At 42.4% G+C, this 144,179-nt stretch overlaps 2 protein-coding genes across 11 annotated transcripts in view; one reads left to right on the top strand and one right to left on the bottom strand.

Moving 5' to 3' along the window:
- Window positions 1-24,728, bottom strand: part of ARHGEF37 (Rho guanine nucleotide exchange factor 37) — a 53,987-nt gene extending 29,259 nt beyond the window's left edge. For 2 of the 3 annotated variants that reach the window (XM_032158327.2, XM_032158330.2), the window contains exons 1-3: window positions 24,469-24,728; window positions 7,673-7,869; window positions 4,394-4,517 (exon numbers count right to left, since the gene is read on the bottom strand). In XM_032158327.2, the coding sequence (XP_032014218.1) occupies window positions 4,394-4,517; window positions 7,673-7,858 (310 nt within the window). In that variant the 5' untranslated portion in view covers window positions 7,859-7,869; window positions 24,469-24,728. Of the gene's footprint in view, window positions 1-4,393; window positions 4,518-7,672; window positions 7,870-23,921; window positions 24,161-24,468 lie in introns of all 3 variants that reach the window. The other variant, XM_032158328.2, reaches the window with a different exon arrangement.
- Window positions 24,729-53,894: 29,166 nt separating this feature from the next.
- On the top strand, window positions 53,895-115,218 carry CSNK1A1 (casein kinase 1 alpha 1). Of its 8 annotated transcripts, XR_009213856.1 has the most exons (13): window positions 53,925-54,494; window positions 55,155-55,261; window positions 80,007-80,133; window positions 84,809-84,907; window positions 87,326-87,409; window positions 92,001-92,140; window positions 93,334-93,412; window positions 95,593-95,667; window positions 98,373-98,479; window positions 99,929-100,077; window positions 101,826-104,508; window positions 106,209-106,596; window positions 108,653-108,892. XR_009213856.1 is itself a non-coding variant. In XM_032158323.2 (11 exons), exons 1-11 carry the CDS (start codon window positions 54,372-54,374, stop codon window positions 108,658-108,660), a joined length of 1,098 nt encoding a protein of 365 aa, XP_032014214.1. In that variant the 5' UTR covers window positions 53,895-54,371; the 3' UTR covers window positions 108,661-109,522. The 8 variants fall into 8 exon arrangements, 7 of the variants coding, with proteins under 7 accessions (XP_032014214.1, XP_032014217.1, XP_032014216.1 ...); XM_032158323.2 differs by lacking the exons at window positions 101,826-104,508; window positions 106,209-106,596 and having other exon boundaries at window positions 53,895-54,494; window positions 108,653-109,522; XM_058440018.1 differs by lacking the exons at window positions 101,826-104,508; window positions 106,209-106,596; window positions 108,653-108,892 and adding an exon at window positions 115,015-115,218 and having other exon boundaries at window positions 53,923-54,494; window positions 99,929-100,041.
- The last annotated feature ends 28,961 nt before the right edge of the window (window positions 115,219-144,179 follow it).

Genomic DNA, 144,179 nt, shown 5'->3' with positions numbered 1-144,179 from the left:
TTTTAAGGTGGCAGGAACTGGGACTCAGAAAGGAAAGAGCTTGTGGGTGGCAGGGCCTTGTTAGTCAGATTCCAAAGCTCCTGCTGTAACCACTAGACCTACAGTGCTCAAATACAGTAGTCACCAGCTACACGTGGCTATTGGGCACTTGAAATATGATGAACCCCAAATGCGATGTGCTGTCAGTGTAAAAGATACTGGATTTCAAAGACTTCATACAAAACAAAAGTAATAAATGATGAATGTTTATACTGATTACATGTTGAAATATTATTTTGGATCTATTGAGTTAAATAAAAGATATCATTAAAATTAATTTCAGTTGCTTCTTTAATTTTCTTAATGTAGCTACTTGAAAAAATTTAAATATTTGTAGCTAACGTTATATTTCTTTTTTCTTTTTTCTTTTTTTTTTTTTTGAAATGCAGTCTTGCTCCGTTGCCCAGGCTGGAGTGCAGTGGCACAATCTTGGCTCACTGCAACCTCCCTCTCCTGGGTTCAAGCAATTATCCTGCCACAGCCTCCCAAGTAGCTGGGATTACAGGCACCCACCAACACGCCTGACTGATTTTTGTATTTTTAGTAGAGATGGGGTTTCACTATGTTGGCCTGGCTGGTCTCGAACTCCTGACCTCAGGTGATCTATCTGCCTCAGCCTCCTAAAGTGCTGGGATTACAGGCATAAGCCACCATGCCCAGCCTCCCAAAAATCTTTCAAAATGCTGTTACTAGGCCAAGAGTTTGCAACCAGCCTGGCCAACACGGTGAAACCTAGTCTCTACTAAAAATACAAAAATTAGCCGGGCGTGGTGGCGTGCACCTGCAATCCCAGCTACCCGGCAGGCTGAGACATGAGAATCGCTTGAACCCAGGAGGCAGAGGTTGCACTGAGCCAAGGTCGCGCCACCGTACTCCAGCCTGGGCGACAGTGAGAGACTCTGTCAAAAAAAAAAAAAAAAAAAAAATGCTGTTGCTGCCCTACTGGGAAAAGGGCTTTCCTTGCATAGCAAGGCCTAGGGGCTAGAAGGGGAATAGAGAGACAGCAGGCAGGAGCCAGAGCAGCCTGACCTGGCACATAGTTGCACTGAGGAGAAGAAAAGCCATGTGGGTTATTTGGGCCTCTTTTTGGCAACCACAAGAGACAAGAGATGAGGAGACTCTGCAGACTCTGTAAAGGCCAGGGAACAGGACTGCAAATTTGCAGGGGAGAGAGGAATACAGGACGCTCTGTTAAATTTAAATTTTAGATAAACAATGAATAATTTTTTAGTGTAAGCAAGTCCCGTGCAACATTTGGGACATACTTATACTAAAAAATTATTCGTTGTTTATCTGAAATACAAATTTAACTGATCATCCCATATTTTAACTGGAAACCCTACAGTGAAGTAGTGAGGGCAGCCCATGGACGTATCACCAGGTGTGATCAGGAGACAAAGTAACATTTTGGCTCTGTGGCTCCAGCACGAAGGCAGACTGAGAAATGAAGACCTTTACAAGGAACCTCGCCAAACCTCAAACATGTAGCTATAGAAGAGCCCGAGCTCAAAGTCTTTAGACCCTTAGAATGTTTTCAGCCTGAGGCTATATCAATTTCCATTCAAATAAGTGTTAATTATTAACCGAAATAATGATCAAATGATAAAAGAGAAAGTACCTGTGAGAACATCTATAGGTACTTTTTAAATTTTTTTATTTTTGAGACAGAGTCTCACTCTGTCACCCAGGCTGGAGTGCACTGGCATGATCTCAGCTCCTTGCAACCTCCACCTCCCAGGTTCAAGCGATTCTCGTGCCTCAGCCTCCTGCATAGCTGGGATTACAAGTGTGTGCCACCACACCTGGCTAATGTTTGTATTTTTAGTAGAGACGGGGTTTCACCATGTTGGCCAGGGTGGTCTCGAACTCTTGACCTCAGGTGATTCCCCCACCTTAGTTTCCCAAAGTGCTGGGATTATAGGGATGAGTCACCATGGCTGGCCTACAGGTACTTTTTAAAATCTTGTTCTTTAATTTTGCATTCCTTTATCATTTGTAGGGAATAGTAACTCACATTGCTATTTTAGTAAAGAACTGTATTTTCAAAGGAATGATAAACACACAGTACACAGGCTTTAAGTCTCACCTTCTACCATGCAGAAGCAATTCAGTGTAGCAGTTCAGAGCTCTGACTCTCAGGGCCAACTAGCTGCATTCAAATCCTGGCTCTGCCCCTAGCTGCGTGACTAAGCAGGTTATTGCCTCTCTCTGTGCCAAAGATTCCTCAACTGTAAAATGAGATAATGGTATCTACATTTCAGGGTTATTTTGAGATGAAGTGAATTAATATATGTACATAAGAACAGTGTTTAGCATTTTGTAAACACTCAGAAAGTAGGTTTTTAAGATTTGTTTGTGTATTTAGGCCAGGCATGGTGGCTCACACCTGTAATCCCAGCACTTTGGGAGGCCAAGGTGGGCGGATCACCTGAGGTCAGGAGCTCGAGATCAGCCTGGCCAACATGGTGAAACCCTATCTCTACTAAAAATACAAAAATTAGCTGGGTGTGGTGGCGGGCGCCTGTAATTCCAGCTACTCAGGGGGCTGAGGCAGGAGAATTGCTTGAACCTGGGAGGCAGATGTTGCAGTGAGCCGAGATCATGCCATTGCACTCCAGCCTGGGTGACAGAGCGAGACTCCATCTCAAAAAAAAATAAAACTTTTTTGCATTATTTGTTGTTTTTAATCCCCATCTTCATCATTCATGTCCAGGAAAAGTTAGAAGATTGGTGGTGTAAATGCCAGGGAGACTTGGGTGGCCACAGCACTGGGTACCTTCATCTCCTCCTCCTTTCTGCCACTGTAGTGAATCTGGCACCCACCCATTCACCTATATCTCCTGACTCCACTAGGAAACCCCTCACCATGGAAATCCTGGCAGCAGATGGGATGAGACAGAAGGAGACAGGTATGAGGTTTGGACCCACTCCTCCTTTCTTTCTGCTGTGGTCATCCTAACCATTTCAGAATAAGAAGATTATCCTCCTCAGGAGGCTGAGGCAGGAGGATCCTTGAGGCTGGAAGGTGGAGGCTGCAGCGAGCCGTGACTGCTCCATTACACTCTAGCCTGGGCAACAGAGTGAGATCCCATCTCAAAAAAAAAAATATTAAACCAAAGGAGACTATCCTCATTTCTCATCTGGGCCACAGTAAAGCCCCCAACTGATCTCACTGCTTCCACTCTCACCACCCCCTCATAATCCTCATTGTCCACAACAGCCAAAGAGATCTTTGAAAAACATAAATCAGCTGGGCACGGTGGCTCACGCCTGTAATCCCAGCACTTTGGGAGGCCAAGGTAGGCGGATCAAGAAGTCATAAGTTCAAGACCAGCCTGACCAATATGGTGAAACCCTGTCTCTACTAAAAATACAAAAAGTAGCCAGGTATGGTGGTGCACGCCTGTAGTCTCAGCTACTCAGGAGGCTGAGGCAGGAGAATCGCTTGAACCCGGGAGGCAGAGGTTGCAGCTGCACTCCAGCCTGGGCAACAGAGCGAGACTCTGTCTCAAAAAAAAAAAAAAAAAGAAAAGAAAAACATAAATCAAACCGTGTCACTTCCCCACTCAAAACTGTCCAATGGCTCCCCATCACAGTTAGAATAAACTCCAAACTCCTTGCCATGACCTATAAAGCTGTGCATGATCTGGTCCTTGCATGCCTCTTCTATTTTATCCCCTAACAGTCTCCCCTCACTAATTTCCCTGGAGCCACATCAACCTTCTGTCTGTCCTTTAAACATTCTAGACTCATCCTTGCCTCAGGGCCTTTGCACAACTATGCTCTCTACTCTCCCTTCAGATATTCTCAAGGCTAGCTCCTTCCTGACACTCAGATCTCAGCTCACATGTTCCCTCCTCCAGAGGCCTTCCCTCACACCCAGAAGTTACCATGACTATTTATTTCCTTCAGATTACAAATTATTACCTACAATTCTGTTGTTTGTCTGTTTATCTTCTGTCTCTGTCACTAACTTGTCAACCGCATGAGAATAGAAGCTCAGACTCTCTTGTTGATGCTGTGCCTGCACACTGCAGGTGCTCATTAAATAACTGTTGGATGACTGAATGTGAAAGAGACACAGACTAAAGATTTAGCTGCATCACTAACAATTCTGTGACTGAGCATGTTCCTCTCTGTCTCTGGGGCTCAGTCTCTGTAAAGCAATGGGACTGGACTAGTTGTTATTTGAGGGCCCTGCTGGCTCTGATATGTTCTATTTTGGAGATCCCCAAAACAGACTGCCATTGAGCTGCATTTCTCTGGAACTCTGGAGATAGTTAAGCAGCGACCACTCGCTGAGAACAATTCCACGAGAATCTAAGGCTGACAACATCTTAGGTTTTTTGCTTACCAACTAGCTGCACTTGTTCCTCTTCCTTGGAGGCTGTCTCCTGCAGATCATGGAGGAATCTGCTGTTCACTTTGATGATATCATCAATGTTTGAGAACAGGACATCCAGATCTTCCTGTGGCAACTGGAAGGAACAAAGAAGCCATGGGAGGTGGTTGGGACTTCCATAGAATGTATTTGCAGGCTTTCAAGAGTAGGACAGAACACTCACACCATTCCCATCACTCTTGAGAAGACTGGCTGCCCCAGTGGAATTTTGCAAGGGTTTTGAAATGTTATAAATTAGGTATTTTCAGGCCAGACGCGGTGGCTCACGCCTGTAATCCCAGCACTTTGGGGGGCCGAGGCGGGTGGATCACGAGGTCAGGAGTTCAAGACCAGCCTGGCCAAGATGGTGAAACCCATCTCTACTAAAAATACAAAAATTAGCCTGGCGTGGTGGTGGGCACTTGTAATCCCAGCTACTCTGGAGGCTGAGGTAGAGAATTGCTTGAACCTGGGAGGCGGAGGTTGCAGTGAGCTGAGATCGTGCCATTGCACTCCAGCCTGGGCAACAGAGCAAGACTCCATCTCAAAAAAAAAAAAAAAAATAGGCATTTTCATTACTCTACAAGAAGAGAGGAACAGATGGAGTACTCAGTGTGGAAGGAAAGCTGAACCGGGGTTTTAGCCTAGGTCTGCCGCCAGCTAGCTTCTCTCAGTTTCCCCATCTGTCAGTGAAGGGTGAGAAGTTAGACTTCTTTCCAGCTCTGACATACTTGACACCTACCACCATGACCTCAAGATGCATTCTCTGGCCCCTATTAACCAGGCTATACCACTGTTTAAAAAGATGCAGGACATCTATATAAATGCACAAGCATGGAAGGATGTGCTGGACACACACTCAAGTGGGAAAGCTAACTGCAGAACAATATCTAGACTCTGCTCTTGTTTTTGTTAAAATAAATAACAACATATACAGTCATGCACTGCATAATAACATTTTAATCAATGATGGACTGCACATACCAGGGTGATCTCATAGGATTATAATATCATATTTTTACTGTACATTTTCTGTGTTTAGATACATAAATAGTATTGTGCTGCAGTTGCCTGTAGTGACATGCTGAACACATTTATAGCCTAGGAGCAATAGGCCATACCATCCAGTCTAGGTGTGTAGTAGGCTATATCATCTAGGTTTGTATCAGTGCACTCTATGATGTTCACACACGATGAAATTACCTCACTATGCATTTCTCAAAACATATCCCTGATGTTAAGTGACATATGACTGTATTTGCTTGTTTCATGCCTATAGAGAAAAATCCCAATTTCTGGAGGGTAAAATAAAAGAAGTACTTCACTTTCTACATTATCTACTTTGGTATTTCATTCAATGAAGACAGACTAATTTTTTTTTTTTTTGAGACGGGGTCTCGCTCTGTCACCCAGGCACCCAGGCTGGAGTGCAGTGGTGCGATCTCGGCTCACTGCAAGCTCCACCTCCCGGGGTCACACCATTCTCCTGCCTCAGCCTCTCTAAGTAGCTGGGATTACAGGCGCCTGCCACCACACCCAGCTAATTTTTTGTATTTTTAGTAGAGATGGGGTTTCACCGTGGTCTCGATCTCCTGACCTCGTGATCCACCCGCCTCGGCCTCCCAAAGTGCTGGGATTACAAGCGTGAGCCACCGCACCCGGCCTGAAGACAGACTAATTTTAAGTCTGTTATTTATGTGTCAAGACTGGGATATACTCAACTTAACAAAATATTTGCCCTTATGGAGCTCAAATGCTAGGGGATGCTTGAAATGTAGCAAGCAAGAGCCTGCATTATTTCTGAAACCCGAAAAGGAAAATGTAAAACATAAGCACTATAATAGTTAACTCTCACAGTGATAATTTCTCCATGTCACCACCCTGCAAATGAGATAGTTAGAATGCAGGTCATGGCTGGGTGTGGTAGCACATGCTTGTAATCCTAGCTAATCAGGAGGCTGACTTCGGAGGGTGAGATGGGAGGATCGCTTGAGCCTGGGAGTTTGAGACCAGTCTGGGCAATGTAGTGAGACCCTGTCTCCTAAAAAAAAAAAAAAAAAAAAGTTTGCCTTGGGCTTTCCTGGGTGATCCGAGCGTTGCCCTGGCCTTTTGGGTTCCCCTGCCTGAGGGCCTGCAGGGGCTGTGGTTGGAGACCTGAGGAGGGGACAGAGCCCAGCCCCTCTCCTGTGGCTGAGCAGGCCTCTGTGTCCATGACACCTGTCTTCGGGGACCTGGGGGCTGTGGGCTTATGCCCTCCCTGCTGGCTCCCCCAGCCCCTGCTGCTTGATGCTCTTGGAACTCTTCCCTAAGGAGTCAGTCCCCTAGAGGCCTATCAGGGAATCCTTTTGTATCTGCACTTTGGGTTTTAGTTTCAAAGCTCCATCAGGTACAGCTCATGTTTCAGGATGTGTGGAAAGCTTGAGAAAGGGCTCCCCTGGTTTGTCCTAGCTCCACCTTCCTTAGAGGGAGAGGGCTGTTGCAGACCCCCATCCATGCCACACCAGCTCAGCACTGCACATCTCGAGGTGATTCCCAAGACAGCTGGTGCCTCCTGGCCTTCCTGCACCAGGCCAAAGGGCACCTCAGAGGACGCTGGATCCTTTGCCTCTTCTTGGTTGAGGGATCTCTCTATATATGAATGTGTGTATATAAATATAATTTTATATATATATATATGAGATTTATTTTTGTCTGGAATTCTGTTAGAAAAGTAAAGAAAAAACAAATGCTATTGATTTATCTCAGGGTGCCCAAAGAGGTTGTAGTCAATTTTTGGTACTAGGAAAGGCACCAAATGCATTTCCTGACTTTTAAGCATTTCCTTGTTGGAAGCCATAGAGGGCCAGGCCAAGTTGCTGACAATGAGTTTGCAGATCGAATAAAGAGACTCTCGAAGAAGAAGAAGAAGAAGAAGAAGAAGAAGAAGAAGAAGAAGAAGAGAAGGTCAGTTTAAGCAATCTCTTCCAAACTTGAAAAGGGCTTGTTCATTAGCTCACATAGGTCTCTCTGGTGATTTTTCCGCTCACCAGTTAGCCAAGGAATACACTAAGACTCTAAGCCATGGAAGACCTTGCTGGAGGTTGCACGGCCAAGGAAAAGAAGCATTGGGGCTTACATCCAGGTCTGTCAGACTTCACATCCACCATGCTTCCTTTCTATCAAGCTTGCCCCAGGAATGGATGTGAAGTCTCAGAAGCTGGGACCCACATTTGCCCCTATAAAGACAGGTTGTGTGTGACCCCACCCAAGTACCTGCTGGAGGCGGCTCCTGATGTCAGAGGCACAGAGCTGGAGCATGTGCAAATAGGAGACCTCGGTGTCGATGAGCTCCCAGACAGCCAGCCTCTGATGAAGCAGCGATCTGTCCTCAGAGGCCCTACCTTCCCCGTCCGGACTCCCTGACCTGGAGGATGGCTCGTCGGCTCCATGCTTGGCCATGTCAGCAGGTTCTGGGAAAAGCAAAAGCATCCCTACTCACTTCCAGGAAGAGCTATTGGGACATGCTGTCTCTAATTCAATGACAATTACTCATCAAGAGGCCTAAAAACATCTTAAGCTGCAAACAGAGTCAAGATGAACTGTTTATTAGCATTTGTAGGCAGTACCTGAACAATATTGAAAAGTAGGTAACAGCTCTGATAACTCTTGACATTTTAGGTGGTGGCTCATGCCTGTAATCCCAGCACTTTGGGAGGCCAAGGTGGGCAGATCACCTGAGGTCAGGAGTTCGAGACCAGCCTGGCCAACATGGTGAAACCCCATCTCTACTAAAAATACAAAAGTTAGCCAGGCATGGTGGCGGGCTCCTGCAGTCCCAGCTACTCAGATACGCTGAGGCAGAAGAATCACTTGAACCGGGGAGGCAGAGGTTGCAGTGAGCCAAGATCACATCACTGCACTCCAGCCTGGGCAACAGAGCAAGACTCTTTCAAAAAAACTTCTTTTAAATAGATAATTCTTGACATTTTGAATTCATTTCCCAGGACCCAGACAACATGCTTGCCTGGCTTTTCTTCTATTTCCAATCCAGCTCTTGACCTAGATTTCTTTATCTGGTGCAGCTGAATCTCTTTCACTCTCTCCCAGTGGTCCCCCTACACCCCATCCCACCAGCTACCCCATTTAGGCCTTACTACCCATCGCCTGGGCTATTTCCATAGCCCCCAGAGTCATCCTTCCTAATCCACACTGCTCTCCTGCCACCACCACACCCATTCTTTCTGGACACATTTCCAGTTTAAACTCCCTGAAACAAAGCTTGTGAACATGGTGTGCCCTGCTGTAAGACTTTAGTAGCTTCCTGCTGCTCGGTGATCTGATTCCAACCTCATATCCCCTTCACAGACTGCACTCCAGGCTCTAACTTCATTTCCTCTTCACAGGTTGTATTGCAGTGGAAAGAGAGTTGAGCGCTCTTCTCCATACCTGCATTGGCGTTTCCTGCTTTTGTACTTGCCATGCCCGCTCCTGTGTTCCTATCTACCAACATTCACTTCTCTAAGGCCACTCTTGATCCTCCCCTCATTTCTCACTCCCACCAGCTGCACTTTTCTTCTCTGAAACTCCTACAATCCTTTATCTCTAACTTATAAAGTATCAAGGGCCCGGGTGCGCTGGCTCACGCCTGTAATCCCAGCACTTTGGGAGGCCAAGGTGGGCGAATCATCCGAGGCCAGGAGTTCGAGACCAGCCTGGCCAACATGGTAAAACCTCATCTCTACTCAAAATACAAAAATTAGCCAGGTGTGGTGGTGCACACCTGTAATCTCAGCTACTCAGGAGGCTGAGGTAAGAGAATCGCTTGAACCCAGGAGGTGGAGATTGCAGTGAGTTGAGATTGCACCACTGCCCTCCAGCCTGGGTGACAGAGCAAGACTCCATCTCAAAATAATAATAATAATAAAGTGTAAAGGGCAATACCATGGACAAGATGATCTGAAAAACTTTCCTACTACAAAACACTTAGGAATGCCAGATCAGTTATAATAAACTTTTTAACTGCGTGACAGATCTTGTAAGAGAGGAAAAAGAAATCACTGGGGCCCTCAAACAGGGAATTGAAAACTAGGGTGGGGAGCAGCTGAGCTGATGCAGCTGTGGCCCAAAGTAGAGGGGTGGGTAGGGAAGACAGTATTTGAAACTCAGTGAACCAGAGACTTGAGCATTAGTGCCCAGGTAGGAACAGGAGACAAGCTCCTTCACAGAACTGGGACCCCCCCATCCACAAGGACTTCTGTGAAATGGTGGATCAGAAAAAAAAAGAAAATGCAGCTATCCACACAGAAGATGACAAAGACAGTTCATCCTGGCTTGGGTTCTCGGTGAGGAAAAAAGGTCTCCTTCATAACATAAATTCGTAACAACACACATGCCTTCACTGGGTTTAGGTCCAAATCAATGCTACACATGTGGTCCAGGTGGACCAAAGCTGATAAATTTATACAAAAAGAAATCCTGAATTCTGAGTGGCCACAACAAAATAAAATGTTTCCGGAAGGACATGTCTTTAACCTAGGCCACAGATAACCATGTCCTGAGGATGAGTTTAGAATAAAATATATAAGAATGCCCCTGTGAGTGAGTACCAGCAGAAACAACAAGAGCAGGAGTAGACCCCAAGAGTGTCAGATAACCAACCAGTCAGATACAGGCCAAAACAGAAATGGGGAAAGAGGAAAGACACTAGGACAAAAAATAGAGACATGTATAATGTTTTACAAGTACCAAATAGGGCTGGGCACAGTGGCTCATGTATGTAATCCCAGAACTTTGGGAGGCCAAGGCAAGAGGCTTGCTTGAGCCCAGGAGTTCAAGACCAGCCTGGGCAACATAGTGAGATTTCATCTCTACAAAAAAATTTTTTTTGTAATTAGTCAGGCATGATGGTGCATGCCTGTGGTCCCAGCTACTCAGGAGGCCAAGGTAGGAGAATTGCTTGAGCCCAGGAGGTGGAAGTTGCAGTGAGCCAAGATTGCACCACTGCACTCTAGCTTGGGTGACAGAGCGAGACCCTGTCTCAAAAACAAACAAACAAACAAAAACAACAACAACAAAAACATGGACACAGTAAGATACACAATTGTTACACAACATCCCTCATGTTGTCTTTTCACCTAATTCGCTCCAGTCCCCATCCCGTCCTAATCCTTGCCAACCACGAACCTGTTGTCCATTTCTATAACTGTGTCCTTTCCCAAAATTCATGTAAATGTAGTCACACAGTATGTAACCTTTTAGCATTGGCTTTATTCAATCAGCATAATTCCCTGGAGATTCACATATATTTTGGGTATCAATAGTTGTAGTTCCTTCCTTTTTATTGCTGAGTAGCTGAGAAGCTTTATTTGTTTAAAAAAGTACAAAGGAAACACGGCAAAAATGTTAAAATTAAACAAAGCTAGGAGGTAAGTACGTGGGTATTTGTTGTTTTCTGCTTTGTTATTTTCTGGATGGTTAAAATACTTCATAATATTTAAAATGGCACAGATCCCATGTAACCTTGTGCTCAGGGTGCTCATTTTCCTGGCTAGACACTAAGCTCTTGGAGGTAAGATGAGCACCTATTCATCTTGTATCCTCCTCTGTGCCTCACCACGTCAATGATTAATACTATTTGCTACATAAATGGTTCTTGTGGATGTATTAGTAGTTGTCGAAGTTTCTGTCTTAGGCCGAAAGCATTGTTCCACGGATTGGAGAGTACATAAATGGGTGTTTGGGGAGGGCAAAGGCCCAGAAAGATCCTGAAACAAATCTGTCTGATGCATAGCTGTATTCTAGCTCCTGAACACACCCCGTGATCTGCTGATTTGTCCCTGGCCTGAATGGCAACATTCACTACCTGTACACAGCTTCTCTAGAAAGATCCCCATAGAATTTCAGGAAAGCTATTTAGGTTTCACAACTCAAAACTGTTGCTAAATAAATAAAATCACGAGAAATACTTTACAGAGAACCACTAAAGACTTAAAACAGCATTAATTTGCACTTAGGTTAATTGCAATCTAGACCTCCTAGCAGGCAAAACCTCTCTGTAGCAGCATGTGTTATCCCTTAGATCATAGCCTGTGTAATGGAAAAAACCTCATTGTTATTTCTTTAAAAACATCATGCCCTTATTTGATCATTACACATTGTATACAGGTATCAAAATATCACATATACTCCCCAACTATTATATATCCATTTAAAATAGCATGAAAAATAAACTAATAATTGTTTAAAGGAAAAATATCTATACTATTCAGCAATAAAAGAAATGAAGTACAACTGACCCTTGAACAGCATGGGTTTGACTGCATGGGTCCACTTATACACAGAATTTCTTCTGCCTCTGCCACCCCTGAGACAGCAAGGCCAACCCCTCCTCCTCCTCAGCCTACTCAACACAAAGACCACAAGGATGAAGACCTTTATGATGATCCACTTCCACTTAGCGAATAGTAAGCATTTTTCCTCTTCTCCATGATTTTTTAAATAACGTTTTCTTTTCTCTAGCGTACTTTAAGAATACAGTATATAATACACATAACATACAAAATATGTTAATCAACTGTTTATGTTATCAGTAAGGCTTCCAGTGAACAGTGGGCCATGAGTAGTTAAGTTTTTGGTGAGTCAGAAGTTTTAAGTGGATTTTCCCTGGCACAGGTTGGTGCCCCAACCCCCATGTTGTTCAAGGATCAACTGGATTGATATGTCCTACAACATGAATGAATCTTAAAAACATTATGCTTAGTGAAAAAAGGCAATCACAAAGGGCTACATATTTTATTATTGCATTTATATGAAATGACCAGAATAAGCAAATCTATAGAAACAGATAGAAACAGAAAGATTGGCAATTGCCTAAGGCTGAGGGGATGGAGAATTGGAGTTTGGAGCTGAAGGGTCCAAGGTTTTCTGGGGAAATGATGAAAATGTTCTAAAGTGTGGTGATGGTTGCACAAGTCTGTGAATATACTAGAAACCATTGATTTGTACACTTTAAATGGGCAAACCATATGATATGAATTATAGCTCAGTAAAGCTGCTACCAAAACAATATTATAGAATATCAAATGCTGGCAGGAATGTGGAGAAACTGGATCTCTCTACACTGCTGGTGAAAACGTAAAATGCCTGGGTACAATGGCTTACACCTGTAATCCCAGCACTTTGGAAGGCTGAGGCGGGCGGATCACCTGTGGTTAGGAGTTCAAGACCAGCCTGACCAACATGGCAAAACCCCGTCTCTACTAAAAATATAAAAATTAGCCAGGCATGGTGGTGGGCGCCTGTAATCCCAGCTACTCGGGAGGCTGAGACAGGAGAATTGCTTGAATCCAGGAGACGGAGGTTGTGATGAGCCAAGATCGTGCCACTGCACTCCAGCCTGGACGACAGAGTGAGACTCCATCTCAAAAACAAAAACAAAAACAAAAACAAAAAAAAAACAAGAAAATGTAAAATGGTACAGCCACTCTTGAAAATAGTTTGTCAGTTTCTTCAAAAATAAAACATACACTTTCTGTATAACTCAGCAATTGCCTGTGTGGACATCCCACAGTAAGAGAACTTATGTACAAAAACTTGTACATTAGTGTTCACAGAACCTTTATTTGTAATATTCAAAAACTGGAAACAACCAAAATTTCCTTTAACAGATGATGGTTAAACAAACAGTGGTACATCCATGCCACTGAATACTCAGAAATGAAAAGGAACGAACTGCTGATACAGCAACAACTTGGATGGCTCTCGAGGGCATGATGCTGTGTGAAAAAAAGCCAATCTTTAAATGTCACATACTGTGTGATTCCATTTAATAACAAAGAAAGTCGTAGAGATAGAGAACAGATTTGTGGCTGCCTGCTTAGAGATGGGGATGGACAGCAGGTGGGTGTGAGTATAAAAGAATAGTAACAGAGAGAACTTTGTGGTGACAGTGTTATTGCCTACAACAGAATATTCTGTAATTTAACTGAGGTGGTGACTACACAAATCTACACATGATAAAATGGAATAGAACAATCACACACAAACACATATATTATACCATTGCCAATTTCCTGGTTTTGGTGTTGTGCTATATTTAAACAAGATGTAACCATTGGGGAAACATGGGTGAACAGTACAGAGGACCTCCCTGTGCTATTGTTGCAACCTCATCTTGATGTATAATTATTTAATAAAAATGTAAAAGCAAAATATTATACAGACGCTCTTTGACTTACAATGAGGTTATGTCCTGAAAAACCCATTATAAGTTGTAAAATGTATAAGTAAAAAATGCGTGAAATATACCTGACACCTAGTGAACATCATAGCTTAGCCTAGATTACTTCAAATGTGCTTAGAACACTTACATTAGCCTACAGTTGCCCAAAATCATCTAATACAAAAATCTGTTTTATAACGAAGTGTTCAATATCTAGAGTAATTAATTGAATACAGTATCGAAAGTGAAAAATAGAATAGTTGTATGGGTACTCAAAGTACGGTTTCTACTGAATGTGTATCACTTTTGCACCATCTTACAGTCAAAAATTCGTAAAGTCGAATCATCATGTCGGGGACTGTCTGTATAGCTTAAGTTATTCACTATCTTTGCAATACTCTCAGGACAAAGCAGCTTAAAAGCCTGGGAGAAGCCAGGCAAATGGTCTCACACCTATCATCCCAGCCACTCAGGAAGCTGAGGAGGGAGGATCACTTGAGTCCAGGAGTTCAAGGCTGCAGTGAACTATGAGCACACTACTGCACTCCAGCCTGGGCAACAGAGAGAGACCTCATCTCTTAAAAAAAGACAAAGGCTGGCTGAGCACGGTGGCTCACGCCTGTAATCCTCAAACTTTGGGAGGCCGAGGTGGGTGGATTGACTGAGCTCACGAGTCTGACACCAGCCTGGGCAGAAGCAACAGCCTGCTGCAGAAGTATTAACTCTAGAACATTCAACTGTTTTTTTTTTTTTTTTTTTTTTTTTGAGATGGAATACAAAAGTCCTAGCTCCTCAGGAGGCTAAGGCAGGAGGATTGTTTTGGGCCCAGGAGGTTGAGACCACAGAGAGCCATGCATGGCATGGCCATGATTGTGCCACTGCAGCCTGGGCATCAGAGAGAGACTCTGCCTCAAAAAAGAAAAAAAGAACTAAAAGAGGTCCTCTGTAATATTCACCCATGTTTCCCCAGTGGTTACATCTTATTTAAATATAGCACAACATCAAAACCAGGAGATGGGCATTGGTATAATACATGTTTGTGTTTGATTGTTCTATTCCATTTTATTACGTGTAGATTTGTGTAGTCACCACCTCAATTAAATTACAGAACACACCTATAATCCCAGAACTTTGGGAGGACGAGGCGGGAGGATCACTTTAGCTCAGGAGTTTGAGACCACAGTGGGCAACGTGGTGAAACCCCATCTCTATAAAAAAACACATAAAAATTAGCCAGGTGTGGTGATGCACATCTGTAGTCCCAGCTACTCTGGAGTCTGAGGTGGGAGCCATTCTCTGCCTGGGAGGCAGAGGTTGCAGTAAGCCCAGAGCCAAGATCACACCTCTGCACCCCAGCCTGGGCAAGAAGAGCGAAACTCTGTCTCCAAAAAAAAAAAAAAAGAATAAAATAGCCAGGCCAGACGTGGTGGCTCACACCTGTAATCCCCACACTTTGGGAGGCCAAGGTGGGCAGATCACGAGGTCAGGAGTTCGAGACCAGCCTGACCAACACGGTGAAACCTCGTCTCTACTAAAAATACAAAAATTAGCCAGACATGGTGGTGTGCACCTGTAATCCCAGCTACTCAGGAGGCTGAGGTAGGTGAATTACTTGAACCTGGGAGGCAGAGGTTGCTGTGAGCCAAGATTGTGCCACTGCACTCCAGCCTGGGCAACAGAGTAAGGCTCCATCTCAAAAAAAAAAAAAAGGTTGAATGATCTGCAGTTAATACTTCTGCAGCAAGCTACTGCTTCTGATTCTAGAAAAGAATAAAACTGAGTTAATTCTCTTCTCTCTCTTCTCTTCTGTTCACACTGGCACAGAGGGATTTGGGCATTCCCACATTCATTCAAGAAGTGTTTGGAGCAACTACTACATGCCAAGCATTTTGCAGGATTCCAGAAATAAAAAGATCAGGAAAAAGCAGGTCTACCATTAGGATAAAGTACTTAAAATATCTGGTTATGGCTGGGCACGGTGGCTCACGCTTGTAATCCCAGCACTTTGGGAGGCCGAGGCAGGCGGATCACGAGGTCAGGAGATTGAGACCATGGTGAAACCCCGTCTCTACTAAAAATACAAAAAATTAGCCGGGCGTGGTGGCGGGCGCCTGTAGTCCCAGCTACTCGGAGAGGCTAAGGCAGGAGAATGGCGTGAACCCGGGAGGTGGAGCTTGCAGTGAGCCGAGACTGCGCCACTGCACTCCAGCCTGGGCGACAGAGCAAGACTCCGTCTCAAAAAAAAAAAAAATCTGGTTATTTGTTCCAGGTTTCACTCCACTAAAGGCAGAGGAACTATTTAAATTAAAACATGATGTAGGTTGGGCACGGTGGATCATGCCTGTAATCCCAACACTTTGTGAGGCTAAGGTGGGAGGATTGCTTGAGCTCAGGAGGTGGAGACCAGCCTGGGAAACACAGTGAGACCCCATCACTATAAAAAAAAAAAAAAAAAAATTTAAATTAGCCAGGCGGCCGGGTGCGGTGGCTCACACCTGTAATCCCAGCACTTTGGGAGGCCAAGACAGGAGGATCACCTGAGGTCAGGAGTTCAAGACCAGCCTGGCCAACATGGTGAAACCCCGTCTCTACTAAAAATACAAAAATTATTATAAGTCGGGCATGATGGCGGGTACCTGTAATCCCAGCTACTCAGGGGGCTGAAGCAGGAGAATCACTTGAACTTGGGAAGCAGAGGTTGCAGTGAGCTGAGATCTCGCCACTGCACTCTAGCCTGGGCAACAAGAGGGAAACTCCGTCTCGAAAACAACAACAACAAAAAAATTAGCCAGGCATGGTGGTGCATGCCTGTAGTCCCAGCTACTTGGAATGCTGAGGTGGGAAGATTGCTTGAACTCCGGAAGTTGAGGCTACAGTGAGCAGTGATCATGCCACTGCACTCCAGCCTGGACAACAGAGTGAGACCCTGTCTTATAAATTAATTAATTAATTAATAAAACATTATGTGTCAATTAAAAACATAATAAAACTTTTAAAAAATGATATGGACATCCTGATTATTTAATCCCTTTCAAGAGAGAAGAAGTAACAAGAGGAAACGATACTCCAAACCTTTTTTTTTTTTTTTTTTAAGAGACAGGATCTCACTCTGTCACCCAGGGCTGGAGTACAGTGATGCAATCCTGGACTCAAGCAATCCTCCCACGTAGCTGGGACTACAGACATGTGCCACCATGCCCAGCTAATTTTCTAACTTTTTGTAGAGACGGGGTCTCACTTGTTTCTGAGGCTGGTCTCTAACTCCTGGCCTCAAGTGATCCTCTCATCTTGGCCTCCCAGTGCACTGGGATAACAGGCATGAGCCGCTGAGGCTGGCCTAGTTTTGACCAACTGGAGGAACTGAATGGAAAAATGGAACTAAGCAGATCCCTGGGGAAAGTGAAACTATCATTTGAAAGTTCTTTCAGAAGATAAAATGTCAGGGCAGGGAAAGTTGAGGATCCATCAGCTAGCTGACCACCAAGGCTTTAAAGAGGAGCCATTTTATTTATTTATTTAAAAAAATTTTTTTTTCTTTCCCTTTCTTACTCCCGGAAGGAGCCAATTTAAACATTTAAAGAAGGGGAAAAAAAGGAAAACAATCTGCTCTCAGACTCCAGGAATGGTTCATAGAAAGCTGTCAAAGGTGAAGTTCAGACATCATGAGAGCAAAGGACCCTGCTGAAGAATAAAGGGGCCAGGCATGGTGGCTCATGCCCATAATCCCAGCACTTTAGAAGATCAGGTGGGCAGATCACATGAGGCCAGGAGTTCGAGACCAGCCTGGCCAACATGGCAAAACCCCATCTCTGCTAAAAAATACAAAAACTTAGCCAGGTGTGGTAGCACACGCCTGTAATCTCAGCTACTTGGGTGGCTGAGACACAAAAATTGCTTGAACCTTGGAGGCAGAGGTTGCTGTGAGCTGAGATCATGCCACTGCACTCCAGCCTGGGTGACAGAGCAAGATTCTGTCTCAAAAAACAAACAAACAAACAAAAAAACAGGCCAGGCACGGTGGCTCACGCCTGTAATCCCAGCACTTTGGGAGGCCAAGGTTGGCAGATCACAGGGTCAGGAGTTCGGGACCAGCCTGACCAACATGGTGAAACCCTGTCTCTACTAACAATACAAAAAAATTAACCGGGTGTGGTGGCACACGCCTGTAATCCCAGCTACTCAGGAGGCTGAGGCAGGAGAATCGCTTGAACCCAGGAGGCGGAGGTTGCAGTGAGCTGAGATCACACCACTGCACTCCAGCCTGAGCGACAGAGTGAGACTTTGTCTCCAAAAAAAAAAAAAAAGAATAAAGGGAGGGAACACCTACAGAAACAAGAATGTGCACACAGGGACCCTGGCTACTAAGCCTGGTTTATAAAGATAGACACCATAGTCAGAAGGGAGGATCCTGTACAAAGGGCTTCCAGAACTCTAAAACCCCCAAAAGAGCTGGAATCAACAAAATTATAAGGATAACTTCCAAAGTCTCATCCCTACTATCACTACCAAGCATATTTTAAGACTGATGTTCAGAAAAAGTAAGAGAAAGGCACACTATTTGGTGGCAGTGCTTTCCTCTTCTTAGTTCTAAAGATTGATTGTGAGAGGTATGGTGAAGGTTAGGAGCCCAGGCCCCAGAGCCAGAAAAACCTCATTTCAAATGCTGATTCTGCGATCCATTAGCTGGCTTTCCTAGGGTATTTATATAACCTTTCTTACAGGGTTGTTATAAGATTTCTTAAGATAATCCAAGTAAAATATTTAATAGAGTGCCCGGTACATGGTAAACTCTCAATTATAGTAGCCGTGGTTTTTTGCTTCTATTATTGTTAAGTTGGAAAGGGTAGCATTACCATTGATCAGATGTATGAAGTTGTCTAAAGACACATGGCTGATCTAGATGCATAATATTTAAGCAGGTGCCATGAACAGCTAATCATAATAAGAAGAAGAACTATATATCAGAGCCTTACTGAGAATAAGACTAATACCATAGAAATAGAACTGAGAGACTGAGAAAGAGACTGAAATGATGGCATGACTCACTTCAGCCATGATAGAGACTGATTCCCTTTTTCGTATGAGCGAATACATTTTTATTCCTCATCCTCCTTTTGCCTAAGCCACTCTGAGCTGGATTTCTGCCACTTGATTAAAACAAATAGTTCATTAGCCCTTAGAAAGGGAAACAGATCATCTGGAGTCAGCATAGGCTAATTTAATAAAAACTGGTCATGCCAGAGTTTCCTCATTCTCTTACTGACAGTCAACTAGATCAGTAGATCAAAGGAATGCTGTAGTCCAGTGTATCTGGACCAGGAAGGTGTTGTCAGTCTCTTGTGACATACTTACCCACATGGAATAAGAGGCAGTGGTGGAGGCTGGTGCAGAGGGCAGAGACAGGACAGTAATAAGGACTAAAAAGTGATAAAACTACTAAATTCGAAGAGCGTTGATCAGTGTCCACCTCTGGGCTCTGTTTTGTTTTATTAAAGATATCTACTAATTTGTGCTTTCCAACTCTGAGACCATCTGGGTCTAAACCTCCACCACCTTTCTCCTGGACTGGTACAACAGCTTCCTGACTGGATACACAGCATCAGAGTGGCGTGGTCTTTCAAAAACATAAAATTGGGCTGAGCATGGTGGATCACACCTGTAATCCCTGCACTTTGGGAGGCCAAGGCAGGTGGATCACCTGAGGTCAGGAGTTCGAGACCAGCCTGGCCAACATGGCGAAAACTCATCTGTAATGAAAATTAAAAGAAAAATTAGCCAGGCATGGTGGTGCATGCTTGTAGTCCCAGCTCGGGAGGCTGAGGCAGGAGAATCACTTGAACCTGGCAGGTGGAAGTTGCAGTGAGCTGAGATTGCACCACTGCACAACCTGAGCAACAGAGCAAGACTCCATCTCAAAAACAAAAACAAAAAACAAAAAAACATAAAATTTGTCACTTTACTTCTCTGCTTGAAACCCAGACAAGTCTATCCCTGATTTCCACCACCTTCAAAAGAACCACTCCTTTCCCGTGATAATTATTTTGTTTATTCTATTTGTTGTATTACTCAGAGGTTCATTCAAAATAATGTAAACCCCATGAGGGCAGGGATCATGTGTCTATTATTCATCAGTGCATTACCTAGTGTTTACTCTAGATCTAGCATATAGTTGGTGCTCAATTAATCGAATTAATGAATGAAAGACATGGGCAAACACTGGCAGAATAAAGATCAAATTGTCAATGACATTGTCGCAACTGGAGTTAGACTGATATGATCATACACAACTCTTGGTTCTTCTTGGAAGCCACCAGAAAGTTTGAGGTCAGGTATGGAATAGCAACTCCGTTTGAATTTTATATAAAATGAAAAATACAGGCCAGGCACAGTGGCTCACACTTGTAATCCCAGCACTTTGGAAGGCCAAGGCAGGCAGATCACTTGAGGTCAGGAGTTCGAGACCAGCCTGGTCAACATGGTGAAACCTTGCCTCTACTAAAAATACAAAAATTAGCTGGGCATGGTGGCACATGCCTGTAATCCCAGCTACTTGGGAGGCTGAGGCAGGAGACTCGCTAGAACCCAGGAGGCAGAGGTTGCAGTGAGCGGAGATCACGCCACTGCACTCCAGCCTGGGCAACAGAGCAAGACTCCGTCTCTAAATAAATAAATAATACAGTATGCACTATGTAGTGTTTTTTGCCTGGGGCTTTCTTTCAGAAAAATTATTTTGAGATCCATTCATATGGAAGCATGTATCAATACATCATTACTTTCCATTGCTTAGCAGAATTCTGTTATATGGATATACCACAATTTGTCTCTTCATATACCGAATAAACAACTGTTTGTTTCCTGTTTCACTATTACAATAAAGCTGGACCTGGGAGTGAAGTTTCTGGATAACATTATAAGTGTATCTTTAACTTTATAAGTTAAGTGTGTATTTAACTAAGATCTTTTTGAAAGTGGTTGTACCATTTTACATTGCAACCAATGGTATATAAGAGTTCCAGTTCCTCTACCTTCTGGTCAACATTTGGTAGAGCCAATCTTTTCATTTTAGCCATCCTAATAGTTATGAAGTGATATTTCACTGTGGTTTTAATGTGCATTTCCCTAATGAGTAATGATCTTGAGTATCTTTTCAAGTGGTTATTTGCCACCTATATATATTCTTTGGACAACATTTTAAAAAATTGTTTAAATAATGAAAGAGGCTCTTGCTCATTATATAACTAGATAAACAATATAGAAACATATAAAGAAGGCCAGGCATGGTGGCTCATGCCTGTAATCCTAGCACTTTGGGAGGCCAAGGCAGGCAGATCATCTGAGGTCAGGAGTTCAAGACCAGCCTGGCCAACATGGTGAAACCCTGTCTCTACTGAAAATACAAAAATTAGCCAGAAGTGGTGGCACATGCCTGTAATCCCAGCTACAATCCCAGCTACTCAGGAGGCTGAGGCAGGAGAATCACTTGAACCCAGGAGGTGGAGGTTACTGTGAGCAGAGATCATGCCATTGCACTCCAGCCTGGGTGACAGAGCGAGACTCCATCTCAAAAAAAAAAAAAGAAAGTAAAAGAAAAAGAAACACATAAAGAAGAGTTCATAGTCAAAATTAGAAAAAACATCCTAATATTTTAGAAACTACTATGAAACAAAATAGAGCCACAGAGCCAAAAAGGGAAGGAATTTTCCAAGTCACTGTGCTTACAGAAAAGGACTTCTCTATGTTGATAAATAAATGATTGGAAGTGAGGAGGAAAGAGAGCAACAGACATCCCCTCTCCCATACGCAGACAGACATACACATTCTCTCTCTCTTTCCTGGAGGAAAAACTCCCCTTTATAAATACATGGAGAGGACAGGTGGTATGTGTGTTAACCCAAATCAAATAGCAGCTATTTGTCCTTAGCCATATTTCCCCAGCTCTATTTGGAAGGCCTAAAAAGGTCTTCCAAAAGAGGAAGGAGACAACACAGTATTTTTTTAAAGCAGTTATTTTTACAGATAAGTGAGCCTGCCCAGGCTCTGTCATCATAAGTTTGGATCCATAGATTTAAAGTTCTTGAGCCTTCCAGTATTAGGGAATTAAGAAAATAATAACAATTATTAGAATTATAAAATTCTCTGGGTGCAGTGGCTCACGCCTGTAATCCCAGCACTTTGGGAGGCTGAGGTGGCAGGATCACTGGCATCCAGGAGTTCATGACCAGTGTGGGCAATATAGCAAGACCCTGTGTCTACAAAAAGTAAAAATTAGCCAGGTGTGGTGGCATAGGCCTGTAGTCCCAGCTACTCAGAAGGCTGAGGCTGGAGGATTGCTTGAACCTGAGCGGTTGAGGCTGCAGTGAGTTGCGACTGCATCACTGCACTCAGCCTGGGTGACAGAGCGAGGAGATCCTGTCTCTAAATAAACAAACAAATAAACAAATTCTTCATCTTATCAATAAACAAGCAATAGGCTTTGGACAGTCAAGCTCTACAAATGCCATTTTGCTTCTGTTACAGCACATGAAAACACATTCCCTACCTCATTAGTTAAATAAAAAGCCATTTATTTGATCTAGGGCAGAATCAACCAAGGCACTGTTTACCACAGTAATCTGCTGATCCAAGAGGGATGTGAGCCAACTGCCAGCAACTCCTGTTCCCTGGCAGAAATTCAGCTGAGGCTCTATTGCTGAGTAAGGGTGGGTGCTGCTCAGGTCCCAGTTTATGTCCTATTTCCTCTCATTTAAAAACAAACTCTATAGGCCGGGCATGGTGGCTCATGCCTGTAATCCCAGCACTTTGGGAGGCCGAGGTAGGCGATTACCTGAGCTCAGGAGTTTGCAATCAGCCTGGGCAACACGGTGAAACCCCATCTCTACTAAAATACAAAAAATTAACCGGGCGTAGTGGCGTGTGCCTGTAGTCCCAGCTACTCAGGAGGCTGAGGCAGGAGCATTGCTTGAACCCGGGAGGCGGAGGTTGCAGTGAACCAAGATCGTGCCATTGCACTCCAGCCTGGAAGACAGAGCAAGACTTCGTCTAAAACAAACAAACAAACAAACAAAAAACAACAACCAAAAAAACAGGGTGTTGACCCCATTTGAAAGAGGCAAGTGAAGCCCAGTAAGCACTCCTTGTTACAGTATCTGGTAGTTTCTACTTTCAGTTTTTGATTTGGAGTCAAATATTGAGGGTAGTGCCTTGCTGCACCCTTATTTAGGATACCATCATGAAGGTATGTGGTGTGGTCTGTAAGTCTTAATAGGGCTGACTTTATTTTTTCATGTTTATAGTTTTTTAAATTGTATTTTATTTCAGATACAGCCCAATTTCTTCCAGGTCATCAATCTTTCCTAACTACCACAGCTTTGATTTTGTGTGTCATCACTTTTTTTTTTAATTAATGCATAAGAGATGTACATAGTTTCAGGGTACCTGTGATACTTTAATATATTTATAAAGATCAAATCAGTGTACTTGGGATAGCCATCACTTTAAATATTTGTCTTTTTTTTTTTTTTTTTGAGACAGAGTCTCGCTCTGTCGCCCAGGCTAGAGTGCAGTGGCACGATCTCAGCTCACTGCAAGCTCCGCCTCCCAGGTTCATGCCATTCTCCTGCCTCAACCTCCCGGGTAGCTGGGACTACAGGCGCCCGCCACCACGCCCGGCTAATTTTTTATATTTTTAGTAGAGATGGGGTTTCACCGTGCACTCGATCCCCTGACCTCGTGATCCGCCCACCTCGGCCTCCCAAAGTGCTGGGATTACAAGCGTGAGACACCGCGCCCAGCCATTTGTCTTTTCTTTATGCTAGAACCATTCAAATTATTCTGTCTAGCTATTTTGAAATATACAATAGATTATTGTAAACTATAGTCACCCTATAATCGTCAGCACTTTTATTGAGCATATATTATGTCAAGCACTAGCCTTTATGTTCATTCTTAAGTCTGACAATAACCTGGAGGATGAAGCAGACACTCTCATCCCCAGTCTACACATAAAACTGGGCCTTGAAGAGGTTAAACTATGCTTCCTGGATCACATAGCTAGCTGTCTGGACGCACAGCAGGTACTCCTTCACCAGCTGCCTCCCTTCAAAGGAGCAAAGAAAGTGCTCTGAAACCACCGTGCCTGAGTGCCAGCCTGCAGGCATTCTTTACAGCAGGAATTCATGTCAAATCTCAAACTGTGCACAAGGCTTTGTGTGAACCCTTCTGCGGGGAGTGGACACAGATCTCTAAGGGGTCAGGGACCCTCAGAAGGTTAAGAACCAGTGCCTGGGCAGGCTGTCCGCTTACCCACTGTAATTTTCTGGCTTTCAGAAGCCGGATGTTCTGACTTACAGTCCCAGCTTTGGCACGACTTTTCTGAGGGACCTTAGCCAAGTCACCTCACCTATGGATCACGGATTTCTGTTCTCTTTTTTCCTGGCCTTGACTGTCTATTCATAATTATATTTTGCTTGGCAAGGATTCTTTACCATTGTATTTTTCCATTGTTATAATGTATGCATTCTTTCTAAAAGCTGTCTGAAGTCCTGCACGGAAGAAGGCAGAGAGAAACAGGAACAAAGAAGAATAATGTTTTTCCAGGCCGGCTTACCTCCCTGGGCCTCAGTTTCCCACCTGTAAAACGACTAGGGTAGGCCATATGGACCAGGTGGCTTACATTCCCATAAGGCTCAAGACATAAAGCTAGCTACCAAGCAAGTTGGGACCCGGGAGGTCGTCGCATCCTGCCTTTCTCTGTCCCACCTCCCTTTTCTGATCCTCCCAGCAGCTGTTTCCTGCACCCCTCCCCAGCCCCATCCTGCTTGACCAGGCCCCAATCGCCCGGCGGACTCACCTGCGCGCGCAAAGTGCCTGCCGGCGCTCACGCACGGAGGTCGGCCGCCGGGGCAACAGCGCAGCCGGGGCAGGAGGGGTGCGTCGCCCAGCTCCCGGAACCCGCGCCGCTCCGGGTGGCTGTGCCCACCGAGGGCGCTGGCGGGCGCGGCTATGCCCACGCAGCTGCCTGCGTGCGTGCGCCGCGAGGGGGTGGCTGGTCTCCAGCCTTTGTTAATTGTCTTTCTGGAGCAAGGTTGTTTTCTGTTCGCTGCTCCCGGAGTCAGCCCCGGCCGGCTCGGAACCGTGCCCTGGCTGCCAGCCAACCCGAAGCATTGCAGGCGGAGTTTAGCGACGTGCCGGCACCCACCCTCCCGCGGCCTCTCATTAAGCCACCTTCTCCGCGGGCTCGTCATCCCGAAAACAGGAGCCGGCATTTAGGCCACCCGGTGGGAATGCTGACCCCGGTATTACTGGATACCTATGCTCCTGCCCGAATCACCAAACTTTAGGGCTGGGCCTCAATTTAATTCTTAGTGTTGGCTGCCGAGGAGCCCTTGGTTCTTGCCCCAGCTCTCCTGGGAGCCCTGCACAACCTTAGCCAAGTCGGCCAGTCTCTTCCACGACATGACGGTGTTGGTCCATTCTTTCACTCTACTGGGAGCAAGACACTGTTCTGGGCACAGAGAACACAACAGTTAACACGATAGACAAGGTCCTGGCCTTATTGGGCTCCTGTGCTAGACACTAAACCCACCATTGAAAGTGATAGTTGCTATGAAACGCATGTAAAGTTTCATATCGGGGCAACCAAACCTTGTTTGTAGCATCAGGAATGGACAAGATTAGCTTTTCTCATTCTGCCACTTCTTTTATTCTTATTTTCATTTGTAGGGCTTAATTTAGGGCTTATTATTTATTATTACTGCTGGTAGTAGTCGTATTGCTAATAAGGGCCAGGCGCTATACTAAATGTTTTACTTGTACTGTCTCAATTATCTCATTCACAATTTCTCTAAGAGATAGGTATCATTATTATTATCCTCATTTTCAAGAGAGAGAAACTTAAGCTACAGAGGTGAAAATAACTTGCCCATGACACACAACTACTAAGTGACAGTGCCAGTATTCGAATTCAGACTATCTGTGGGTTCAGGGTGCTTAACCACCACTCTACACTCATAAAAACATGAAAACCAAAACAGTGTCTTCTCTTGAATGTGACAGATGAGGGCAACTGAAGGGGAGAGGGGTGGTATAGCTTGCAGAAGAGAAAAACCAAGGGTGCCGGGCGCGGTGGCTCACAGCTGTAATCCCAGGACTTTGGGAAGCTGAGGGGGGGCAGATCACCAGGTCAAGAGATCGAGAGCATCCTGGCCGACATAGTGAAATCCCGTCTCTACTAAAAATAGAAAAATTAGCTGGGTGTGGTGGTGCATGCCTGTAATCCCAGCTGCTTGGGAGGCTGAGGCAGCAGAATCACTTGAACCCTGCAGGCGGAGGTTGCAGTGAGCTGAGATCACACCACTGAACTCCAGCCTGGCAACAGAGCAAGACTCTGTCTCAAAAAAAAAAAAAAAAAAAGAAAAGAAAAAGAAAAGAAAGAAAAAAGAAAAGCAAGGGAAGTTGAGGACTTTTCAAAAAAGTAGTCCTGTGGATTAGACCTAACCTGTGTGACCTTAGAGGCCACCAGGATGCAGAAAGCTGTAAGGAGATGCATTGCAATTTAAAATGTAAGGAAGAACTTTTCTAACAATTTGAGTATTTCAAAAATAACATCAGTTGGCAGGGCACGGTGGTTCACGCCTGTAATCCCAGCACTTTGGGAGGCCAAGGAGGGTAGATCACTTGAGGTCAGGAGTTCGAGGCCAGCCTGGCCAACATGTTGAAACCCCGTCTCTACTAAAAATACAACAATTAGCTGAGCATGGTTGTGGGCACCTGTAATCCCAGCTACTCAGGAGACTGAGACAGAAGAATCACTTGAGCACTGGAGGTGGAGGTTGCAGTGAGCCAAGATTGCACCACTGCACTCCAGCCTGGGCGACAGAGAGAGACTCTGTCCCAAAAATAATAATAATAATAATAATAATAATAATAATAACATCAGTTGCCTGGAGAGCATATCCTGTCACTAAAAGTAAACATTCAAGCAGAGAAGCTTATTAGGGATGCTTCAAAGAAAAGTCAGGTACAAGTTAAAAACTGATTGAGGTGATCTCTAAGGTTCCCTTCAATTTTGACATTTTGTCTATTCTAACCTACTGATAAAGAAACCACCTGAGTCTTAGAGTGGCTAAGTGGCTTGTCCAAAGTCAGCCGGGAAGTGAAGAGCTGACCCCAAAGCTGAGACTGATTCCTAGATCAGACTTCCTGATTGTTTCCAGGTGAGGGTCTTGTGAGTGCTCAACGCCTCAGTTCACACTCCTGTAAAGTGTGTATGTGCCTGACCAGTTTTTCCTGAATGTGTGAAATCATCTGCTTTACATGTTTTACTTTGCATTTTTTTCAGAAGTATGTGATGGAATACTTTGCACTTGTAATGTGCGCCCATCTTCCTTGCTTGTGTTGAGTATTCTGTGGTTTTAGATGTAAGTGTCAACACTCCCCGGGGCAGCTGCTGTATTATAGGATCCCAAGTATTTACCTGGAAATTTAAGGAGACCGAAATAAGCTGAATAATATTTTTCATTTGAAACTGATGTTTCTTTTATTCTATTTTAGGACTCAGTTATTTTGAGTGGCATTTCTAATGCACTGCCACTAATTCCACCATCTTTCACCTTAGTCACACAGATTTTGATGAGCAGCAATCTACTTGTTGACTTCAGAAGGGGCATTATTTTCTCAGTCCTCTGGAGAGATGTTTGCTTTTGACTGGAAACCTCTAACAAAGGAATCCATTTGCTTTCTAGAACATTTACAAAGAAATGGATATCACCTTGCCCTCAGTGACACTAATCCAAAGAAAAAAGGGTTCCCTTTCACTTCTACCTTTGACAGAGTGATCCATTTTTAAATTTTATGTATTTTGAAAAGAAAATACATGTGCCAGTTCAAAATTCAAAAGCATACTGTCAGGGTTAGCTTATTGATCTTTAGATTCCTCTTATTGCCTGGCATAGTGCCTTGTGCATAGTAGATGCTGAATAAGTGTTTGTTGAATGGGTGGATAAGTGAGTGTGAAGACATTGTAGGAGGCAAAGAGGTGGATTAGGGTGGGGCAGCAGACATTTGAGAGTCAAGAGACAACAGCCCCTTTCCTTGGTATTTTTTCTTTTGCCTGAGGTATATGGGCCTTAAAGGGAGCCCTGACAGAATTCCTAGACCAGTTGCAAATTTGACCATGACTTTATTAAGGGATTTTTACTAAAATAAGCAGAACTGGAGTCTTTTGGGTTGCACATTACCTAAAGACTAGTTACTAGCCAGAGTCCATGGTTGCAAGCAACAAAAGCTGATTCTGGTTAACCAAAGCAGAAAAGGAATTTCTTGAAAGAGTAATGGGAAGCTCAAAGAATCAGCAGAAAGGCTAGAGAACAGGGTTAGTAATATAGACAGGCGCCATGGGAGGCCAGGTGGCCAGATCCACAGAGGAGACCATGCCAGAGGAAGGATGCTTCTGCTGGACACTGGCAATGCCACTGGCCCTGCCATTCAGGCTCTAGTCCTGGGGACTGGATGCCATAGATGACCTAGCTGCCATTACTGTTACCGGATACTGAATGTCACCACCACTGAAATTCACTAAAATTTACTGAATAAACTTTACACATTGCCTGCTTCTCTTCAGTCTTCTTTCCAGAATCATAATCAGAGAAAACTGATACCAAGGCCTTTTGGCTTCCATGAATGAGATCCAGGGCCCTGCTTTACACAACGTCCTGTTTCCCAAATGCATAATGGTAACATGGAGGCTGGGCAGCCAGGAAAATGACAAATGTCCACATGGCAGTCATCTTCTAATAATTTGTAGGCCCCAAACTAAAAGAATTGAATATGATCAGTATAATGTGCTTAATACAGCAACTGAGCTGAACTCTCAAGACCTGGAGAAGTGGGTGTTATATTGTTTCTCAACCTTTTATAATTTTAGCTAATCAGAGAACTTCTTTATAGCACTAATACTTTCTTCCCATACCATTTCTTTTAATCATCAGAATCACTTGCAGTTCCAGAGGTAAGCAAAGGAAGGTTGAGAAGAAAGAGGTAAGTTGTGCCAAATGTGTACTTAGCACCACAATATGGGCAATGCTATAAGTCAAGTAAATACATTTTTCTGATAAATTTTTAAAAAGCTGTCTACTTCTTTTAGAGTCTCAGTCTTGGGATCATATCTAATTTTTTATTCTACTTTGTGAAATCTACCACTCTTTCCATAGTAATAATGAAAATAGGTGCTACTTATTGAGTGCCTAATACATGTCAGTAATGTTTCATAGATTGTTTCTAATCCTGACAATCATCCTATATGATAGATATTATTTGCATCTTACAGATTATGAAATCGAGGCTCAGAAAGATTAAGTAACTTGTCCAAGATTATATAGCTCATAGGTGACTGGGATTTGAAGCCAAGTCTACTACTATACCTCAGTGTTTCTCATGTGGTTGCTTTCTGCAAAGATCTCTATAACCATGTAAAAAGTGTATTCTACTAAGTCTAGAACGTAAGTTTTGAGAATTATTTCTTCTGTCCCCTGAGATATCAATTTTTTTTTCAGACAGAGTCTCTCACTCTGTTGCCTGGTCTGGAGTGCAGTGGCACGGTCTCGGCTCACTGCAACCTCTGCCTCCCAGGTTCAAGCGATTCTCGTGCCTTGGCCTCCCTAGTAGCTGGGATTATAGGTGTGCACCACCAGGCCTGGCTAATTTTTGTATTTTTAGTAGAGATGGGTTTTCACCATGTTGGCCAGGCCGGTCTTGAACTCCTGACCTCAGGTGATCCACCTGCCTCACCTCCCAAAGTGCTGGGATTACAGGTGTGAGCCACCATGCCCGGCCCTGAGATATCAATCTGTAAGAAAGACAAGTCAAGAAATTATTGGTTGGCCGGGCGTGGTGGTTCACACATTTATCACATAACAGACAAATTTATATTATGGTGGCTAAACATTTATCACATAACAGACAAATTTAGTAGCCTCATTACTAATGTATAATAAATTTTATAACAAGACTGTCTGCTTTATTGAGCCTATAAGCCAGGCATTCTGCTAGACGATCCTAAAAGATAAGCGTTACCATCTTCTTTCTACAAACGAGAAACCTGAAATTTTGAGAGATTCAGAAGCTCACACAGGCCTAGCTATTAGGAAATGACAGAACTGGGACTGAGACCTCAGTAGTATGACTTCAAAGCCTGCATTTCTTCCAGCATCTCATACCCTCTCTGGGCCTATTTTACAATTTGTTTGTTTATTTGTTTGCTTTTGAGACGGAGTCTTGCTTTGTCACTCAGGGTGGAGTGCAATGGCATGATGTTGGCTCACTGCAACTTCTGCCTCCCGGGCTCAGGAGATTCTCATGCCTAGGCCTCCAGAGCAGCTGGGATTACAGGCATGTGCCACCATGCCCAGCTAATTTTGTATTTTCAGTAGAGACGGGGTTTCACCACTTTGGCCAGGCTGGTCTGGAACTCCTGACTTCAGGTGATCTGCCCACCTCGGCCTCCCAAAGTGCTGGGATTACAGGTATGAACCACTGTGCCTGGCCCTGTTTTACATTTTGTATTGAAAACCACCACTTGGCCAGGCGCCAACACGCCCAGCTAATTTTTTGTATTTTTTGACGGGGGGATGGCGGGGGGTTCACCTTGTTGCCCAGGCTAGTCTCAAACTCCCTGAGCTCAAGCAATCTGCCCAGCTACTTAGGATGCTGAGGCAGGAGAATTGCTTGAACCCGGGAGGCAGAGGTTGCAGTGAGCTGAGATTGCGTCACTGCACTCCAGCCTGGGCGACAGAGCAAGACCCTGTCTCCAAAAAAAAAAAAAAAATACTCCTTTGGTTGCAGTGACAGAAATCCAACTTATCCAAAAACTACAATGTCCAACAGAAGAAAGGACCATCTCTACTTTGTGTCTCTTCAAGAGAGGAAGCCCCTTGAAGAAGCTCTCCAGCAGACCCTTCCTCATGTGTCATTGCTTTGGATAGTATCCCATGTGCGTACCTAAACCAATCACTGGCCTAGAGGGATGAAGCCCCAACACTGGGCCAGTCCCCTGAGCATAGAGCCATGTAGCCTTAGCAAAACTGGGATCTTACTGGGTAAGAGGAAAGAAAAAGAGGAATGCTCTTAGGTAGGCAGCCAACGGTGTCTGCTACAACAGGGAGTTGGCAATTCTACAGGGAAATTAGGGAGCCAAAGATAAGGTGACCTTTCCTACCGAGTCTGTAAAAAAACATTTCTTACCAGGAAAATGAAAAGTTATACCAGACAGAAAGTACAGACGAGGCATAACAATATGAAACTAGCTTGTGTTTTCAGAAACTGCAGGAACTTCATTATAAGTGGATTGAATGATCTGCATGGATTGTTCAGTGACAGACAAGACTGGAGGCATAAGCAGGCACCAGATCGTGGAGGGCATGGGTGCCATACTCAAGAATTTAAATGTAATCTGTAGGTAATGGGGGAGCCATTGAAGAATGAGAACAGCATAATATTATTTAATTCTAGAAAGATCATCTGTCTAGAGAGTGGAAAATGGATCCCAGAAGACATAAGGCTGAGGTGAGAAATCATTTAGGAAGTTGTAGTATTCGGCCAAAGGAGAGACAAAGCCTCAGATTAAGGTGCAGTGATAGTGAGGTAGAAGAGGAGAAAGTAAAACTTTGATGGAGTATCTGTAGAATTTGGTGACCTATGGGATGTAAGGGGATGAGTACCTGGGCTGACTCTGGGATTTTTATCTTGGATAGTCAGGTGGATGATGGATGAGACAAAATTTGGGCTAGCTGATACCTGTGCTATGCAAGTGAAGGTGTCAACGGGAAGATGGACGTAAGGTTCTGAGAGGGGGAAGTTTGGATTAGCAATATAGACTAGGTCACTGGCATATCCATTGTACATGAAGCCGTAAGATGAATGAGATCACTCTAGGAAAGCAGTAAATGCACGAAAAGAAGAGGGCTAAGGCCAAAAAACTGGTGAACACAACCAAGGGGCAGGCAAAGAAAGGGGAGCCAGCAAAGAATGAGATGGAGCAGTCAGATAGAGCTGTGAGGAGACCCAGCCTTTTAGTAAACTTCCTGATAGACAATATCCTCCAACTTCTGTGTTTCAGTCTGGTCCCATACCACCAGATAAAATTATAGTTGAAATTCTGGATCAGTACCCTTCCAAGTATTGTCTGAATGATTGTAATTATTTGATTTTTATTTATTGGTTTCTAGATGAAAGTTTCCTGTGTTAGTGCACCTCTGCTAGAAACTGCATGAGAAAAAAGTCTAGTGAAAGGGAAACTCCCTCTCCTGAAACATGCATTCAGTTCCTTGGAATACAATCTCAAGGTCTTGTCACTACAGATTTAATAATCTGTCATTGTGTGGGCAAGGATAGAAATAATTTATAAAGGTGCAAGTTGATACAACCATTTTCACTCAGACATTTCATTTCTATTAATTTATCCTATCACAAAAGTGTATAAAGATATTTGCATAAGGATGTTTATCCAAGTGAAAAGTTAAAAATAGCCCATATAACTATCAACAGGATACTGGTTAATAAATCCCAGTATCTCACACAATGGAATACTATGCAGCCAATAAGAACAAGTTTAATCTATGAGTATTGACATGTAAGGATATCCATGCTATAGATATGATATATTGTGAATTTTAAAAAGCAGGTTATAGGCCATATATTTATATATATATGTAAATATATATATGGTGCATATATAATCTACTGAATCATTCAACAGATATTATTGAAGCAGGCACTGTTCTGGGGATACATTAGTAAACAGGACAGAAAAAGTTCCTGTCTCATTGAGCTAATATTCTAGTGAAGGAGGTAGAGTCAATAAAAGAGTAAACACACACACACACACACACACACACACACTCACACAATTTTAGATACTAATACATGCCATGAAGGAAAATAAAGCAAGGTAAGAAGTTGAAGAGTAACTGGGCATTGAGTGAATATGGGTAAGGGGATATTTTAAGTAACTTGGTCAAGAAAAGTGCTCCTATGGAGAGAACATTTTAGCAATGACCCGAATGAAGTAAGGGAATGTATTAGAGTTCTCCAGAGAAAAAGAACTAACAGAGTGTGTATACATACACACACAGAGAGGTTTATTTTGGGGAATTGGCTAATGTGATTATAAGACTTGGAATGCTATGGTTTGGATACAGCTTGTTTGTCCCTACCAAAACTCATGTTGAAATTTGTTCCCCGTGTGGTGGCGTTAGGAGGTGGGGCCTAATGAGAGGTGTGTGGGATATGGAGGCTTTACCCTCATGGGTGTCTTGGTACCATCCTCAAGGTAGTGAGTAAATTCTTACTCTGGTGGGACTGGATTAGTTCTTGCAGGAATGGATTAGTTCCTGTGAGAGTAAGTTGTTATAAAGCCAGGATGCCCCTTGGGTCTTCTTTTTTTGCATGTGCCTACTTCCGCTTTGACCTTTTCTGCCAGGTTGTGACCCAGCACAGAAGTCCTTGCCAGAAGCCAGGGCCACGCCTTTGAACTGCCAAGCCTGCAGAATTGTGAGCTAAATAAATTTTTTTTTTAAATAAATTACCTAGTCTTAGGTATTCTTTCATAGCAACACAAAATGGACTAAGACACTTGGTAAGTCCAAAATCTGCAGTGTAGGCCAGCAGGCTGGAGATTCAGGGAAGAGTTGTAGTTTCAGTCCAAACACAATCAGTTTGGCAGAATTCCTTTTTGCTTGGAAGAGGTCAGTCTTTGTTCTCTTAAGGCCTTTAACTGATTGGATAAGGCCTACCCACATTATGGAGGGTAATCTGCTTTACTCAAAGTCCACTAATGTAAAGTTAATCTCATCCAAAAACACTTTCACAGAAACATCCAGAATAATGTTTGACCAAATATCAGGACACTGAGGCCCAGCCAAGTTGATACGTTAACCCTCACAAGTCCATCACTTGTCAGCTTGGCACCCATATGCATCTCCTTAAACCATGCTTCTAAATAAAGACAATAACAAGTTCATACTTCCACCTGATATTACACACTATTCTGCATACAACTGAAAATGCACCAACCCTTTCCCCAGAAGAGAATGCAAAGTCCTTGGGTAATGTTTACTTGTCTCCTTGATAGCCTGTAACTTAAATACTACCATGTAACGTTAATAATATTTACATACTATGATATTAAGTCAATACATCCTATGTTACGTAAGAGGATAAGAGAAAGAAGAAACAAACTATATATTCTCTCCATATAGATAACCAGTTTTTCCAGTTTCACTGGTTGAAAAGACATTCTTTTCCTCCACTGAATTGCTTTGATACTTTGGTTGCAAATCAATTGACCATATAAGGGTGGTTCTATTTCTGGACTCTCTGTTCAGTTCAATGTATCAATTTATCTATTCCTATCCCAGTATTACACTATCTTGATTATAGTAGCTTTATATAATAGGAAGTCTTGAAGCCAGGTATTGTAAGACCTCCAAGTTTGTTCTTATTTTCCAGGGTTGTTTTGGCTATGCTAGGTCTTTTGCACTTTCATGTAATTTTAAAAATCAGCTCGTCAACTTCTTTTTTTTTTTTTTTTTTGAGACAGGGTCTCACTCTGTCACCCAGGCTGAGTGCAGTGGAGAGATCACAGCTCACTGCAGCCTTGACCTCTTGGGCTCAAGCAATCCTCCCACCTCAGCCTCCTAAGCAGCACGCACCACCATACCCAGCTAACTTTTTATTTTTTGTAAAGACGGGGTCTTGCTATGTTGCCCAAGCTGGTCTCAAACTCCTGGGTTCAAGTAGTGCTCCTGCTTCGGTCTCCCAAAGTGTTAGGATTACAGGCGTGCACCACCGTGCCTGGCCCAGGTTGTCAATTTCTATTTTTAAATAGCCTGCTGTGATTTTGATTAGGATTGAATTTAATCTGTGGATCAATTTGGTGATAAATGACACCTTAACACTTTTTTGTCTTCCAATCCATAAACGTGCACTGTATCCCCATTTACGTAGGTCTTCTTTAATTTCTCTCAGCAAAGTTTTGTGGTTTTCAGTGTAGAGGTCGTACTCAACTTTTGTTGATTCCCTAAAATTTTATTTTTGTATGTAATCCCAGCTACTCAGGAGGCTGAGGCACAAGAATTGCTTGAACCTAGGAGGCAGAGGTTGCAGTGAGCCGAGGTTGTGCCACTGCATGCCAGCCTGGGTGACAGAGAGAGACTCTGTCTCAAAACAAAGCAAAACAAAACAAAACAAAATTTGGCCGTTTGCGGTGGCTCATGCCTGTAATCCCAGCCCTTTGGGATGCTGAGGTGGGTGGATCACCTGAGATCAGGAGTTCCAGACCAGCCTGACCAACATGGTGAAACCCCATCTCTACTAAATACAAAAAATTAGCTGGGCGTGGTGGCGCATGCCTGCAATCCCAGCTACTTGGGAGGCTGAGGCAGGAGAATCACTTGAACCTGAGAGACAGAGATTGCAGTGAGGCAAGATTGTGCCATTGCACTCCAGCCTGGGCAACAAGAGTGAAACTCCATCTCAAAAGAATCAAAAACAAAACAAAATCTAGCCAAGTAAACATCTTTATTTTTGTGTACAATGTAAGTTAAACTTTTTTTTTTTTCGAGATGGAGTCTTGCTCTGTTGCCCAGGCTGGAGTGCACTGGCATGATCTCGGCTCACTGCAACCTCCGCCTCCCGGGTTCAAGCGATTCTTCTGCCTCAGCCTCCCAAGTAGCTGGGACTACAGGCGCACACCACCATGCCCGGCTAATGTTTGTAATTTTAGTAGAGACGGGGTTTCACCATATTGGCCAGGGTGGTCTTGAACTCCTGACCTCGTGATCCACCCGCCTCTGCCTCCCAAAGTACTGGGATTACAGGTGTAAGCCACCATGTCTGGCCAAACATTTTTTTCTTTTTTTTTTTTGAGATGAAGTTTCACACTTGTTGTCCAGGCTTGAGTGCAATGGCAGGATCTTGGCTCACTGCAGCCTCCGCCTCCTGGGTTCAAGCGATTCTCCTGCCTCAGCCTCCCGAGTAGCTGGGATTACAGGTGCCCACCACCATGCCTGGCTCATTTTGTATTTTTTTTAGTAGAGATGGGGTTTCGCCATGTTGGTCAGCGTGGTCTCAAACTCCTGACCTCAGGTGATCCACCCACCTCGGCCTCCCAAAGTGCTGGGATTACAGGTGTGAGCCACTGCACCCGCTAATATAAGTTAAACTTTAATTTTAATTTTCCAATTGTTTGTTGCTAGTATAGAGACATATAACTAATTTAGATATATTGACCTTGTACCTGGAACCTTGCTAAATTCATTTATTAGTTTTAGTAGGTGTTTTAAAAATTCATGATTTCCTATGTACCAAATCATATCATCTGTGACTAGAGAAAATTTTACTTAATTCTGTCTAATTTTTATTCTTTGTATATCTTTTCTTGCATTATTGTACTGGCTGGGAATTACTACTGCATACACATTAGAATGAATAAACATGAAAAATACTAAAAACATCCAATATAAAACAGGACTCCTACTTTGGAAAAAAATTTGGCAGTTTCTAATAAAGTTAAATATATGGTCAAGTGCAGTGGCTCACACCTGAAATCCCAGCACTTTGGGAGGTCGAGGTGGGCCCATCATCTGAGGTCAGGAGTTGGAGACCAGCCTGGCAAACATGGTGAAACCCCCGCTCCACCAAAAATACAAAAATTAGTCGGGCATGGTGGTGTGCACCTGTAATCTCAGCTACTCAGGTAGGAGGCTGAGGCCAGAGAATTGCTTGAACCTGGGAGGCGGAGGTTGCAGTGAGCCAAGACCGAGCCACTGCACTCTAGCCTGGGTGACAGAGCAAGACTCTGTCTCAAAATAAATAAGTAAGGCCGGGCATGGTGGTGTGAGCCTGTAATCCCAGCACTTTGGGAGGCCAAGGTGAGCAGATCACCTGAGGTCAGGAGTTCAAGACCAGCTTGGCCAACATAATGAAACCCTGTCTCTACTAAAAATACAAAAATTAGTCAGGTGTGGTGGCAGGTGCCTGTAGTCCCAGCTACTCGGGAGGCTGAGGCAGGAGAATCGCTTGAACCTGGGAGGCAAAGGTTGCAGTGAGCAGAGATTGTACTGCTGCATTCCAGCCTGGGGCAACAGAGTAAGACTCCATCTCAAAAATAAAAATAAATAAATAAATAAATAAATAAGTAAATAAATATAAACAGAAACTTCTCTTACTAGGACCCAGCAATTCAACTAGTTGGTATTTGACCAAAATAAATGAAAACATGTGCCCATAGAAAGCCAAGTACAAGAATGTATATACCTTCTTTATTTATAATAGCCAAAATTTTAAACCTGTATATCCACTTACAGTATAAAGGATAAACTGTGTCACATCCAAGGCCGGGCGCGGTGGCTCACGCTTGTAATCCCAGCACTTTGGGAGGCCGAGGCGGGCGGATCACGAGGTCAGGAGATCGAGACCACGGTGAAACCCCGTCTCTACTAAAAATACAAAAAAAATTAGCCGGGCGTAGTGGCGGGCGCCTGTAGTCCCAGCTACTCGGAGAGGCTGAGACAGGAAAATGGCGTGAACCCGGGAGGCGGAGCTTGCAGTGAGCCGAGAGCGCGCCACTGCACTCCAGCCTGGGCGACAGAGCGAGACTCCGTCTCAAAAAAAAAAAAAACAACAAAAAAAAAAACACAAAAAACTGTGTCACATCCAAACAACAAAATACTACTTTACAAAAAAAAGAAACAAACTACTAATGTATACAACAACATGAATGTATCTCACATATATTAGGCTGAGCAAAAGAAGCTGGACACAAAGAGCACATACTATATGACTTCATATACATAAATATACATACACATTTTTTAGAACAGGGAAAACAAATCTATAATAAAAAAATCAGAACAGTTGTTATCTCTGAATGGGGAAGTGACTGACTAGGAAAAGGCTTATAGGAACTTTCTGGAGTGATAGTAATGTACTGTATCTTTTTTTTTTGAGACGGAGTCTCGCTCTGTTGCCCAGAGTGGAGGGTAATGGCACAATCTCAGTTCACTGCAACCTCTGCCTCCCAGGTGCCAGCGATTCTCCCTGCCTCAGCCTCCCAAGTAACTAGGATTATAAGCACATGCTGCCATGCCCAGCTAACTTTTGTATTTTTAGTAGAGACGGGGGTTTCACCATGTTGGCCAGGCTGGTCTTGAACTCCTGACCTCAGGCCTCTCAAAATGCTGGGATTACAGGCATCAGTCACCGCGCCCGCCGGCCAATGCACTGTATCTTGCTTGATAGGGGTGTGGGATACAAGGGTGTATACATTTGTTAAAGCTCAGAGAATTGCACACCTAACATTGTATATTTCTCAGTATGTAAGTTTTACCTCAAAACATTGTATAAATAAATATTGAATTTTAATTAGGTTTGCTTTTTCAGAGGTACAGGTTAGCAATTCTGAGTCTATCTTCTGTACATTTTAGGCTTAACCAAGTATATTGGCCAGGCACGGTGGCTCATGCCTGTGATCACAGCACTTTGGGAGGCCACGGCAGGAGAACTCTTTGAGCACAGGAGTTCAAGACCAGCCTAGGCAATATGGTGAAACCCTGTCTCTACAAAATAAACAAATAAAAAAATTAGCCAGGCATGGTGGCGCACACCTGTAGTCCCAGCTGCTCAGGAGCCTGAGGTGGGAGGATAACTTGAACCATAGATAGATAGATAGAGGATAATAAGAATCAGGTTTCTGACTGTTAAGGGAAAAAAAAGTATGTGTGCAAAAGAAGAACACTAGAATGCACCTTGTGAAGTTGGACTGGAATTAGATGTATATAAACTGATGAGAGAGAGAAAGAGAGGAAGAGATATCTGTTTGCTAAGAGGTCCTAGAAGTAATGACAAACCAATAGAGATAAACACATTTGGCACCCAGATCTTGGTTTCTAAAATACTACCATTCTCCACTAAAAGGAACCAGGGATCCTCAAAGAAATGGCTGATTCCATGGCTAAGGTAGAGAAAGTACAAGAAGGGCCTGAAACAATTTATGCCGAAAACAAAGTGTCAAAGAATTAAGGGGACATGTTAAAAGAACATGGAACCCAAAGGATACAGGAGTCAGCTTGAAGGGGCTTTCACTGACCAAATCTGGATAATTTAACCACCAAAATAAACGTTAACAGTTTATAATCCATTAAGTAAAATAATAATCCATAAGTTCATATTGATATAAATAACTGGATGTATAAAGAAATAAATGAAGAAGAATGTAAAATTCAACTAATAAATATAGAAGGAGTGGTATATTTAGAAAAACCTTAACGGATGCCACAGTGAAAGTTTAGTGTGGAACAGTATATTTATGTAGTCTCAAAATACCTTGCCACACATTACTTATTAACAAACAAAGGGGAAATGGTAACTTTGAAGTGGAATAACTTTGTGGACACCACCTTAACCAAAAGATAAAAGCTAATGTTATCAATACTGAAATATGCTGGGCTGGCATAATGTAATTTTTGATGTGATGCAAAGGAAAGGACACAATGTTATTTCAGAGGTATTCCTGCCAAAAAGCATAACCTGAATCTCATCATGTACAAACAAAATAGATGCAAATTAAAGAACGTTTTACAGAAAAACTTGTTTGTAGTTTTCAAAAATGTCAAGATGAAGAAGCATAAAAGCTGAAAATTCCAGACTGAAGGAAATTAAGACGACAAGAAATAATAAAATGTTTGATCTTGAATTGAATCCTGGACTGGTAAAAAATATAAATCATTACTGAGACAATCAATAAAATCTGAATATGGACTATGGATTAGACAATAGTGTTGTATCAACATTAAATTCCTTGATTTTGATAAATTACTACAGTTATAAAGAAAACGTAGTCTTGTTATTGGGAAATATACACTGAAGTATTTAATGAGTAAGTGACATGATTATATATATAATTAGAAGAGATATACGAACACACATATATACATATAAAATTGAAAGTGGGGAGTAGAATGACATGTTGGCCAGGCTGGTCTTGAACCCCTGACCTCAGGTGATCCACCCACCTCAGCTTCCCAAAGTGCTGGGATTACAGGTGTGAACCACTGCGCCTGGCCCACATAGGGTTTTTGAAGGTTCAATGAGTCTAAACTTCTTCCAAAGCCAGTTTCTGGGCCAGGCGCGGTGGTGCAGCCCTGTAATCCCAGCACTTTGGGCGGCCAAGGCAGGTGGATCACCTCAGGTCCGGAGTTCATGACGAGCCTAACTAACATGGTGAAACCCCATCTCTACTAAATATAAAAAAATTAGCCAGGCATGGTGGCACATGCCTGTAATCCAAGCTACTTGGCAGGCTGAGACAGGTGAATTGCTTGTACCTGGGAGGCGGAGGTTGCAGTGAGCAGATATCGCACCATTGCACTCTAGCCTGGGCGACGAGAGGGAAACTCCGTCTCAAAAAAAAAAAAAAATTAGAGTTTCTGACATTACAAAGCTAAGACCAGATCGTGGAATCAGATGTCCTCACCAAGTCATGATGACCATGAAAGGCCCTGTCTGATCAGTAGTGTAGTCTAGATCTAGGCTGTAAACCTCATAAGGGTTGGGGCTATCTTTTTGTTCTTCATTGCAGTCCTGGCACTTAGTACAGTGACTGGTCCAAAGTGGTATTCAATAAATAAGCCCAGTGCTTACAGCCTTAGAGACATGCCTAATGGCTATCGTTGCTGGTGGCCACCTAAAAGGCTAGGTATATTTCAGTGTCTCTTGGTAGCCAGTATGTTTTTGCCATTCATAAATATGTGTTGTATAGTAGATAGTAGCGCTGATCTGGGAATCTGGAAAACTGGCTCTGCCATTATTTTGACTTTGTCCCTTGTTGCCTATGCCTGTCACTCATTAAGCCACAAAATATTTACTAAATACTTATTACCCAGTGTGCTAATGCTGGGGACACAATGCAGATATAACTATAACAGGACTTATTCTCTGCTGTCATGGCTCATCGGTCCACTGGGAGAAACCAGTTTATAGCAATTATAATACAGTGAGATGGCACTATACTAGAAGGAAGAACAGGGTGCTTTGGGAGTAAATAAAAGGCCCCGTTTTTCTTATCCTGCATACATGAATTGATGTGCCCTAATGTGGTCCTTTTCATTTACCTTGTTCTGAAAGCACCATAGGTTTGCTCAATCTCCTAACACTTGCCTGGCTCCTCAAATGTTATTTTGGCCTCCTTGACTGTAGCTCCTTCCTGGGTATTTAACATCTGACTGTCCAGATTCAGCTTTCTGGCTGTGCCTGATGCTAGGCCACGGAAAGCTGGCTAGAATAACAATTACTGATCATATCCTCAAGATGGCAGCATTGTATAATCATTAAGATCATGATGTGCCATGGGTTTATTAACATACCTTGCTGTGCCATACCATGGGATCTACTAAGAGGATGTCTGGGAGTTTTTTTGTTTTGTTTTGTTTTTTTGAGACAGAGTTTCACTCTTGTTGCCCGGGCTGGAGTGCAATGGCGCGATCTCGGTTCACGGCAACCTCCACCTCCTGGGTTCAGGCGATTCTCCTGCCTCAGCCTCCTGAGTAGCTGGGATTACAGGCATGCACCATCACACCCAGCTAACTTTGTATTTTTAGTAGAGACGGGGTTTCTCCATGTTGGTCAGGCTGGTCTCGAACTCCTGGCCTCAGGTGATCCACCCGCCTTGGCTTCCCAAAGTGCTGGAATTATAGGCAGGAGCCACCGCGCCCGGCCGAGGAGGTCTGTTTTTATATCTTCCCTTAATCTTGAAAGAGATGAGCAGTTTCCTTCCCAGGGTGTTTTGTAGTCCTGAGATGCATAAACTGGAGAAATGAAAAAGCAGGTTCTTTGGAGTAAGAAAAATTTGAGTTCAAGTACAAGATGCACCCTTGACTCATTTAGTGCACCCGGGCAAGTTAAGTAAGCTATCTGGGCTTAAGTTGCCCTATCTAAAATTTAAAACAATGAAATTATTTTCCCAATGAAATTTTTTAATGATATAAGATAACATACGTAAGACTAATATTGTATAAAGCACCGTATAAATATTAAAGCACTTTGGGAGGCTGGGGAGGATGGATTGCTTGAGGATAGGAGTTCGAGACCAACCTGGTCAACACGGAGAAACCCTGTCCATCTCTACTAAAAATACAAAAATTAGCCAGGCGTCTTGGTGCATGTTTACAATTTCAGCAACTCAAGAGGCTGAGGCATAAGAATTGCTTGAATCCGGGAGGCGAAGGCTGCAGTGAGCCGAGATTGCGCCACTACACTCCAGGCTGGCTGACAGAGTGAGACTCTGTCTCAAAACAAACAAAAAAAAATGTAAAGTAATTATTACCTATGCGTGGGAAAATCAATCAGTGTAGATGAAAACTCAAACTCAATATCTTCATGTTGATTAGAAGGAAGGTTCTAAAACCTTTAGAATAATCTAGAAATTTTTATCTGTTTCCTATGACACATCTGAAAGTCTACAGTGATGAACTTGTCAAAAGGAGTCTTCTACACGAAGATATCAGAAGTGGTCGTGTCATAGTTGTTACACTTTCTTATTTTTGGCTTTGGACAATAATTTTGAAGTTTCTATTTCAGCTGAAAGCTTGTTTCCCTCCCCCAGGAAGGTTAGAGAAAGTCACCTTTGGCTTGAATTGCCTAATAATAACAGTAGCAGGGTATATTTCTAAGAGGTTTATGGCCTAAACAAAGTGCTCTCACATATCCTATATCAACTAGGGCAGAAGCTATGGCAGTCAATGACACAGTGTAGGACACAAAAAAATACAGGCTAAGAAGAATGACAGAACTTGAAATTCTAAGCCACAAATCAAAACATGGCTTGCATATAGGTTAGAGGGGGCTAGAAGGTAAGTAGAAAGAGTCTTAAGTCTATCATTTGCCTGGCCTACAGAACACACACAACGAAGCAAGATTTAGGAGCTCAGCTCAGGTTCGGAGTCTGACAGGAAGCAAGAAGGGCTGGTGGGTAGCTAAGGTTTAAATAGGTCAATTAGCTTTAGAATCTGACAGGGAGAGGCAGAAGAAATGAACACTGATGAAGCAGGAATAAGCAGCATTGTCTAGGAAGGATGGCTGGTGGGGACAGGAGGACAGAGGTGAGTAACCGGGATCAGATAGCTGGATCAAGGAACTGGACAGCACGCCAGGAACAACTGGGTTTGAGATCAGACACGATGAAGATGGGTGCTGACTCTCAAAACTGTGGGAGTTCAGGCACAGCTGGAAGTCAGACCCTGACTGGACACCAAGCGGCAGAACTGAGATTTATTGAGCTGCAGATGAACTATGTAAATGAGCCAAGGGGGGAGGGGGATGATTTAAGTCAAATGTAGGCCTACTTACGTAGTCTCTGCTACTTTACTCCCCATTCAGATCTAGAACAGGCAGTAAGCTCTGGACAGGACACGTTCCCTGTAAAAGTAAACAGACATACATCATAGAACAGTGGTGTGGAATATAAGGAATCCTTCTCAAAAGCTGGTGTTCTTGGGTAAGCTCCGGCTTCCTCACACATACGATGGATACAATAGCTGCAGTTACCCAGCTCTTATACTGGCCAGGAAAAACACAAGTTAGTGAATTACAAAATACTCTATGAACTATACAGTGCCATATAAATACAAACTGACTTTTTATGCTTTGTGGATTAGGGCCCTAAAACCCAAAGTTCTTTTTTTGCCCAAAGTTCTTTTTTTCCCTACTCAGGGCCCTGGCTCTGTTCACTGCAGAAAGTCTTTTTGCAGTGGTGTTGGGCTTAGCCAGGCTGAAATGGAGCAGTTAGTTCATTTTCTGTGATAAGTATCAGTGCTTCCTGGCATTAGCATGGAGAATTAAGAGTTAACAGGATGTGTTCTTAGGACCAGCTCTCCTCAGGAATGGCAACTCAAGCATCTTCCAAATTTAGTCTCACAAAGAAGAGTTAGATTACTATAGTGAGTAATAATGAGTCACGAGGAGCACAGTTTCATGCCCTTGCTAATGAACAATGCAGAGGAAGAGAACAGGGGCTGAGAAAAGAAAGGGACATAGAAATCGCAGAAACTCCAAAATACTATAAAATTCTTCCAAATAAAAATAGCTAACACCAATATTCCAAAATGCCACATATGACAGCACATTTCCAGGAATTAATGGTTGTTGTGATTAAAATAGAAAATTTAAAATACAATTTGATTATCTAAATATTGCCGGGACAGACTGATTAGAATAAGGTAATGGGAGTGGGATAGGAAACACAGGCGAAATGCAGCATTTAGTCTTTTTTTGTGCTTCTCAAGTACTGGCCTTATCAGTAATGTTTTCAATGAGTAGATGGAACATTGATGACTTGAATTTCCTCCCTGTCAGGACATATCTCTGGCATTGTATATATTACACTGTGGAGTGTTCATTGCAGACAAACGAGTTAAAGCCTCCGGCATTATTTCACAGTAACTCTTTGCCAAGAATTAGACTACGTTGAAGAGTAAAAGTCATTTTGTGTTTTCCGTTTATGAAAATCTATGCAAGGACTTTTCAGACTAAAAGAGATTTACAGAGTTCACTTAAGTAATGCCCCTCCCCCACCCCCAGGGAGAGCTACATTGAAAACTAAGGTATAATTATTGCCTTTTTTTTTTTTTTTTTTGAGACGGAATCTTGCCCTGTTGCCCAGGCTGTAGTGTAGTGGCGTGATCTCGGCTCACTGCAACCTCTACCTCCCAGGTTCAAGCGATTCTCCTGCCGCAGCCTCCCGAGTAGCTGGGACTACAGGTGCTTGCCACCACGCCCAGCAAATTTTTGTATTTTTAGTAGAGAAGGGGTTTCACCATGTTGGCCAGTCTGGTCTCGAACTCCTGACCTTGTGATCCGCCTGCCTTGGCCTCCCAGAGTGCTAGGATTACAGGCGTGAGCCACTGCACCTGTCCAGTATCTTCTAATTTCTAACTACCTATCTATTGGTATGTTTTGCGGTTAGAGAATCTGATTTTCCTAACATTTAAGTATTAAGGAGCACAAGTCAAGATCTGCCTGTCAGAATTTTACATTTTATCTGAATTTTAAGAAGCTGTAAAAGACAGAGTATGTTAGTTTCTTCCTTCTACTTCAAAATATAGGAGTCATCATCAGTAAATAGCACAATTTTTTTTTTCTTTGAAAGTACAAACAGGGTTTTACCATATTGCCCAGGCTGGTCTCAAACTCCTAAGCTCAAATCATCTGCCCCCCCACCCTCCAAAGTGTTGGGATTACAGGCATGAGCCACCGCACCCAGCCAATAGCACAATATTTTTAAAGCAATCTTAAAATCTGACTTATCTTTTAAAAGATTACAACATTGAAGTCCAGGAAAATATTTAAGGTAGAGTCACAATTAAAATTAGATTTCCTGACTAAGGTCAGGATAACATTTTCTGACATAATTTAACCTGTCCTTAAATGCCCAACTAAAGGGATAATTTGGTTTCTCTTCTCCCACCCCAAAATAATTTTTAAGAATAAAACAGACCAGGAGTGGTGGCTCATGCCTGTAATCCCAGCACTTTGGGAGGCCGAGATGGGCGGATCACCTGAGGTCGGGAGTTCGAGACCAGCCTGACCATTATGGAGAACCTCGTCTCTACTAAAAATATAAAATTAGCCGGGCGTGGTGGCACATGCCTATAATCCCAACTACTTGAGAGGCTGAGGCAGGTGAATCACTTGAACCTGGGAAGCAGAAGGTGCGGCGAGCTGGGATCATGCCATTGCACTCCAGCCTGGGCAACAAGAGCAAAACTCTGTCTCAAAAAAAGAAAAAAACAAACAAAAAAACATGAGATTACTTTTTCTCATACTTGGCTCACTGTAGTTTTGATTTTGAAGACATCTATTCTGTTTTCCAGGAAACTCATTCTCCTCACCCCGCCCCCTGCTGCTTGCTTCCACAGAATCTAAGAATCTGTAGAACTCAATTGCTTCACTAATGGGCAACAAATGTGTCTTGTTAGCTATGTCATAAAACAGACATTTTTAATAGCATGAGCACATCCTTGCAAATAATAGACTTGCAAAATTCTTGCGATTTTGAAATTGGGGGGAGAGAGAGAATAGGAGAATTGCACAATTAAATTTATTGAGTTTTAGAACAATATACTGGTCAGAAAAGAAAACCTAACAATCTCTTTTAAGTCTGTAAAGATAAAGAAAAGATTGAATAGTCCATGAATATGGGTTTAATCACCACAAACTATATCAAAACACAATTGGAATTGTTGTTTATGATACAAGGAATTTTAAGAAGAGTAGCATTTCTAGAAATATATCCTAACCACTTAATTTTAGATGCCAGCAAAGATTTAGCTACAGGAATATTCATTACAGCATTAGTTTGTTTATATTAGCAAAAGTTTGGAAACAACCAGAATACTCAACTAGGATTGGTTAGACGTTGTTCCATCAATATGATTCATATTTAACATATGGACATTAAAAATGATATTTCAGAAAATTAGTTATATGGAAACAGGTCTCCGACAAATCACTACATGAAAAACACAGATCTCAAAACAAAATATATACCATGACCAGTTTTTGCACATTTTTTCCCCCCCAAGACGGAGTCTTGTTCTGTTGCCCAGGCTGGAGTGCAGTGGTGTGATCTTGGCTCACTACAACCTCTGCCTCCTGGGTTCAAGCAATTCTCCTGCCTCAGCCTCCCGAGTAGCTGGGACTACAGGCATGTGCCACCATGCCTGGCTAATTTTTGTGTTCTTGGTAGAGACAGGGTTTTACCACGTTGGCCAGGCTAGTCTTGAACTCTTGACCTCGTGATCTGCCCGCCTCGGCCTCCCAAAGTGCTGGGATTACAGGCATGAGCCACCGTGCCCGGCCAGTTTTTGCAAATTTTAAGAAATGAAAAATAAAATACGTACTTATATTTTTTGGGACAGGGTCTCACTCTGTTGCCCAGGCTAGAATGCAGTAGTGCGATATGCAGATATACTGATACACATACACATATATACATATGCATAGAAAAATGCTGGAATTTTATACAGCAAAATGTTAACATTTGGTGATTACCTCTAAGAGATGTTTTTTTCTGATTTATCTGAATTTTCTAAATTTTTCAAATGTCACATTTATAAGGAAAAGAACAGTAAATGTTTTATACATATATAAATACACACACACACACACACACACACACACATATATGGTTTTTTAAAGATCATTGGGTTGTCTGGTTGGGCACAGTGGCTCACGCCTGTAATCCCAGCACTTTAGGAGGCCCAGGCGAGAGGATCACTTGAATCACTTGAGCTCAGGTATTCAAGACCAGTCGGCACAATATGGTGAGATCCCTTTCCCTCTTTCTTTCTCTTTCTTTCTTCCTTCCTTCCTTCCTTTCTTTCTTTCTTTCTTTCTTTCTCTTTCTTTCTTTCTTTCTATCCTTCCTTCCTTCCTTCCTTCCTTCCTTCCTTCATTCCTTTCCTTCCTCCCTCCCTTTTGAGCCGAGTCTTCTTTGTTGCCCAGGTGGGTTCAGGGGACAATCATCACTCTGCAAACTTTGCCTCCGGTTCAACCCTTCTTTGCGGGTTATAGGCGCAAGCCACCATGCCCGGCTAATTATTGTATTTTTAGTAGAGATGGGCAGAGACGGGGTTTTCCCATGTTAGCCAGGCTGGTCTCAAACTCCTGTTTGGCCAGGTGCAGTGGCACATGCCGGTGGTCCCATTTACTTGGGAGGCTAAGGCAGAGGCTTCCTTGAGCCTGGGAGGTTAACACTGCAGTGAGCCATGATCACACCGTCGCATTCCAGCAGAAGGAGACCCTGTCCCAAATAAATAAATAAATAAATAAATAAATAAACAAACAAACAAACAAACAAACAAATAAACAAACAAAGCAACTCCATCTTGGAAACTAATCCACCATTTTGGCTTAACTGCTCTTCCAGGAAGTCCTTGAAAATTCCCAGTTTATCTATCGTTCCTTGTGTAACAGCAGATATTTACTGTAAATCCTACTCTTAGGTCAAACAACTTTGTTCCAATTTTAGTATATGTGCTGCCAAAGCGAGCACAGGTCAAACAACTTTGATGTTATTCATTTCAATTGTCCTACAGGTCACATCTGTTTTTTTCTTTCTTTCTTTTCTTTTTAGACGGAGTTTCATTCTTGTTGCCCAGGCTGGAGTGCAATGGCACAATCTCGGCTCACCGCAGCCTCCGCCTCCTGGGTTCAAGTGATTCTCCTGCCTCAGGCTCCTGAGTAGCTGAGTTTACAGGCATGCGCCACCATGCCCAGCTAATTTTGTATTTTCAGTAGAGACGGGGTTTCTCCATATAGGTCAGGCTGGTCTCGAACTCCTGACCTCAGGTGATCCACCCGCCTCAACCTCCCAAAGTGCTGGGATTACAGGCATGAGCCACTGTGCCCGGCCTCCTACAGGTCACATCTGAACCACTCCTTTCCCTGTGGTATATAAGCCCCGGGTCTGGGGGGTAATGGCATAGGGATCCACCATCTTGGCTTCTGTTCCTTGAACTCAATGGCTTCTGTTCAAAGTCCCTATTAAATGTTTCTTTCTTAAATACGGTATTTGTCAGCTTCTTTCTTCAGCATCCCAACTTCCTCAGACTTTGGAGTACTTTTGCACAGACTTACCCACCGCAAAACAGTGTCATAGATGCAGCAATCCACTTTCACAAAACCCCATGGACAATGCAGAGGGGGAGAACAGGGACTGATTAAAGAAAGGGACAGAAATGGCATCACTATCCAGACTGAAAAACAGGCTGAATGGATTATCACTCTGACCCAACTGCACATTCCTAATGTCTTCATGTTTTCAATTACTCCATGAATTCCCTTATCTGATGCTAATTATGCACAGGACTGTGTAAGAGTTAAACAACACCTGACGCTGGTGGCTCACACCTGTAATCCCAGCATTTTCGGAGGCTGAGGCAGGTGGATAATCTGAGGTCAGGAGTTTCAGACCAGCCTGGTCAACATGGAGAAACTCCATCTCTACTAAAAATACAAAATTACAGCCAGGTGCAGTGGCTCATACCTGTAATCCCAGTACTTTGGGAGGCCAAGGGGGTGGATCACCTGAGGTTTGAAACCAGCCTGGTCAACATTGTGAAACCCCGTCTCTACTAAAAATACAAAATTAGCTGGGTGTGGTGGTGCATGCCTGTTATCCCACCTACTTGGGAGGCTGAGACAGGAGAATCGCTCAAACCTGGGAGGCGGAGGTTGCAGTGAGGCAAAATCGCGCCATTGCACTCCAGGCTGGACAACAAGATCGAGACTCCATCTCAAAAAAAAAAAAAAAGAAAGAAAGAAAGAAAAATAAAAATTAGCTGGGCATGGTGGCATGTGCCTGTAATCCCAGCCACTCAAGAGGCTGAGGCAAGAGAATCACTTGCACCCGGGAGGCAGAGGTTGCGGTGAGCTGAGATCGCGCCACTGCACTCCAGCCTGGGCGATAGAGTGAGACTCCATCTCAAAAATAAATAAATAAACAACACTTGGGACACTGACATTCCTAAGGCATTCCATTTTTCTATTTACTTGCACCAAACAATTCTAGAGATTGGCAGGCTAACCTTCTGTTTTTAGCATCCATCTAGACTTCTTGTGCTTGTCTCTATCATTTCACTCAAAGCACATTCTGGCTACCAGTGACCGTTCCTTGAGTAAACACTGTGGCTTTAAAAAAATGGTTTTTGTTTTTATTATTTTAAAACATTTTTGAAGAGATGTGGTCTATGTTGCTCAGGCTGGTCTTGAACTCCTGGCCTCAAGCGATCCTCCTATCTCAGCCTCCCAAAGTGCAGGGATTATAGGCATGAGCCACCACACCCAGCCAAGAAAAAAAAAGTTTTAAAATTCATCTTGAATTCCCTACGAACACAGAAGTAATCCCTGGGATATGATTGTCCTAATTTGTGTTCTACTCTTTCCTTTTTCTCTTTCTTTTGGTAGTAGTTGTGGCTGTAGTCCTGTCATTGCCACTAAGATCTCTATGATTTTGGGCAAGCTACTTTGTCTTACTGGGGCACAAATGATATGTGTGAAAGTACTCTAAATTGCAGGCTGGGTACAGTGGTTCTTGCCTGTAATCCTAGTGGTTTGGGAGGATGAGGCATCAGGATCACTTGAGTCCAGGAGTTCAAGACCAGCCTGGGCAACAAGGCAAGACACTATTTCTACAAAAAGTTAAAAAAAAAATTAACCAGGCATGGTGGTGCCTGCCTATAGTCCTAGCTACTGGGGAAGGTTGAGGGAGGGGATTGCTTGAGCCCAGGAGGTCCAGACTATAGTGAGCTATGGTGGTGCCATTGTACTCTAGCCTGGGTGACAGAGTGAGACTTTGACTCATAAGTAAATTGCAAAGCATTAAAAAATACGATTATGATTATTGAACTAGGTGATCTCTAATACTTCCCTCAAGGTCTAAAATTTTTATTCTACATTTTTGATATTTTTAGTGAATTCCTCTGATCTAAGAGCCAGAAATTGCTCTTTGGTACATTTAAAAGACTCCTTTCTTTCTTTCTTTTCTTTTTTTTTTTTTTTTTGACACGGAGTCTCACTCTGTAGCCCTGGATGGAGTGAAATGGCATGATCTCAGCTCACTGCAACTTCCGCCTCTCGGGTTCCAGTGATTCTCCTGCCTCAGCCTCCCGAGTAGCTGGGACTACAGGGGCCTGCCACCACGCCCGGCTAATTTTTGTACTTTTTAGTATAGACGGGGTTTCACCATATTGGCCAGCTGGTCTCGAACTTCTGACCTTGTGATCCGCCCGCCTTGGCCTCCCAAAGTGCTGGGATTACAGGCGTGAGCCACCGCGCCTGGCCTAAAAGACTCCTTTCATTACACCAAAGCTGCTGCTGATTCAGTAAGTACAGAATGATTTGTGACTTTAATAGCAACACCAAAAACAGGTTATTCTTCTATCTTTTAGGCTGAAAGTTACTGCAAATGATACATGACTTTAAGAAGAAGGCTGAGTCATAGCCAACACCCGAGGACTTCATTTTCTATGTTAAAAAAAAAAATTTGCCATTCTTAAATCCAATAAATTTAAATCTTAAGAAACTGAAATCACATTTGAAAAGGCTAGACCCACTCACATCTCATTTTTGTGCATTTCGCTGGGCACTGTCAGTGTTGGAATAGTGACTATAGCAGGCAGGAAACAAAGGAGGACTCATACCTTATATACAAAAATTATAGAATCGCAGGGTTAGAAGGGTTTCTAGAAGTCATTTAGACCAGTAGAATTTCATGGGCTTACAGAAGTTCTAAAAAAAAAGGTGAGGAGGATTAGACATACAAGTACCTATCATTCATTCATTCATTTATTGAGACAAGTTCTCGCTCTGTTTCTCAGACTGGAATGCCGTGGTTTGATCATAGCTCACAGCAGCCTGGAACTCCTGGAGTCAAGTGATCCTCCTGCCTTGGCCTCCCAAAGTGTTGGGATTACATGCATGAGCCACCGTACGCAGCTTTCAACTTTTTTTTTTTTTTTTTTTGAGACAAAGTCTCACTCTCTTGCCCAGACTGGAGTGCAATGGCACAATCTCGGCTCACTGCAATCTCTACCTCCCCAGTTCAAGCGATTCTCCTGCCTCAGCCTCCCAAGTAGCTGGGATTACAGGCATGCGCCACCACACCCAGCTAATTTTTGTGTTTTTAGTACAGACAGGGTTTCACCATGTTGGCCAGGATGGTCTTGAACTCCTGACCTCAGGTGATTGCCCTTCCTCAGCCTCCCAAAGTGCTAGGATTATAGGCGTGAGCCACGGCACCCGGGCTCAACTTTTAACCAAGCAAGAATATTTTAAAAACCAAAACCATCTACCATCGGCACAATTTTATAAAAGAGCATTTTGATGACACATATGTGAAAAGACTAAATCTCAGAATGAAATATAATGTGAAATCAGATAAATAAATGAAAGATGTATTGCTTACTTTTCTCACATCCTCATAGCAAAGTTTGTTAGCGACTAGTACCTGTCCATACACAGATCTTTGGGAATCACTAATTTAGACCACTTCATGCCCACCCTTACCCCGCCCCTGGCTTCAGTGAGTGTTTTTATCACAATACCAAAATATCCGTCTAAATGTATACCTCATCCCCTAGAACTCCTCAAGCTGAGGAATCCATTAAACTTTGGATGTGTGTGGGAAAATTAGCAGAATAGGAGTGATCTCTGGAAAACTCAAGATGCTTAAACTTGGCTTTTTTTTTTTTTAGACCAGAATTAATTAATTAATTTTTTAGATGGAGTGGAGTCTCGCTCTGTCTCCAGGCTGGAGTGCAGTGGCACGATCTCGGCTCACTGCAACCTCTGCCTCCCGGGTTCAAGCGATTCTCTTGCCTCAGCCTCCCGAGTAGCTAGGGCTACAGGCACATGCTACCACGCCCAGCTAAGTTTTGTATTTTTAGTAGAGACAGGGTTTCACCATGTTGGCCAGAATTGTCTCGAACTCCCGACCTCAGGTGATCCAGCCGCCTCGGCCTCCCAAAGTGCTGGGATTACAGGTGTGAGCCACCGCGCCCGGCTGCGTTTTAAGATCAGAATTTAACAGCAGATTTTAACTTAGTCAAAACGTGCTTTAGAGTCACCAAAGGAGAATGATGTCTAATAGTGCTGATTTGGGAGTTGGGCACCCTGGGTGTTGGTTGGGCTTTAAAACTTCCTGCTAAACTTCAGGGGAAGTCTCTTCCCCTCTCTCTTCAGTTATCTTCCGAGATGAACCCTATTACTAATTACTTGACCACCTTTCAAAGTTGCAGTTAAAATTCGTCACATTTTTCTTCCATTTCTATTTAATTAATTACTTTTTTTGAGGCAGGGTCTCTCTGTTGCCCAGGGCTGGAGTGCAGTGGCGTGATCTAGTCTCACCGCAACCCCACCTCCCAGGTTCAAGCGATTCTCAGCCTCCCGAATAGCTGGGGTTACAAGTGCGCGCCATCACACCCGGCTAATTTTTGTATTTTTAGTAGATACGGGGTTTCACCATGTTGGCCAGGCTGGTCTCGAACAACTGACCTCAAGCGATCTGCCAGCCCCGGCCTCCCAAAGTGTTGGGATTACAGGCGTGAGCCACTGCGCCCGGCCCCCATTTCAATTTTAATTAAATTTTATTCAGGATAGGTTTAGCTTAAATTTTTACGACTGAGGTCTGACTTAAGATGATCGCACAAACCATGGAGCTTTCTTTTGTGAACACTATTATTATTAAGCCCAATTTTCCCAGGTCAAATTTTGTAAAACAAAACGGTCAAAATTTGATTCTCTGATCGATTTCTAGTAAAAAGGAAAAAAATTACCGTGTAGTTTTAAATGTTGTCAATTAAATTTTGTAATAGTTACCTCTACTCTGTTCAGGTTAATACTGCGGTTTTCAACATGACCAACATACGATTTTTTAAATTTTATTTTATTTTTTGGTGGGGTTGGGGGGGACATAACAGTTTTTTCACTCTTGTTAATTTTCTGTTGATTCCATCTATCCTTAATCTTCATTATGAACAATACACCAGGTTTTCTTCTGAAGATCAAACGTGGTAGTGAGGCAATAATGCAAAGACATAGGATGGCAGGGGGATTCCGGCTTCTTTCTTTTTTCCCCTCCTGCGGAAAGAGGGTCTATAACACTCCGTAGTAGAGAAGACAATTCTAATTATGAAGGGTAATTAGCTAGGCTCTGCTACAACCGAGAGCCCTGAAAGATTCCTCAACGCGGGCTGCTTTTCTCTTCCTCTCCACCAGAGGCGACAGCCTCTTTCCAAACAGAAACTGGGTTGGAATAGGCCGGTCCGGGGGAACAGCCAGAAGAAAGATCAAAGGCTAAAAACCGCCTCAAAGAGCAAAGGTCAATACCCAACTCCTAAGCAGGCCTTAAGCTTTCATCTGCCACGAAACATGAAGGTGACTCCTCCCAACATCGAGACCTGGGGGCCACTCAGCCTTTCAGAGACCCGGCGGGTCCGAGGCGAGTAACAGGTAACACCGGCTGAGCCGCCGCCGACCGGAAGTGGAGGAGAGCCTGGGGCGGGGTGAGGACAGGCCGCAGCACGCCTGCGCAGTCAGCAGGAGTTGCAGCGCTCATGCGCAGCTGGGCTGTGACAGGGTGACGCTCGGAGCGTGGGCCGCGACTCTCACGGATCCGGTTCCGCCCTCTCGCTGCCGATCCTTCGGAGCGAGCGCCCGAGATCCCTTTCCCAGAGTGCTCTGCGCCGTGAAGAAGCGGCTCCCGGGGACTGGGGGCATTTTGTGTTGGCTGGAGCTGGAGTAACAAGATGGCGTCGTCGGCGGAGTGACAGGGGTCCTTCTGGGCCGGAGCCGGCGGCAGTGGTGGCAGCGGTATCGCCGCCCTACCTCACCGCGCCCCTTTTCCAGCCCGCGACGTCGCCGCGCAAGCGAGGCAGCGGCGGCCGCCGAGAAACAAGTGGCCCAGCCTGGTAACCGCCGAGAAGCCCTTCACAAACTGCGGCCTGGCAAAAAGAAACCTGACTGAGCGGCGGTAATCAGGCTCCCCTCGGCTGATTCTGGGCCCCGAACGCCGGTAAAGGCCTCCGTGTTCCGTTTCCTGCCGCCTTCCTCCGTAGCCTTGCCTAGTGTGGGAGCCCCAGAGGCCTCCGTCCTCTTCCCAGAGGTGTCGGGGCTTGGCCCCAGCCTCCATCTTCGTCTCTCAGGATGGCGAGTAGCAGCGGCTCCAAGGCCGAATTCATTGTCGGAGGGAAATATAAACTGGTACGGAAGATCGGGTCTGGCTCCTTCGGGGACATCTATTTGGCGATCAACATCACCAACGGCGAGGTAATTATCTGGGGTGGGGTTCACGATAACGCTGCGCTTTTCCTCATTCCCCCCACCACTACCTCTTACCCCCAAAGCGCTCGGGCCTCTCCTCATCGCACGCACTCGCCAGGGAGTCCAGGGAGCTAGCTTTCCTGGCTTACGAACCTCGCCCGCTGTCTCCCTAAAAGGGTCAAGAACCCGATAGAAAGGTTGGGGGAACTAGTTTCCCAGCTTGTTAAACACGTCCCATAAATGTCCCTTAGCCGAGCTTTTTTTTTTTTTCACCATCTTTTAAGGTGGAAACAGCAAAATCCTCTTTCTGTGATTCCCATGCTTTTTTTTTTTAATTTTTAATTCTACTGGGCCTCTTGTTCCAATTAGAACAGTTTCCGATCGCCTAGTTCCTTAAAAACCTCTCACTACGTTCAGAGGTTGCCTCTTTTTTCTGGATGAATCATTTTCCTGCACTTTAGAGGACGTACGGATTTCGTCACTACCCCCTGAAGAGGCCTTTGAGGCTGGTTGCCTCGTTTTATAATTACCGAGAGCTTTCTCTTTCCAGCTTTTCACTTCTTCCTTGTAGTCGCGACTTGGAGTTTTGCTAATGTCTCCCTCCTTTCCTAAGTGACATTGAATCCGTTGGGATGTTGATGCCATCATCCCCTCTTTCCCCTGCAGGAAGTGGCAGTGAAGCTAGAATCTCAGAAGGCCAGGCATCCCCAGTTGCTGTACGAGAGCAAGCTCTATAAGATTCTTCAAGGTGGGGTTGGCATCCCCCACATACGGTAAGAACCCGGTGCATATAGGCGATCCGCTGAGGGAAGCACGGAATGGGGAAGTGGGTAGAGGCAGGTAATGAGACCAGCTGAATCCGGGTCTTGGTGTTTTAGTTACCTGGGTTCCCTATAGCTGGTGGTTTCCTGTAAGTCAGTCATCTCAATTACTGAGTAAATTTCAGTTTGCCAACTTATTTCATTGTATTACACTGCTACATTTCGCTTCCGTCATTCTCTCTCTTCCCGAGGCTTTCATTTGCAGTTATGCGTGCAGGTCATCTTTGATCCCTACGCGGAAGGGTTGGCTGCTGCCTTTTTTACGGCGGCACGTCTGGTGTACTTAGGTTTGTCCAGTGAAGTGGATTTGAAGGTGCCGAAGCGACCCGGCGGTGTCAGTTCGAGTTGCTATTGGAGCTGGCTTGGGAAATGGCTGCTCTTTTGTTGTGTTTTTGTTCCAACATGTCTTCCTCCTCCGCTTAGAAAATGGCGGAACGACGTGACTCAACCCCATATTCCTGCCCTTTTCTCAGCTTGGGTTCACAAATTATGCTTCCTTGATTCCTCCTTTAGCAGCCCCGAGTGGATTAAACCTTTGAACAGCCAAGAATAAAGCTGCAGGAGGCGGTGTGGGGGTTCGAGGAAGGAGATGGCATAGTGACAATGTTTGTGATATCTGCAGCAGATGTGACACGAAATTGTTGAATTATACTATGTAAAATCCTTTGTAGTTCTTTTAAAAGTGTTAATTACTCTTTCTTTTCGTGAATGGTCATGTTTGGCACGTCTCAGTCGGGACTAAATTTGTATAGGTAGTGGCAAAGGCAGTTTGAGCAGCACCAACTATGTTAAAATTTACTCAAATCAGTTGTATTAACAGAAATCTTAATCACTTAGCCACACTTTGATAAGTAATTTTAACCTGTTGAGTTTGTCAGTAAATCTTCACATCAGAGAAATTGGGGCCTTTGTTGGTGTGGAATATTGGTGAGTGCAAATAACAGTAACGAGGATAAAAGATGACGAGATAGAAAGATATTGTTCTGTCAAATGGTTAACTTTACTTTGGAGGGTTTTAGAGTAATGTTTTAACTTTTGGGATTAAAGAGCCTCTTCATGGAATGGAGACTAAAATATAGTTTAAAGCCCAGCTATTTTCGAGCAACAATCTAAAATAACATTTGCAAAATTATCCAGAATAGGTAAGAATGGTATTTACTGTGTACTGGAGCCTCTTCTTTTTTGAGACGGAGTTTTCGCTCTTGTGGTCCAGGCTGGAGTGCAATGAATGGCACGATCTTGGCTCACTGCAATCTCTGCCTCCCGGGTTCAAGTGATTCTCGTGCCTCAGCCTCCTGAGTAGCTGGGATTACAGGCGCCCACCACCACGCCTAGCTAATTTTTGTATTTTAGTTTCACCATGTTGGCCAGGCTGGACTCGAACTGCTGACCTCAGGTGATCCACCTGCCTCGGCCTCCCAGAGTGCTGGGATTACAGGCATGAGCCACTGTGCCCGGCTTTTTTTTCTTTTGAAACGGAGTTTTACTCTGTTGCCCAGGCTAGAGTGCGGTGGCACGACCTTGGCTAACTGCAGCCTCTGCCTCCCAGGTTCAAGTGATCCTCCTGCCTCAGCCTCCCAAGTAGCTGGAATTGCAGAGCTGCACTACTACGCCCGGCTAATTTTTGTATTAGTAGAGATGAGGTTTTGCCATGTTGGCCAGGCTGGTCTCCAACTCCTGACCTCAGGTGATCCACCTGCCTCGGCCTCCCAAAGTGTTGGGATTATAGGCATGAGCCACCGGGCCCAGAGTGTTAGCCCCTTTTTCTATTCCAGTTTGTATTTTTCATATCTCGAATTAAGGACTGGGTTGCATAGTCTACATGGAAACAACCCAAATAAAACTGTCCTTAAAAAGAGTTCCAGCCAAGCGTGGTGGCTCACGCCTGTAATCCAAGCACTTCGGGAGGCCAAGGCAGGCGGGTCACTTTAAGTCAGGAGTTCGACACCAGCCTGGCCAACATGGTGAAAACCCGTCTCTACTAAAAATACAAAAATGAGCCGGGCATGGTGGCAAGTGCCTGTAATCACAGCTACTCGGGAGGCTGAAGCAGGAGAATAGCCTGAACTCGGGAGTCAGAGGTTGCCGTAAGCTGAAATGGCGCCACCGCACTCCAGCCTGGTGACAGAGTGAGACGCCATCTCAAAAAAAACACAAAACAACAACAACAAAAAAATAAAGTTCCAATGCCGATTTTACAGTTTTAATGGAGAATTGAATGATAAAATGTGCTATTGGTTGTAAATGAGCAAGTAAATCTTTTGGAAGGAAATTGCAAATTTATCTTATGAGGTGAAGATTAAATCTGAGGTGATATAGATTTGAAGTTTCTAAATCATTCTTGCCTTTAAAAAAAAACCTACTGTGTGGGAAAATAAGGCCCCTCACCCCTGATTTGCTTTCCATTACTATAGTTTTTCCTAGAATTTCATATAAATGGAATCATACGATATGAGGTCATTTGTGTCTGGCACTTTTCACTTAACATAATGTTTTTGAGATTCATCTATGTTGGGAGATTTTATAAATTTCACAAATCGGGTTAATTCAAAAAGCATTGAGCATTGTCATTTTCAGTGCTAAACCCAAGTACAGTACATGTCCTTTTATCTGGTAGCTTTTGTTTAAGACCTGATACAGACCCATAAGGGCAATGAGTAATGTACTGAATAAGCACATGAATAAATTAACTTCTGAGCAGAATTATAGTAATAGGTGCCTATTATAAGGTGGTGAGTGCAGAGAGAGTTATGGTTAGTTATAAGCTGTCTATGGGTGAGGCTAAACAGATTAACCTGACTTTCAAGTTAAGGCTTCCTGAGAGAGATGGGATTTCAGGATCTGGCTCTAAGGAAGAAAGCTTGGTGAACTGGTTTGGTAAGGCATCCAAGAATAGATTGTGGCTTCTGGGTGTAGTCTCTAAGGCAGAACACAGTAATTGGATGAGAGTGTGGAAAGCGTAAATTTGCTTTAGGAGTGATAGGGTCAGGTACATAGAAACAAAAGTGGTTCATTGGTTTTAAAGTGAAATGTAAAAAAAAAACCAAAACTGTTTCCACTGAAGCAAAAAGGATGAAGATTTATGTAAACATTCTTTATTGGGGTAGCAACATCTTCCCATCCCCCTCAGTTTGTTCCCCACTATTTCCGTATCACCTATACATGGTACATACTTAATGAATATTTACTCGGAAAGTATTGAATTAAGTTGACTAGTGTTAGCTAGATAAAAGTTATGTGTTATCTATTGTTTTAGAAGTATTGTCACTAATTTAAAAAATTTTAGATTTTGCTGCCTTTATCCTTCATATACAGATTTGTTCAATCCCTTCCCTATGTTTTCTGTTACAAAACTCCCTGTAGGATTTGCTTTTTTTCGTTGTTGTTGTTGACATGGAGTCTCTGTCACCAGGCTGGAGTGCAGTGGTACAGTCTTGGCTCACTGTAACCTCCACCTCCTGGGTTCAAGCGATTCTCCTGCCTCAGCCTCCCGAGTAGCTGGGACTATAGGCACATGCCACCACGCCCAGCTAACTTTTGTATTTTTAATAGAGACGATGCTTTACCATTTTGGCCAGGATGGTCTCCATCTCTTGACCTCGTGATCTGCTCGCCTCGGCCTCTCAAAGTGCTTGGATTACAGGCGTGAGCCACCGTGCCCAGCCAGGATTTGCTTTAAGATACTTTGGTATATCTTACAACAGAGACTGAAAATTACCTGGCCTGCATAGATGACCTGCTTAATCAGGTCCTTCCTGTGTAATTTGAGAGACCTATTGTTAAGAAGCATAGCATCCAGAGTAAAGAGCAAGGATAAGCCGAGCGCCATGGCTCACGCCTGTAATCCTAGCACTTTGGGAGGCCGAGGTGGGCAGATTGCCTGAGCTCAGGAGTTCGAGACCAGCCTGGGCAGTAGAGACAGGTGAAACCCTGTCTCTTCTAAAATACAAAAAAAAAAAATTAGCCTGGTGTGTCGGCGTGCGCCTGTAGTGCCAGCTACTCAGGAGGCTGAGGCAAGAGAATTGCTTGAACATGGGAAGCGGAAGTTGCAGTGAGCCAAGATCGTGCCACTGCACTCCAGCCTGGGCAACAGAATGAGGCTCTGTATAAAAAAAAAAACAAAAAAACAAACAAAAAAAAAAAACAAGGATGAGAGAATGGCATCCATTTTCTTGATATTTTAAGAAATGAAGCTTCCGGTTCTAGGCACTTGGAGAGCCGTGGCTTAAGGTACAGACATGGCCAAGTCCAAGAACCACACCACACACAACCAGTCCTGAAAATGGCACAGAAATGGTGGGCTCCAGGTTCCTGAGGAACATGCACTTTGCCAAGAAGCACAAGACGGGCCTAAAGAAGATGTAGGCCAACAATGCCAAGGCCATGAGTGCACTTGCTGAGGCTAGCAGGGCCCTCGTAAAGCCCAAGGAGGTTAAGCCCAAGATCCCAAAAGGTGTCAGCTGCAAACTCGATTGACTTGCCTACATTGTCCACCCCAAGCTTGGGAAGCGTGCTTGTGTCCGCATTGCCAAGGGGCTCAGACTGTGTGGGCCAAAGGCCAAGGATCAACCAAGGCCCAGGCTGCAGCTCCAGCTTCGGTTCCAGCTCAGGCTCCTCCCAAAGGCTCCCAGGCCCCTACAAAGGCTTCTGAGTAGGTATCTCTGTCTGCCAACCTGAGGACAGAAGGACTGATGCGACCCCCCTGGGCTGCCGTCTTCATGGGGCTGGGGTCCTCCTGTGCTATTTGTACAAATAAACCTGAGGCAGGGAAAAAAAAAAAAGAAAATTCTTGGACCTTGTGAATTAATATGTGAGAGCTCACTTAAAATTACAGTTGACCCTTGAACAATGCTGGGGTTAGGGGCACTGAACCCCAACCCACTCCCACTGTGCCCCACAGTCAGGAATCCAAGTATAACTTTTTTTTTTTTGAGATGGAGTCTTATTCTGTCACCCAGGCTGGAGTGCAATGGTGTGATCTTGGCTCACTGCAACCTCTGCCTCCCAGGTTCATGGGATGATTACAGGCGCGCCACCACACTCAGCTAATTTTTATATTTTTAGTAGGGATGGAGTTTCACGGTGATGGCCAGACTAGTCTCAAACTCCTGACCTCAGATGATCCACCCACCTTGGCCTGCCAAAGTGCTGGGATTACAGGTGTGGACCACTGCACCTGGCCCCAAGTATAACTTGACTCCCCGAAAGCTTAACTACTACTAGCCTAATGTTCACTGGAAGCTTTACCAATAACATGATTGGTCAATAACTATATATATATAAAGCTCTTTACCCTCATCATCCTCACTTTGGGCTGAAGAGGAATAAAAGGGGTTGATCTTGTTTGGGTATCAGAGGCAGAAAAAAACCTGTGTATAAGTGGACCTGTGCATTTCAAGCACCTTTTGTTCAAGGGTCAGCTGTATTGAGTTTCTGTTAAAACCTTTTCTTGTGTGTTCCATTCTAAATTGAATTAAGTTCTCCAAAGGAATAATTTAAAATTTTTATTATTATTTTTATATAGATGGGCTCTTGCTATATTGCCCAGGCTGGTCTTGCATTCCTGAGCTCAAGTGCTTCTCCTGCCTCAGCCTCCCAAAGTGCTGGGATTATAGGCATCAGCCACCGTGTAATGACCCAAGAAACAATTATGATATACTGAAAAGTTCTTATCTAGGTAGATTTTGGAGGTTTGAGCTGTAAATCTGCCATGTGGTATTGACTGGGTCATCTACAGTCAGTCAGTTCCTTAATCTGTGTGAGCCCATCTGTTTCCTCATTTAGAAAATAAAAAAAGGATTGTTCTAATGGGAAGGAGAGTGCTGAATAGAAAGATTTAGGGCTGCCTACCCTTCTTTTGCCAGCTAAATACTCATTTCCATTTGCCTTTGCATACTGAGCTTTTGGGTAGGGTTTTGTTTGAACAAGGGTTCCCTACTTAAAAGTGTCACTGGCCTCATTGATCCTAAGGCCTTTTAGTCCTAGAATTTTAAGACCTATTTTCAAAGGATAGTAACTAGAAAAAAAGCATTCCAGCAGTTTGATATTGTGTCTACTACTTGCCTTCCTTTCTTGTTTTTCCTATTTTTCTTTCATCTTTTATTATTTTTATTTTTAGCGGCAGGTTCTTGCTCTGTCACCCAGGCGGAGTGCAGTGGGTATTCAGAAGCATGATAATAGCACACTACAGCCTCAAACTCCTGGACTCAAATGATCCTCCTGCCTCTTAGCCTCCTGAGTAGCTGGGACTGCAGATGAATACCACCTCTCCCAGCTGCCTAGTGTGTTTTAATCACTATTTTTGCCCTCTGTGTCTGAAGGTCAAATGTTTTAGAACGTATTTATAAAGCACTAGTTAATCCTTACTCTTCACTTTTAAAAGCAGCTTAATCTTATCTTTGGCACTGAGCATATATCCTGTGAATAACATAATGGCTGCATTGGGTATGTCTTCATTAAGATATATTACAGTGTCCATGCTTAGCTTGGACTTAAAAAAAAAAAAAACAGAAAAACGTACGTCACAGATCACGAGAAATGTGCTTTTTAACTTGAAGGGAAACTGAATTCATGGTATACTAGAACTGGTTTATACTGGCTTATGAGATAATATAATAATGCTAGGTAGCATTTTAAGCTGGACAAAATGTTAGAGATGTATATAGCCCTATTCCTAGTAATACAAATTAGACTGTTGAATCTCAGGGGAGTTACTAGAGTGTCCTAACTTCCAGTTCTCCTGAGAATCATTATCACCCTTATGTCAAGGTCAAATCGTGCCCTCTCACACACTCCACATCGTTCCATTTGTTGCTGGAGAGCCACCCTGTACTTCTTCACTTGTTGGCATTTTGCCTCATAGACAAGCTGAAGAGCTCTTATATAAATATAAGTAACCTATTTGTATTTAATTAGATGCTTACGATTCAGGGTGCTCCTATCCTCCCTTTTGAATCTGTGGATTGCAGGATAAAAACTTGTTAGAAATTATTAATTTGTGGCCAGGCACAGTGGTTCACACCTGTAATCCCAGCACTTTGGGAGGCCAAGACGGGCGGATCACCTGAGGTCAGGAGTTCGAAACCAGGCTGGCCGACATGGTGAAACCCCATCTCTACTGAAATACAAAAACTAGCCAAGCATGGTGGTGTGCGCCTGTAGTCCCGGCTACTCAGGAGGCTGAGTCAGGAGAATTGCTTGAGCCCGGGAGGTGAATGTTGCAGTGAGCTCACGCCACTGCACTCCAGCCTGGGTGACAGAGTGAGACTCTGTCTCAAAAAAAAAAAAAAAAAAAATTTATGTATATATAAATTTGTATCTCATTTTGGAGTAAATACTTGAACTCATGTAAAGTATGTGGGTTATTCCTTGGCTTTAGTCAGTGATCCCCAGCCTTTTTGGCACCAGGGACAGGTTTCGTGGAAGACAGTTTTTCCACAGACTGGAGCAAGTAGGGGGTGGGGTGGGGGTGGGAATGACTTTGAGATGATTCAAGTGCATTACATTTATTGTGCACTTTATTTCTATTGTTATTACATTGTAACATATAATGAAATAATTATACAACTCACCTTAATGTAGAGTCAATGGGAGCCCTGGGCTTGCTTTCCTGCAACTAAATGCTTCCATCTGGGGGTCATGGGAGACAGTAACAGATCGTCAGGCATTAGATTCTCATAAGGAATGCACAACCTAGATCCCTCTGATGCGTAGTTCACAGCAGGGTTTGCGCTCCTATGAGAATCTAATTCTGCTGTTGATCTGACAGGAGGCTGAGCCCAGGCCATAATGCCAGCATTGGGGAGTGGCTGTACATACAGATGAAGCTTCACTTCGCTTCTATACTGGATACCAGTCAGTGGCCCAGGGATCAAGGACCCTTGGCTTTAGTCATTTCTGGACCTAGATCTTTTTTTTTTTTTTTTTTTTGAGATGAGTCTTGCTCCGTTGCCCAGGCTGGAATGCAATGGTGTGATCTTGACTCACTGCAACCTCCACTTCCCAGGTTGAAGCGATTCTCCTGCCTCAGCCTCCTGAGTAGCTAGGACTACAGGCATATACCACCATGCCTGGCTAATTTTTTTTAGTAGAGATGAGGTTTCACTGTATTGGCCAGGCTGGTCTCAAACTTCTGACCTCAAGTGATCCACCTGCCTCGGCCTCCCAAAGTGCTGGAATTACAGGTGTGAGCCACCGCACCTGGCTAGATCATTTTGTTTTAAAGTATATTTAAGCTGTACCCAAAATATCATTAAATCGTGGTTTTCTCATGATCTGTCACTGTTTACCAGGGATTTTTGCTGTCAAGAATGAGTGTCTTCATAACTTTCATCATTTAACTTGGTGTTCAGTGTATGAACACAGGTAAAATGATGCTTTATTTTGTTACTGTTTTTGTTTCTAATTTCAATCTCAAATGGCTCTTAAAATTTTGGTTGACTGGCCGGGTGTGGTAGCTCATGCCACACCTGTAATCCCAGCACTTTGGGAGGCCAAGGCAGGTGGATCACTTGAAGTCAGGAGTTTGACACCAGCCTGGCCAACATGGTGAAATCCCGTCTCTACTAAAAATACAAAAATTAGCTGGCCATGGTGGCAGGTGCCTGTAATCCCAGCTACTTGGGAGGCTGAGGCAGAACCGCTTGATCCGAGGAGACGGAGGTTGCAGTGAGCTGAGATCACACCACTACACTCTGGCCTGGGTGACAGATGGAGATTCCATCTCAAAAAAAAAAAAAAATTGCTTGACCAGTATTAACATAGCATAAACTAATGCATGTTTTAGTGGGATTTTTATTTTTATTTTTTGATATGGAGTCTTGCTCTGTTGCCCAGGCCAGAGTGCAGTGGTGCAATCTTGGCTCACTGCAACGCCGCCTCTCGGGTTCAAGCGATTCTCCTGGCTCAGCCTCTGGAGTAGCTGGGGCACAGGTGCCCGCCACCATACCCGGCTAATTTTTTTTGTATTTTTGTAACAATGGGGTTTCACCGTATTGACCAGGCTGGTCTTGAACTCCTGACCTTGTGAGCTGCCCAGCTCGACCTCCCAAAGTGCTGGGATTACAGGCGTGAGCCACCATACCCTGCCAGATCAGTTTTGACAAATGTGTTGGTGTAACCTACATCTCTGTTGAGATAAGGACTATTTGATTTTTTCTTTGTATGCACACACTGCTCGTCCTTGGTAAGTTCTATTCTGTGACAGTGTTAGTTTTATTTTATTTATTTATTTTTTAAGTCTGTCTTTTGGTTTACAGCTAAGCCTTATTTTTCTCCCCAGTCCCCAGTTAAGCATTATTTTGATGTTGGTTTTACTATAGATTAATAGTCTGTTTATCACCATGAGGTACATTATAGGATTTATCTGACAAAATTATCAGATGGTGGTTGTGTTGCAGGTGATGGTAGTGAATATGGTATTCAGTGATAATTGATATCTTTACCTTGCTCTTCTTTGAAGAACTAAAATACTGCCTTTTTCTTGTCGGTGTGAGCAGTGGGGTATGTTATGGCCCTTTTAATGGGGATTTTGGAAGTGCTGCACAAAAAGGTTTAGCTGAAGAGAGTACATTTCGATCCTCAACATAAAGGGAAATGGAAAGAGCATCGTATTATGAGTCAGGGTTCTGCCTGTGATGCCATCTAGATTTGAACCTATTAATAGAATGAACTCTATAATTTGTAAAGTCAGTTCTTACTTGTAAAAGGGTTTTCGAAAGCCCAACAAGGTCTTAAGAGTTTTTTAATGTATAGTAAGTATATATTGATGGAATCAGTAGGACAAAAGATGCCTCTTGTTCTCTGATGTAATGATTTGTTCTAACTTAAAGGTATAATTGCCTTGTATTTATTCGTAATGTTGATAAGTACTTTTGAAATAAGGAGCTAAACATTCTTTTTTCCCTCTGCATGCAACAAAGAGAGTCCAATATTATCCAGGCATTGCATATGGTCTCATTTAATCATTACACCAATCTTGTAAGTTGGTGTTTCATAAAAGTGAGTCAAAGTGGTTAATTTGCCTAAAGTCATACAGCTGATGTGTGATTTGTACAGGTCCTACTGCATCTTTCAACTCTACCAGTGGTTCTCAAATTTTGCTGCAAATGGAATCAAATGGCAAACTAAAAAAAAGACACCTAATCCCTAACCGCAAGTATTTTGATTTAATTAAATTGGGATATGACGTAGGTATCATGATTTTTAAAAGCTCCCCAGGTGATTCTGATATGTAACAATAATTATTAATCCTCAGAATATAGTATATTAGTAATTAATAACAATTAATAATTTTTGCTTTGCTACTCACCCCCATTAACCCCCATCTTTTCCTAGAATTACAACGTAATAAGGGTATACTCTTTTCTCTCTTTTTCTTTTTAAGAGTTGGGTTCTTGCTCGGCCGCCTAGGCCTGAAGTATAGTGGCTCAATCATAGCTTACTGCAGCCTTGAACTCCTGGGCTCCAGTGATGCTCCTATCTCAGCCTTCTAAGTAGCTGAGACTACAGGCATACACCACCATACTTGGCTAATTTTTATTTTTATTTTTTAGAAATAGAGTCTCACTGTGTTGCCCAGGCTGTAAGGCTGTGCTCTTAATTTATATATTTCCTCTTAGAATTAGGAGGTTAATTCAGGAAATCCTGTAATAGGCATCATGGTACTGGAAAGTACCAGAAAGTACATATAATCCCATGCAATCAAATGCTTTGATTTCTGGAAAGTGTCTAAAATCGATGTATGAAACCATTTACCTCTTCACATGTTTCAGATGCATTCCTACAATAATGCATTCTAGAAACTCCTTGAGGGAGAGAATTGTCTTACTCATAGACGTATCTTGTGTTTCTTATTTGCCAAGTACAATAATGGAATTCTACTTTTATTATATATCTATATACATGTAATTTTTTTTTTTTTTTGAAACAGAGTTTTGCTCTTGTTGCCCAAGCTGGAGTGCAACGGTGCAATCTCGGCTCACCGCAACATCCGCCTCCTGGGTTCAAGTGATCCTCCTGCCTCAGCCTCCTGAGTAGCTGGGATTACAGGCATGCGCCACCACTCTTGGCTAATTTTGTATTTTTAGTAGAGACGAGGTTTCTCCATGTTGGCCACACTGGTCTTGAACTCCTGGTGTCAAGTGATCCAGCTGCCTTGGCCTCCCAAAGTGCTGAGATTACAGATGTGAGCCGCTGTGCCCAGCCATTCACTGTTAGGTTGAGTTTGGTTTTGTGTTTGGCTGTTTATTATTACCACCAAGCTGTACTTACAGAAATCCTAGTGTTCCCATTTTTGAACCTTCATAATATTTTTTATCCCTCTTAGAGAAGTGAGTGTTGTTAGCTTCTACTCTTCAAATGAGAGCTCTGATAGTTTGAGACTCTCTTGGTGAATTTAACATACAACACCTTGTACAGTACCTTGAAGAGAACAACCATTTCTTTCATTCAGTTGACATTCACATGAGGGTACCTACCCTGTGCCAGTCACAGTTTAAGAAACTGGGCAGCCGGGCGCGGTGGCTCATGCCTGTAATCCCAGCACTTTGGGTGGCCGAGGCGGGCAGATCACCTGAGGTCGGGAGTTTGAGACCAGCCTGACCAACATGGAGAAACCCTGTCTCTACTAAAAATACAAAATTAGCCGGGCGTGGTGGCACATGCCTGTAATCCCAGCTACTATGGAGGCTGAGGCAGGAGAATCGCTTGAACCTGGGAAGCAGAGGTTGCAGTGAGCCGGGATCGAGCCATTGCACTCCGGCCTGGGCAACAAGAGCGAAACTCCGTCTCAAAAAAAAAAAAAAAAAAAAAAACTGGTACACTTCATTGAACAGACAATGATTTTGTGAGGCTTGCATTCTTTTTGAGCATCTGCTATGAGCCTGGCATGTAATTGTGAATTTGTCTCCTGCTGAAAATTAGGAGGAAAGATATCTAAATCTCAAACTATGTGAGAACATAAATGTTTACTTAAGAGGGTAGCAAATTGAGATGAGCCCCAAACAGTACCCTGAAACATTTAGAGATTGCCTTGGTTAATTGCAACAGTAGGACCCCGTTAAGACTATTCATGTGAATCCTGCTAAGTCAGCATTTTTCCAACCTCAGCTGTGTATAAATAATTACCACTTACAGAGTTTGTAAAAAATACAGGTTACACTGCTCTACCAACAGATTTTTGTTTGACCAATTCTGGAGTAGGGACCAAGAGTTGTTTTTTTTTGTTTTGTTTTGTTTTGTTTTTAATGTAATTGCCACAAGAAATTTCTACTAAAGACCAGAGAACCACACTGAGAAATTCTGTGCTGAGATTTTGGCACTCCATTGTATCAAGCCGTTGAGGGTAGTTAGTGAATTTTGCTGAGTGCTGTGGCTGTTGTAGGAAATGGTATTGTCTTGGTTGTTGGCATTTTATCATTGTTGGTCAACTGTTTTTTGTTTGTTTTTCCCTAGAGATGGAGTCTTGCACTGTCGCTCAGGCTGGAGTGCAGTGGCGCGATCTCGACTCACTGCACCCTCTGCCTCCTGGGTTCAAGCGATTCTCCTGCCTCAGCTCCCTGAGTAGCTGGGATTACAGGCGCCCACCACTGCACCCGGCTAATTTTTGTATTTTTAGTAGAGATGGGGTTTCACCATGTTGGCCAGGCTGGTCTCAAACTCCTGACCTCAAGTGATCCACTTGCCTCAGCCTCCCAAAGTGCTGGGATTACAGGCGTGAGCCACTGCATCTGGCCAGGCAACTGCTTTTTGTAGTAAGAATAATAATCCCTTATTTATGTAATGCTTTGTAATTTATCAAGTGCTTTTACATAAACTGTCTCGTAATTACCACAACACCTTTTGATAAATAAATATGGTTATATTAAGAGTCTTTGACCAGTGAGCAGAAATCACTTACACAGAGTCACAGAGCAAGAAAATGACAAGCCAGGACTAGAACCTATGTTTCTGGCTGCTGGTCCAGTATTCTTGGTACTATGTTACATATACTGTCAACTTAGCCAGCTTCCCATTCTTAAACCTAACTGCAGATTTACTGGACTACTTTTTAATGGTCTGGTCACTGAAGGACTTACTTTTATGACTATTACTTATTTCTGTATTATTCAGGGTTGCACAGACTTGATAGCTATTCAAATATATGAATATATTTTTATATTCTTTCAGGTTGTATCATTCCTTTCTGGTTGTATCATTCCTTTCTTTCTTTCAGGTTGTATCATTCCTTTCTGGTAGCTTGTGTTGCTTCTTCCATTTTCATTTTCCCCTTTGCTGTATGTTTGCAGCCCAGGCCTTGTGTCCTTTCTTCTGTATTTGCTACTTAAAACAAACATTATATCAAACTTTGGAATGTTCATTGTTTTCTTTTTGTATTCATTTTCTCCACTAATGAAGATAATTTAATTTTGCCTTTTTGTATACTTTTCGTCTACAGTTTCTTATCTAGAATACTTAGCTCTATCCATTTAAAGAGGATTTGCTAAGCAAATTAATTAATGCAAAGTAGGGGGAAGTGTTCCCTTCATCCAGTTATTTGTTCTCTTAGTATCTTCATACAGAAACACTATCTGTAATACAAGTGCTAACTTATAGTGCAAAAATTACCCTAAAGAAAACCATTTGAGGCTGGGCACGGTGGCTCATTCCTGTAATCCTAGCACTTTGGGAGGCGGAGGCGGGCGAATCACCTGAGGCTGGTTGTTCCACACCAGCCTGACCAACATGGAGAAACCCCATATCTACTAAAAATACAAAATTAGTCGGGCGTGGTGGTGCATGCCTGTAATACCAGCTACTCGGGAGGCTGAGGCAGGAGAATCACTTGAACCCAGGAGGCAGAGGTTGTGGTGAGCCGAGATCACCCCATTGTATATCCAGCCTGGGCAACGAGAGCAAAACTCCGTCTCAAAAAAAGAAAGAAAGCCATTTGGTGGCTGGGCGTGATGGCTCACCCCTGTAATCTCAGCACTTTTGGGAGGCTGAGGCGGGTGGATCACTTGAGGTCAGGAGTTCGAGACCAGTCTGCCCAATATGGCAAAACTCTGTCTCTACTCAAAACACACAGAAAAATTAGCTGACTGTGGCAGCTTTTGCCTGTAATCCCAGCTACTCAGGAGGCTGAGGCGGGAGAATTGCTTGAACCTGGGAGGCAGAGGTTGCAGTGAGCCGAGATTATGCCAGTGCATTCCAGTCTGGGCAACAGAGTGAGACTCCATTTCAAAACAAAAACAAAAAAACAAACAAAAAGAAAGCCATTTGTTCTCTTAATAGTGTATTAGGGGATATTTTGTAGGAGTGTGATTTCTTGTTTTCTTTCTGAAACTTTTTAATGTACATGTTACCCCTTTTTAAGGAGTGGAGGTAAGTCACTTGAGCCTTAAGAATTTGGGGTTTGAATTAGGGAGTTAGGAGGGGGGCCCATTTTTAGTATTTTACAAGTATGGTGGATGGTAATGGCTTTGGACATGTTGAAATTAAGGTGAATGGCATATCCTGTGTTTTACTCTTGTGTAGTAAAGTTAGCAGCAAATACAGAACTGAGCCTAGGCCAGGAAACTGGGATTGGGGTTGAATCTAAACAAGATCAGCATATAAGTGATAGTGGAGAAAGTAAATTGAGAGGTGAGGACTCATCCCCTTGGTGGAAATTTGGAATTAATAAAGCCGGAGGAGAGTCAGGATAATGGGCTGTTGAATAAAGAAAGTCAGTTTTTAGGAAGAGGTAATATGTATCCAAGAAGTAGGAAAGAAATGAGACTTAAAGGGTTTGGAGTTTGGCTGTGTTAGAGCTCAGTACACAACAGGTGCTCAGTAAAGTAACTTGACTCAATGATTGGGTCTGAGGGTAATCTGAAGAGGGAGTATATAGCATTGAAAGGATAAGCAGAGGCCATATTTAGGAATTTTTTGATGTATGAAATTCTTGCTTTTTTTGTATGTAAGGGGCTTTTTTTTGTGTGTGAGACAAGGTCTCAGTGTCACCCAGGATGGAGTACAGTGGCTAGCCTCAACAGCCAAGGCTCAAGTGATCCTCCTGCCTCAGCCTTCTGGGGACTACAGGCGCATGCCACCATGCCTGGCTAATTTTTTATTTTTTATAGAGAGACCGGGGTCTTTGTTGGCCTAGGCTAATCTCGAACCACCTGAGCTCAAGTGATCCTCCCACCTTGACCTCCTAAGGTGTTGGGATTACAGATGTGAGCTATCACATGGCTCCTTTAGTTTTTATAACAGAGAAATGACACAGTAAAACCGTAGAGGGGTAACTGGAACTAGGAGAATATTTAAGAAGGTAATACAATAATCCAGGCATCTTTCAAAATTTAGCCCAGGTGCTAACATTTTTAGGAATCCTTTTTTTTTTTTTTTTTTTTTTTTTGAGATAGTCTCGCTCTGTCGCCAGGCTGGAGTGCAATGGCGCCATCTCGGCTCACTGCAACCCCCGCCTCCCGGGTTCAAGCAATTCTTCTGCCTTAGCCTCCCGAGAGTAGCTGGGACTACAGGCGTGCGCCACCATGCCCAGCTCATTTTTGTATTTTTAGTAGAGACGGGGTTTCACCATGTTGGCCAAGATGGTCTCGATCTCTTGACCTTGTGATCCACCCGCCTTGGCCTCCCAAAGTGCTGGGATTACAGGTGTGAGCCACTGTGCCCGGCCGGAAGCCTTCTTTTTTATCTTATAAGTAAATTGCTTCTTCCTGTATTTTGTATTTATGGTTGCCTTTATATTACACTTGTCATTTACCAGTTCTTCAACAGCTTTATTGATATAATTTACCCACATAAAGGTTAACCTATTTAAGCTGTACAGTTTGTTTCTTAGTATATGTACAAAGTCGTACAACCATTACCATAATTCAAATTTAGAATATTTTCCTCATGCCAAAAATAAATCTTGAACCCATTGTCAGTCACTCCATTTCCCGTCAGCCCTAGGCAACTACTAATCTACTTTTATATATTTGCCTATTAGAAAACATTTGATCAAGCTTTTGTAATTTGTGTTATGAAGACTATAAGTACATTTTCCACTTCCCAATGAAAAAGTGTATTTTAACATTTGTATCTCCCTGGACCTTCCAGTTCTCCACATGCTGTCCCTCAATACCACCACTATCAATGTTAGAGCAGTGATGACAAGAGCTGACAAAAGTTAGGTCATTTGTGATTTTTATTTTTATTTTTGCAACTACATCCCTGCTCAATTATTTGTGATCGTTGAAATAACACTGGGTATTATGGGGAAAATAACTATGTTACTGGGAACCAAGAAAAAATGAGAGTAAGATGCAAATATAAACTAGGTTTTCAACAAATTACCTGAAGAAGAAAATAAGGTGATCTTACACACTATACCAACCTATGCTGTCACTTAGTTTCTTGTGAGCACCAGACTTCAGCCTGATGCCAATCCACCCCTTTACCTGGCTCTCTTCCATCTATCCTTTAAGAATCAACGTTACTTCCTCAGAGAAACTTGCCCTCCTGCCTCCCTTAAAAAAATAGATTGGATCCCCATAATTTGTGCCGCCACGATAGCACTCTTCTCTCCTTCATCATGGTATTTATCCCCCTTCCCCACTATAAGCCACGAAAGCAGCAATTATTTTGTTTTGTCTTGTTAGCTACTCGAAATATTGAATGGATAAATGAATAGTAACTTTGATAATGAACAGTGATAAAGTTTTTTGTTTTGTGTTTTTATAATTTTTGGAGTTAAGGAACATCTACATATCTTTGAAGGCAAAGGGCAAGGAACAAAGGTGGAGAATATGAAAATGTACCATAATTCAAGGATCTTGGGGGTAATGTTGTAAGCAAAGGATTAGTAGTAACAAGGCAGCAAGAAGAGGGAAAACAAATCATCTTAGTTGACTACGTTATTGCTGAGCAAAACATACATGATTTTCAAATATTAGATCTTATTCTACAGGCTATTTATCTCAAAAGTTGGTTTGGAACAGGGGCTCTTAACCTGGTTCATATCCATATCCACCCCCCATCAGATCTATGTATTTAGACAGGTAAGGAAGATTACATTTTTATTTTCATGAGCTTCTCACTCAAATCTAGTATTTCTTTTTGTTTTTAAGTGTAAGTAGGAAACCTCATGAGTTTTAGCAGAACCTTTGACTTTGTCACCTATAGAAATCACTGATTTTTGTGAGGGGTGGAGTTTTGCTCTTATTGCCAGGCTGGAGTGCAATGGCGTGATCTCAGCTCACTGCAACTCCTGCCTCCCAGGTTCAAGTGATTCTCCTTAGCCTCCCGAGTAGCTGGGATTACAGGCGCCCACCACCACGCCCAGCTGATATTTGCATTTTTAGTAGAGATGGGGTTTCACCATGTTGGCCAGGCTGGTCTCAAACTCCTGACCTCAGGTGATGCATCTGCCTCGACCTCCCAAAGTGCTAGAATTGCAGGTGTGAGCCACTGCACCCAGCTAGAAATCGCAGATTTTTTTTTTTTTTAGACTAAGTCTTGCTCTGTGGCCCAGGCTGGAGTGCAACGGCATGATCTCAGTGTGAGCCACTGCGCCCGGCTGAAATCACAGATATTTTATATCACATTACTGTTGCAGGTATCTTAAAATATGGTTTACACTCATTACTACATCAAAATTATAGCATTTATTAGACCTGCTTCTATATTTAATGCATTAATAAGGAGAGTGTGGGGCTGGGCACCGTGGCTCACACCAGTAATCCCAGCATTTTAGGAGGCCAAGGGGGCGGATCACATGAGGCCAGGAGTTCAAAATCAGCCTGGCCAACATGGTGAAACCCTGTCTCTGCTAAAAATCCTGGCTGATTTTTATCAGCCAGGAGTGGTGGCATATGCCTGTAATCCCAACAGGTGGATGAGGCATGAGAATCTCTTGAACCCGGGAGGCAGAGATTGTAGTGAACCAAGATCACACCATTGCACTCCAGCCTGGGTGACACAGTGAGATTCTGTCTCAAAAAATAATAATAATAAGGAGAGCGTGTATATTACTATGTCCCAAATTGCCTTTTTTTTTTTTTCTTGAGACGTAGTCTTGCTCTCTCACCCAGGCTGGAGTGCAGTGGCGCAAGCTCAGCTCACTGCAACATCTGCCTCCCGAGTAGCTGGGATTACAGGCCCCCACCACCATGTGCGGCTAATTTTTTTTTTTTTTTTTTTTTAGTAGAGATGGGGTTTCGCCATGTTGGCTAGGCTGGTCTCGAACTCCTGACCTCAAGTGATCCACCTACCTCGGCCTCCCAAATGGCTGGGATTACAGGCTTGAGCCACTGCGCCTGGCTCAAAATTGATTTTTTTTTTTCCCTTTCTTTTTCTTTTCTTTCTTTCTTTGTTTTTTTTTTTTTTTGAGACGGAGTTTTGTTCTTGTTGCCCAGGCAGGAGTGCAATGGCATGATCTCGGCTCACTGCAACCTCCGCCTCCCGGGTTCAAGCGATTCTCCTGCCTCAGCCTTCCAAGTAGCTGGATTACAGGCATGCTAATTTTGTATTTTTATTAGAGATGGGATTTCTCCATGTTGGTCAGGCTGGTCTCGAATTCCTGACCTCCGGTGATCTGCCCTCGTTGGCCTCCCAAAGTGCTGGGATTACAGGCATGAGCCACCGTGCCTGGCCCCAAAATTGATTTTTTAGAAGTAATTTTATGCTAGTTCAATTTTGCTATGATTGATTTTCTTTATAATGCCTTGTATTTGATGCATTTAAAACATTATTCTTAGAAGAGATGTATGGGGAGAAGAGGTATCTGTGGTTTTGAGAATATATCTGCGTATAATGAATGACAAATAGCTGTTGAGAATGGCATACACAAATATGAGTGTATAGGAAAATTAAAAGGATTTTAGAGAAAAGGGAACAGAGTAGCTGGAACTGTTTTTTTGTTTGTTTGTTTGTTTATTTGTTCTTTTTTTTTTGAGACACAGTCTTGCTTTGTCATCCAGGCTGGAGTGCAATGGCGAGATCTCATCTCATGGCAACCTCTGCTGCCTGGGTTCAAGCAATTCTCCTGTCTCAGCCTCCTGAGTAGCTGGGACTATAGGCGCCCACCACCACGCCCGGCTAATTTTTGTATTTTTAGTAGAAACGGAGTTTCACCATATTGGTCAGACTGGTCTCAAACTCCTGACCTCATGATCCGCCCACCTTGTCTTCCCAAAGTGCTAGGATTACAGGCGTGAGCCACTGCGCCCGGCCTGAGTAGCTGGAACTGTTAGCAGTAGTATCCTAAAGAGACAATTTGAGCTAGTTCTTACTGTTCAGCAAGATCTTGCTAGGCCAAATTCCTTTTCTGCTCCCATTAAAAAGGAGCATAAAGGTCGGATGATGATGGGTTGGCAAGAGACTAAGTTTGAGAGACAGTATCTTCAGGATATCTTATAGGTGCTATTAAAATTGGATATATTATAGCACTGATTCAGTGTTGATACTTTTTAGTTGTTCATTGAAGACACTGACATTAATAACGGAAAGATTGGCAAATGACTTTTTAACTTTTATAATTATTTAGCTTATTTGAATTAGGGGTAAATAGATGCTTCCTGATGACTTCACTTTGAGTGCAGGGAGTGTTTTTGCATTTCTTGTTTTGTTTTCCTTATCTGCCAAATCAAGCACTCCCTACACTGTTACAGCTTCTAATATGAGTTTTCACTATTTTACTCAGCAAATGTTTTGAGCATCTCTTGTGTATGCGGGAATACAGATTGTGAACAAGACAAATATAATGACTGCCCCTAATTAAGTTAATAGTCTGAAGGGGAAGATCTACATTAAATTTTTTTTTTTTTACTGTTATTTTGTCCTGTCATGGTGATGGAACTAACATATATTTGGATAAAGTGCATATTACAATAATTACACTGATTTATTCTGGAATATTCTGGGTCTCATAGTAATACTTAAGTATTTTTATATGAAAATATGTATTTTTTTTCTCAAATACTCCCATTTTCATGAAGAGATTTTTCAGAAAAGAGCAAACCCCTAGCTTGAAATCTCCGGCTATAGTATAACACTTCCTAATTGGTAACCATGTCATTGTCATTCCTTCCCCTGCTTCTCCATTTCCATGTTGTATACTGATGCCAAGGCTAATAAATACTGATTTTAATTATGTCTCAGTCACAAACTGTAGTAATAGTTCACCCAGTTATTTACAGCGTGTAAAGCTCATAAGCCTTGCACTGAAGAACCTATACTGCAGCTTCAATCTATCTGCCACCTTGACTCTTCCCTTTATGACAGCCCATGCTCCAAAATGGTTTGCCCCTGCCTGGTAAGCCTTTTTCTGCCTTACTTATCAAAACAATGTTCATCCTTCAGGATTTGACTGGTAGCAGACTATTTTCCTAATACCTCTTTAGACAGATTTAGTTCTCATTGATCTTTTGTGTGAATTGTGGTAGCATTTTTTGTCAGCCTCATTGACTTTTGCATATATTGTCTTACATTTGTGCTTTTTGTGTATGTCTTAATTTTTAAATTGGATTTAATTTGGATATGCATTTAGAGGAAAGGACATAAGAGCAGAGAGATAGACCTTGCCTTCTCTTGGCATTATCTTCAGACCTTAGATACTTTTTTTATGCTGTAAGTAAGCATAGATGGTTGTGTTAATTATGAACTCATTCTTCAGCCTAGTTTTAGGTAACACCAAAGTCTAAAGGTATAGATTTGAAACAAATGGAAAATGAGATCCCCGAACATTTTATCTTTTTAAAATTATTATTTTTACTTTCACCCATTAAATTACTTGATTTTTTTTAATGTTTTGTAACTATTAGGAAGAATAAGGTCCCAATCAACTGGAGTACTTTTTTTAGTCTCATAATTACCTGAGTACCTGCAATATGCACATCACTTTACCACGTACACTTAGTAGCAACACATCTTGTACTTAAAAATGTCTGAAGGTAAGACCTGTGTTTCTAGTTTGAAGGCCTAGAAAGTAAATAAGTGAGGTTTTTGTGTTGGTGTTTCAGACTATAAACTTAAATGGCCTCAGAGAATCGGGTTAGTGCTTGTTCATGACTCAGGTTCTGTGAAAAGGCTATTCAAATAAAAATAAAGCTGTAAGCTCTATCCTACCAGGTATAGAGACAAACACCAAAGTAACAGTAGATGAGTATTGTCAAGGGGTTAAGACTGTGGATACAAGCAATAGTTAATGGCTTTGGGAATTCTAGGAAATAGGAGACCAATGTGGGATAGGTGACATAAGGCAGATTTCTTTGCGCCATCTGGGTTTTAAGGCTGGGATTGAAGGTAGAGAAAAGCTCTCAGAATAGACGTGGGAAGCATGGAGGTGAAGGTAGAAACTAAGAATAAGTAAGATTGGAATAAGCAGAAGACCATTTCTGATTCTGAATCTGTGTGTGATAATGTCTGAATGAGTTAGTCCAGATGGAAAAGCACAGATGGAGGGTGTGGCGTTCTAGCTTTAGAGAATTAAGTTATATATTCCTTGAGACCAAAGGAAGTGTGAAAGATGTAAACACCTGTCTCTTAGGTTTAAGGAGTTATAGTACCAGTCCATAGAAAAGAAAGTCCTAGCTGTTTTAGAACTGCATGGTTGCTCCACAAGGTAAAATGCCTTTGAGACGCTTATTTTTTTAGCTATTTTCAATGAAGTATTTAATCCTCCTGACTTTGAGAATAGTAAATATGTCTTGCGTTCATAAATTTAAGCAAGGATGAAGAATGCCCAATAATGTGTGTGTGTTTTAAGTGTGCTTCTCAATTCATCTAATTCTTCCCAGTTTCTAATAAGGGAGTTAGAGGCTTACATGCAGGTGATTTTGTTTGAGGCTTACTCTGCAGATGATTTCTGTATGAAATCATGTTAATTGCATGAAAATATAAAGTCTGAATTTGTGCCTTTTACGTTTCAGGTTTGTGTTTGGGCTTAGATGGATGGTTATAACATTTGCTTGTTTTTTTGTAGTTTTACGTCTGAGCCATCAGTGGAAAACCTGTCTAGAGCTGAGACGTGGTCTTATAAATAAGAGTTGATTTATGCCTTCCCTTTTGCCTATTTGACTTTTTGCACCTTCTTACTTCCTTAGCTCTTTCTGGATTTGGTGTTCTCGTTTTCTTAAAAACCTAGATAAATTAGATTTATATTAAACAATATTGAACGTTTATAATGGTAGGTTTGTGACCGCTCTCTAGTCCAGATTTGCCTATCACATAAGAGGAAGAGGGAAAATAACAAAAGAAAATAAAATGAGGAAAAGGGAAAGAACACAGCTTATTTGCTTTATCACTTACCTTTTAATATTGTTATTTATGTATTACCCAAAGCATCACTGCGAGCTTCTTTCAAGTAAATGTTTCAGTGAATGAAAGGTGTTGAATTCCCATAGGGAGAATAAAGAGTGGAAGAGGGAAAATAACAGCAGCTTTAGTACGCTGTTTTAAGCAATATGGACAAAACTGGCTCTTCTGGCCGGGTGTGGTGGCTCAAACCTGTAATCCCAGGACTTTGGGAGGCCAAGAGGTGGATCATCTGAGGTCGGGAGTTCGAGACCAGCCTGGCCAACATTGTGAAACCCCGTCTTTACTAAAAATACAAAAATTAGCTGGGCGTGGTGGCAGGCGCCTATAATCCCAGCAACTTGGGAGGCTGAGGCACGAGAATCACTTGAACCCGGGAGGCAGAGGTTGCAGTGAGCCAAGATCGCACCACTGAACTCCAGCCTGGCGGACAGAGCAAGAGACTGTGTCTCAAAAAAAAAAAAAAAAAAAAAAATGGCTCTTTTGCTGTCACGGTGACACATTTGTTTCCTAGCCTAGTGGGCAAGACCTCTAGAAAGTTAAGCAGACACTTTTCCCTTACTGGGTTATGTTTTTCTGCAAAGAGGATGTGGAAATGGATTTGATTTTGTGTGCTTGGCAGTTAATCCATGTGTCAGGTTTGGGAAGTAGTTCTCAAGAACAACTGAAGCAAAAGTCGTAAGAAGGAACTGAACTTTTTGGCTTATAATCCTCTTAGGATCTCTTACTGTCAACATAAGATTCTAGGGAGCATATTTATTATACCTGACTATGAGACCTATCTGAATAGGTCTGAAATTAAAGCTAACTGATATGAGGCTCCCCCACCCCCCGTTCTCAGGTGCTATGCCTGAAATTTCTGCAGCTATCAAGGGTTAATGGGTGCCCAGGACCACTAGTTAGAAGAGACTATTTTCTTGAAGAGACAAAAGCGTAGCATATCTGTATAGTTATCTTTGCATTTTCTAGAAAAATATTCTTAAAAGATTAAATCTTCATACTCTAGTTTTAATATTGATTTTCTTGAATCATTGGCATTTATCAGCAAAGCAAGAAATGGCACTAAACAGTTTCCTACTTGACTGATACTTGTTATAATTTTGACACAGATTTTAGTTTTCTTAAAAAGCTGGTGAGGTACAGTGGTTCAACTTGTAATCCCAGTGCTTTGGGAGGCTGAGGCAGGAGGATTGCTTGAGTCCAGAAGTTAGAGACTAGCCTGGGCAACATAGGGAGACTCTGCCTTTACAAGAAATTTAAAAGACCGTGTCTCTACCAAAAACTTTTTAAAAATTTAGCTGGGCATGATGGCACGTCTGTGGTCCCAGCTACTTGGGAAGCTGAAATAGGATTGCTTGAGACCAGAAGGTCAAAGGCTGCAGAAGTTGTGATTTGCCACTGCACCCCAGCCTGGCAACAGAGCGAGACCTTGTCTAAAAATAAATGAATGAATAAATAAATAGATAAATAAGGAGGAAGGAAGGGAAAGAAAGAAAAGCCTGTTCTCCCCTTTTGAATATTTTTAAAACGTAAGCTTTCCAGATATGGTAAATTTTGGTATTGGTTCTTATTGGAGTTAACAAAGAAATGACTGCAGTTTAAGCTTTAAAATAACTTTTTAAACAAAATTTTAAGTATCACCCAATTTTCTTAGCAGAATTTGATATCTAGAAAAGTTTGAAAGAAAAATGGTAGTGCTTATTTTAAGGAAAGTACTCTTACCAGAATCATAGGCATCAAAATTTGAAATAATTTATTGCTGTGATTTTCAGTCCTTGGGATAAATGAAATTGGCAGTTGATACTTCTTGAGTTATTAGGGACACATTGTATACAGTAATACAGCCCAGGATAATTAAAACATGATTCCAGTTAAAAGCAAATAAATGTCATTACATTGTGTTATACGGGTTATTTTCTATGATCTGAAACCAAGCAAAAATGTGACTCCTTTTTGAATAAGGACAAGTAATTATTGATTAAATGCAGTTTGGTAGGAGCTGGAATGGAAGTTCAGATAAAAGAAATCTTTGCTTTCTGAAACATTTTGTAATGACTGATAGAGTCATCTTCTTCAGTTACAAAGTAAATTCAGGTGAGATTAAGGAATTTGGTAAAGGCCACAGGAATCTGTGGCCAGTGGGTATACAATTCAGCTGCCCTAGTAACAGGAGTGTTAAGGCTACTATCCATGTCCTATCTATACAGGAGAATGGAGTTGCATGACAGGGAAAAAAAAAGTCTCATTACCCTTGTTTTGTCTTGGGCCTTGTAGTTAATTAGTGGGTTCGTCTTCTGAGTAGGGAACATTCGCCTTAAATAATACCTAGTCAGTGAAAGAAAACTATATTATTCTTAGGGTTGATGATATTAAGTGATAGCTTTTTGTAATACCCTCTCTTCCCCTTTTGTTTCGTTAGGTGGTATGGTCAGGAAAAAGACTACAATGTACTAGTCATGGATCTTCTGGGACCTAGCCTCGAAGACCTCTTCAATTTCTGTTCAAGAAGGTTCACAATGAAAACTGTACTTATGTTAGCTGACCAGGTATGTGAAATTTTGATTAGAATATAAACTGAGAATAGTACTGTTGACTGGAATTTCATTATTCATAAATCAGAGTATTAAAATCCTGTGCATCACTATTTAACCTTAGCATAGGCAGAAAAAAAATAATAATGTGACTTGTAGGTATTTTCCTATGGGAATAAGACAAAACCTGGAATTATCTTGGTTTCTTACTCATCTATAGACTAGTGGTTTTCAATCTGCTCCTTCAGATGAAGTTTTAGTGTCATATATAGCAGGTTATTGTAAGATTTTGTTTGGAGAGTTTAGAGTGTATGTATGCATATAATTGTAGATAAATGTATATTGACATTTTTGTTAAATTAAGCAAAATTGAATATTATGTATTATGTGTGGGACTCTTAGAAAAGCTATATTTTTGAAGATAAAAAGGTCCTGAAGTAATATAAGGAAGAATTTTTTGACCAAGTAGATGCTGCTTGGAGTAATGGATTCTCAACCATTTGTGTTACTTAAGACCTAGGAAATTTTGGAGATGTCATGAATTAGATTGATGCATTGGCTGTAGGTTAGATTAAATGGTTTTTACAGCCAAAGTTTGGATATTTCGATCTTAAGGAATGAGAAAGATAGAGTAAGGAACAAACCTTAAGGGAAAAGATAATACATTAAGATAATAATTGGTAAATATCAAGACATGTATAATTTTTTATTTTGATCAATATTTGTTACCTTTAAGGGCAGGAAAATGCTGGAAATGCTTCAAGTTAAACTCAGTGTGCTTATAAAAATACTCTGAAGAGAATGACATTTAAAAATATAATGGAGGGTTTGTGACAGCTCTCTAGTCCAGATTTGGCTATCACATAAAAAGGAAGAGGGAAAATAACAGAAGAAAATAAAATGAGGAAAAGAGAAAGGAGAACACAGGTTATTTGTTTTATCACTTACCTTTATTTGCTTTATCACTTGCCTTTTAATACTGTTATTAATGTATTACCCAAAGCATCATCGTGAGCTTCTTTCAAGTAAATGTCATAAAGTAAAATGAGATAAACAGACTTGGTATTTGAGGTGGAATTTTAGTAAGTTTGTAAATTCAGAGGGATGAAGAGAAGCAGGTTAATGGGCACAAAAATACAGTTAGGAGGAATAAGTTCTAGTATTAACATAGTATAGTAGGGAAATTATAGTTAACAATAGCTTATCATTTATTTCAAAATAGCTAGAAGAGAAGAATTGTAATGTTCCTAACACAGAATATAAATGTTTAAAGTAATGGATATCCCAACTACCCTGATTTGATAATTACACATTGTATACATGTAACAAAATACCACACATACCCCACAAATATATACAACTATTATAGATCAATGAAAAAACTTTGTCTATAATTCCAAGGATTAGAAAGTAGTGCCCATTTTCTGTAATCAGTACCTGATACTCCCCAAGCTTCTTAACCTTAAAAATACTCAGTGGCTCAAGCCAAATGTGAGCAAATTGTGATATTTGTGGCGCAAAACAGACTCAAGCATTAAAAGGTTAAAAGTGGCCTGGCACACTGGCTCAGGCCTGTAATCCAGCACTTTGGGAGACCGAGACAGGAGGATCTCTTGAGCCCAGGAGTTCCAGGCTACAGTGAGCTATAATAATGCCACTGCACTCCAGCCTGAGCAGTAGAGCAAAGACCCCATCTCTTTTACGTTAACTGCCTTTAATATGGGCCAGGTTTGGTGGCTCATGCCTATAGTCCCAGCACTTTGAGAGGCCAAGGCCAGTAGATCACCTGAGGTCAGGAGTTCGAGACCAGCCTGGCCAACATAGCGAAACACATCTCTACTAAAAGTGCAAAAATTAGCCGGGCGTGGTGGCTGACGCCTGTAATCCCAGCCACCCAGGGGGCTGAGGCATGAGAATCACATGAACCCAGGAGGTGGAGATTGCAGTGAGCCGAGATCGCACGACTGCACTCCAGCCTGGGGGATAGAACGAGACTCTGTCTCAAAAAAAAAAAAAAAGCCTTTAATATGTTTTAACTAACATATATGAGTGAATCCTAATAAAAGAGTTGTGGCTTATGTTTTGTTTGTTCAGTAACACGTAAGCATCCATACATTGAACATGTATTGAGAGCCTACCACTGTACTTAGTGCTGGGGGTTGGGGTGGCAAAAAAATAAGAATTAGTCTCTTCCCTCTAGAAAGAAACTTAGAGTCTAATAAAGAAAGACGGAAAAATAAGATGTTCCATCTTTGTTTTAGAGTTGTAGAAGTCTCTGTTGGGTACACGGGTAACAAATGTGAAAATATATAATTCTGAGGAACGGAGATACAAGAAAGCTTTCATTTAAGGTAGTTAACACCTAAGTCTTGCTCTGTAGATGACAGGTAACAGGTGTAAGTTGTTCAAGCCAGAGATTACTAGTTTGGCTTCAGAAGACATTTGTCGAGGTAGAAGAGTACAATTTAGAATCTGTTTATTCATGATAATAAAAGCTCTGGGGAAAATGGGGACAAATAAAAAATAGAATCCTAACACATACTACTGGGAAGAGCAAGAACATATGGACAGAAAGATAATGTTGGCAGTCTTTGGATATGGAATCTATTTAAAAATACAACTTCTGAGTAAGTGTCTTCTAGAAAAGATAGAGGCTGGGTGTGATGGCTCATGCCAGCAATCCCAGCACTTTGGGAGGCAGAAGCAGGAGGATCACTTGAGCTCAGGAGTTCGAGAGCAGCCTGGGCAACATAACGATACCCCCCTTTCCACAAAAAATATAAAAATTAGCTGGGCATGGTAACACGCATGTCTGTAGTCCCAGCTTCTCAGGGGGCTGAGCTGAGAGGATCACTTGAGCCCCGGAAGTTGAGGCTGCTGTGAGCCGTGATCTCGCCACTGCACCCCAGCCAGGGTGACAAAGTGAGACTGTCTAAAAAAAAAAAAAAAAAAAAAAAACACACACAAAACTTCTATTGTATACAAGAAATGCCATAAGCAGTCAAAATAAAAAATACTTAATTTAAATCTGTTTACATAATGACAGATAAAAGATTGTTTGTTTTATGACGAGAACTCCTAAAAGCTAACAAGAAGGCAATAGGCCGAAAGAAAAATCGTCGAAGAGTGGAGCTTGACAGTACGTAGAAGAGTAAATCCTCATAGAAGGGCCAGGCGCAGTGGCTCACGCCTGTAATCCCAGCTCTTTGGGAGGCTGAGGCAGGTGGATCATTTTAGGCCAGGAGCTCGAAACCAACATGGAGAAACCCTGTCTCTACTAAAAATACAAAAAAAAGTACCCAGGCATGTGGCAGGTACCTGTAATCCCAACTACTCGGGAGGCTGAGGCAAGAGAATTGCTTGAACCCAGGAGGCAGAGGTTGCAGTGAGCCGAAATTGCACCACTGCACTCCAGCCTGGGCAGCAGAGTGAGAGAGACTGTCTCAAAAAAAAATAAATAAAATGAAAAATCCTCATGGAAGGATTACTCCTAAATCGAGGCCGGACATGGTGGTTCACGCCTGTAATCCTACCACATTGGGAGGTCGAGGCAGGAGAATCTCCTGAACCCAGGAGTTCAAGAGCAGCTGGGCAACATAACGATATCCCATCTCTACCAAAAATTAAAAATTAGCTGACACAAAACAATCAGCCAGGTGTAGTGGCATGCACCTTATAGTTTCAGCTACTCCGGAGGGTGAAGTGTGAGGATCACTGGAGCCTGGAAGGTTGAGGCAGCAGTGAGTTATGGTTGCTTCACTGCACTTCAGCCTAGGTGACAGTGAGACCCTGTCTCAAAAAAAAAAGAAGAGTAAATCCAAATTGTTACAGCCTGTTGTGAAAGGCAGTGTGATATTATCTATCAAAATGAAAAATACACCCTCAACTCAGCAACTCCCCATAATTATATGGGATTTGAAGCCCATAGAAATAAAAGCACTAGTGGGTAAAGATAGATGTCTATTAATGGCATTATTTATAGTAGGAAAAAGTGGAAAACAATGTGAGAATGCTGTGAGTTGGGGAAGACATAACATCTCTACCACAGAATATTTGTAGCCATTAAAAAGGATATTTGAGCTATAGCGTTTGACTTTGCATAATTTCCAAGAAATTAAGGAAAGCTTTTAAGAATGGCATGTTTAATATTTAACTTTTGAAATGAGATTATATAAGAATTATAACAACTGCTTATAGCTTTATCTGCCAATCTGTCAACATACCTCACTCCCAAGTATATGTGTATCTGTTTGTGTGCATATGTATATCTTATAACATGGAATTAGGTCTGGGTAATACCAGGCCATTTTAACAGGTTACTTTAGAAGGCCTAGCATTGAGTGTGGAAAGTTTTTATTTTATTTCCTTTATTGTAGCAACTGAAACTATTCTAAAGGTATTCCTTTTATTATTTGAAAATCACAAACACCAAGTCCTCCTATGGGGTTAGACCCTGCCATGGTTTTAATCATTAATACTAGAAGGTAAAGCCAAAGGACACAGCAGGTATATGCTTAGGTATCCATTAACCTAGAAATAAATGGAGAACTTAGTTGTCCTTTCCATTTCATTTTCTCTAGCACTGTCTTTGTGAACTCTAAATAATTGAGATACTGAAATACTTAAGAAATAATGTGTTGATTTTCATTTACTACTTAACTCAATTATCTCTCCCTTCCTTTTTTTCCAGATGATCAGTAGAATTGAATATGTGCATACAAAGAATTTTATACACAGAGACATTAAACCAGATAACTTCCTAATGGGTATTGGGCGTCACTGTAATAAGGTTAGTCAAATGCTCTTTGCATGAAAGAACAAAGAGTAAAGTTTCGACAAGAATTGCTTTGGTAAACTTTTCAATCTTTTAAAAAGCCGTAGTAAGTTGAATTTGCTGTTGACAGTTGCTTTAAAAGATTGTGCTATAAGGATAATCAGCTAACTCCATTAACTTAGTAACTTAAAATAAATTATCTTCAACTTACCCAACCGAGGTTAGTTACCTATATGGAAATATAAAATTCTAAGGGCTGTATAATGAACTGTAGTTGTCTAAGTTATTTAACTGTTGAACAGTTGTATCTATTTTTCATTCACAAAAATAGCAAAAACCCCCATATTCTTTTCTTCCTGAATGCTTAAAACCAGATTTTAACCTTTGGCTCTGAAGTGTGGGTTTTTATAATATATGTGCTTGTGCCAGTGTGGGAACACTGACTTATCTGTCACCATGGTGTTAACATTTGCTGACTGAGCATGGTTGATAATGAGAATTCTTCAGTCCTTGAATTTGTGTATTTAAAAGGATAACTTTTGGGCCTGCTTCAAAAGTAGTTGACAGTTTTTTACTTGGGTGCCAAATTGGGTGAGTTCTCCACCCCTCCCTCTCCCTTTAAAGGAAAATATAGACAAGTGAAATGAACATTCATACAACAAAACTAGTGTTCATTTGGGGTCTCTGAGAGTGGTTCAACTTATGGGGTGATTGGGATTTAGCTAGTGGCGCATGATTGCAGTTAGAAACTAATTGTGTTGACTTTTTTTCTGTAATGATTAGTCTTACTGAGTGAATTGCTTTCTTTATCGATACTATGTTGAGCTCGGGCAGACAGGCAGCATTGGCAATGCACTAAGCATGTTGTGATCTGATGATCTATCTGATAGAAATTCTCAACTTCAGGACAACTTGGGGGCTTTTTTTGTTTTTTTGTGGCTTTTTTGTTTTGTTTTTGGAAGGAAGATGCCCATTTGTTTTACTAAACTATTAGGAAATGTTTGGTGTTTTTAGGTCTAGCTATAAATGTTTACCTTTGTTTGCCTGTATGAATGCCAACTGGGAGCCATTACCATTAGAATTGGTGTTATTTGTTAATGTGAGATACTGATGTTGGTCTGATTAGGTTTTAGGAAATTAAATTTTTTTGTTGAGCTTTAAATAATGAAATGTGTTTAAATATACACATAACTTATCTTGTCATTCCCAAGTTGCATTAAAAAATATTTTATAGCTTTTCTCTGAAGTATCCAGGTTTTTATTACTGTAAAGCCTGGTAATTCAATTGAAAAAAAAAAAATTACTGTTCTTAAGTTTTGGGGCACTTTTGTCCATTTGACTCCAATCTTCTTGGCAATTTCCCAGCCCTCTCCTTCCCCTTTTCTTACCCCTAAAAACCCATTATCACCATATGATTCCTATTCTGCATCGTCGACATTGCAGTACATGGTTTTTGCCTTAAATTTAAATGATGACCTAGATATCACTTTGCCTCCCCGCCTCCCCTCCCCACAGCCCCCTTAAGAATAGCCTGTTAATCACATATTTGTCTTAAGGAAGTGTAAGTTACCTAGTGGTGAAAACCTTTTTAGGAGGTTTAGGTCTCCTTTTCTCCTTGCAGATATTAAAAATAATTTTGTGGAGCTGCTTGCTGTTTAACACTGTTTTAGAGAGGCCCTGGGGTAGAAGCAAAGTGTTTTACTCAACTAAGATTCAAATGCTAAATGTTGCTCTTGAACATTTTAGATTAGTGTTTTGTTTATGTAGTTGATTTTTAGTGTTTTCTGTATTGTAGTTTGAAAAATGCCAGTTGTATGAGACTGGATTCTTTGGTCAGCTTGTTCCAGTAGTTTTCTATTCATGGGGAAAAAAAGGTTTTGGGGGGCTTTTGAGGACAATTTTTAAAGTTAAATTTCTTATTTGGAAAATTGTTCTGAATTTGATATTTAGGAGTGGCCACTCCAACCTTAGTGAATTTGCTCATCTCTTTCAGTAATCAGCCCTGCATGCTTACGAAAATAAATTTTAAGGTGACTAAATGCCTTCTACCTCTTCCTTACTGAAGATTTTTTTCCCCCGTACAATCTTTTTTTGGGGGGGAAGGGCAGATTGTGGTACCAAAGATTGCAGATCTAAATTCCCCATTTTTGATTAAAAATATTAAAGAGCCAAATGTCACCATTGCTATCCCTGTTTCAGGCAGTGACACAAAATAGTGGCATTAAAAACCTGAGTAATTTCCAGAATTCAAATATTCTTGAGCATGTGATTCTTATTTGGAAAACTGAGAAGCTACAGTGCTTGATGGAAGAAGGATGGCATTTGGCTACCCTGTTCTTTCTCTAATGCCTCGGTGTTGCCTGTCTGCGCCGGCCATTGTTGCAATGTAAGCAATACTGTTTGATGCACTGCCACCCTCTATTGTCTGTTTAGTGTTTAGAATCTCCAGTGGGGAAGAGGAAAAGAAGCATGACTGTTAGTACTTCTCAGGACCCATCTTTCTCAGGATTAAACCAGGTCTGAAACTGTCTCCTATTCCAACCTCAATCCCAAATTCATGTGCTTTTCTTTTTTATTGTTTTATTTTGATGATTTTTGTTTTGTTTTAATTCTGGAGAATGTAGATCTTGCTCAAGCACCTCTTACGTTGGCATTATTCAGACATACTTGGCAAACATAACATTACTAAGATATTTCTTTGTGGCTTTTGCTTAAAACTTACAAAGTTTAGAAAAAAGCTAAATGAAAATAGGATATTATGTTTAGCTCTCTAACATACATATGAGGAAATGATGTTGGTCTAGTATTGAAATTGTTTACCTAATAGTAAACTTGAGATAGATTGTTAGTTTTTAAAAATTTATTTGGAGTTACACAACTTAATGCACGAAATATATTTAAATTCAGTTCATTAGTGCTGTATAATGAATATATTCTACCTCACCTCTCTTCCCCTTCCCTAAGGAACTTCAGGTAAGTGTAGATCAGATTTCAGATCTAGTGTTTCTAGAACTTATTTCCTTAGTCTGTATTCTCAACTTCTAGCAAATGGATATTTACAGAGCATTGTATGCTCTGGAACTAGAAGATACTGCATTCTTAACAATATAACAATAACATAGCTTAAGCACTTATCAAGCTATATGGTAGATTACCATTAGTAATACATTGAAATATATTAAATTTAGTTTTTGGCAGGCTGGATAAACACCCTACTAATTTTCTAAATTTGTAAGTAGAACTCTTCATATTTTGTTATACTTTTGTTGAAGTTAAATAGCTTTTTTATCACAAAATTTAAGTTCATAAATGTTCATGCTTCTGAGCAAATGAATCTTAATCATTAAGTTTAGTATACAGTGAAGAGGAAGTATTGGCATGAGTAATCAAAAAACAAAAAACATACTTTGTAATACCTTAAATTATCCACATGTGTCCATCTGGATAATCATTTAATCTTTTTCCATACTGCCCAGCTTTATTCCAGGAACCACCTCCAGCTATTAAAAAAGGTTTCAGAAATTCAGAGTTATTTTTATTCAGGCAAAGAAGTACCAAGTATTGTGACTAGTTAGGTAAGGGGTGGGGGGAAGACAGTAGATGGTGGATCATTAGGCATATTATAAGAATAAAACTAGTTTTATAGTGCCTCATTTTTACTTACCCATTCACATATTTTGCTTACATTTTGTAGCATCATTTAATAATTTACAAAGAAAGTTGTATTACAGTGTTTAGATTTTGTACATACAGGTTAGCTAGGTTTTTAGTAAAGTGACCTTGCGAATGTTTTAGAAGGGCAAGGGAAATTATGACCCCTGGTTAGGGAAAAAAAAAATGCTGCAAGTACTAAACACTAAAATTAGCCACATTGATTTTGAAGAAAATGTGCCTCTATTGAATGGAATTATGGAATGATCCCCCCCCCTTTTTTTGGTTTTTGGTTTTATTTTTTGTTTTTTGGGGTTTTTTGTTTTGTTTTGTTTTGTTTTGAGACGGGGTTTCACTCTGTTGCCCAGGCAGGAGTGTAGAGTGCAGTGGCGCGATCTCGGCCCACTGCAACTTCCACCTCCCAGGTTCAAGCAATTCTGTCTCAGCCTCCTGAATAGCTGAGATTACAGGTGTGTGCCACCATGCCCGGCTAATTTTTGTATTTTTAGTGGAGATGGGGTTTTACCATGTTGGCCAGGCTGGTCTTGAACTCCTGACCTCAAGTGATCCACCTGCCTTGGCCTCCCAAAGTGCTGGCGTTATAGGCATGAGCCACTGCGCCTGGTCAAATTATCCTCTATTTCTCAACTCAGTTCCCTGTGCCTTTGAAGAATAGGCTGCATTGTTTAAAATGGGTGCAAATTTCACTCATAACATGTAGTTAGTAAAAATCCACAGAAAAGGAGCTTGACTCACTGAAGGAAGTGCCTATGTCCTTGCACATAAAAGCCTATAATAAAAATGCATTATCGTATGCTTATTTGATACTGACTTTTCCTCATTTGGTTCTGCCTTTACATACTTACAGCTTTTTGGTTGTATCTTTGGCATCATGTGGTTTCATGTAAACATTTCCATTATATGTTTATATTTATTAGTTTTAAACAGCAAAGCATACAGAGAGCTACTAAAGAAGCTTGATAGGTACCCGAAGGTAATGAACCACCAAGAGTTTTATTTCCTTTTTTAATTTCAAGTAGTTTTCCTTTCAGTTGTTTACTGAGAATAGGCTATCTTTGTTCAGTACTAACATTTTTTTCCTGACGTATTTTCAGTTTTTATAAGAGGAGAACATTTAAAATTATTTGGTCTTTAGATTTTTGTTTTTTAGATTGAGATGTTTAAGAAGATTGTGTTTACATATTTGTAGTTTTCTTGATAAATAAGGTTTCCTCCTTTAGCGTTGTGGGAGGAAAGAACTCTCCAGCGAACACTGAATTTTTATAAAGCAATATTTTGGTTGTGAGAAAGTGTCTGGTTATTGAGTCACAAATGGAGCTATTGAATGTAGATTTAGACATGAATGGAACTGTTAGACATACTCATGTCATGTCCCTTTTGTCCTTCATTTTAAAGTACCAAAGGAAGCAATCCTAGAAAATGTGAACTGGAGGAAATTCTATGTACTAATCACTCTTCATTCAATGTCTACATATTTCTTAAAGATATTTTTTAAAATGCCATGAAGCTGAATGTCCTTTTGTGTTTATTTTCCCCATGTTTTCTTTTCACTATGAATCTGCAGAACTTAATCATCATTTTTGTTTTGCTTAACAAATGTATTTTGCTCATTTTAATATTTGTGTACTGATCTGGTTTTCATATCAAGAGAAACTTAAAGTATAAGCTTTATTTCTTAGTGTTTTACAACACAAATTTTCCTGTAATGACTTGATTGCTTAGGAAGGGAGTTTAATCTTTTTACTTTGAGAGTCTTCATCATCCAGTTAACATTTACTAATAATTTAATCTTCATTCTTTTATAGTAGACTAAGTAAAAATCAGTATCTCGTTGACATGGTGACTGAAGCTCAACTGTCAGTGTCTTTACTGTCCAAAGTATAATTGAGAATAGGTTATAATGCTTGGCTGAAATAGATGTTACTCATGCTCCTAAGAGAGGTACTTGGTCAGATCTTTATAACCTAAATCAGTAACTTGCTTTATTTATTGACATGAAATCTGCAGGTTAGGTGATCGAGTTTCCCAGCACATCACAAATTATAAACTGGCAAAAGGGACCCAATAGCCTAATGGAGAGAAGAACTACAAAATTTAGGAATAACTAGAGAACAATAGACTAGGGCTATATAGTGTAAGGGCACATAGACCTGCCTAGCTTAATATTTGTAGATTAACTTTTATTAAAATATAGCATAATAGGTGATTTTATGGCAAAAGCCAAAATTTTAAGTAGAGATTATTACTTTTCATATAGTAGGTAAATATGAATCTGTTTTGGATTTCTTTTTCATAAAAATAGTTATTTACTTATAAAAGGCTTAAGTTCTGGAGTGTAAACTTGAATTACATACAACGGTTAGCTACATTATAAATGAATACCTTATTCCCTGAGTACCATATAGACATGATAACACTAAACGTTATTTTGTTCTAAACACTAGTTTTTGTTTTTAGTTAGCTCACTTAAACTGCTAATTGTAAGCCACCTTGATTTAAATGCTAAGCGCTTTTTGGGGGGATTTTTATATCAACTTGTTAAATTTTACAGAAGTTTAACCTGACCCATTTGTATAATGTCAGTGCTAAGTAGTATTTTTTATTTTAATAAAAAGTCTTGGTTTCATTGGCAATGTCAGACTTTTAGGGTAGATAACAAGCATTCTGTTGGCACATTTAAAAGAGTGGCCTTTGTAGGAGGGAAGAGTTCAGATAGCTTATATCTGGATTTTTTTTTTTTTTTTTTTAAAGACAGAGTTTTGCTCTGTCGCCCAGGCTGGAGTGCAGTGACACAGTCTTGGCTCACTGCAACCTCTGCCTCCCAGATTCAAGCGATTCTCCTGCCTCAGCCTCTTGCGTAGCTGGGACTACAGGCATGTGCCACCACGCCCGGCTATTTTTGTGTTTTTTGTAGAGATGGGACTTTGCCATGTTTGGCCAGGCTGGTCTTGAACTCCTGACCTCAAGTTATCCGCCCGCCTCAGCCTCCCAAAGTGCTGGGATTATAGGCGTGAGCTACTGCACTCGGCCATTATATCTAGATTTTGAAACCTCATGTTTGTTTACCAATGGTAACAGGTGTACAGACTATCAGGTGTCATTATGACAAATAGCACACTTGTTGCTTCTGCTGTCAAGCATGTATACATTTCTTACTTTATAAAGACAGGTTCCTGAGTATGTAATGAAATGGGCCTGTGAAATCTGCAAACGACAAGGATAAACTACTAGACTTTTTTTTTAACTTGATTTATTGATGAAGACTAGCAAAAGCTTATGGGGGGGTGTTAAGTCTGTTCATTATCTGTTCTGTTAATACTTGGGATACTTTATTTTGATATATTTGAATGCAAAGAATAGATACCATTTAATAAATAAGAAGCAGTTTAATTGAACAAGGTTGGAAACCTAATGTTTCTGTATTTCTCTTTTAAAGTTATTCCTTATTGATTTTGGTTTGGCCAAAAAGTACAGAGACAACAGGACAAGGCAACACATACCATACAGAGAAGATAAAAACCTCACTGGCACTGCCCGATATGCTAGCATCAATGCACATCTTGGTATTGAGCAGAGGTAAGTTCGAAAATGGAATGTGCTTATCATAGCCATAGCAGAAGCCATCAATGGGTTTTTGAAATATTTTAGTTTCTTACAATGTCTAAGGGTGTTTCTTGGCTGAGGATTTGAAGGATGCTTGTTAATCATTTTACCTGCTGCTTTAACCAGTGTAGAGAAGACTGTTAAATGAGGTCTTTTGGATTTTTTGTTGTTGTTGAAGGTTGTCTCTTGGGGGGAAAATACTGCGTGTTAGAAAGTTAGAAGCATAAGTGCAATGTTGACGTTTCTTTTTGCAGCTGAAGATAGTACATATATTTTTAAAGCTATTTGGGGCTTTTTATACTTTAGTAATTCACATTGAGTTTGGGAAGAATGCATTATTTATTTTTAAAAGGAAAATGTTATCAGTGTCTTAATAAACCAAAAGTGGGCTGATGGACCATCTCCTGTTATACTTCACTCAAATATGTAAATTAATAGGATCTAGTTTAAAGTAAAAAAATGTCACAGTCTCTGCTCTCTTCCTATTTCTTCACATGAGTTCTAGAGTTTCAAGTTCCTTTCATCTTTTACAGTCACTTTTTGCTCCTTAAAACAAGCATAGAAGTAATAAGTGGAAAAAACAATGATATGCCTCCAGGTTAAAGAACCTCATACCAAGAATTTCAGGCTTAAGAAATATCCAGAATATCTGAATGATCTAGGTTAAACTGTAATGTCACTTTTTCTGTACGCCAAGGCATTACCTATCCCTAAATATATATATATCTAAATATATATTTGTTTGTATGTGTATATAGATATGTATGCATGAATACATTCATATAGATGTTCAATTAGTTTTAAGTTGTAACTCCTTTCCAGTACTCCTGAAGTTTTTTTAAATGAGTTTCTGCAAAACAGAAATGTCATCCTGCTTGGTTCATTAAGCTCATTTAGGGGGTTGTTTAGCCAAATCCTTTTTGTTCTTTTAAAATTAAATTGTAAGACAGTCGTTTGTCTGATTTTGGATTCCATGGAATAAGTTTTGTTTAGAGGTAGGTAACACATGAACTTTTAAAAATCACCTTAAATAAGTATCTTCTTGCGTAAGACACCAAATAGTGTTCCCTCCTCATTTGGGAACATTTCTTCTGGGTACTTGACTTTCTTTCATATGTTTTTCATAATAATAGTTCCAGTTTATAAAATTACGTTCTCTTTTCTAGTCGCCGAGATGACATGGAATCATTAGGATATGTTTTGATGTATTTTAATAGAACCAGCCTGCCATGGCAAGGGCTAAAGGTAAACCAGACTCATATTATCAGATTTTTCTCTCTCTTTTTTAGAATAAAAATATATATTGGAGAAGATAAGATTTAAGGTCCTTTCTAAGTCTGAGATTTTTCTGAGATAATAAAGAATTAACCTTAATTTACTTTTTACCTTTTATATGGGAAAATGAAACCAGATCATTTTAGTAAGAACTTAGTTCAGCTAGGCCGGGCGCGGTGGCTCAAGCCTGTAATCCCAGCACTTTGGGAGGCCGAGGCGGGCGGATCACAAGGTCAGGAGATGGAGACCATCCTGGCTAACACAGTGAAACCCCGTCTCTACTAAAAATACAAAAAATTGGCCGGGCGTGTTGGCGGGCGCCTGTAGTCCCAGCTACTCGGGAGGCTGAGGCAGGAGAATGGCATGAACCCAGGAGGCGGAGCTTGCAGTGAGCCAAGATCGTGCCACTGCACTTCAGCCTGGGGGAAAGAGCAAGACTCCGTCTCAAAAAAAAAAAAAGAACTTAGTTCAGCTGAAGAACAGTGTCCTCTGAGAGACAGTAAGCTGGTACCCACTGGTAGCCAGTAGCTCTATCTAGATGGAAGTGGGCATGGACTAAGAAAGGTGGAGACTTTCTCATTTTGATGTGTTGCCATTATATTGAAAATGTATGTTTTTATGTACAGCAAGACCTGTTTATCAGCAATACATATCCTAACATTTTGTTTCTATTAGCTAGGAGTTTACTGTTACTTTTGTGAGGGTGTGTTAATGATAAATCACCGTGTCCTAGTTTGGGTGGGGGTAAGGGCATGGGGAATGGTCTTGCTCTGTTGCCCAAGCCGGAATGCCTGGCTCACTGCAGCCTCAACCTCCTGGGCTCAAGCAATCCTCCTACCTCAGCTTCCTACCTGTAGCTGGGACTACAGGAACATGCCGGCATGCCCAGCTAATTTTTAAATTATTTTTTGTAGAGACAGTGCCTCACTGGTCTCACTGTCTCACAGTACCTCACTGTCTCACAGTGCCCAGACTGGTCTCAAACTCTTGGGCTCAAGCGATTCTCCCGCTTCAGCATCCCAAAGTACTGGGATTACAGGTGTGAGTCACCACTGTTGATGTGTCCTAAATTTTAATGGCTATTTTGGTACCTTACCAGTTCTTTGAAGGAATACTTGTATTTATTGAGGGGCTGTGAGCTAGTTGTACTGCTCACTCCTTGGGTAGGTAGCTTTATCTAATATGAGTATTTTTAGTTTAGAAAAATATTGTGACTTATACAGTTAACTCCATTTATTAATGTCACTAATTGATGAACAAATTTTTTTGTGTTAATCTGATGTCTTTGCCCTTGTGTTGAACATGGGTTAAGAAAATGCTTTTCAGGCTAAGCATGGTGGCTCATGCCTGTAATCTTCAACACTTTGGGAGGCCCAGCCAGGCGGATCACTTGAGCCCAGGAGTTCAAGACCAGCCTGGTCAATATGGCAAGACCTCACCTCTACTTTAAAAAAAAAAAATAGCATGGTGTAATGTCACATGCCTGTAGCCCCAATTACTCAGGAGGCTGAGCTGGGAGGATTGCTTTGAGCCTAGGAGTTCGAGGCTACAGCGAGCTATAATCGAGCCACTGCACTCCAGCCTGGGCAACCGAGGGAGACCTTGTCTCAAAAAAACAAACAAACAAACAAAAGCAAAGAAAAGGAAAAAGGAAAGAAAGTGCTTTTCAGCTGGGTATGATGATGCACACCTGTAGTCCCAGCTACTTGATAGGCTGAATCAGGAGGATTGCTTGAGGCCAGGAGTTGGAGGCCACAGGGAATTACTGCTGAGCCTGTGAATGGCTACTGCACTCCAGCCTGGGCAACATAGTGAGACCCCATCTCCTTAAAAAAATATATAGAAAGAAAGAAAATGCTTTTCAATTTTGGCCCCAGCCATTTTTACTTAAATCTAATATCCATATATTCCTATTAGACTCACCCTTTCCCTATAGCTAAAATTATATTCTTAGAGAAGAAACTTACATCAGAAGTTAACAGTTTGGGAAAAATTTTTTTTAGATGTATTATACTTTGATTTTTTTAAATTCTGGGTTAAAATTTCTCTTGAATCTCACAGGTACATGTTTATGTGTCTAGTGCGTTAAACTACTATGGTTCTTCTCAGTAGCACGGAGTATATCTTTTTTATTTTATTCTTTTCCACAGGCTGCAACAAAGAAACAAAAATATGAAAAGATTAGTGAAAAGAAGATGTCCACGCCTGTTGAAGTTTTATGTAAGGTGAGTATACATGATGAATATTAAAAAAATATAAATGATCCAGGCACAATGGCTCACACCTATAATCCCAGCACTTTGGGAGGCCAAGCAGTAGGTCACTTGAGCCCAGGAGTTCAAGACCAGCCTGGGCAACATAGGGAAAACGCATTTCTACCTTAATAGATAAATGGTCCGGCTGGACACAGTGGCTCACGCCTGCAATCCCAGCACTTTAGAAGGCCGAGGTGGGCGGATCGCTTGAGCCCAGAAGTTCCACGAGACCAGCCTGGGCAACATGGTGAAATCCTTATCTACCAAAAATACAAAAATTAGCTGGGTGCAGTGATGCACGTCCGTGGTCCCAGCTACTCAGGAGTCTGAGGCAGGAGGATCACTTGATCCCGGGAGGCGCCAATTGCAGTGGTGCAATCTTGGCTCTCTTGCAAGGATCTGAGATTGTGCCACTGCACTCCAGCCTGGGTAACAGAGTAAGACTCTGTCTCAAATGAGTGAATAAATGAATGAATGATCCAAGAAGAAAAAGGAACATTTTATTTGCCAGCTCTGGAACTTGTAACGTCGAGTTAGGTAGCTATTCACCATTTTAAGTTTACGTTTTTATTATTCTAAATATCTTTAACAAGGGCTTTTAACATAGGAGTCTTTTTAGGTGAGTGTTTTGCTAAGCACAGTGGCTCACAGCTATAGTCACTTTGGTAGACCGAGGAGGGTGGATCGCTTGAGCCCAGGAGTTCGAGACCAGTCTAGGCAACATGGTGAAACCCCATCGCTACAAAAAATGCAAAAATTAGCCTGGCATGGTGACGCATGCCTGTAATCCCAGCTTCTTGGGGATGCTGGGGCAGGATGCTTGAGCCCAAGAGGTTGAGGCTGCAGTGAGCCAAGATTGCACCACTGCAGTCCAGCTTGGGTGACAGAGTGAGACCCTGTCTCAACAACAACAAAAATAAGTAAAATAATAAAAAATAAGTTAAATAAACGTTATAAGTAAGTAAAATAAGTGTTTTATGTTTCTGGTTTGTTAGGGCTCTCTAATCTGTTGAAAACGGGGCAGGGGGTAAATAAACAGGGCAGGTAAACATTTTCAATAGAACCTCATTAATCTATTAGAAAAAGTAAGAAATATTCTCCTTAGCCTAAACTAGTGCTGGAAAAGAAAGGTTATCAACAATTAGTACATTAAGGAACAGGGAAACATGCAGACAGATTGGAGCAATCCAAAATAGCAGCTCTCCAACAATACAGGAATACAGAAGACAGTTTGAATCACACTCATTTTTTCTGAAATTTTCAACTTCATAGAAAGGCAGTTGAGTTTAGAATAGAGAGGTATTTGTGTCATGATGAATAACCATGATCTCGTCCATAAAAAGAAGGCCATATGGTCTTTCAGACAAGAAAGAATTGTATACCTGAAATTAAGTACAAAGCAGTACACAAATAAATAGTTGAGGGAAGAAATCAGTGAGAGTTAAGATAGTAATTATAAAGTGGTAAGATTGTTTTCGGTCTCTTTGTCATACTGTTTGCCATTAACACAGGCCATAAATGTATATATAAATGTTGAGTTTTAGAAAGATGTATAATATGTATTATTTTACATCTTTTAGCATATGTATATGTTTCAAGCGGTCACCCAATTTATATCAGTGCAATCAATAAAAAATGTTGCAAGCATTTCCATTCTATCCTTCCTAACTCCAGGACGTGAGAAATTTCTCAAAATCATAAGGTTGTAGAAAGAGACTACCTCCTTTAACTTTACCACTCTCCGCATAGGCATTTACTCTAGGAGAGGAGATACAGAGGTTTAATATTTTGTATTTCCACATTGCTGATTGGGGAAATCCTTTTGGTGACTAATACCTAGAGCCTTGAAAATGTTTATACATTGTTGAGAATCTTTCCTAAGGAGCTAAATGGAAAAATTCTATGCCCACAGATGTACTTAGCAGTATTATTAATAATAGAGAAAAATTAGAATACATCCAAGTGTTCAATTATAGAGAACAAGTTAATCATGTATATACTAGGTAGAATATCATGCAACCATTTAGAAACTTCTGAAGGCTGGGCATGGTGGCTCACACCTGTAATCCCAGCACTATGGGAGACCGAGGAGGCCAAGCGGGGCAGATCTCTTGAGCTCGGGAATTTGAGACTATCCTTGGCAATATGACAAAACCCTGTCTCTACTAAAAAATACAAAAAATTAGCTGGGCGTGGTAGCTCGTGCCTGTAGTCCAGCTACTCAGGAAGCCGAGATTGGAGGATCGCTTGAAGCCTGGGAGGTGGAGGTTGCAGTAAGCTGAGATTACACTACTGCACTCCAGCCTCCAGATTGAGACCCTGTCTTTAAAAAAAAAAAAAAAAAGTTTATGAAGAGGCGGGACTTTGATAAAATGACAGGTTTTAGTAAGTGGGCTATATAAGTTATTTATGAACATAGTACTGTATAGGAAAAGCACTATATGGGAAAAACATATGTATTTCTTCCACTAATATTGTACGTAATAGGGTAGGTAGGGTCATGACATTTTATTTAAATTTATGAGGAGACCAAGCCATCATTTTAGCTCTCATATCTTCCTATGAAATGGTAAAATATCCCGCCCAAAAATATCTTTTTGCTTGTACTTAAATGCATTAATTTTTCTATCTTGAAATGTTTGTTTTTAACTTTATTTTAACCCTTGAACCTATAGGGGTTTCCTGCAGAATTTGCGATGTACTTAAACTATTGTCGTGGGCTACGCTTTGAGGAAGCCCCAGATTACATGTATCTGAGGCAGCTATTCCGCATTCTTTTCAGGTCAGTTTTTAAGGTATTTTAAGATTATAAACTCTGTGAGGGAAATTGGTTAAATTTACCTAACAAATTCATTCTGATAAATACTAAAGTAAAGCAGATCTAGCTAACGTGAATAAAAGGTTTAAGAAACTGATTTATTTGGGACTAATTTGGCATTTTTCTATTTGTAGTGTAAATAGGTGATTTTAGTTTAGAGTGGATAGAGAGTTGAATCATACTCAAAGTAGAATGTAACTTTTCCAGAATAGTTATAATTCATATTAGATATAAGTGGCTGTCAGTGCCTTCTGGAACTCTCCAACTTTGTTACAGTACCAAATAAAAAGCAATTAAAATATCACATAATCATGGAGTCTGATCAAGTGGTAGCAGTCCTAAACTAGGGTAGGGTTCCTTAGGCACAACCCAGAACTGGTCTTGAAAAAGTGGGGGAAATAGATTACATGTGGCTCAAACTCTTAGTTGGAAGAGAGTAAGAATTGAGGTAATCCGGCCAGGTACGGTGGCTCATGCCTGTAATGCCAGCACTTTGGGAGGCCGAGGCGGGCAGATCGCTTGAGGTCAGGAGTTAGAGACCAGCCTACCCAACATGGTGAAGCCCCATCTTTACTAAAAATACAAAAATTAGCCGGGTGAGGTAGTGCTCGCCTTTAATCCCAGCGACTCGGGAGGCTGAGGCAGGAGAAGCTCTTGAACCTGGGAAGCGGAGGTTGCATTAGCTGAGATCCCACCAGTGCACTCCAACCTCGGTGACAATGAGGCTCTGTCTCAAAAAAAAAAAGAGAAAAACAAAGAATTCAAGTAATCTGCCTGGTGCAGTGGCTCACACCTATAATCCTAGCACTTTGGGAGGCCAATGGTGGTGGATCACTTGAGGCCGGGAGCTTGAGACCAGCCTGGCCAACATGGTGAAACCCCGTCTCTGCTACAAATACAAAAATTAGCTGGGTATGGTGGCAGGCGCCTATAATCCCAGCTACTCAGGAGGCTGAGGCAGGAGAATTGCTTGAACCTGCGAGATGGAGGTTGCAGTGAGCTGAGATAGCACCACTGCACTCCAGCCTGGGCAACAAGAGCAAAACTTGGTCTTTAAAAAAAAAAAAAAGAAAAGAAAAGAAAGAATTCAGGTAATCTTTTAACCCCAGAAAAGTGTCTTCCCCAGGTACCAGTCAGACATCTTATTCCCAAACTTCCAGTTGAATGTTTACTCTTACTTGTTTTTAGGAAGTACCTCCTCATATGAGTATTCCCCTAGATAACTGACAGCTTGATTTCATGTTTCAGTTTTCATGCTGCCTTTTTCATCTATAATAAATATTTTAGAAGCTGCCACACTTGAGGAAATATTCGTTGTGTAAAGAAATGCTCTCACTGTCTTAAAAAGTTAGTAGGTTATATAACTGGACTCTGTTATTAAAGGATTAACATAAAATATTTTATGTTTTCCAGGACCCTGAACCATCAATATGACTACACATTTGATTGGACAATGTTAAAGCAGAAAGCAGCACAGCAGGCAGCCTCTTCCAGTGGGCAGGGTCAGCAGGCCCAAACCCCCACAGGCAAGCAAACTGACAAAACCAAGAGTAACATGAAAGGTTAGTAGCCAAGAACCAAGTGACGTTACAGGGAAAAAATTGAATACAAAATTGGGTAATTCATTTCTAACAGTGTTAGATCAAGGAGGTGGTTTTAAAATACATAAAAATTTGGCTCTGTGTTAAAAAAAAAAGACGTCCTTGGAAAATTTGACTACTAACTTTAAACCCAAATGTCCTTGTTCATATATATGTATATGTATTTGTATATACATATATGTGTGTATATTTATATCATTTCTCTTGGGATTTTGGGTCATTTTTTAACAACTGCATCTTTTTTACTCATTCATTAACCCGCTTTCCAAAAATTTGGTGTTGGGAATATAATATAATCAATCAATCCAAAATCCTAGACCTAACACTTGTTGATTTCTAATAATGAATTTGGTTAGCCATATTTTGACTTTATTTCAGACTAACAATGTTAAGATTTTTTATTTTGCATGTTAATGCTTTAGCATTTAAAATGGAAAATTGTGAACATGTTGTAATTTCAAGAGGTGAGTTTGGCATTACCCCCAAAGTGTCTTATCTTCTCAGTTGCAGAGCATCTCATTTTCTCTCTTAAATGCTCAAATAAATGCAAAGCTCAGCACATCTTTTCTAGTCACAAAAATAATTCTTTTATTTGCAGTTTAACTACATATGATCTTAATTTCAAAACGATTCCTTTGTTTTTGGCTTGATTTTTTACAATGTTGCAAATATCAGGCTCCCAGGGTTTAATGTGGAATTGAAGTCTGCAGCCAGGCCTTGCAAGTTGAAGATAACTGGGGCAAATGCCATTGAAACCGCTAGTCTTATTTCCTTTCTACCTTTCTGTGGCACTCTTACTGCCTGTAAGGAGTAGAACTGTTAGGGCACACTGTTGCTATACAGTTTGACTCCCATTTTCATGTTTTGTTTTTCTTTTCCCATTTCTGGGGCTTACCTCCTGATACCTGCCTACTTTCTGGAAGTAGTGGGCAAGTAAGATTTGGCTCTTGGTTTCTAATTTTTAAATTTCTGAATGACTGCTCTAGTCTGAACTTGGCCTTTATAGATTAATCTTTGCTTCACATTTTTAGTGTTTTATTTAAACTATTTTATAATTTAAAAATAGATTCTAATCTGAAGATACTTTTCAAGAAATATTATTAACTGATGTCATCCTCATCCCAGCAGCTCATCTGTTAGGAATGAAGTTGAGATGCTTCTATTCCATGTTTTTGTATTTGAGAAGGATTCAAAGTTGAAGGTTTATTGTTGTTGGGTTTTTCAGATGGTGACATTTAAACTCAGGATAGCAAACCCTAATGTTCACACAGTGCTCTGCCTCTGCATCTCAGTTGGGATAGTTGCCCCTTTTGAGTGTTTTAATCATTGTGTAACTAATCATAGTGCCAAGAAGTTCATAATGTGTTATGTAGCTAGTGTCACTGAAAAACAGTCCTACCATTTTAGGTAAGACCAAGTAGAGTCTCTAACCCAAGGACTTGTTACACCTGACAACCTATAGTGTATTTGCTTTTTCTCACAAAATGAAACCAATTTTGCTGAAAGCTAGCTGGGATAATAGGATCATCACAAGTTGCAGTTTCTATAACTAAAATTAGATTGAAATCTCTTCTGACCTAGAACATTTTACTTCAGGCATTCAGCAGATTTCAGAAAGAATTACCTTATTTTGAGTTAGTTTCTTTGTTAGTTTATTGTGTGTCTCTTATTCAATAAACAAGCAGAAATTTGTGTCCTGCCCTATCCAGGTCTTAAAGATGAGAAGTTGGATCCACTGATCTAGTTTCCTTTTTGGGGTGGGGGGGGAAGAACTGTAATTAAACTTGTTTAATCCTTATTTTGTATTGTAGCTATTTTTTGTAAAAGCAACTTAAAATCTTATAAAAATTTTATAGCGTCGTTAGAGACAATGGTCATACAAATTATCACATAAACATGGACTTGAAAAATTAGGCTTTTCATAAAACACATCACATGTCATTGACTGCTTTTCAGAAATACACTTCCAAGGCAGTACATCTGTATTGCTACTGAAAAGTGCCACTTCACAGAACACAGACTTCTTTTTGCTCTTTGACATCTTCTATTTTTCTTTTTTAATACAAAACTTTGTGCTCAAGACAAATCTTACATGAAACTCTCATAAACCATGAAAATGTAGCTGGCCTTCGGGCCTTAGGCATGAAATAAGCATGGGGAACATATTCCCCTAACTTCTACCCCCAGCCCAGCAGGTTATCCTTTAAGAAATCTCCTAGGAATTCTGGAGTTTGAAAACAGTTCCTCTATGTTATTCCTGCTTCCAGTCTCTAAGTAACAAGGGCATTTAAAAGCATAGTCTCTTAAGGTCCACTGTAGTGGTCTTTTATTTAAGAAATAACTCAGCTGGGCGCAATGGCTCACGCCGGTTATCCCAGCACTTAGAGAGGCTGAGGCAAGCAGATCACTTGAGGCCAGGAGTTTGAGAGTCTGGCCAACATGGTGAAAACCCATCTCTACAAAAAATACAAAAATTAGCCAGGTGTGGTGGCATGCACCTGTGGTCCCAGCTATTTGGGAGGCTGAGGCAGGAGAATTGCTTGAACCTGGGAGGTGGAGGTTGCAGTGAGCCAAGATTGTGCCACTGCACTCCAGCCTGGGTGATAGAGTGAGACTCTTGTCTCAAAAAAAAAAAAAAAAGGAACTCATACAGCTCAATGATACATTGATCTCAATAAATCGTTTTAATAATGATGAAAACATCCTACTGGGTTTTTCTAGTTAAAAACTTTAGGACAAGCACAGTGGCTCATGCTTGTTATTCCAACACATTTGGGAGGCTGAGGTGGGAGGATTGCTTGACCCTAAGAGTTCTAGACTTGCCTGGGCCACATAGTAAGTCCCTGTCCCAGCTCCCTGCAACATCCTCCCCAACCCAAAAAAAAAAAAAAAAAAAAAAGCCAGGCACAGTGGTGAGTGCCTGTGATCCCAGCTGTGTTGAGAGGCTGAGGTGGGAGTATCACCTGAGCCCTGGAGGTTGAGGCTGCAATGAGAGCTGTGATCATGCCACTGCACTCCAGCCTGGGCAACAGATGAGACCCTGTGTCACAACAAGGAATTTTTAGAAAGTGCTTTTTAAATGCATTTTATTACTCTTCACAGAGTTAAACTTTCAGAGGATTTAGTATTATTGAACTAAGTTTCATAAGTGTATTTTAAGCAAGTAAATCTCTAATGTAGGAAAATCCCCAAAATGGTAGCATTTACTAATGTTTTATATGGTAATTTTTGAAAAATATATCTGATATTTCTTCAGTAAAAATGGTGTTGTTTTAATAACTTACTAAGAATGTTTAAAGATTCTTTAAGTCTGGCTTATCTAGCTAATGTGGGCCTATTAAATAATAGGCAGACTTCCTTATATTCTTTACATCTTTTCAAATACTCCATTCTAATATCCATCAAAAGACTTCTCTTTATGCCAATTATTATCTGTACTAGTTTTTAATGTTCAATTACTACAAGATTATAATTACTGCTTTTATTCATGTTCCCAAGAAAAATACGTAAGATTCACACCCAACACACTTCGAAATTTATTTCACTCCCTTTGACTGTATGTGATTATCAAAAAAGTATTTTTCAAGATATTAAAAATAAGTAAAGAAAAATGAAATATTTTTAGGACATTCAAAATCTAATGAAGTTCAGTGTTTCTTTAATTGAGGGCAGGTGGAGGTGGGGGAGAATTTCAGAAGGTAGTGAACCCAAAGGTGGATTCTTGGATAATTCTACTATACTCAGCATCTTAACCCATCTGTTTACTACCCTAACCATAGTTACTAAGTGGAGTTTTATCATAATAATATACACAGCTATCAAAGTGTTGACATTCAGAGGAGATTACAAATATTATTTTTCTATCATGTTGACCTACCATGTCCACAGTCTTCCTTGAATTACCTTCCAATTTTACTGGGCTGCATCTACCATTTATGTCTAGTTTGACTTTTTCTGACTTCACCAATTGCTGCTAGGAACGTGCTGGTCACTCAGCAGCACACCCACATCACAGGGGAAGATCTTGAAATACCTGGACAGTCTGAACACGCTGCTCTGAATACACTCAATTCTAAGAAGTACCAGGGAACCGCATCTTCTTGCTGAAATCTTGAATTTTTGTCAGCTTTTTTTTTTTTTTTTTTACTGTGGACAATAAAGCTGGAAAGATCTAAATAACCCAACAGGAAATGCTGATGAAGGTGCAAGAGTTGGTTTGTGGTCATCTGGAGTCCATGTCTCCAAGACTGCTGGACCTTCAAATTCTGCAACTTGTTAGATCATCTGGATGATAGCACAACTGTTAGAAGACCTAGAAGAATACAGCATTGCTGTGACTCGGTGATGAATGCAGACCATCTACCAGCTGGGGAAAGAATCAATTATAAACAGGTATTTTAAAACTCTAGAACATCAGAAATGTATAGCAGAATGAATTCTGTTATAAGGAAGACAAAAGAATTCAGTCTGTTTTTTAATGCAGTTTAGGAATAATGTATACCTCCTATACTTAAAATTGTCATTTATCTTTCCCATTAAATACTCTTTTAGTTTCTGCAGGGAAGGAAGAGTTATTACAGGTTTTTTTCATTATTATTATTCTTTAACTTTAGATATTGCCAATTTGATTTAAAATTCTCCAAACTTAATTCTGTGCAACCAACAGAACCACACAAGCAGCCAGGCACTGTGGCTCACTCCTATAATCCCAGCCTTTTTGAAGCTAGATGGGAAGATCACTTGAGCTCAGGATTTTGAGAACCATCCGGACAACATAGGGAGACTTCATCTCTATTTTAAATAATTTAAAAAAAAAAAAGAAAAAAAAAAGGCCAGGCGTGGTGGCTCGCTTCTGTAATCCCAGCACTTTGGGAGGCCAAGGCGGGCAGATCATGAGGTCAGGAGATTGAGACCATCCTGGCTAACACAGTGAAACCCTGTCTCTACTAAAAATACAAAAAATTAGCCGGGGCCAGGCGCGGTGGCTCATGCCTGTAATCCCAGCACTTTGGGAGGCTGAGGCGGGCGGATCACAAGGTCAGGATATTGAGACCATCCTGGCTAACATGGTGAAACCCCATCTGTACTAAAAATACAAAAAATTAGCCCGGCGTGGTGGCGGGCGCCTATAGTCCCAGATACTTGGGAGGCTGAGGCAGGAGAATGGCGTGAACCCAGGAGGTGGAGCTTGCAGTGAGCCAAGATCGCGCCACTGCACTCCAGCCTGGGCGACAGAGCGAGACTCTGCCTCAAAAAAAAAAAAAAAAAATTAGCTGGATGTGGTGGCAGGTGACTAGTCCCAGCTACTCAAGAGGCTGAGGCAGGAGAATGGCGTGAACCCAGGAGACGGAGCTTGCAGTGGGCGGAGATCGCGCCACTGTACTCCAGCTTGGGCGACAGAGCGAGACTCCGTCTCAAAAAGGAAAAAAAAAAACCACAACCATGTTATAAGAAAAGTATAAATGACATAGCATAATTAATATTTTCAAAATAACTTTTGAAAAGTTGTCTTGTAGCGTGAAGGGATCCTAAGTTTCAAAAGCCCATCACAAACTTACAAACCTTACTACTACGTAAATATCCCTTTGAACTAGTTTCTGGTTCTATTTAAAAAGTCGAAAACATTTGAAATTAATTTGCAAATAAGAACAGATACACACTGTGTGGGGAGGCTGAGGTGTAGGATCTCCTGAGCCCAGGAGTTTAAGTCCAGCCTGGGCAACATAACAGCAAGACCTCATCTCAAAAAAAAAAAAAAAAAGCATATCTTTTGTTTATGTTTTTTATAGACAAAGTCTCACTATGTTGCCCAGGTTTATTTGGAACTCCTGGCTTTTAAGTGATCTTCCTGCCTCAGCCTCCCAAAGTGTTAGCATTACAGATGTGAGCCACCTCATCTGGGCCAGAGCATACATTTTAGATTTCAGATTGGGTGGCGGGCAGGGATAGAATATCCTTGTTAGTTATATAAAAATAAACTTTTTTTTCCTTTTTGCAGATTTGAAATTTAATTAAGCTATTAACTTTTTAAGCATCACATCCTCCAACTCTGTTTTAACTCCCCACCCCCCCCTCCTTTTTTTTTTTTTTAGGAAAAGGGATTCATTCCTCATTTTAACTGATGTTACAGTGAAGATGGGTTCTTGAACTCTTGGAAGCCTGGATAAGCCACCTAATCCGCAAGATAAAAACCAAAGACTAATATTGGGGAAAAGAGTGCTTAGTACTTGAAGACTGAATGTTGAATACCTGTTGAATATTCCTATTGAGGTTTTTTCCTAAATATACTTCAGTAACATCTTAGGACAATTCACTGGAGAAATGTTGATCCCTGGCTGGAATGTCATACCATTGATCCATCTGAAGAGTTAAAGCTGGATTTGACTGCTCTTTTCTACCAAGAATATTGTTAGGGTAGCCTTTTACCAGTTTCTAAACAATTGTAATCATTTATTGACTCAGCAATTCCGCAGATAACAGGTCAAAAGATGTACAGATATATTCTAAAGTTTTCCTGTTATTAAAGGCACAAGAGTTTCCTTGTATTTTGACTGACAATGTAGCATGTTTCCATTTTAGTTTGTTAGTGATGGTGGTTTTCCCTCTGAAAGCCATTTGGTGTATTCACCATAACAATTAGTTTAATATGATTACATAAGAAAACTATGATAAAACCCAGCAATTTTAGTAGTTGTGAAAATACGTTTTTTAAATCATGTTTAAGAAGAATTGCAGGACTTGAAACCAAATCCTGATGGGGGAATTCTGTTTAATCCTGTTTAACCTGTTTAATTTCTGTTCAATCCTTAGTTTCTTAACCTGCATAGCTTATCCTATATTGTACTTTCTTTCTTTTTTAAACTCCCAAACAAGAAGCTTGAAATGTTTCCTGTATTTTAAAGTTGAAATTTGGTCACAGGGTATAGTCAGATTTTTATTAAGGTTTGGTTTGACAACCTTTAAAAGAAAGGTTAAAAGAAAGGTTTACCTCGCTAATACTTCTTAATAACATGCATCAAATGATATTCCCTATGGTGAAGTATATTCTCAAAGTTTTGTTATCTTTCATTTTTGGCATTTGCTGCTTATGGACTTAGTACCCAGGCAACAAAGATCTGTTGTGCACCTACTCTGTTGTATGTTTGCTGTTATTTCCCCCCCCCCAAAAAGAGCATATATGCATAAGAAATAAATATTAGAATTATTTTGTTTCTCCCACAAAGCCCATGGGAGATGGCCCAACAAATGTTTAAAAAGTAAAAGAGGCCAGGCACGGTGGCTCCCACCTGTAACCCCCACACTTTGGGAGGCCATGGTGGGTGGATCACGAGGTCAGGAGTTTGAGACCAGCCTGGCCAACACAGTGAAACCGTGTCTCTACTATAAATACAAAAATTAGCCAGGCATGGTGGCAGGCATCTATAGTCCCAGCTACTCAGGAGGCTGAGGCAGGAGAATCACTTGAACCCAGGAGGCAGAGGTTGCAGTGAGCCAAGATCATGCCACTGCCCTCCAGCCTGGGTGACAGAGCGAGACTCTGTCTCCAAAAAAGAAAAAAGAACTAAAAAGAAAGGAGCAGTTTATGATTGAAGAAAACATGACCTGGGCTGAAAAAGTGAGGATTGATTGGAGTGGGCTAGAACGAGCTATAGTTTCTAGCTCATTTGTAAGGAGGTAGACAAAGGGGCATTGGTGCCTCAGAGTGGGTGTCTGGTGAGAGGAAAAACGGTGCTTAAGAGATTTTCAGGCTATTGCTGTTGGACAGGCATATTTTCTCCCGTTGCCTTTAGCTGTAGATAAAGTGTGGTTATGACCTGAGGCTTCTTGTATTCAAACTTGGCCTAGGGCCTATGTAGAGGCCCTAGGGTCTACTTGGGGTGGAGGAGGGAAGTATTTGTAGAATGTGTAGGCTTGAGAAGTAAATAAAGCCAAAAAAGCATCACTTGCTTACATTTTTAAATGAGTCACAAAACAATCTTTCTAATGCGGCTGGTAAAGAAGTTTTAAAGGTCTATCCAAGGTTTCTCTACAGAAATTACATGCTTCTCAGGTCTTTAGTAAAATAATACAGATAATTATGCCTTGAATGCATTTATTATTAAAGCTTACCGTTTTAATTTGTGTCAGAAATAATTTGTGCTCATGGTAGGATTAAAATTGTATTCTTTAGTTAAAGCAAAGCAATCTGTTTTTCATTGATTTGATAAATATGTGAATGCCTAATATGTTCTGGGTACTAAAAATGCAGAAACATGCTCATTTGAATTACTAATAATTATTTTAGTATGCTGAGAGGCTTTGAATTCACTGTACTCCTCCTTCCTAGAGTCATTCAAAACAGAAAAAATTAGTTTTAAGTATAGATTCATGTTTTTCTGTTTTAAAAAGTTGAGCTAATACTTTTCACAAGAGACGAAATAACATGAGCCACTATAATTATTGGCTCAGTTCCACCCAATTTCCATATTTTGGGTGTAATTTAAAATTTTTAACTTGGAATTTTAACTTTTTTTTTTTTGTTTTGATTTTTTACCAGGTTTCTAAGCATGAACTGAGGAACAGAAGAAGCAGAGCAGATGATCGGAGCAGCATTTGTTTCTCCCCAAATCTAGAAATTTTAGTTCATATGTACACTAGCCAGTGGTTGTGGACAACCATTTACTTGGTGTAAAGAACTTAATTTCAGTATAAACTGACTCTGGGCAGCATTGGTGATGCTGTATCCTGAGTTGTAGCCGCTGTAATTGTGAATATTAACTGAGATAGTGAAACATGGTGTCCGGTTTTCTATTGCATTTTTTCAAGTGGAAAAGTTAACTAAATGGTTGACACACAAAAATTGGTGGAGAAATTGTGCATATGCCAATTTTTTGTTAAAACCTTTTGTTTTGAACTATACTGCTTTGAGATCTCATTTCAGAAGAACGGCATGAACAGTCTTCAGCCACAGTTGTGATGGTTGTAAATGCTCACAATTGTGCATTCTTAGGGTTTTTCCATCCCTGGGGTTTGCAAGTTGTTCACTTAAAACATTCTTAAAATGGTTGGCTTCTTGTCTGCAAGCCAGCTGATATGGTAGCAACCAAAGATTCCAGTGTTTGAGCATATGAAAGACTCTGCCTGCTTAATTGTGCTAGAAATAACAGCATCTAAAGTGAAGACTTAAGAAAAACTTAGTGACTACTAGATTATCCTTAGGACTCTGCATTAACTCTATAATGTTCTTGGTATTAAAAAAAGAAAAGCATATTTGTCACAGAAATTTAGTTAACATCTTACAACTGAACATGTATGTATGTTGCTTAGATAAATGTAATCACTGTAAACATCTATATGATCTGGGATTTTGTTTTTATTTTGAAATGGGAGCTTTTTTGTTTACAAGTTCATTAAAAACTAAAAACTGTTTCTGTAAGGAAATGAGATTTTTTTTAAACAACAAAAAATGCCTTGCTGACTCACTATTAAAATAAAAATCTCCCCAATTTTTTGATAGACTACTTCAAGCCATTTGTTACATGGTATTCCTTTGCAAGTCAATTTAGGTTTCGTGTTATAACTTTTCCTCTTTTTTTTAAGAAAAATGAAAAAAGTAATTCTTTTGTCTGAAGGGGAAAGGCATTCTTTCATTTTTTTCTTTTTTCTTTTTTTTTCTTTTTTTTTTTTTATGACTTGCAGGCACAATATCTAGTACTGCAACTGCCAGAACTTGGTATTGTAGCTGCTGCTCGCTGACTAGCAGCTGGACTGATTTTGAATAAAAATGAAAGCATTAAAGGGTTTCCCTACAAAACATTTTTCTTTAAAATACTTTTGAAATGGCTATAAGCAGTTGACTTTCACCCTTGGAGAGCATCACACTGTGTGAGGTTCAGTGATTGTTGACCCTCCCCAGCCCCTCCTGCTTCTTTAAGTTATCCGTGTGCGTGCGCTTCCTCTCAATCTTCTTTGCACGCTCATTTCTTTTTCTCTGACCCATGAGAAAGGAAAACTTACTGATGATAATTTTTAAATAGTGTAATTTATTCATTTATAGCATGTCAGGATAAATTAAAAGAACATTTGTCTGGAAATGCTGCCGGGAGCCTATTGTGTAAATGTAGGTATTTTGTAAAATAACCTTGAAATTGTAAATTGACACGTGTTTGGTCAGATTGTGTCAAAGTTTAATTTGTTTTGTTTTCTTTTTTCTTTTTTTTATTTGAAAACTACTTTAGCAATAATTAATTCCATGATTATCACATTCTGCCATTAAGGGATATTAGTACCGTAATACTGAAGAAATTTTATTAAGTCTGAACTTTTGGGGTAGGCAGCTTCTTTGTTTCTTTTCTATCCACCCTTGTCGGTTGAGGTATTTGTTTCTTGACTAATAAACCCTTTGATACTTTTAGCCAGAAATCGGTCTCATAAAGCTATTTTTGAGTATAGTTTGTGTAAAATAAAAATGTTTAGCTTTGGTAATAACTTCCAGGCTGAACTCCCTCTAGCAAGATATTTTTCAGTGCTTTTATTTACTATGCACTTAGACTATGCACTTTTTCTGAAATATTTTTGTAACACTTTTTTGTATTTTTGCCATTTGAAAAGGTTGTGGTGTAGTTGGTCTGTAATTAAGTTGCAGATTTAAAACTGCTGTTAGCTTTGTAAATCAAAATATAGGTGTTTTTTGTCCTGGTATATCGTCATTCCATCTGCAGCTGGAGCTGGAATCCCATTGATCTTCTAGCTACCATTCATTTTCTTCACTGTTCACAAAAGAAGAATGTGAAATTCAGTGAATGCTGTTACTAATCCTGTTGCGAGATGAATCTCATTTCACCAAAATTAAATTATGTTTTTCTGCTAAAATGATACAAGTTGAAGACACATCACTCTGAAATTGGAAGACCTCACCACTTAAGGCTCCACAGTGGCTTACTCAGCTGAACTCTAGGTTACTACTCTTTACTTTGTTCACCCATTGCGGGGTGCAGTTTTTTTTAAAATGTTGGGAGATGGCCATTCTAACTACTGTTGAATGTCTCTGTTTTGGGAAGGTATAACAAGAAATAAAAAAGAATATATATGAAGGGAGAGACTGGTTATCTCCTCCCATATGGTTGTGCTTATCCTCTTATGGCTTACAAATGAATATTTGGAGGTTTGCTTTCACAATGATTTCCCATCAACAAATATTTTTATTAAGATTTTTCCTGTTTCTGTTAGTCGTTGCAGTACTCATAAATATTTTAAGCTGAGCATACTGTAATAGTCATAAGTTTAATTTCATTATAATAAAAATAGTCAAACAAAAGGACTTTAGAACCCAAGACAGTGAGCTAGTTTTCCCTAAAGTTTGCTGAACTATTAATGAATATGTTCTTATAGCCCTTGACTAGAATGAGTCATGGGAATTCTAAGAAGGGATGGCCTAGACATTTTTAGCTCAGTTAAATTCAGTATTTAATGCAGGTGAGTTCCTGGGTCGTTTTCCAACTAGTCTGGAACAGTTTGGTTCTGACTCAAACTGGTATAAAGCATTATTTTAGGTTTTCTCTTTGCCAGTTTTTAAGCAGTTATAACCATGTAAATCAAGATGTGAGGACCTCTATATGAAGTATAGTAAAGAAGTGGTGTCAGCAGATCAATATATGTGTCCTGGGTGTGCTACTCTCTTAAGTGAGACTTTGTGAGACTATACTTTAAATGCATTATTACCATTGCTTACATTTTGGGGGATTTTCTTTCTCCTCAAAACTTCCACTTCTATTGTAATATTCTTAATGACAATCTTTTTTTTAGCAGTGTATGTTTGAAACAGCCAAAGATGGCGATGAACCAAGTGTAAATTGATCTAAGCAGCCCATGCAGTTTGTGTTGAATCAACAAGCAGTGTATTGTTGAAGTGAAATTATTTTCTGAAATGACTTGTTAGACCAGTTTTGAGGACATACTCAAAAGTAGAGTAATAATGGCTCCTGGGATGGAGAAATATGAGATGAACCTGGAACATTCTATTATGGTGCCACAAAGGAAATTTCAAAAAAAAAAAAAGTGGATGGCCAGGAGCGGTGGCTCACGCCTGTGATTCCAGCACTTTGGGAGGCCGAAGTGGACAGGAGTTCAAGACCAGCCTGGCCAACATAGTGAAACCCTGTCTCTACTAAAAATACAAAAATTAGCCTGGTGTGGTGGCAGGCACCTGTAATCCCAGCTTCTCAGGAGGCTGAGGCAGAAGAATCGCTTGAACCCGGGAGACGGAGGTTGCAGTGAGCTGAGATTGCGCCACTGCACTCCAGCCTGGGTGTTGCAGTGAGACTCCGTCTCAACAACAAAAAGGTGGATTCATGTCAAAAGGGCACAGGAGCCACTTGAAGGATTTATACTTGCTAAGTTTGTGTCAATTATCAAAATAAACTGGTAGCAACATTACAACTCACTGAATAAGGTACCATGATTCCACGTTGACTTAAAAATGGAGAGAAGAGAAAGCTCTAACTTGAATGTCAGCTAATTTAAGGTGAAAGGATTTATGTGTTAGAAAAATCACCATTTTGCAAACTATAGTTGTCAGAATCCTTAATGTATGTGATCTCTTTTATTCCTCATAACAGTAATAAGAAACAGTTAAAAGAACTGTTTCAGAAGAGTGCGGCTGCCCAAGGCAAGGCTTGTTGGTAGTTGGTAAGCTTTATAGAGCCAAGATCTAAACCTGATTTACTTGCTTTCATGCAGTTAAGCCATGGTGCTCCTCTTGTTATATCACCCTTTTAAACCCAGAGATTGATAATATTAGCCATCATTTGCTGAGTGTCATGCACTATTCTAAGTGCTTTACATGTATTTGCCTAATCAGCATCCTGTGAAGTATATCCTGTCTCCATTTTGCATATGAGGATACCAAAGCAGAGTTGGAGGGAAGATAGTTATATTCTCTTACTTTATTTTTTTGAGACAGGGTCTCGCACTGTCCCCCAGGCTTGAGTGCTATAAGACCTTAACTTTCCCCTTTCAAAGTAGTTTATAGTGTCTAAATATCTTAGATAAAAGTATACATCAAATAGGATGGCATCCTGGAAAGATTTAAAATCTGAATGACTGGAAGGTCGGGCAACTAGGATTTCTTAAATTGCAGCTGTTTTCAACATAGATGTGTTGTAGAGTCTTTTCGGTTTCAAAATTAAATTGACTATAAATGGAGTGTGCTTAATTCAGATCTAAAAACTTGGAAATTAGAAAGTTGTGTGCTTGGCTGAGTGCTGTGGCTCACGCCTGTAATTCCAGCACTTTGGTAAGCCCAGGTGGGCGGATCACTTGAGGTCAGGAGTTTCACCATGGTTAACATGGTGAAACCCCATCTCTACTAAAAATGCAAAATTAGCCGGGCGTGGTAGTGCACGTCTGTAGTTCAGCTACTTGGGAGGCTGAGGCAGAATTGCTTGAACCCAGGAGGCAGAGGCTACAGTGAGCCGAGACTGAGCCACTGCACTCTAGCCTAGGCGAAAGAGCGAGACTCCGTCTCAAAAAAAAAAAAAAAAAGTATTGTGTGCTTATATTGCCTCCCTTACCCCCTCAAACTTGGGCAGGGCAGAGTCCATCTATAATAAGCAAATGGATAGTTTCTGCATCTGTCATCAACTTTACACAAATATTTTTATTCTTGGAGCATTTTTGAACTAAGATCTAGGCACTTTAAAAGACAAAGGCAATGAGTAGCTTCCCTGTATCCACACCCAGTAAGTTAAAAAGCAGTCTTACAGAGCCTTAAGTAAAATGTTTGGAGTAACTTGGTTCTTTCTTTGTAGCATTTTCTAATTTACTGTTTGACATATATCTGATTAGAGAATATAGATGTACTTAATTGTTTGGGGTGTTAAAGAAAATAGGAGCGACAATAATAAAACAAGATGTGTCCACTGGTATAACAGTGGGATAAGGATATCTTTGAAATGCTTAGGCATATGTTAATCTCAGTAGATTGCAGAGTATTTTTTTTTAGTATTTTTTAATTTACATGAAAATCTGGGAAATTTTAATAGTAATTTTCCAGTCTAGTCATGAATTTTTCATTACATCCACCAGATGGGAACTGATTCTGCCATATGCAAAAGGCTGCTTGCTATGTGATAGTGCTGGGGATTGGGGTGGCAGGGGGATGTGAACAGGCAGAATGGAGTAAGGGCCTTTAGTGAAAGTATAAGGGAATGACTTTTAAGAGGCAGGTACTTTGTGTATGTTTTGAAAGTAATTGTGGGCCTAGTATGGTGGCTCAGGTCTGTAAGTCCCAGCACTTTGGGAGGCTAAGGCAGGTGGATTACGATCACGAGGTCAGGAGCTCAAGACCAGCCTGACCAACATGGTGAAACCCCGTCTCTACTAAAAAAATACATATATATATATACACACACACACACACACATATATATATATATAATACACACATATATATATACACACACACAAAAAAAATAAAAATTAGCTGGGCGTGGTGGCAAGCACCTGTAATTCCAGCTACTCAGGAGGCTGAGGCAGGAGACTCTTGAACCCAGGAGGCGGAGGTTGCAGTGAGCCACCGCACTCCAGCCTGGGCGACAGAGCGAGACTCTGTCTCAAAAAAAAAAAAAAAAAAAAAGTAATTATATGTGTCCTACAAGGCTGTGCTGGTGTCTTGATCCTTTGGCCTTCAAATAGAAAAGGTTTGCCATTCCTTAGGAGTCATTAAACTCCCTTCACCCCTCGTCTATCCACTAAAATGTAGGAGCACTCCACAAAATATGCAGGTCCAGAAGAGAAAGGGGCAAATGATCAGGCTTTTTACTAATTTATCCACTGACATGTTTGGTCATTTTGTGGCTCATTAGTAGAATCCATATTTAGAGCCAAATGCTAGAGTTCATTTTCTTTCGTCTCTTACAGTTAACGAATGTGAAGCCCAAAAAGATGTGCAGATGTGGTCAAGCTCCCCAAGCAAGACTAGAACCCAGGCCAAATAGTACTACTCACATTTAGAGGTAATATATGTTTTCTAGTGGCACATTTAAGCCAGAGCAGTTTTTTAACATAATACATTTATTAGCCAACTCTTACCTAGTTATCAGTACTTCATCTGTGTGTTGATGATAGCAAAAAAAAAAAAAAAGCCAGTCTTGTTGCTTCATGGCCTTATTAAAAATTGACTTTTTTCTAAAAATCACCTTAAAACTTGACTAAAATTGTATTTGGATTTAAGATACATTATATCTACAAGAGTGGAATGCATTAATTAGATTTGCAGTCTGCTACATAAAACCAAACTAGACCAAGTTGTTTTTGCTTGAAGTTGTGAATATTTTTACACTTTTAGAGCATTTCCGTGTACCTAAGTTTATGTAGATTGTTCTAATATACCAGTGTATTCACTGACAGGGTGTTCTTTCTCATAGTTCTGTAGTACTTTTATAGCCTGTCATTTATGGAACAGAATATCTTAGGTAAAAAATGTAGCCTTTTCTCGTCGTTACCATATTAAGTCTTCAATGCTGCTAATTCAGAGAAGCAAAATAGTTTGAATAACTGTTGGAAACAATTCCTGTGGATTTCAGGCAGCCTGCCATTGGCTCTGTATGCCAATGGACAGCGGCACACATCTTGGTGATAAAGTGCTGCATTAGATATTTAGGATCAGAAGAAAGGGTGGAGGTGGATATTTTTAGAAACTGCTTTTAACAGTTGCTAAGTAAATATTTTTTATTAATTGCAAAACTGGTTTGCACTGTGCTAACGTATGTAACTCCATTAACAGCATAATGTTTTAATCTCCATTTAGACAGTAAAACCGATGTTTTTTTTTTTGTGCCACCAAAAGAAGTCAAACTAAATATTTGAGATAGTTTTTAAAATCATTGACCATCCTGTACCCTGCAAAATTGTGAAACATACATTATTGAGTTTTCTATAATGGCATGCATGATTTGTTTTAGCCTATGACAAAGTGCAATTCCTATACAAACAATAATAGGAATTGAGTTTTTAAATGCCAGGCACTGTGCTAGTCCCTGGGAATTCAGGGGTGACAATTCAAATGGAACTATATGCAACATAGGGTGTTACAGATACAGTACTCATGGGGCAGATGGAGACCAGAGAAAATTATGAATTGCATCTGAAAGGATGAGTAGGCCTGGCGCGGTGCCTCACACCTGTAATCCCAGCACTTTGGGAGGCCGAGGCGGGCGGATCACCTGAGGTCAGGAGTTTGAAACCAGCTTGACAAACATGGACAAACCCCGTCTCTACTAAAATTACAAAATTAGCTGGGCGTGGTGGCGCATGACTAATTCCAGCTACTCAAGAGACTGAGGCAGGAGAATCTCTTGAATTCAGGAGGTGGAGGTTGCGGTGAGCCAAGATGGCGCCATTGCACTCCAGCCTGGGCAACAAGAGGGAAACTCCGTCTCAAAAAAAAAAAAAAAAAAAAAGGTTGAGTAAGCTTTCGGCAGACGGTGAAGACTCCTCGTCTTGAGGAAATTAATCTTGGAGGAATGGTAGCAAAACACACCCACATGAATGATTTCAGCCAACAGAGAGTACCCATTCCTTAGCACAGAGCCAAATGAGTGGCACAGAAAGTGTCGAAGGTTCACGTGGGCTCGATAATGAGAATGCCCTCAGTCACAAACATTTTAACCAAAAGTCGAAATAATGAAGTATATAGAGTAAGAAATGTTCAATCCAGCCGTGACCCTATCCAATGACAGTTTTATTGGTCTGCAAATCCTTGCAATGCCACCAAGGAGGAGATTGAACAAAAGTGAGATCATAAATGATACTAAATGTTAGGGACAGAAGATGATAAGTAAAAACATTCAAGCAGCAAGCATAAACCCAACTTTAGGGAAATGGGGGGGGGAAATAGGATGGTTTTTAGGGCAGGTAGCAGTCTTGAGAGTATAATTTTTTTTTTTTTTTTTTTTTTTTGAGACAAAGGCTGGATCTTGGCTCACTGCAATCTCCACCTCCGGGTTCAAGCGATTCTCGTGCCTCAGCCTCCCGAGTAGCTGGGATTCCAAGCACGCACCACCACAGCCGGCTAATTTTTTTGTATTTTTAGGGAAGACAGGATTTCGCCGTGTTGCCCAGGCTGGTCTCAAACTCCTGTGCTCAGGCAATCTGCCTACCTTGGCCTCCCAAAGTGCTGGGATTACAGGTGTGAGCCACTGCGCCCGGCCTCAATTTTCTGATCAGTGGTAGGGAGTCAGAAAACAAGTTCTTCATGCCGTCACACCAAGTCTAACCCTCTAAAAAGTCTTGTTCCTCATGCTAACAGTTGCTTCAATAACAACCTCATAAATTGGTGGTAAGGACTCACTGGTTTCCATTACATATTGAAAGTTTGGATTCTAAGGCTGATAATCTGCTCCTATGGGATAAATCTATCTCGTGTTTTTTTTTTTTTTTTTTTTTTGAAACAGGGTCTCACTCTGTTGCCCAGTTTGGAGTGCAGTGGCACGATCATGGCTCACAGCAGCCTCAACCTCCTAGGCTCAAGCATTCCTCTGCCTCAGCCTTCCAAGTAGCTGGGACTACAAGTGTGCACCACCATACCCAGCTATTTATTTTTTTAGAGACGGGATCTCTCTGTTGCTTGGGCTGATCTCATACTCCTGGGCTCAAGCCATCCTCCTGCCTCAGCCTCCCACAGTGTTGGGATTACAGGTGTGAGCCACTGCACCCAGCCTTAATGTCTTTTTAAATGCTCCTATCTGCAATTTCTGTCCTTAGAGGAAAATGTCGTATATTTATAACTGGGCATCAGGAAGGAAAACACTGTACATTAATTTTACTCTGAATGATTGCCTGTGCCTTTTTATAAAGTCATATTCAAATGTGCATTGTCACCCAGGAGAATATCAAGCCTAACAGGAGGACTTTGCTGCTTGCAAAATCTGGAGATACCTTACTCTGTGCTTTTTTGTCCCTGGATACTATGTTTGGAGTGGTGACAAGCTTAGAGAGAGAAATGAGAAGAAAATGGTGATGCATGGAAAGTAAACAGTGAAATGGTTGACTCTTGAAGCTCTGGTCTTCCTTTGGAAAAATTCCCCATTCAAGGTCACAGAGCTTTTTAGTGGCAGGGGTTGAAAGAACCCAACTGATGCCCTTTTTAGCCACTGAACTGCTACTCTAGGCATGGGGCAGTAAGTATGATTCCAGAACCAGCAGCACCAGCATTGTCTGGGTATTTGTTAGAAATGCACATTCTTATGCCCTGCCACAGACCCACTGAATGGAACTCGGGCTGGAATCTAGTAATCTGTGTTTTAAGAAGAAACCCTCCATCCTGGCCATCCCCAGGTGATTCTGGTGCACAATAAAGTTTGAAGAGCCACTGGCAAATGAGAATGAGACTGAATGGGTGGCAGAATGAACTGGGAAGGGATCTGGTGCAAGACCTATTATTTGTTTCAGTATCCTCATCTATAAAGGAGGAGTAATGACCAGGCTGTCAATCTGCTGCTAGTCGTGAGTATGGAATGAAGTCAAATACCATAGGACTTGCCCCGGACAGTGGAGAGCTGAAGGCATGTCTTAGCTTATAAAAACTGCTCATTTCTTCCCAACTGTACATTTGGTGACATGGTAGCTTGAAATTAGCTGTGGTGAGAAACTGGAAAACCCTACAATCAGGGCCTGCCTCTCAACCCCAGCTGGATTAAGAGAAAATGTAAAATTAGGAGAGAAATCTGTTTTATGTATCTTAGCAGGACTTCAAAATCACATATCATGAATCTAGGAAGCCACATATTTCCCAGGCGTGGGGTAAGAAGAGAAGTGCCTAAAGCCAGACATGCAGGTTTGAGAGTTCTTATTCCAGGGGTGATAGGGGAAGTTGCAGAGCTATGTGAATTCTTCCAGCATGAGGGTATTGATGTGGAAGTGAGGGCTGAACACAGAACTCTGAGGGATATGAAGCTAAAGAATGATTAAATACTGGAGAAGAATGGGAGTAGTCACAAAGGAGGACATCCAGAAACTTAGTCATGTCTTATGAAGAAGTCAAGGAGAAAGCTGCATTGTTTATTAGTCACGGTACTTAATGACAAACTCTTGAATAATGGCTTTATGCAAAATGTCTTTCTCCCTAATGTGAGCCAAGTAACCTGCCTTCAATCTTCTGACAACACCGTCTGGAACTTGAGGCCTTCCAGACTGACACAGCAGAGAGGCACACCAGCAGTGAACTGGCTGAGTTGGGAAGTGACACACACACATACCACTTTTACATAGTTTATTGGCCAGAACTACTCAGCCCCCATCTATTTGCAAAGGAAGCTTAAAGATGTGGGGAAGAGGATAGGTATGTAGTTCCTTCTAATGTTCTTGCTCACAAATTGTATGTACTATTTTAGAGAAAGTTGAGTGTGTACAGAAGCAGTCTCTGGCTGTTTGTACCCTCAGGTATCCAGGCTAGATCTTCCAGGAAGGCAGAACCTCAGGCTGTAAACTCAGATGACTCTCCACTGGCTCCTTGCCTGGTTTTCAGGGCTTGTCACATAGGAAAACAAGCCATGCAGTCCCCCGTTGCTAGGAAATGCATAAACATAGCAAGAAATAACCTGCCCATCTGCTGAGGGTTTAGCATTGCAACTTTCCCATAAATGACCAACAGCTGTTTGACTTTTGGGGGGCAATATCCCTGTGTCGGTGGCATAGGAATAAATAAGAGAAGAGAGGACCAGCATGATGACTCACACCTGTAACCCCAGCCCTTTGGGAGGCTGAGGTGGGTGGATTGCTTGAGCTTAGGAGTTCAAAACTAGCCTGGGCAACATGACAAAACCCTATCTCTACAAAAAATACAGAAATTAGCCTGGCATGGTGGTGTGTGCCTGTAGTCCCAGCTACTCAGGAGGCTGAGATGGTAGGATCACTTGAGCCCGGGAGGTTGAGGCTGCAATGACCCATGATTGTGCCACTGCACCACAGCCTGGGCAACAGAGTGAGACCCTGTCTCGAAAAATAAGGAGAAGAGAGTTAGTTGTTTTTTGTTTGTTTGTTTGTTTTTTTAAGGCAAAGGCCATATCTCCCTTTCCCTTTGTACTCATAGTCTAGCATAAAAAAGTGACCAATAAAACTGCTGTTGAATATTAATGTACATCAGGATAGTATTCACTTTCTTTCAGCAGTTTTGACCCAGATTTGTGGTCAGTTAAAACCCTGCTATTGGCCAGGCATGGTGGCTCACGCCTGTAATCCCAGCACTTTGGGAGGCCAAGGCGGGTGGATTGCTTGAGGCCAGGAGTTTGAGACCAGCCTGGCCAACATGGTGAAACCTGTGTCTACTAAAAATACAAAAATTAGCCAGGTATGGTGGTGGGCACCTGAAATCCCAGCTACTCAGAGGGTGGAGGGAGGCAGGAGAATCACTTGAACCTGGGAGGCAGAGGTTGCAGTGAGCCAAGATGTTGCCACTGAACTCCAGCCTAGGCAACAGAGCGGCAAGACTCCATCTCAAAAAACAAACAAAAAAAACCCTGCTATCTCTTATTCAAGATCTGTTGTCAGGTCACATCTATCTTGAACCTATGCAAAAAAAAAAAAAAAAAAAAAAAAAATATATATATATATATATATAGTTTTGTTTTACCTACATGCTAGATTCAGAGCTTTTTATTTTATTTTTGAGACAGAGTCTTGCTCTGTCACCCAGGCTGGAGTGCAGTGGTGTGATCTCGGCTCACTGCAACCTCTGCCTCCAGGGTTCAAGTGATTCTCCTTCTTCAGCCTCCCGAGTAGCTGGGATTACAGTCACATGCCACCATGCCCAGCTAATATTTTTGTATTTTTAGTAGAGACGGGGTTTCACGGTGTTAGCCAGGGTGGTCTTGATCTCCTGACCTCGTGATCCACCTGCCTCAGCCTCCGAAAGTGCTGGGATTACAGGCGTGAGCCACCGTGCCAGGCCATAGATTCAGAGCTTTAAAGTGGCCTATTAACCAGTATAACCCCAAAAGGAATCAGCAAAAGCCCCCCAGATTCACTTTCTTGAAAACAGAACTGTAATCCTCATCTTAACTGTAAAAGGAATTTTATTAATATTTGGTCTAGGGCTTTTCTTTTTTTTTTTTTTTTTTTAAAGGAATTTCACTCTTCTTGCCCAGGCTGGAGTGCAATGGTGTGATCTCGGCTCACTACAATCTCTGCCTCCCGGGTTCATGCGATTCTCCTGCCTCAGCCTCCAGAGTAGCCGGAATTACAGGCATGAGCCACCACACCCAGCTAATTTTGTATTTTAGTAGAGATAGGGTTTCACCATGTTGGTCAGGCTGGTCTCGAACTCCCGACCTCAGGTGATCTGCCTGCCTCGGCCTCCCAGAGTGCTGGGATTACAAGCATGAGCCACCACGCCTGGCCTTTTTTCTTTTTTTTAATAAGAGATGGGGTCTCTATATTGCTCAGACGAGTGCAGTGGCTGTTCACAGGTGTGATCATAACAATACCCTGAAGCCTGCAACTCCTGACCTCAAGTGATCCTCTTGCCTCAGCATCCCAAGTAGCTGGGACTACAGGCATACACCACCGAACACAGTTCTTATTTTGTTTTAAAAGTATGTTTTCAAAAGCCCAGTGTTTCAGGCCTAAATCTAACAACTTTAATTATTTTTGGAGACGGGGTCTTGCTCTATCACCCATGCTGGAGTGCAGTAGCACCATCAGAGCTCCCTGCAGTCTCTAACCCCTGGCCTCAACCAATCCTGCCTCAGGTATGCATCACCATGCCTGGGTAATTTTTTCTTCTTTTTTTTTTTTTTTAAGATGATCTTGCCATGTTACCCAGGCTGGTCTTGAACTGCTGGCCTCCCAAAGCACTGGGATTCCAGGCTTGAGCCACCGCGCCCAGCCCAACTTTCTTTTTTTCTCTAATTCTTGCTGACCTTCATGCAGACTTTATTATTATTATTATTATTATTATTATTATTATTTGAGGCAGAGTTTCACTCTCGTTGCCCAGGCTGGAGTGCAATGGTGTGATCTCGCCTCACTGCAGTCTCTGCCTCCCCGGTTCAAGCAATTCTCCTGCCTCAGCCTCCCAAGTAGCTGGGATTACAGGCGCCTGCCACCACGCCCAGCTAGTTTTTTTGTGTATTTTTAGTAGAGATGGGGTTTCGCCATGTTGGCTAGGCTGGTCTCGAACTCCTGGCCTCAGGTGATCTGCCCATCTCAGCTTCCCAAAATGCTGGGATTTCAGGCGTGAGCCACTGCTCCCTACTCATGCAGACTTTAAAACTGCAGTGTTTTCTTAGGCTTGTCTGTTGCTCAAGGACTTGCCATCTCTTCTGCTTCCCAAAAGAACATGGAAGATGACTCAAGAACTTATTTGGGTCTGTTTAACAGCTGGCTCTAGAATACAGTCCACCCTTAAGGTGGCTTGTCACTTTGGTTACACTGTGTGCTCTAGTTATTTGACACATAAACTTTCACCTCAGGCTCTTGTGCAACTTGAACTCCAAATCCATGCTTTGAAATGGCTAGCTAATTATCCCAGTTGACTCACTATGTCTACAAATGAATCTACTATCTTGCCTCTCTAAACCTGCCCTTCCTTCTATGCATGGACAAGCAGGACACCTGGGAGCCACCCTTGACTCCTCTATCAAGTCCATCTCACTGTTTCCTTGAATTTGCCCTTTACTATCGCTTGCCTGAACTCTTTTTTTGTTTGTTTGGAACAGAGTCTCACTCGTCACCCAGGCTGGAATGCAGTGGCATAATCTCGGTTCACTGCAACCTCTGCCTCCCGGGTTCTAGCGATTCTCCTGCCTCAGCCTCCCGAGTAGCCGGGATTACAGGTGCCCACCGCCATGCCTGGCTAATTTTTGTATTTTTAGTAGAGATGGGGTTTTGCCACTTTGCTCAGGCTGGTCTTGAACTCCTGACCTCAGGTGATCTGGTCATTTTGGCCTCCCAAAGTGCTGGAATTACAGGCGTGAGCCACTGCGCCCAGCTGCCTGAACACTTGAAGTAGCTCTTATCTAAGCTTCATTCTCCATATGATTCTTCTTGAATGTGCCCCTTCCCACCCCCACTGCTTTCAGGATAATGACCAAATTCTGTGATCTGTTCCCTGTTTACCAAGCTATCCAAATTTATCTCTTGGCTTCTATTCCCAGCCCCAATTTCCATCCCACACTGTACACTCCAGATACACTCGCAATTCCCAGGATTCATTGTGCCATCTTGCCTTCATATGTTTCTCTGTGCTAGAAATGCCTTCCACTTTCTCCAATCTGCCTCTTTGTTCAAAAGCCAATTCAAACGTCTCTGGGAAGTTTCCCACACCACGAGAAAAGCTGGTCCGTGCCTCCTCTGCGCCTTCACTGCCGCGCTTTCCTAGCCAGATTCTGCAATTGTATTTCTGCAATTACTCAAACATGCGTTTCCTTCTGACCAGACAAAGCTCCCCAAGGCCGGACTTCATTCATCTTTACTCCTAATGCTTGAGGAAGGGCACATGAGTTGCAGATGCTTAGTGACTATTTTTTTAGTGATAGACTCATGGGGGAAGGCAGCTCAGCTATAGCTAAGACAGCCTTGGGGTGTGGAGGTGGGGGCAGTGAGGTGACTTCCAACCGGAAAAGAATTCGTAAATCTAGACATAGACATAGGTCATAAACTGAGCATGTGTTTCACCCAAAGATGTGTTCATTTCTCTCCAGGGGGACATAGATGGGGGTGAGAGAAGCGTGGAGGACACAAGATTTCGGTATTGAAAAATAGCAAAGAGTCTAAAAATGTTATTGCTGGAAGGGACATTCAAGATCATAAACCTTTAGGACAAGACTGCACCTTTTAAATGTACATTTTAAAATATGCTTCAACACTCTGCCATTGAGGAAACTGGCCCAGAAATACGGAACTGACTGCATTAAGGCCATAAAACAATTTAGTGGTTTCTTCACTCTTTTTTTTCCCTAAAAGATAGGGTCTTACTTTGTTGCCCAGGCTGGAGTGCAGTAGCACAATCACAGCTCACTGCAGCCTTGACGTCCTGGGCTCAAGTTAATCTTCCCACCTCAGCCTCCCAAGTAGCTGGGACTACAGGTGTGCGCCCCCATGCCTGGCTGGTTTTTTAAATTTTTATTATTTTTTTTTATTGTGGAGACAGAGGTCTCCCTATGTTGCCCTGGCTGATCTCAAACACCTGGGCTCAGCCATCCTCCCCTGCCTCGGCCTCCCAATATGCTGGGATTTCAGGTGTCAGCCACTGTGCCCTCCAGATTTCTTCGCTCTTAACCCTATTGTCTTCATATTTCTCATGTTAATTGGGATTTAGATCAGAAAACAGGGAGAAAATGGTTTTCAGTTCTCCCAAGATAAGGGGTTGGAAACTAAGAGTCTTTTGAGAAAAGTGAAATGTGGATGGTCATCTTGTTGGCTGTCACTGCTGGTTTAGACTTTTCAAACACTTTTGTTCACATGTCCCTAAAAGAAATTTGAAAATAGTGTATCTATTTGCATGCTTTTAAGTTGACATCTAGTTTTTAATTATTTATTTATTTTTATTTTTTGAGATGGAATCTCACTCTGTCAGCCAGGCCAGAGTGCAGTGGCATGATCTTGGCTCACTGCAACCTCTGCTTTCCAGGTTCAAGCAATTCTCCTGCCTCAGCCTCCCTAGCAGCTGGGATTACAGGCATGTGCCACCATGCCCAGCTAATTTTTGACATCTAGTTTTTTTTTGTTTGTTTGTTTTGAGATGCAGTCTCGCTCTGTTGCCCAGGCTGGAGTGCAGTGGCACAATCTCAGATCACTGCAAGCTCCACCTCCCGGGTTTGCGCCTTTCTCCTGGGACCACAGGCACCCACCACCATGCCCAGCTAATTTTGTTTTTGTATTTTTTAGTAGAGACAGGGTTTCACCGTGTTAGCCAGGATGGTCTCAATCAATCTCCTGACCTCGTGATCCGCCTGCCTCGGCCTCCCAAAGTGCTGGGATTACAGGCATGAGCCACAGCGCCTCACATCTAGGTTTTTAAATCACAACTTTAAGTAGTTGCAAAACTTGTGATTGGAGGGTTTCTGTAGGGGGTTGTACTTTTCTGAGCACCATTAGAACTCAAATTTGAAATTTCTGTTTTTAATTATATCCCAGAAGAGGTCAATGAAAGATATCCACAGTATTACCTCCTTTCTTTGTTTATTTATTTATTATTTATTTATTTATTCAAGACAGAATCTCACTCTGTTGCCTAGGCTGGCGTGCAGTGGTGCAATCATAGCTCACTGCAGTCTCAACCTCCTAGGCTCAAGCAATCCTCCTGCCTCAGCCTCCCAAGTAGCTGGGACCACAGGCATATGCCACCACGCCTGACTAATTTTTTTTTTTAAGAGATAGGGTTTTGCCATGTTGCCCAGGCTAGCCTAGAACCTCTGGGCTCACGCAATCTCCCTACCTCAGGCTTCCAAAGTGCTGAGATTACAGGCATGTGCCAGTGCGCCCAGCCATGACTTCCTGTCTTTTTTTCTTCTTTTCTTTTTTTTTTGATATGGAGTCTCACTTTGTCACCCAGGCTGAAATACAGTGGTGGTCGCCCAGGCTGAAATACAGTGGTGGGATCTCGGGTCACTGCAACCTCCGTCTCCTGGGTTCAAGTGATTGTCCTGCCTCAGCCTCTTGAGTGGCTGAGACTACAGGTGCCCACCACCACGCCCGGCTAATTTTTTGTATTTTTAGTAGAGACGGGGTTTTACCACGTTGGCCAGGCTGGTTTCGAACTCCTGACTTCAAGTGATCCTCCTGCCTCAGCCTCTCTAAGTGCTGGATTACAGATGTGGGCCACCATGCCTGGCCCATGGCCGCCTTTCAAGTGTGATTATCTTGGGCTGGTGACATTTGTTGAGGAACTGGAGTCACACCCTTCTGGGGCAGCTCTACTTACTATCATCCTTGGAAAACACATGGACAAATTTCAGTCAGAAACTTCACATTGCTGTTTTTCCTTCTTGAACTCCTATTTCCATTTCACTTTCCCCACGGTATTAAGTCATACATGCCATTCATTTCCATGCTATACTGTCTTTTAATGATTGCCATATAGCATTTATTTGTAACAGAAATAAGCACTTGAATTCCAATTTTAATTTTTAATTTCTTGTGACCATAAACCTTGAAGTGTTACTTCTTCTGGCTAGAATTACCATTAGAGTTATTAGACCTAACTGATCAAAACCACATAAGTACAAATTTGATAACAGTTTGCATATGAAGAGTTATATTTTATTTATTGAGATGGATTTTTAAAATGTATGTTCATGTTTACATTGATAAATATTATTGATTCCTAGATTGGAACAGGAGTCACTATCAACACTATCCTTATTTTTTTGTTTTAATCCATATATGAGTTTAGAAGCCTTTTTCACAAAATTATGTGGAACTGGAAAGAGTTTTGTTATTACAGTGTCACTCAATTCTTTGGATTCTTTCCAAGATGCTTGGCAAAAATCTCTTGGAGCTCTTTTATTGAAAATCAGTGAACAGCTCCATCAGTTCCTCCTTCAGCGTTGTATCATGGCAACGCCTTTTCTCTAAGACTGTTCCCCTGAAGGAGCTTTGCTGTGATTTGAATGTGTCCCCCAAAGCTCATATGTTGGAAACTTAATATCCAATGCAACTGTTTTGAGAGGTGGGACCTAGCCAGGCATGGTGGCTCACATCTGTAATCCCAGAACTTTGGGAAGTTGAGGTGGGAGGGTCACTTGAGCCCAGGAGTTTAAGACTAGACTGGGTAACAACATAGTGAGACCCTGTGTCTACAAACAAAAACAAAAAACTAAATTAACTGAGCATGGTAGCACATGCCTGTAGTCTCAGCTATTCTTCAGACTGAGGTGGGAGAGTTGCTTCAGCTGGTGTGGGTGAGGCCACAGTGAGCTGTGATTGTGCCACACTACACACCAACCTGGGTGACAGAGTGAGACCCTGTCTTAAAAAAAAAAAAAAAGAGAGGTGGCATCTTTAAGGGGTAATTAGGTCATGAGGACTCTTCCCTCACGAATGGATTAATTCCGTTATCATGGGAGTAGGTTTGTTATAAAAGTGAATTTGGAGGCAGGAGGATTGCTTGAGCCTAGGAGGTCAAGGCTGCAGTGAACTGTAATCATGTCACTCCACACCAGCCTGGGCTGGGCTGGGTGACAGAGCTAGACCTCGTCTTTCTCTCTCTCTTTTTTTTTTTTGAGACAGAGTCTCGCTGTGTCACCCAGGCTGGAGTGCAGTGGCTCGATTTCGGCTCACTGCAACCTCCGCCTCCCAGGTTCCAGCAATTCTCTGCCTCAGTCTCCTGAGTAGCTGGGATTATGGGCGCCCACCACCACGCTTGGCTAATTTTTGTATTTTTAGTAGAGACAGGGTTTCATCATCTTGGCCAGGCTGGTCTTCAACTCCTGACCTCGTGATCCACTCACCTTGGCCTCCCAAAGTGCTGGGATTACAGGCATGAGCCACCGCGCCCAGCCTAGACCTTGTCTCTTAAAAAAAAAAAAAAAAAAAAGTGAGTTTGGCTCCCTCTTGCTCTCCTGTGCACAGCCCCTTGCCATGTGATGCCTTCTACTATGTTATAATGCAACAGGAAGGCCCTCACCCGATGTAGCCCCTTGATCTTGGACTTGGCAGTCACCAGAACCATGATCCAATAAATTCCTGTTCTTTATAAATTACCCATTGTGTTAGGTATTATGTTTTAGCAGCACTAAAATGGATCAAGACAAGGTTCTTCTTTGTTTGTTTTTTTTGTTGTTTTTTTGACAGCTTCACTCTGTCACTCAGGCTGGAGTGCAGGGGCATGATCATGGCTCACTGTAACCTCTGCCTCCTGGGCTCAAACGATCCTCCTACCTCAGCCCCGCAAGTAGCTGGGATTACAGGTGCACGCCACTACACCCAGCTAATTTGGGTATTTTTAATAGAGATGGGGTTTCACCATGTCGGCCAGGATGGTTTCGATCTCTTGACCATGTGATCTGCCCACCTCCGCCTCCCAAAGTTCTGGGATTACAGGCTTGAGCCATTGCGCTAGGCCAATTTTTTATTTTTAAATGCTGTAGAGGTGGGGTCCTCACTATGTTGCCCAGGCTGGTTTAGAATTCCTGCACTCAAGCAATCCTCTCACCTTAGCCTCTCAAAGTGCTGGGGTTATAGGCATGAGCCACTGTGTCTAGCCAGGACAAGCTTCTAGAATAAGGTAGATCAGTTTTACAATATGCCCACTGGTTGGGGGACCATGAGAGCAGGAGCTTCTTTTTTTTTTTTTTTTTTTTTTGAGACAAGATCTCACTTTGTCACCCAGGCTGGAGTGCAATGGCACAATCACAGCTCACTGCAGCCTTGACCTCCCAGGCTCAAGTGATGCTGCCACCTCAGCCTCTGGAGAAGCTGGAACTATAGGCGCGTGCCACCACGCCCTAATAATTTCTGTATTTTTTGTAGAGACGAGGTTTTGCCATGTTGCCCAGGCTGGTCTGAAGCTCCCGGGCTCAAGTGATCCACCCGTCTTGGCCTCCCAAAGTTTTGGGGTTACAAGTATGAGCCACCGCGTCCGGCCCAAGAGTAGGAGCTTCTTGAGCCTGGCTGCCCACAGGCCCAGGACCCTAAGCAAGGGGACTCAATAGTTTTCTTCCAGCTCTCACCTTATTCCTTTTCCTCTCCAGGTTTGAATCTCCAGATCTGATTCCTGAAACTCCTTTGAGCTGAAAGTTAGCTCCCACTGTAATAATTCCTCCCCATGAGGTGACTATCTCTTTCAAACAAAGACTTACCCTGTATAGTTAGCAAATCAATCCATAATCTAAAATGCTGCTTTTAAAAACAACGTAATAAAGAAAAAAACAAACAAACAAAAAACAACATGATCAACAGAGGTAGCCTGGGAAAGCTGGCCTACCATATTTACCTCCAGCTTCAAAAAGACAAGTTTGCTGAAAGCTTTCAGTGTCAGCTGTTTGAGCCATTTACAGTCAGCTCTTACACAATACAGAGAACTAGCAGCCTCTACTCAATTCGCCAAAGCACTCTGGAAAATTGTGTGGGGGTGCTGGCCCCTAACTCGCCTCTGTTAGCATTTTAGTTCAGGCCATTAACTTTGCTTTTGTATCTGGATCTAATGGATTCTTGCCTCTTTCTGACCACATTAATTATCTCAGGTTTCACTGGGACCTTTTCCTTGGCTTGTTCCCATTTCTAATAAAGGTGAAGTCACAACATCAAAGCTGCATACATTGCTAACTTTCTTTTGCATTAACTCTTGCTCTAAAACAGAAGCAGCATCCTCCTTGCTCCTGGAAGGCAGCTTGACACCTTGGAAGTAACATTGAAGCTGGGGGAGATAGAAGACCAAGTTACTCGATTTCACTCTGACACTGACAATGACCCAGGTTAACTTTCTTCTCTACTCTGATTTTCAGTCCTTGGTCTAGACAAATGGATAGAAATTTTCCTCCTGTCTTATCCTCCTACCATCAGGGATCAAGGCCAAAGCTTTGTTGAGTGTAACACTTTTTTGAGACAGTCTCGCTCTGTTTCCCAGGCTGGAGTGCAGTGGCCTGATCTCTGCTCACTGCAATCTCTACCTCCTGGGTTCAAGTGATTCTCCCACCTCAGCCTCCTTAGTAACTGGGATTACAGGCGTCCGCCACCACACCCAGCTAATGTTTGCATTTTTAGTAGAGATGGGGTTTCACCATGTTGCCCAGGCTGGTCTCGAACTCCTGACCTAAGATGATCCACCTGCCTTGGCCTCCCAAAGTGTTGGGATTACAGGTGTGAGCCGCCGCGCCTGGCTTGTTGAGTTTAGTATAGTGCCAAGCACGGCCAGGTACAGTGGCTCTCGCCTGTAATCCCCGCACTTTAGGACACCGAGACAGGCGGATCACTTGAGGCCAGGAGTACGAGACCAGCCTGGCCAACATGGTGAAACCCTGTCTCTACTAAAAACACACAAAAAATTAGCTGGGTGTGCTGGCACACTCCTGTAATCCCAGCTACTTGGGAGGCTGAGGCAGGAGAATCTCTTGAACTTGGGAGGCGGAGGTTGCAGTGAGTAGTGATCACACCACTGCACTCCAGCCCAGGTGACAGATTGAGACTCTGTTTCAAAAAAAAAAAAAAGAATAGTGCCAAGCACGTAGCTGTTGATGAATGTGAAGAGCCATTATTCATATCCAAGTGGAAGTTATTCCCAGAATTTGAGGCCGAGTTCACAAAGAACTCTTTCTCATGATCTCAGGGAACACAGTTGGATTAGGTGGGTTTTGATGTAGGAAGACACAGCTCTGACTGGTGGGCAGATCTAGAGCGTTAAAGCATTATCTCCTTAAGTCCATTGTCCAAGTGGAAAAAGCAAGGGCCACATTGCTGGGGCCTGGGCTCCCAGAAGAAGTGGGTGGATGGGCTGCTTTGTCAGTTTGGACCCACCCAACTGGTTTCCACAGCTCTGCCCAGGGCACAGGCGGGCCATGCCCAGGCTGTGGATGAGTCACGGTAGCTGCATGTCTGCACAGCAGCTGGCCCTACCTGCCTAGTGGAGGGAATGCTGGAGCCACCTAGGAGAGCCAGGCTTGTCCCAGGGTGGCTGCCAGAAGAGCCTGTTCTCCCCAAGCCTGAGCAGGATGATGGCCAAAGTCCAGGGGAGCAGGAGAAACAGCATGTGCTGGATGTCGATGGCTCACACTGAGGAGGCCGGGGAGGCTCAGCTCCTGCCCTCAGACAACTGTGGTCCATCCAGAGAAGAGGCCCCACATCTACTCAGGATCTGGGAGAGGCACTGCGAGGGGTGGAGAGCTCAACACTGAAGCCTAAGGCGTGAATTCTGGCCCCTCTGTTTACCAGCTGTGTTTTTTTTTTTTTGTTTTTTTTGAGACGGAGTCTCACTCTGCACCCAGGCTGGAGTGCGGTGGTATGATCTCCGCTAACTGCAAGCTCCACCTCCCGGGTTCACGCCATTCTCCTGCCTCAGCGTCCTGAGTAGCTGGGACTACAGGCGCCCGCCACCATGCCCGGCTAAGTTTTTGTATTTTTAGTAGAGATGGGGTGTCACCATGTTAGCCAGGATGGTCTCGATCTCCTGACCTCATGATCTGCCCGCCTTGGCCTCCCAAAGTGCTAGGATTACAGGCATGAGCCACCGCGCCTGGCCCCCACAAGGTTTTTATGAGAATTCAGTAATGTTTCATAAAATACAGGTAAATATGAAGGACTGTGTAAACATCTAGCTGGAGGAGTTGTAGGAAGAGGGCTTTGCAGGCAAAGCACGTCAAAGGCCTGAGGCTGAGAAGTGATGTCCTTATGAGGACTAAGGAGGTGACAGAGTCCAAAGGGCTGGAGTATGGGGTGTGAAAAGGGAGCAGAAGGGAAGCAGAATCCCTAGACTGTGTACATCATGAATGCCAGGCACAGAGACAGGCTTCGATTCTGTAGGCCATTGGGAGCCTGTGAATGTGCCTGTGAAGGGGTAGGAGATGACTTCAGGGCTCTGTATTTTCAGACAAGATCGGGTGTGTTCAGGGTGGTATGGCCATAGGATGTATTTTCTTTTCTTTTCTTTTTCTTCTTTTTTTTGAGAGAGTCTTGCTCTGTCGCCCAGGCTGGAGTGCAGTGGCACGATCTCGGCTCACTGCAAGCTCTGCCTCCTGGGTTCAAGTGATTCTCCTGCCTCAGCCTCCCAAGTAGTTGGGACTATAGGCACACGCCACCATGCCCGGCTAATTTTTGTTTAGTAGAGACAGGGTTTCACCATGTTGGCCAGGCTGGTCTTGAACTCCTGATCTCGTGATCCACCCGCCTCTGCCTCCCAAAGTGCTGGGATTACAGGCATGAGCCACAGTACCTGGCCTATAGACTGTATTTTCTTTTTCTTTTCTTTTTTTTTTTTTTTTTTTTTTGAGACGGAGTTTCGCTCTTGTTGCCCAGGCTGGAGTGCAACGGCGCAATCTCAGCTCACTGCAATCTCCACCTCCTGGGTTCAAGCAATTCTCCTGCCTCAGCCTCCCTAGTAGCTGGGATTACAGGTGTCTGCCACCATGCTCAGCTAAATTTTTGTATTTTTAGTAGAGACCAGGTTTCACTATGTTAGGCAGCCTGGTCTCAAACTCCTGACCTCAGGCGATCCACACGCCTCAGCCTCTCAAAGTGTTGGGATTACAGGTGTGAGCCACTGTGCCCAGCTTGACTGTATTTTCAAATGTAAGGCCTGGCATGTTTCCTTGGGGAGGTGACATCGACAATGAGGACAAGGGAGGAAACATCAGCTCACTTGGGATGTACCCATCAGCAGGAAACAGCCTTGCACTTCACCCCTTGCAGAGATAAGAAGCCAGTAGGGGACCCATAGGCTTGGCCCTAGGAGCCCCCTGGACTGAGCTCCTTGAGGCCAAGGCCCCCAGTGCGGAGACCAGAGACACACTGGGCTCTCTGGATGCAGCTGTAGAATGAAAGAAAAGGCAAGGGCCTGGCGCAGTGGCTCATGCCTATCTGTAATTCAGCACTTTGGGAGGCCGAGGTGGGTGGATCACTTGAGGTCAGGAATTTGAGACCAGTCTGGCCGACATGGCGAAAACTCATCTCTACTAAATATACAAAAAATTAGCCAGGCGGCGTAGTGGGGCACACCTGTAGCCCCAGCTACTCAGGAGGCTGAGGCAGGAGAATTGCTTGAACCTGGGAAGCAGAGGTTACAGTGAGCCGAGATTGCGCCAATGCACACTCCTGCCTGGGTGACAAAGTGAGTGAGACTCTGTCTCAAAAATAAATAAATAAATAAAAATAAAAAAGAAGCCTGTAGCTCAGCTCCCTGCTTTACAGGAGGGAGAACAGCCCTGAGTGGGAATTTGATGTTCAGGAGCCACACAGCAGGTGCTGAGAGAGCCAGGCCACAAATACAGGGACTCCCTCCCCTCCAGCCTTCCCCCTGTGAATGGACATCACCCGGGCTGGCACCCCCGAGAAGGTGCTATGCTGCAGGTAAAGACTGCTTTGTCCTGCCAGAGCGTGGTTCCCGGAACTCATTGCAGTCCCAGTAGTCCTTCCCCCAACAGTGATCGGCTCCCTCCTGGGTTCCTGGGTGCAGGAAGGAGGTGAGGTCAGCAGTTCCAGCAGCCAGGAGAGGAGGGTGTCGCCCTGCCTGAGATGACTTCACTGTCTCCACCTCATCTTTCCCACTCTGCCTACAGTCAGGAGCTTCTTGTGAACCTTGCTTCCTTGGCAACTTTTGCTTCCTTGGAAAACCTCCAGAAGAAATACAGGGACGCAGGGTCTGTTCCACATGCTGCACTCAGCAAAGATTTCTTACTCTGTGTCCAGAGAGGCTTGGGCTGCTATTCATCTGCTTCCAGCCTCTTCTGGTGCCTCCATAGTAGAGGACATAGGCCCTCCCTCCTCTTCTCTCTAGTGCCCTGGAGGGTCGAGGTCCATGCTACTCACTGGATGGGAAAAGCAAAGGTGGAGAGCCAGGCACAGTGGAGCCAGCGAGCCTGGAAACTGTCCTCTCTCTTCCATCATAGCCCTCTCGTGGTCTCTGCCTAGCATGTGGCAGTGGCCGGTGATCGTTTGCAATATTTCCCAGCTCATGGTAGCCTGACTGTGAAAACCCCATCTCAGTCGAGAAAGGCCCCGATTGGAACAAGGCCCTGTACCCTCTAGCGCTCTGTCACTCCCCATACCCCATTCCTGTGGCTCTCCCTCCACCACCCTCTCGAGCCGCCCTGACCTGCCTGGCCCCCTCACGGAGACTGAGGCTGGCCCCAGAGCATTTGTACTTGCAGTCAGCCTAGACTCTCCTTCCCAGCTTTTCTGAAATGCCACCTTCTCCGTGAGCCCTTCCTAGGCCACCTCAAATGTGAAGATGCAATCTATGCTTCACGCCTCACTCTTTTCCGTGTTTTATTTTTCTCCAACTCACATACTATATACTTTACTTCTTATTTTAGAGTAGCAATAATCTCAGCCCCCACTAGGACGACAGCAACACGAGAACAGATGTTTTGTTGGTCTGTTTGCTCAGCACAATGCCTGGCACACAGCAGGCTCTCTACAAACATCTTTGAATATTGAAAGAATAGATGAGTGAATGCATAAATAAGAGAGTGACGAAAGTTATTTTGCCCTCCTGAGCAAGGGAAGTTCCCTCCCAGCTGTGGAAATCCTGAAAAGTGCAACAGATGGACTCTTGTAGGAGAGAATGGACCAAACCATGGGTCAGGATCTTGGATGTTAAAACTACCAGGGATGGCTGGGCATGGTGGCTCAGGCCTGTAATCCCAGCACTTTGGGAGGTCAAGGCAGGCGGATTGTTTGAGGTCAGGAGTTCGAGACCAGCCTGACCAACATGGTGAAACCCTGTCTCTACTAAAAACACAAAATTAGCTGGGCGTGGTGGCACATGCATGTAATCCCAGGTACTCGGAAGGCTGAGGCAGGAGAATTGCTTGAACTCAAGAGGCAGAAGTTGCAATGAGCCGAGATCATCCCACTGCACTCCAGCCTGGGTGACAGAGCAAGACTTTGTATCAAAACAAACCCAAAAAATAAAACAGAAAAACTACCAGGGATGAGCACCACCTCCACTCCTTACCCCAAGCATACTTTAATTTTTAATATTTATTTTATTGTTATTATTATTTTTTGAGACAAAGTCTTGCTCTTGTCTCCCAGGCTGGAGTACAATGGCACTATCTTGGTTCACTGCAACCTCCACCTCCCGGGTTCAGGCAATTCTCCTGCCTCAGCCTCCCGAGTAGCTGGGATTACAGGCGCCTGCCAGCATGCTCAGTTAATTTTTGTATTTTTAGTAGAGACGGGGTTTCACCATGTTGACCAGGGTGGTCTCGAACTCCTGACCTCAGGTGATCCACCTGCGTTGGCCTCCCAAAGTGCTGGGATTACAGGCATGAGCCTCTGCGCCTGGCTTTATTATTATTATTTTGAGGCAGGGTCTCACCCTGTCACCCAGGCTAGAGTGCAATGGTGCCATCATGGCTCACTGAAGCCTCAAACCGTTGGGCTTACTTGATCCTCCCACCCCAGCCTCTCAAGTAGCTAGGACTATGTGCCACCACACCCAGCTAAATTTTTATTTTTTAAACAGACCTCAGTCTAATTCTTTCTTTCTTTTTGTTTTGTTTTGTTTTGTTTTTGAGACATAGTCTTGCTGTGTTGCCCAGGCTGGAGTGCAGTGGCGGGATCTTGGCTCACTGCAAACTCCGCTTCCCGGGTGCAAGCGATTCTCCTGCCTCAGCCTCCTGAGTAGCTGGGATTACAGGTGTGCACCACCACACCTGGCTAATTTCTGTATTTTTAGTAGAGACGGGGGTTTCACCATATTGGTCAGGCTGGTCTCGAACTCCTGACCTTGGATGATCCATCCGCCTCAGCCTCGCAAAGTGCTGGGATTACAGGCGTGAGCCGCCGTGCCAGGCAATTTTTTTGTATTTTCAGTAGAGATGGGGTTTCACCATATTGGCCAGGCTGGTCTCAAACTCCTGACCTCAAGTGATCCACCCACCTTAGCCTCCCAAAGTGCTGGGATTACAGGCGTGAGCCACTGCGCCTGGCCCCCTCTTTACACCTTTTTAATGTAATTTAGGTATAAGTTAGATATGATAAAGGGCACACATCTGAAGTAAACACCTTGATGAATTCTTACATATCTGTCCACTCGGCTACCCACCACCCAGTTCAAGATGTGAGCCATTTCTATCACCCAAGGAGGCTCCCCAAAAGGCAACAGTCATCTTGACTTTATCATCATAGGATTGGCTTTGCCTGTTTTAGAACTTCACCTAAATAGACTCGAACAGCATGTGCTCTTCTGAGTCTGGTTTTTTTTTTTTTTTTTTTTTTTTTAGGCAGGGATCCACTTTGTCATCCAGCATGGAGTGCAGTGACACAAACGTGGCTCACTGTAGCCTCAACCTCCTAGCCTCAAGCAATTCTCCTTCCTCAGACCCCCAAGTAGTTGGGACTACAGGCACACACCACTACACCTGGTTAATTATTTTTTGAGATGGAGTCTCCCTCTGTTGCCTAGGCTGGAGTGCAATGGCGCGATCTTGGCTCACTGCAACTCGCCTCCCAGGTTCAAGCAATTCTCCTGCCTCAGCCTCCTGAGTAGCTGGGATTACAGGCGCCCGCTACCACGTTTGGCTATTTTTTGTATTTTTAGTAGAGGGTTTAGTAGAGGGTTTAGTTTAGGGTTTTGCCATGTTGGCCAGGCTGGTCTCAAACTCCTGACCACAAGTGATCCGCCCCCCTCGGCCTCCCAAAGTGCTGGGATTACAGGCGTGAGCCACTGCACCCGCCCATGCCACATGCCCGGCCCACACCTGGCTAATTTTTTATACTTTTTGTAGAGACAAGGTTTTACCATCTTCCCCAGTTTGGTCTCAAACTCCTCAGCTCAAGGAATTCTCCTGCCTAAGCATCCCAAAGTGCTGGGATTACAGGCATGTAAACCTCGCAGCATAGAGTCTGGCTTTCTTCTGCCTAACATTGTGTCTGTGAGGTTTACCCACATGGCTGTGTATCACAGCAGTTTGCTCTTTTTTATTGCTGTATAGTAGTCCTCTTCACTTTTTTTTTTTTTTTTTGAGACAGAGTCTCATTCTGTCCCCCAGGCTGGAGTGCAGTGGCACGATCTCGGCTCACTGCAACCTCCGCTTCCTGGGTTCAAGTGATTCTCCCACCTCAGTCTCCCGAGTAGCTGGGATTACAGGCGTGCACCACCACACCTAGCTAATTTTTTGTATTTTTGGTAGAGATGGGGTTTCACCATGTTGGCTAGGCTGTTCTCGAACTCCTGAGCTCAAGTGACCCGCCTGCCTCAGCCTCCTCTTCACATCTTGAGTGTACAGTTGAATGATCTGGACCAGTTCTTTCATCCGGCCTAATAGAGGACCAGGTGAACCCTGCCCCTCTACTTGCTCTTAGGTCTCTTGCTTTATTTACATGGACACACAAGCTAGAGAGACACTTGGTTGCTGTGCTTCAGCCTTGGGGACCTCATAGTAGCCCACAGCAGACCGGCATCATGGACAAGTGCTTTGGCCCTAGAATCAGGCCTGTGTTCACATTGCTCATCTGCCACTTCTTGGCTTGGTGACCTTCAGCAAATCACTAAGCTTTCATTTCTTTTCTTCATCTATAAAATGCAGATGTAATTATACTACTGACCACGTGGCATTGCTGCAAAGGTTTAATAAAATGAGCCACGTCCAGCCTGGGCAACATAGTGAGACTCTGTGTCTAAAAATACAAAAATTAGCAAGACTGGGTGGTACACACCTGTAGTTCCAGCTGCTCAGGAGGCTGAAGTGAGGATAGCTTGAGCCCAGGAATAATTTGAGACTGCAGTGAGCTATGATCGCACCACTGCCTTCCAGCCTGGGTGACAGAGCAAGACCCTGTCTTAAAAAAAAAAAAAAAAAAAAAAAAAAAAAAAAAAGAGCCATGTCTGGTACTCAGGCATAGACGATGCTTCGAAAAGCTAATTATTATTGTGGCTTAGGCCACCAGACACTCCTCCAAAACTGGAGTTCCAGGATCTTTGCCCAACAGGCTGATCCACAGCTATTTCTTGGCCACCTCCCCCCATGCATCTACCAGGCTCCCTGCTCAAACCTCCGTTTTTGCAACTTTCGAAACTCTTTTATTTTTTATTTTTATTTATTTAGTTTTTGGAGATGGAGTTTCACTCTTGTTGCCCAGGCTGGAGTGCAATGGTGCGATCTCTGCTCACCACAACCTCCTCCTCGATTCAAGCAATTCTCCTGCCTCAGCCCCCCGAGTAGCTGGGATTGCAGGCATGCACCACCATGCCCAGCTAATTTTGTATTTTTGGTAGACACAAGGTTTTCTCCATGTAGGTCAGGCTGGTCTCGAACCCCCGACCTCAGGTGATCCGCCCACCTCGGCCTCCTAAAGTGCTGAGATTACAGGTGTAAGCCACCGTGCCCGGCCTCCAAACACTTTTATAAAAGGTCACAGGGGAACAACTGAAACCCAGAAGAAATGCAAGGAAGCACACATATATCAGGATCATTTTACAAGCTCCGTAATTGAAGCTTTGTATCATCGTCGGGTCAGATTCATTATCAAGGCTTTCATTCAGGACTTTGAACTTGAGCTTCACAAAGTGCTGAGTGAGGAAGCAGTTTTAAGTGTGGAAGGCAGGCAGCAATTTGAGATTCAATCTGGTCTCCAGATGAGAAGCCTGCGCCACCTCACGCCCACGCACGGAGGTCTGTTGCCTCCCAGCTAGAGAGCTGCCACCCCCACCAACGCGACCACTCACAAGACACAGCCCCACCGAGGGGATCATCCCGACATCACCCCATGACTCAGCCTCCTGGGACTACCAGCCTAGCATGGTGACGTGGTGCATGAAGTGCCTGTATCAAGGAGAGCCTTGGGAGCACATCAGTCATCTGACTCACCACCAGCAATGACTGTCACTTCCCCTACAAGCTTCGCTAAGGATTTACAACAGCAGCAATAGGATCTGACACAGGTGGACAGCTGTGCGGTTTCTCAGTCACGCATCGAGTGGGACTCAGAGCATCTTCAGGAAGCACTGCTGTCTTTGTCATGCGACACGAGAGCTTAGATCCATCAGTGAGCGTGCTGAGCCCCTTCCAACCTGATCTCCCTCCCACACCCCCAAGTTCCTCCTTACTGTGAAATTCTGGAGGCACTGCTGGTCACATTTCAGGGATTTGTGGGGCACTTGCACTACCCTGGGATGGCCACCCCATAGGACCCAGTGCAGCACACTGGCAGCCACTGTGCAGAGAAATGATAACAATATGATAATAAAGAACATTCACTGAGTGATGACTTTGCGCCCGGCACAGCATGCGTTAGCTCATTTCACCCATTCGAGAATCCTGTGAGGCGGTGTTATGGCTTGAACATCTCCCTGCCCTAAAAGATGCAGGAGTTGGCCGGGCATGATGGCTCATGTCTGTAACCCCAGCACTTTGGGAGGCCGAGGTGAGTGGATCACAAGGTCAGGAGTTCAAGACTAGCCTGGCCAAGATGGTGAAACCCTGTCTCTACTAAAAATACAAAAAATTAGCCAGGGGTGGCGGCAGGCATCTGTAATCCCAGCTACTCAGGAGGCTGAGGTAGAGAATTGCTTGAACCTGGGAGGCGGAGATTTCAGTGAGCCGAGATCGTGCCACTGCACTCCAGCCTGGGCAACAGAGTGAGACTCCATCTCAAAAAAAAAAGAGATGCAGAAGTCCTAACCCCAGTACTTGTGAATGTAACCTTATTTTGGAAATAGGGTCTTTGCAGATGATCAAGTTAAGTTGAGGTCATTAGGGCCCTGATCCAGTATGACCGTTGTCCTTATAAAAAGAGAAATTTGGACACAGAGGCACACACAGGCGAGAACCATGTGAATGTGAAAGCAGAGGTCTGGTTAATACATGCATAAGTCAAGGAACATCAAAGACTGCGAGAAAAACACCAGAAGCTTGGAGAGGTCTCGAACAGAGACTTCCCTCACAGCCTTAGAAAGACTCAGCCCTACTAATACCTTGATCTGGGCCTGCCAGCCTCCAGAAATGAGAGGCAATATATTTCCGTAGTTAAAGCCACCCAGTTTGTGTTACTTTGCTATGTATGATAGCCCTAGCGAACTACCACAGGTGGGTGTTATTATTACCCACAGTTTACAGGCAAGGAAGCTGAAGCTTGACTCTGTCCTGGCTGTAGAGAGAGTCCGATGATGGAAGCACTGAAGTGGACAGGAAGTTCAGGAGGGGCTGTTTGTTTCACCAGCTCCTGCTTGGTTGTGGTCATTTTTTTTTTCTTTTTATACAGATGGGGTCTCACCATGTTGCCCAGGCTGGTCCTGAACTCCTTGGCTCGAGTGATCCTCCTGGTTTGGCCTGGCTGTGGGCTTTTACTCCCACTGCAGCAATCGGGAGTTTTGCAGTCTGAAGCTCAGCCTGGTGGCTTCTCCCTGCCCCCTTCCAGTCCTTGAAGGCCCAAAAAAGGAAGGGCTGAGTCAGTGGTTGGGGAAAGGAGCCATAAACAGACACAGGCCAAAGGCTGCCAAGCAGGCTGCTGGGATGAAGGGCGGGGGCTGACTCCCAGGGGTGAGGGTCTGGCTGGAAGATGGTGGCAGCACCAGATTGGCCTGTGCTGGAAGGGCCTGCAAGTGGTGCCTTCCTTCCCTCTTGGGCTCTCTCAACCTCAGAGTCCTGAATGGGCCTTGGATGGAGGTGGGGACCCTGCTAGGGGCACAGAGAAGAACAGCATGGGCACAGCCAGGGCAGGAAAGCATAGCCATCGGTGGAGGGTGTGAAGATGGGTGGACAGAGAGCAAGGGCTCTGGACTTGGGTGTACCTGAGTTCAAACCCTGTTTTCTTTACTCACCAGCTTGCTGAATTTGGTTTGACCTCCCTTGGCCTCTGTCTCCCTATATGTAAAATGTGTGGTACTGATATAAAAACAGACATGCGGCCTGGCACCATGGCTCACTCCTGTAATCCCAGCACTTTGGGAGGCCGAGGGGGGAGGATCTCTTGAGCCCAGAAGTTTGAGACCAGCCTAGGCAACATAGTGAGAACTTGTCTGTACAAAAATAATTAGCCAGGTATGCTGGTGTATACCAATGGTCCCAGCTACTTGGGAGGCTGAGGGGGGTGGATCACTTGAGCTCAGGAGTTCAAGACCAGGCTGGGCGACATGGTGAAACCCCATCTCTACCAAAGATACAAAAAATAAAAAATTAGCCAGGTGTGGTGGCCTGCGCCTGTGATCCCAGCTACTCGGGAGGCTGAGGTGGGAGGATCACTTGACCCCAGGAGGTGGAGGTTGCAGTGAGCTGAGATCACACCACTGCATTTCAGCCTGGGTGACAGGAGTTGAGACCCCCTCTCAGAAAACAAAAAACAGACACGTAAGGCGGGACACAGTGGCTCACTCCTGTAATCCCAGCACTATAGGAGGTTGAGATGGATGGATCACTTGAGCCCAGGAGTTCCAGACCAGGCTGGGCAACATGGCAAAACCCTGTCGCTACTGAAAATACAAAAAATTAGCCAGGTGTGGGGGTACATGCCTGTGGTCCCAGCTACTCGGGAGGCTGAGGAGGGAGGATTGCTTGAGCCCAGGAGGTAAAGGTTGCAGTGAGCAGAGATCACACACCACTGTGCTCCAGGCTGGGTGACAGAGTGAGGCCCTGTTTCAAAAAGAGAAAGAAGGCCAGGGGCGGTGGCTCATGCCTGTAATCCCAGCACTTTGGGAGGCCGAGGCGGGTGGATCACGAGGTCAGGAGATCGAGACCATCCTGGCTAACATGGTGAAATCCTGTCTCTACTAAAAATACAAAAAATTACCCGGACGTGGTGGCAGGCGCCTGTAGTCCCAGCTACTCAGGAGGCTGAGGCAGGAGAATGGCATGGACCCAGGAGTTGGGGCTTGCAGTGAGCCGAGATCGTGCCACTGCACTCCAGCCTTGGCGACAGAGCGAGACTCCGTCTCAAAAAAAAAAAAAAAAAAAAAGGAAAGAAAAAACCCCAAAACAACAACAACAAAAAACCAGACACATAGACCAGTGGAATAGAATCCAGAAATAAATTCACACATTTACAGCCAACTCATTTTCCACAAAGGTGCCAAGAACATACATTGGGGAAGGGGCAGCCTATTCAATAAATGAGGCTGGGAAAACTAGATATCCACATGCAGAAGACTGAAACTAGGCCCCTCTCACTCACCATACACAAAAAATCAAATCAAAATGGTTTAAAGACTTTAATGTAAGATCTGAAACTATGAAACTGCTAGAAGAAAGCATTGGGGAAATGCTTCAGGAGATTGGTCTGAGCAAATATTTTTTGAGTGAGATCTCAGATGCATGGGCAACAAAAGTAAAAATAGACAAATGGGATTATATTAAGCTAAACATTTTCTCACAGCAAAGGAAACAATCAACAAAGGGAAGTGACACCTACGGAATAGGAGAAAATATCTGCAAACTGTGCATCCAACAAGGGATTGATAAGCAGAATATACAAGGAGCTCAAACAACTTAATAGCATGAAAACATAGAATCTGATGAAAAAATGGGCAAAACATCTGAATAGACATTTCTCAAAAGAAGACATACAAATGACAAACAGGTATATGAGAAAATGCTCAATAACACTAGGGAAATGCAAATCAAAACCACAATGAAATATTGTCTTACCCCAGTTAAATGGTAAAGTGGGCTTTATTAAAAAGAAAGTAGCAGGCTGGTAGCAGAGGCTCACGCCTGTAATCCCAGCACTTTGGGAAGCTGAGGCAGGTGGTTCACTTGAGCTCAGAAGTTTGAGACCAGCCTGGGCAACATGGTGAAACCTCGTCTCTATCAAAAATACAAAAAATTAGCGCATACTTGTAATCCCAGCTACTTGGGAGGCTGAGTCAGGAGAATCGCTTGAACCTGGGAGGCAGAGGTTGCGGTGAGCCAAGATCGCGCCATTGCACTACAGCCTGGGGAACAACAGTGAAACTCTGTCTCAAAAAAAAAAAAGAAGAAGAAAAGAGAGACAGGAAATAACAGGCCAGGTGTCATGGCTCACGCCTGTAATCCCAGCATTTTGGGAGGCCAAGGTGGGTGGATCACTTGGGCTCAAGAGTTTGAGACAAGCCTGGCCAACATGGTGAAACCCTGTCTCTACTAAGATACAAAAATTAGCCGGGAGTGGTGGTGGGTGCCTGTAATCCCAGCGACTCAGGAGGCTGAGGCACAAGAATCGCTTGAACCTGGGAGTTGGATGTTGCAGTGAGCAGAGATTGTGCCACTGCACTCTAGCCTGCGTGACAGAGCGAGACTCTGTCTTAAAAAAAAAAAGAAAGAAAATAACAGAAGCTAGCGTAGATGTGGAGAAAGGAGAAGTGCTTTTACACTGTTGGTGGGAATGTAAATTGTTATTTTGAAACAGAGTCTCGTTCTGTCGCCCAGGCTGGAGTACAGTGGTGTGATCTCGGCTCACTGCAACCTCCGCCTCCTGAGTTCCAGAGATTCTCCTGCCTCAGCCTCCGAAGTAGCTGGGATTACAGGCATGCGCCACAACACCTGGCTAATTTTTGTATTTTCAGTAGAGGGGGTTTCACCATATTGGCCAGGCTGGTCTCGAACTCCTGACCTCAGGTGATCTGCCCACCTCAACCTCCCAAAGTGCTGGGATTGCAGGCATGAGCCACCGCGCCTGGCCAGGAATGTAAATTAATACAGATACTATGGAAAACAGTATGGACAGTCCTCAAAAAACTAAAAATAGAACTACCACGTGATCCAGCAGTTCCACTACTGGGTATACAACCAAAATAAAAGAAATCAGTATATTGAAGAGATACCTGCACTCCGGCATTTATTGCAGCACTATTCACAATAGCCAAAATGTGGAATCAACTTTAGTGCCAATCAATGGATAAACAGATAAAGAAAATATGGTATATACATATGATGGAATATTATTCAGCCATAAAAATTAAGAAAATCCTGTCATTTGCAGCAACATGGATGGAACTGGAGGACATTATGTTAAGGGAACAAAATGCCAGGCACAGAAAGACAAATATTGCATGTTCTTACCCATATGTGGGAGCTAAAAAAATTGATCTCATGAAGGTAGAGAGTGGAATGGTGATTACCAGAGACACCGGGAAGGAAGAGTTGGAGGAAGAGGGAGATAAATAGAGTTAGTTAACGGGTACAAAAATACAATTAGATAGAAGGAGTAAGCTCTAGTGTTCCACAGCACAGTAGAGCCACTATAATTAACAAGAATTTGGCCAGGTGCAGTGGCTCACGCCTGCAATCCCAACAATTTGGGAGGCCGAGGTGGGCAGATCACCTGAGGTCAGCAGTTTGAGACCTGCCTGGCCAACATGGTGAAACTCGTCTCTACTAAAAATACAAAAAATTAGATGGGTGTGGTGACAGGCACCTATAATGCCAGCTACTTGGGAGGCTGAGGTAGGAGAATCGCTTGAACCTGGGAGGCAGAGGTTGCAGTGCGCCAAGATTGTGTCACTACACTCCAGCCTG

This window comes from Hylobates moloch, unplaced genomic scaffold (genome assembly GCF_009828535.3).
Source record: "Hylobates moloch isolate HMO894 unplaced genomic scaffold, HMol_V3 SCAFFOLD_6, whole genome shotgun sequence".
In the NCBI taxonomy this organism is placed as follows: domain Eukaryota; kingdom Metazoa; phylum Chordata; class Mammalia; order Primates; family Hylobatidae; genus Hylobates; species Hylobates moloch.
The sequence above is the reverse complement of the archived record's forward strand: the minus strand, read 5'-3'. Positions and strand labels throughout refer to the sequence as shown.

Excerpts from the sequence above, each read along its gene's own strand:
- CSNK1A1 (XM_058440017.1), top strand. The coding sequence starts at position 54,372 with ATGGCGAGTAGCAGCGGCTCCAAGGCCGAATTCATTGTCGGAGGGAAA. Across the intron at positions 54,495-55,154 it reads TCAACATCACCAACGGCGAG|GAAGTGGCAGTGAAGCTAGA; the intron begins GTAATTATCTGG and ends TTTCCCCTGCAG. Across the intron at positions 100,078-115,014 it reads AACCAAGAGTAACATGAAAG|TTAACGAATGTGAAGCCCAA; the intron begins GTTAGTAGCCAA and ends CGTCTCTTACAG.